Source organism: Sciurus vulgaris (genome assembly GCF_902686455.1).
Source record: "Sciurus vulgaris genome assembly, chromosome: 2".
In the NCBI taxonomy this organism is placed as follows: Eukaryota; Metazoa; Chordata; class Mammalia; order Rodentia; family Sciuridae; genus Sciurus; species Sciurus vulgaris.
The window spans coordinates 87,821,248-87,945,961 of NC_136462.1; the positions used below are offsets into that span (position 1 = coordinate 87,821,248).

Sequence of the window (124,714 nt, forward strand, 5' to 3'; positions counted from 1 at the left end):
AGAGAGAATTCTAAACTCACAGACTATGGTTTAAGATGTGAGAGGCTGATATCCAATCTGAAACCTCAAATTTCTAGAGTGATTCACACAGACTTCTCAGAAGCTGTCGTTAATTCCATTTCCCCAATCTGAAAAAGCCTAGAAGGGCATAGCCTGGTAATTTCCTATCACAGGTCAGTCTTGAGGAAGCAACATCTGGGGATTTCCAGAGTTCTTTTATAGTTCATGGGTGTGGAGATCATGCTGGGATTTCCAGCAGCAACCTCCGTAGTAGAGTCTTGGGATCATATATGGTGTATGTAAAGGATCACTAATAAACCTTCCAAGTACAGTAAGCAATTTGCAAACAAGTCATATGACTGATTGCTGGTCTCTTCTAAATGCATGAATAAAATTTGAATGACAACTAATGCCAAAGTCATAGACTAAACACCACGCCTTACACTTCTCAGGCTTCCTATTGTGCCCAAGAGATAGGTTATAGACTCTAATCAGTTCCATCCTGATGCCTTTAAATGAACCCAGCTCACCTACGCAGATGCTGGTGGCGCAGGAAACCCCCGCAGGCCATGGGCACTCACCTTTGGAATTTGTCTAGACTATTTCCCTTGGAGAGATTAAGAAATTTGCCCAAGGTCACACAGCTAGTAACTGGCAAAACCGGGATTCAAATCTTAGTTTGCCTAACTGCACAGCCTATGAGAGGATGATGGAATTGTTAACTGGCTCCCAAGAGCTCCCCGTTCATGGGAAAATGATGCTGCCGATTTGGTCTGACGGGTGACCTTGTCCAGGCTAAGAGGCTAATTATAAAACATACAAAGAGTCTCAGGCCCAGGTGGCTCTCTAAAAAAGCTGACATATTATCTGCCAGAACACCTATCCTTTGTTCATATTCCAAATTATACAGGCCACCAGTCACTAAGTAGTATGAAGTCAGTTAACATGTATTTTGCATTTGCTATGTTCACTGTAGCTTAAAAAGTGCTGTACAGGGATTAAAAGAGTAATAGACACATTTTTCCTGTCCTCCAGTCTCTTAAGTCTAAGGGGCTGAAGTTGGGAGCACAGATCACAGAGTGAAGGAAAAGCATAAATGTCTGTTATTCTGCCCAGGGTATAATGAAGACCAGAAGAGAACCAGTCCTGTGAAAAAAGAGGTCCTACCCAGATGATTTATCCTAGGTAGCTAAAGTTCTTTGTCATCGAGTTAGCCCTAAATTCACCTAATAATGACTTATGGATCAATTACTTTACCTAAGTAAAAACTGCCTGGAAAAGGATTTGGCTTGCTATTTCCCAAAGCCCCTCTTTCCTTCTGTTTTTATAACAAAAAAGCAAAATTCTCAGAGATTTTTTTTAATTCCTTTGAGCATTCTTAGCATGTTAAGACTTAGTTCAGATCTTTTTGAGAACAGCATAATTGGTAGGAATGTGATCAAGGGCCCTATTCACTAGGAATGTACACACAATTTACATGGCCAAGTTATATTGGCTTCAGTAGTGTATTCCCAAGTCATGTAGAAGCAGCTTGAAGATTAATGCACACACACACAAAAATCATTCTTCTTTTTCTCCAGATTGTTACAGCAATATAGTGAGACTATTCTCTCTGCTGAGCTTGTGTCAGCACTTCCAAACTAACCCTGTTTTGTCAAGTTTTCAGATCTAGCTGTGAAACTCCCCTGTGGGTCTGAAATTCAGAAGACAGTACTACAAGACCATTTCGATTAGATTTTTTCGCAAGTTTCCCTGTCTGAGAGCTGTCTGCTCATTACAAGATACCTAAGGAAGGCTGCACAATTCTTAAGTTGTTGTGTTTCTGAAATAAAATGGAATTATCTACCTCTTAACCAGATCAGGGCTTAGTATTACTGTTTAGGGATACAGTGTGGGTTGTTTTGATCTTTTGTGGTTATATCAAAAACATCTTTGAGTTGCATTTTAAAAATAGAAGATATGAGACATCAATCTTCATTTTCATGAAATGTGAAGGTGTTACATCTTTCATCTGATCATCTCTTTCATGTGATCCAGTGTCAAGATACCTCTCAAACCTGGTTAAAGAAAATTCTGCACACACATATTCTCACCTTCAAGTGATATGCTTCATTCTAATACTTTATTATATTCAGAGGCAACAGGTACCACGACTTTAAGACGATTACTCTAAGATTGGTTCCAATGTAAAGTACAGAGACAGCATTCCCATTTTTCTTAGTAGTTTCAAGATTGAGTGTGATTTTAAGAGACCGGCAATAAGAGAAACACACAGATGAGAGCATTGCCTTTGATTTCTGCAAACGGCAGAGGAGGGCAGATGGGTGTAGTGGGAAGTGCCCGGTCTCTGAGTCAACAGACCTAGGGTTGAATATCAGTTTTGCCAGTGGTGACCAAGCACGTTGTATTAACCTTGATTTCCTCACCCCCTAACCAGTGAAAATAACCCTCATTTATAAGGGGTTCGAACGGTTAAGATTCATTCATTTATTTACTCAATAAATACTTGAGAGATATTTACTATGTGCCAAGCACGTAGGCATTGGAGCCACAGAGACAGCCCCTGCTGTGTTATAACTCAGTCAGGGAGACAAACTTGAACCACATAGTGACTGAAACAAAAGTAAAAAGGTAGAATTGCAAAATGGTAATGGCTACAAAAGAAAGTGCATGATTTTTTTTTTAATTTTGTCAAGATGTTTTATTTGGTAAATATTAAGTCTGCGTGATTCATCTTTACTTCTTCTAAATATGCCTTTTGCATGGCCTTGTCATTTACAGGAACATTACTGGTAGTCCATACAGAGGACTAACTGTTGACCTAAAGCTTTGTGAGACATCTCTTAATTACTACTGATTTAATGCTTTGCCTAATATTAACAAAACTGATAGCTGTATAATATTTAAAGCTTAAATATAATATACTGCAAATAGAAATCTTTGTTAAACCCATCTTTGTGTCCCTATAGGTTGTTAACATTTTGCATTTTAAATAAAACTTTACTTCCTAACCAGCAAATGATTAATTATAACTTGCTCAAGCTAACTTGTGCATGATATTTTGAGAGCATTATCAACCTCACCCAGGAAACCAAGGGGACTTCCTTAAGTGAGGGATGTTTGAGTTAAATCTAAAAGATGAGAGCTGGGCATGGTAGTGCATGCCTGTAATCCCAGTGATTCAGAAGTCTGAGGCAGGAGGATTTAAATTCGAGGCCAGTCTTCATAACTTAGTGAGACCCTGCATCAAAATAAAAAGTAAAAAGGGCTGGGGATGTAGCTCAGTGGTAAATGTCCCGGGTTCAGTCCCCAAAACCAGAAGAGAAAAAAAAAAAAAAAAAAAAAAAAAAAAAAAGATAAGTACGTGTTAACAAGGCAGAGATGAGGGTGTTTTGCTGGAGCAAGGAGAGTTCTCCAGGCAGAGATCAGCACGTGAGAAGGCCTACAGCAGGAAGAAGTACAGTACCCAAGCAAAGGAGTGGAGAGAAACATGGATCTAAAGGAGGTGAGGGCGAACCAGAACCAGCAGAATCCTATAGATACAGGGATCCATAAGAGCATTCCCATTAACTCTCAAATGTCCTCACCTAGATAATCATATGATCATGTTACTTCTAGGCCATGTTAACCATTTTGACCCTCTCTTGAAAACAATGAAGAATTTTAATCATGGCAACAACATGAGATTATGACTTTAGAAAACCAAGGTATAGAGATAAATCACTATACCTGAGGTCTTCCCCATAACTGCATATTTCATATCAGCCTCCCCAGGAACCATGGCCTGAAAAGAGCAGCATATAATACTTATCTTCCGCAAATAGGCTTCTACTTAAATTTTAAAACACAACTTTATTAGAGTTCTTCAGAGAAACAGAACCAATGTTACATATGTATATAGAGCCAGGATCGGGAGGGAAAGATTGATTTTAAGAAATTGGCTCACATGATTGTGGAGTTGAAGAGGCTGACAAATCCAAAACCTTCAGCCTGCCTGGGGAAATGTTGCTGATCAGCCTGATGGCAGTCTGTGGACAGAATTTCCTCTTCTTTGGAGAAGGTAGGGCTTTTTTTCTATTAAGGTCTTCAACTGATTAGATGAGGGACACCCACATTGTGGAAGGTAATCTGCTTTGGTCAGTGGCTACAGCCTTTAATATTAATCTCATCTAAAAAGAATATCTTCACAGAAATATCGGAGTAACATTCGACCATTGTGCTGGATATCATGGTCCAGCCAAGTTGACCTTACGGTTAGCCATCACCATGGTCTGTTGGTACAGGGGAAGGAGTTATGTTTTTACCCTCCCAAAAGCACACTTCTTAATCCCAAGAACGGAGTATCTGCCCCCATAGATTCTCACAACACCTCTGTTTAGTGACATCAGCTGAGTTGAGATGGTTTCTGAACAGACAAAGCACAGTTTTAGAAGAGGCAAAATTGTCATAATCCCCATCTGCCGTACATTCCAGAGCAGAACAGTGAGCCATTCTGGGGGAAAAAAAAATATGCCTGCATTCAATATTTCCTACCTTGAAAGAATAAAGTGAGAACTGCTTGTATGTCAAGGAAGTTCCCTGAGGGAAACATCAACTTTGGAACTTCAGTTTCAACAAGGAAGGACTAAAACCAAAAAATAAGAGCTGAAACTCCCTGGGGACAGAGGCCCACACCTGTAATCCCAGTTATTGAAGCAGGAGACTCAAAAGTTCCAGGCCAGCTTGGCAATTTAGCAAGATCCTCAGCAACTCAATGAAACCCTGTCTACAGATTAAAAAATTAAAAGGGCTGGGGGTGTGACTCAGTGGTGAGCACCCCTGGGTTCAATTCATAGTGTTTCAGAAAAAAGACAAAGAGCTAAAACTCTTCTTTTTACATTCATTTGAAAAGAGAGGGAAAAAAAGACTTCTTCCACAGGTCACTTCCCTGTGTCCTGTACCTCTGTGAGGAGACAGGAATCTGTCTTAGAGTTTAATTGTGAGAAGGCAGGCTGCAGGGTAGGGTGGCCTTCCCAGAAGCCCACTACATTTGTAATGCCAAGTCTTAATTTCCCCCTGGCATGAACACTTAAGTTTTTGATTCACAAAACTTTCCCTTCTGATCATGAATAAAAAAATAACAACATTAGGGTTGTATGTGCATGTATCCCTTATTCAAGATGAGCATGAGGTGTGGTGGCACACGCCTGTAATCCCAGAAGCTCTGGAGGCTGAAACAGGAGGATTGCGAGTTCAAAGCCAGCCTCAGTAAAAGTCAGGTGCTAAGCAACTCAATGAGACCTTGTCTCTAAATAAAATACAAAAATACAACTGGGAATGTGGCTTAGTGTTCAAGTGCCCCTGAATTCAATCCCTGGTAGCACCCACCAAAAAAAAAAAAAAAAAAAGATGAACATGAGGTAAAAATTAGAAGATCCAGAGGCTGTAAGAAGCTTTCTGAAGACATTCAATCTAATGCCACACCCATTTTATTGTTTTCTTTTTTTCTTTTGTCTTTTTATAACTCAAGGAGGGACAATGCTATCTAGTAAAAGGAAGAGAAAGTTTTCAAGGACAAGAATCATTAGGTGGTTTAGCTGATTTTGAACTTTCCTGTAGCAGAACAAGAGACGATAGGCTGAGATTGAGCAAGAGTAATTTGAGTGGGTTATAGAGAACTACCAGATATTGACAGAACTACAGACCAGAAGGTTGTCCTAGACTGAGGACTCTGCTTTCTGTAAAGGTCGGAGTAATAACAGACTAGAATATGGAGCACCGGTAGCACCAAGACACATGGTGAAATGCTAAACTTCTTCTCAGTGTGGCTCAGAAAGGATTTCTGCCTCCCACACCCCAGGAATTCTTTCTTTCTCTCTATTACTCTTTCCGTTCAAAACACACTTAGGACTTTAGGAAAATACAAGTTGTTTGAATTACCTGCTTGTAAGGGTGTCTCCACCCCACAAGCCAGCACCACTGTGTATTAGTTTTCTATAGTTTATACTGTCACAAAACACAAAGACACACACTCCATAACTACACACACACACACACACACACACACACACACACACACACATGTAGCTTTAAACAACATTCTCTAACTTTTTTTTCTAGGTCTAAAATCATGTAGATATTCTTTTTCCAAACAGATTGATAAATTTTGATAAATTGCTCTTCTGGAGAGCTCTGATACTTCTACCAGGTTAGCCAGATAATTAGAAGTTGAGATACATGAAGTCTGAAGATTCTTCATTATCAAGTGCCAACTTGACTTCAGGAACTAGCTAACTTCAGCATAACCCATTGTGGATAATAAATCTAACTTTTCTAGTGGCAAAAGTGAGCAGAAATAGACTGACTGGATTTAAGTGCATGGAAAGCAGTGGAGGTGTTTTAATTAAAAAATCAACTTTTTAATCACTGTGACCAAAAAGACCTGACAAGAATGATGTAGAGGAGGAAAAGTTTATTTCGGCTCACAGTTTCAGAGGTCTCAGTCCATAGACAGCTGACTCCATACCTCTGGGCCCAAGGTGAGGCAGGACACCATGCTAGAAGGACATAGTGGAGGAAAGCAGCTCAAGACATTGCAACAGCGTGACCTGGTAGCATGGCAGAGAGAATGCTGAGCTCACTGGGAACACAATATAAACCCAAAGGCATGCCCCCAGTGACCCCCCTCCTCCAGCCATTCCCCACCTGCCTACAGTTACCACCCAGTTAATCCACTAATGGATTGGTTCATTGATTAGGTCACTACTCTCACAATCCAACCATTCCACCTCTGAACACTTCTTGCATTGTCTCACATGTGAGCTTTTGGAGGATACCTCACACATAAACCATAATAGGAGTTAACCAAAGGAAAGTAAACTGCTTACAAAATCAGGTTTTTCATCCTACGATTTATCACAGAAAATATGTTTGTTAAAGGACAAAACATTTCATCCATCTCAATCTCCCCACTATCACAGTATTCCTTTCTTTCCTTCTCTTAATTAAGTACCACTAATCACTTTTTATCCCTAATTGGCAGTTCTCCTCTCCATACTCTTCCCATACTGTAGAAGTATCCTGGCTTCTTCAGAAATTTAGATGTTCAACATAATATATTGAATATATCTCACATCTCACTCGAATGATGTGATGTTGTTCTGCCTGAAGTTAGGATAAGATGCTTTCTATATAAATATTCTACGAAAGTCCCCCAATGTGCATAACTTAAACTGAATTTAAGTAATATCTTCAACTCCTGGTACTTTTTTTAATTTTTAAATTAATTTCTGAGCACTTAAGGAGATTTATGACCTTATAGGTAGGAGAAAGAGGAAATGCGTTTCCTAACTTGGAGGATCTGATTTTTATTTTTTACCATGAAGGATCAGGAATCAATGTTAAGTTCAGGGTCCAAAGAAAAGAGATTGTGGTAAACTGAACTGTGCTCCTACAATATTCATATACTGAAGCTCTAATCCCCAGTGTGACAAATTTAGAGACAAGGCCTATCAGAGGTAAGGTCAAGTGAGGTCACAAGAATAGAGCCCTAATGAAATAGAACTGGTGTCCTTATAAGAAGAGAAAAAGGTACCACAAAGATCTCTATCCTTGTGTGCACAAACTAGAGATCATTTGTGCACACAAGACTGGCAGTGGCTACCTACAAGTCAAGAGAAGAGACATCAGATTGAAACTTACTTTAGAAGTACTTTGATTTTGGACTTTGAGCCTCCAGACTAACTAAAGTCTATTGTCTAAGACCACCCAGTGGTGTATTGTTATGGTAATGCTAACAATTTAAGATAAAGACCAGACTCCAGATGGGAAGGAGCAGAAAATGGGCCAGGAAAAGCAGCCCAGTAAGCTTGTATAGCTAAAATTTGAATAGTTGAGATGCCCTGTAGTTTAGAAAACACAAGAGAAGCACCAATGTATATGGAAACATGTCCAGCCATGGTAGTGAGCTCTGAGATCTAAGCCACAGGATCAGCTAGTACATAGTTTAGTGGTGTAGAGCAGAACAGGACTTTACATGCCTCTTTTTCCCAACTTTGTGAACTTCAGTAACTTTTTGTGAGCTTCAGTTATCTTATTTGCAAAATATGGACAGAGGCAATATCTATTTATTGTGAAGAGCTCAACACAATATCTGACTCATACAAAGTACTTACTTAAATGACCCAAAGGAAGAAAAGGTTGGAGCAGATAGGCCAAGATTGCTACTTACAGCCAACATGGTCAGAGGACAGAGACAGAACACAGCAGAAAGCAATGCAGGCTTGGGTGCAAGTGCATGACAGGAGCCAAAGGTAAAACAGCTACCAAAACCCACAACATTATAAAGCAAAACTTTAGGATCCAGTTCAGGAGCTGGCTGTTTGTTCTGTTCTAAGAAGTCTTGTTGAAATGGATAGATGAACAAGCTATCATTCTAGCAGAAAACAGATGCAAAAGAGTAATAATGGGTAAGGGAAGCCAAAGAAGCATGCTAACATTCCTGGGCTAGAAAGAAAAGGAAGCCACCATAAATCCTAAACCCTAAGGACAAAGGAAGGGAGGGATTGTGGACTGCACAGTAGGAAAGAGCCCCAAGATGCAGCAGTGGCCTTTTCTAGAGGAACATGGTCATTAATAACCTGAGGCCTAGCAGGAAGGATAGTGGGGAATAAGTTGATCCACCTCCCTTTCCTACTTCCCTCTGACTTCTTGCCAGTCCTTCCCATTAGTCAAGTCCTTCCCACTAGCAGAAACCAGAGGCTAGTTGATTTGGCTCATAGTTGTCAACCTCATAAGGCCTAGAATGGAGAAAGGTGGGGTATAAATCTACAGGTACATACAGAATATACAGAGCATCTTGCGAAGGATCAGATGAGTATTCTATGTCCCAGAAAAGCTGGGGGTGAGGAGAGGCTGGTTTTGGAATGGAGCCTAGGCCTTCTTCTGGGGCCATCTCCAGTCTAAATGTAGACTGACTCAGCAAGGCAGAAACAAGCTAAGGATCCCTTCATCTCCTCCAGGGCATGAAGGTCTCCCCCCGCCCACCTCCTTTATCCGTATAATCTCCTCTTCTAATTATATTCCCGTGTGTGCATTTCAGAATCTTTAGCACCTGGTTCCTGCCTTTTGGCTGCTCTTTTTCCTGTCAGCTTTCTGGAAGTTTAAATCACTTTCTAGAAATTCTATTCCCATGTGAGCCCCAATGATACTATTCTACTATACCTAGGGATGAGTTTGGCAGTATTTGAGGTTCTGGTGCATATACAAACATAATTCAGAAAAAAATATTAAAATCGTCTGTTTCATTTTTAACCTGCATTCTGAATGCTCTACTTTGTTTTCTGTTAGTCACTGAAGAGTAATGGGACTTTGATCATTTTCATCTTGGAATGTATCGAGAAGATGTTGATTTTGGGATCTAGTCCCCTTGCCTCCACCGACCGGATATGCACTCATAAGTCTTGTTGACATTAATGAATAGTTTTGTGTGCACAGCACAAGGGTAGGAAAGACAACTGAGAAGCCAAGTGGCAATGTCTTTGCTAGAAGCAAGAGCAATAAACTTTGTCCAACAAAGGAACCTGTGAGGAGCAACGCAGGCTGCATTTTTTTCTTATTCTATAGGGAGACTTTACAAGTTCTCTAAATTAATAGAATCTTTCATGCATCACATTGAGAAGAGCCTTTCCCTTTCAAGAAGGAATCTAACAGCACAGCAAACATATGCTTTTTTGGCTGCATTTCAAGCCATATTTATTAACTAAGTGCTAGGGTGGAGCAGGGTTTTCTTGCCAACAGGATTCATAGGACATAGCACTTGAAAGCGCATCAAGGAATGAACCATTTCTATGACAAGCACAATCACTGTTTGTAACTCCAACTTAGCTCGTGCTGTCAGCGCTGACCACATAAACCACAGACTAACTGAAGAACTTCAGGCACCTCAGATGAAACACAGTCTCCCAGTATTATGAGGTGCTGGGGCCAATCCCGAGAGCCACTTGAGTTGAGAGAAAATAGCAGCTGGTCAGATGGAGACCATTTCCGACTTCTCCCCACCATTTTGGGCACAGAGACCTTCCTGGAGCTGAACTCTCTCATATCCTGTTGTTGGAAAAGGAGTATCCTATTCACCAGTGGGCCGACTTCACTCCACACGCCCTTTGCAAAACAACATTTCTGGAAGAAATCCAATGACCTATGAAACCAGCCCAGGGAAAATGCCAGGTAATTGAGACACAGGCAGGTTTTCTTTAGTACTTCTCTGCTCCCTGCCCACATTCCCTCCCAACTCTCCCTATTTCCAAAGTCAGAAACCCTCCTTGTGGAGGCAGCAGCCCCCTCCCCGCCACTCCTGGGTAGTCTGTGAAGATGAAACTGGAATAAAAGGTAGTTAATGGAGTTCATGTAAGGTGACAAAGCTGGCACTTGCTAAACACTTAGCATTACACAGCCACCCCTTAAGAGTGCTCCAAATCCATCAGTCATCATGGAAAAATTAGAAGCTTTACTGGATTCCTGCCTCTCCAAACAGATCTTCTGAACTCCTTAATGGACTCTCTAATTCAGCATTCGAGAACAGAGCCTCAGACCAACAGACTGTCTCTACAACACACTTTCAGGCAACTTGGAACAGGCAGAGAGGAACAAGTCAAAACAATCAGCAATTTCATTAAGGGGATAAGATTAATCTTGAATGATGCCCAAGTCTGACTCACATTGTCAATTATTATATATGATCTCTATGAGCAGGCCGTTTTTCCAACTCACTGAAACATCCACACATTTCAATGGGCTAGGCTTTACCCTGTCCACTGCCCTCTAGCTGTTTTTGTTGTGGATTATGTAATTTAGTGAGTGATGCAATAAGAATGCTTTCTACCTGTGCTTTGTACGTGATGTTGTCCAATGATTAGTGTGAAAAGGCTGAGTGGCTCAGAATCTTGGATTTCAACACCCTCATTTGCTATGACCTTGGGCCTATTACTTCCCTTCCTCTGGCATTCACTATAAAAATGGGGAGGAGCAAATATTCTTGCTTCTTTCATCAGTGGATCTGAAAACCCATTGTAAGTGCTGTGAAAATAGGCACTGGTCCTTGAGACCAATGCCCAGCAAATTCAGCTAAGATTCCTGGAAAGTGGACAGTAGGCATTATTTAAAACACACACACACACACACACACACACACACACACACACACGTACCTTTTTTTAACTTACTTTTGCAATTAGCTATCTGGGAAGCTGTATTTAAAGAAGAACTTAGATTTTTGTCCAGTGATGTGAAGAATGGAAAAAAGAGTCAGAGAGGTCTAGGAGGCTAAAAGTTTACTTTGTTAGATGCAAATAAGCTCACACTCTATCCTAAAATATATTTAGCTATGATCATTTTTTTTAAAACGATGCCATAAACACAGTGAAGGAAATGGATTAATATTTTTATAATCTCGGAGCCTTTCTAAGGGTGTCATAAAATCCAAATGCCACAGAGGAAAATCTAATGAATTTGCCACATTAAAAAAAATAGATACATATAAAGCCAGTTTATCAAAAAAGAACTGGAAGCAACGCTTGCATGTCACATATCAGAAAAAGGCAAATGTCCCTAACATATGATATGCTTTTTAAAATTCAATATAAAAATCATGAATACAAAACAAGCAAAGGATATGAATAGGTAATTTAGAAAAATGATGTAAAAGGCCAACAAACATATGGAAAGACATTCAACCATGTTCATAACTAAATACAAATCAAAATGATGTAGATAAACTGATATTTTTTACCAATTGGCTTGATAAACATTTAAATAATCCTTAATGGAGTAGGGGTGGAGAAATGGGCATTCCATATCCTAACAGAGTGCATGCTGATAAAAAGTTGGCAAACTGGCAAGATATATTAAAATTTACTTATGAGTGGAAGTGATTTTCTTTCCAGGAATTTATTCTGCAGATATGCTCCCCAAAGTGTACAAAGACACAATCCAATGAGTAAAAAAATCAATATATGTACATTATTTTAATTTGCAGTCAGTTACAAATATGGTTGAATGTCTTTCCATATGTTAGTTGGTTTTTTAAATCATTTTTTTCTTTAACATTGTTTGTACATTTTTTGTTGTTTATGTATTTTTCACTTCTGCACTGTTCACAATAACAGAAATCTGGAAACAGTCAAAATGGGCCATACTACCAGCCGTTGAAGAGTTATATTGAACCCACACAACCACATGCAGGATGGCTGAGCATGTCCTTAAGTGAAGAAAAGGAGTTCCAAGGATACTTCTATATAGAAGTGTAGGATACTTCCAAGTGAGAGTAAGGAAAGGATCTATAATAATTAGACAGGAGAGAGAGAGAGAGTTGCTTAAATGGACTCTTCTTTGTCTCACAATCTTACATGGACTTTTTCCATTGTCTCACAATCTGGGCTGTTTTAACACCGACAACAGTAAACAACGTGATTCCCCATGTTCTAAACTGAAGTGTCTTATTATCCAATTCAGAACTTGTGAAAAGGTGAACAAAGTCCTATGAATGACCCTTAGCTCATCCCCTGCCTTCAGACTTGAAGAGGATACTAGATGTTGGTGAGAGTGAAGAAGAAAGAGGAAAGCTGTGGTGCACACCTGCAATCCCAGCTGCTCAGAAGGCTGAGGCAGATGGATTGCAAGTTTGAGACCAGTGTGGGCAACTTAGAAAGAGCCTGTCTTAAAATGAAATTTAAAAAGAAACGTTGGTGATGTGGTAGAGTGGTAGAGGTCTCAGGATTCAATCCCCGCCTTGATCCCACCACCCCACAACAAAAAAGAACAAAAGAAGAGCTTGGGTAAGTGTTGTGGCCTCCTAGCATTAGACCCCCTTGGGCTTACCTCTCCCTGTGAGAGAGTTGAACGGGAAGCCAAGAGAGAAGAAAAGAAAGAGAAAACCTCGGAGAGAAGGAGTGGCTCCTTAGGAAGAAAAAGCATCTCACTCCTAGCCCAAATCCTGGGGTCTGCAAATACTCAAGAGTTTGCTCCACACTGCTCCTGCTATAGCATGGTGAGACATGAGGATGACCTGTGTTCCCTGGAACTCTGTGTACAGAATGAGGTGCAGGCCTCTTACCCAAAAGCCTAAAGGCCAATGGGTGTCTACAATGACCTGTTATGATGAAGCAAAGAGAGAAGGCTGTGTTGGGAACAAGCTGTCTTCAACGGTTCTGTGGGACAAAGATGCTGAACTCTTCCATGGGCCAAGCCATCACCATCCATAAGGCAGCCCTGCTCATGCCATCTGGAAAAACCTCACCCCAGAGTGCTCTCTGCTGGGGCAGGACAATCCCAGCAGGCACTTTCATAGAGTTGGGGAATCACAAAAATATACTCAAGGGAGAGTCATTAAGAGGCTCAGCTGAGAAATCTCCCACAACAGACACTTCAGGAAAAATAGAGCACAGGTCCCTTATTGAGCAGAGGGAATCTCTAAAAAGTCCACAAAACCATCCCATGTAGCATTAGGGATCCACTATCCAGAGGGCATAGATATCATGTTACGTGGTACTCACTGAGCAAGGCCTTGTCCCTTTACTTCTTCTCTTGCCCCTTCACCCAGTCCTGGAAGGACTGGAATTCAGTGGAGAAAAACCAAATACCATGCTCCTCTTTCTTTCTGCAGGTGTCTGAACTAGAGCCAGGTCTAAGCTTGGGAATGGGAAGAAAGTGTACATAAGATGTGAGGAAGAACTTTTGATCTTGACAAACTGACCTTTTAAATACTCGTAAAGAGGTTGTCTTCTTTCTTTCTTTCTTTCTTTCTTTCTTTCTTTCTTTCTTTCTTTCTTTCTTTCTTTCTTTTTCTTTCTTTCTTCTTTTTACATCTAAACTGGTTAGGAAAAGCTTAAGAATCTACACAAGATGCTGTCCAAAGGCTGTGCCAGAAGAACTACAGAGTGCGTTTAAAAAGATTGAATTAGAGAAGGAATAAAGCTACATTTCTGATTTCACTCTCATTTAGTCTAGCCCACTCAATATACCAGTTACATGTGCATTAAACACTCTTAAAAGGATAAGCAAGAAGCTGTTAGATGTGCTCTCTCAAAGCGTGGGGCTAGGCCGTCACACCAGTGGGGGACTTTGCTATATTCACCTGTACTGGCATTTTCTTTTACTATAAACATAAGTTACTAAAAATTTAAGATGTTTTAAATATGGAACTTAAATACAACTTGTAACCAGGTAAATTTATGAAAACTCTTCCCGAAGTATTTATAGTATCTTTTCCAGAATCCTCTCCTTCACCTTTCACACAGTTAACTACCACCTACTTGGCCTAAACACCTAGTATTGAGTGGAGTTCTCTGTCTAGTTGGCCCTACAGGGCACTAGAATCTTCTGGCATCTATCCATGTAAGTGTGCTAAAGAACAAACAGCCCAGAGAGGGAAGATCCATGAGTCAGGGCTGTGACCAGTCATTCCTACCTAACCAGGGGCATCCCCAGTGCCTTGAAAGTTGCTATCAGGATTCCTGATGTATCAGGAAAAGGTTTCCATGTGAACAAGGTCAGGTCTAGAGTGTTTGATATCTGTCACTGGGATGCTCATCCATCCATCCATTGTTGTCCATCAACACATACTAGTACCTGGTATTGGGACTGACTACTACTTACTACATCATGTGGTAGAAAACAACTAACAATGCTAAGGAAAAAAAAGAGAGAAATTGCCTTCAATGGTTATTTTTCTTAAGAATTATTTGTTTGGAGTCAGAAGGGCAGTCATTAAGAATACTAACAATAATAAATGGAGAGGATGTAGCAAAAAAGGAACACTTTTACACTATTGTTGGGATTGTAAATTAATACAACCACTATGGAAATCAGTATGGAGGTTCATCAAAAGACTAGGAATGGAGCCACCATATGACTCATATACCACTCCTCAATATTTATCCTAAAGAATTAAAGTCATCATACTACAGTGATATATGCATACACATGTTTATAGCAGTACAATTCACAATAGCCAAATTATGTAACCAGACTAGGTGTCCAAATCATGGGTGAATGGATAAAAAAATGTGATATAGTTATACAATGGAGTTTTATTCAGCCAAAATAAAAATGAAATTATGTCATGTGCAGGAAAATGGGGGGAACGTGAATACATTGTTACGTGAAATAAGCCAACATCAGAAGGTCAAGGGACATATGCTTTCTCTCAGAGAGGAGAAAGGAAAAGAAAGTTTGGGGGGCATCTCTTGAAAATCAAAGAGAAATCAGAAGAATAGAGGAAAAGGACCAGGGAGAAGAAGAGGGAAGGTAAAGAGGAAATACTGGGGAATGATATACCCCAATTATATTGTTACATTGTTTGTGCATATACTAATATATAGCAACAAATTCCACCATTATGTATAACTATAAAGCACCAATAAAAAATTGGGAAAAAAGAATTATTTGCTTGATTTTTTGTGTGTCAAGACAACAATGTAGATGGTCTCTGTCCTCATGAATACTCACAAGTGCGAAAAGGTAGCTTTTTGTCTTCAGAATAAATGGTCTAGAGCAGGCTGTTCACCTAATGGCACTATCAAAGACATAAAAGAAATTTAGCAAAGGCCATACTCTAAGGCCCTGGCTGGAGGGCCTCATGCCTTTGTGTGATAATAACCAAAAAATATATCCCAAGTCAGTTTGTAAAACTTTGTCTTCCCTTTCCATGGAGGGAATATTTACATACATCATTACATTAGTGTCCCTGGCTCTTTGCAGTTCCAAAATCCATGGATATTTGTCACCGCTTGCAGCAACAACTTGCACGGGTCTTATGGGTGGTGGAGTGGAAACTGAGGCACTTCTATCTTTCTCTTTGGTGCACTGCTTTCTTGCTTGTTTATAGAGGATAGAGGAAATGAGGTTTACTTGCTTTGAGAGGAGAGAGAGAGAGCCCGCTTATCAGAGAGAAAGAGACTTTGCTTAAGAGAGAAACTTTGAGAGAAAGACAAGCTTTGCTTAGAGCTTAGAGGAAGAGACTTGCTACACCTTAAAGTCCTGCATCCTGTGAACTAAGGGTACGTCCACCCAAGGTGCCCTAGTGATGCATCTCAGTTCTCCGTTCCGCTCTGCTTTCCGCCGCTGCCCCTACTCGCTGCTGCCCCGTGTGTCTTCTTCTGCTGTTTTCCTGCTAATGGCTGCTGTGTCTCTGTCTCGCTCCACCTACGCTTATATCACCTCCAGGAGGCGGAGAGCAGGGCCACGCCTCTTACGCAAAGATTAGGCGAGACGCTCCGAGCAGGCAATTAGTGCTCAAGAACACAAGCACATACATTGTATGCATGGACGAGAAAATCACCTGAGTGTGCTTATGTCAATTAACCTCCTCGCTGACCATGTGATCAGGCGCCATCCCGGCGCCACCAACATAACACAGCCCCCAACACATTAGCTTCTTCAAAAGTTATGTAGAGAGCTTCATGCTCCAGGCTCAGGAAATAAACAACCAAGGAACCCTGTCCATGTGCTCCAAGGAACACTGAGGAGACCAGGAGGACAGGAGATACTGTGTGGTTCCCTTGCTCACCCCCTCAGCTGTGAGATGCCCTTTGGGGCCTTCACCTCAGAGGTTACCCAGGCCTTTCTCCATATGAACACTACACTGAGATATCTGCTGGATTGGCATCCAGTCCTATGGGTTCCAGAGCAACAATCTCAAAAATCCAAGATATGAGAACCAGTGATCAGAAGGGTCAGACATGTGCTGCCTGCAAGTGAGCAGTGTAGGGACAGAAAGGCAAAAATTAGGCATCATGTATGGCAGTAGCCCAAATGCAGACCCATGGTCTGGATGACTCAGGTCCCTGAGATCAGTGCAAGGCAGCAGAAGGAAAAAAAGTTGTAAGGGAAGGTGGAGAAAGGAGGAGGTCAAGAACTAGACTGCTAAAAAGCAGAGGCAAAAAGGAAAGAAAGAAAGAAAGAGAGAGAGAGAAAGAGAGAGAGAAAGAAAGAAAGAAAGAGAGAAAGAATGAAAGAAAGAGAGAGAGAGAGAGAGAGAAAGAGAGAGAGAGAAAGAAAGAAAGAAAGAAAGAAAGAAAGAAAGAAAGAAAGAAAGAAAGAAAGAAAGAAAGAAAGAAAGAAAGAAAGAAAGAAAGAAAGAAACTTCAAAAGGCAACTTCTACGTTGGCCAGGAAGTTGGCCTCTTTTTCCCATAAGGTCTCATAGTACCTGAGGCACATGACCTCCTGGATCATGCCTTTGAACCCCCATAGGTAGAGAAATGACTAAGATGATAATTGACGTGAATTTTTGGAATGCACATATAAAGACAACTGACAACGTAGATCCTAATGGTAGCTCTCTCTGGCTAGTAAAATATCACCACAAGACTGCCAGGAAAGGAAGTTGCACAAGACTGAAATGTAACAATTAATTAACAATGCAAAAGAACATACTCTGAAAGGTAAGGACAGGAAGCGCTCCATAATCCTATAAATTATTCCTGCTTATTGAGTGCTAAAAGCACAAGTTCCAGACATATATAAATAATATATTCGTATAAATAATTGAAAACACAAGGAAAATTACATAAGCAGGAACCAACTCTAAATTTAGCAAGGCCCCTGGTTTTTAGAACCCCTACACATTATGCTTCTCACTAAGCTCCAGCACAGGAGAAAATCAAGGTGAGAAATATCTGTATCATATAGAACTGACCATAGCATTACCATATCCTTTCTCTGGTTTTCATTTTCCACACCAATAAGTAAATGTGAACAAATGAATTCTAAAATTTCTTCCAGCTCTAACATATTATCTCCTTAAAACTTACTAGAATATTCAGGCTTGATTTTGTGTTTTATTTTGTTTTGTTTTGTTTGAAAGAGAGAGAGATCCCCCATGTAAATGTATCCCAAGCACCTCTGAATCTCAGGTTTGTGACATATGGCTTGACCTATCCCTAAGCAGCACTTCCTCTAGTGACATTGGCAATCGTGATTTGGTGCTTTTTAAACTAAGGAATGACTATCTTCAGCCAAGAGTGTACTATAACTACAACCTTACTTCAAAAATTGGCTATTTGTTTCTCCCTCCTTGGGAAATTAGCTTGTTGTCTGTTTCCTTCAGAGGAAGATTTTACATGGTGCCAAGAGCTCTGGTGTAAATGGGCTTCATTTTCTAAGTTGTGTGAAATGCAGAAGGTCTTCTTTCCCCCAGCAAGGAAATAAACTATCCAGTAGCCACCAGTAGCCCTGGTTAATAAGAAAAGGAAAAGATAGGTGCAGTTGGAGTTTGGAAATAGCTTTCTTCCTCTATGCTTCTGTATAGACTCAGAGATAACAGTTAAATCACCTGCTATTGTTTATCGAATGTGGACCATGTGACAGGCACATATATTATCTCTGGTTTTGTGGCCATTGGGCAAAGTAGATATCATCAGGAAACTGAATCTCAAAGGCTAAGTAAATTTCCTGTGACCACATAAGAGACAGAAATAAGATTTAACCAGGGTCTCATCTGAATCCAAACTCAACAATCGTCTTTGGTGTTCTTACATTGATTCTAAGCTCCTTCTCAAGCAACACACTACAGTGCTTAAGCCTGTGGGTCCCAGAGACAGTATACCAGGATTTTATTCCTTGATCTAAAATTTACTAGCTCTGAAGTCTTGCACAAGTTTTTTAGCTTCCTTGAGCCTTTGTTCCCTCATTTGTTGGTAGTATCAATACTGCATAGGGTGAAATGATGCTATGTTTTAATAATATAATATAATAAAGCAAGTACACACATTTGGTTTATTCCTTGCCAAAAATAAGCACTCAGCACATGGTAGTTACTATTGTCTGACTGACTCCCTGTCTTCCTTTTTCCCTCTCTTCCATTTCTCTTTCTCTGTCTCTCTTTTCTTTCTCTTTTATGGGGCCCTCACACATGCTAGGCAAATACTCTACCTCTGAGTTACACTGCCAGCCCTTGTTTTTATATTGTGATCCTAGAATCAGAATTACTTCAAATTCTGCATTGGAACAAGAATCTTTGTGGGTGGTATCCATCAATAGTAGGTGCCTAATACATGCTTGTTAGTCATCTCTATCATTTGTCTAAGAATGTATTCCTTGTCTGGGCAAAGGTACGTGTGCTTTGTATTTGGGGACCATGTGTACAATAGACCCTTTTGCCCCTTTGCCCTTTTGTGTGTAAATTAGTGTACATGTGTACATTCCAATATATTTGTATATATAGCCATAGTTTATTATTATTCATTCATATCAATGCTCCAGAAATGTTTTATTCCAAAGTTTCTCATGTGATACAAAATAGCATTTCTAACTTCAAAATTGCTTATTATTTAATCCCTAGCACCACAAAAATAAAACAAAAAAATTTTTTGCAATTTCATTTGAACACTTGGTATGAGCACAATACATGTAGTTTGAAAGTCATTAGCATCTGATCTTGGAGAAAAATGTCATACGGAGAAAACAGGTGTGTACATGCATATTTGTGTATGTGTGTGTCTATTTTAGTCAGCTTTGTGTCACTGTTACCCAAAGACCTAACAAGAACAACTTAGAGAAGAAAAAGTTTATATTGTGATTACAACCTTACTTCACAAATTGGCTATTTGTTTCTCCCTCCTTGGGAAATTAGCTTGTTGTCTGTTTCCTTCAGAGGAAGATTTTACATGGTGCCACGAGCTCTGGTATAAATGAGCTTAATTTTCTAAGTTGTGTGAAATGCAGAAGGAGGTTCAGTCCATGGTTGGTCAACACTGACTCTATTGTTCTGGGTTGAGTTGAGGCAGAACATCATGGCAAAAGGTGGGGCAGAGGAAAGCAGCTTAGGACTGGGCACCAGGAAGCAGAGAGTGAGTTCCACTCACCAGGGACAAAATATAAACCCCAGAGGCATACTCCTAGTGACTTACTTCCTCCAGCCACACCCTACCTGCCTCCAGTTACCACCCACTTAATTCATATCAGTGTATTAATCCACTGATAAATAGTGATATATATACACAATGTGATATATATACACAATGGAGTTTTGCTGAACCATGAAGAAGAATAAAATTATGTCATTTTCAGGAAAATGGATGGAATTTGAGAGTATTATGTTAAGCAAAATAAGCCAGACTCAAAAAAAGCAAGGATCATATCTGTCTCTCATATTTGGAAGCTAGAGAGAATAAAGGAAAAAAAGTGGGGAGAATCTTAGGAAAATAGAGGGGAGATCAATAGAGTAGAGGGAGAGGACCAGGAAACTATAGGGATAGGAGAGAAAGAGGAGGTACTAGGGAATGAAATTAGCAAATTATGTCATATGCATGTAGACACCTAACAATGAATTCCATTACTGTGTATTATTATGATGGAACAATAAAAATTTTTTAAAAATCAAATGACTTCAAAAAGTGAATCTAATTGAAGTGAAAGTAGGTGCTTATGCCCTAAACTTACCAAATATAGATCTAAAATCACAGGAAATATTGAATGTTTGTTATAATATGCGGAGTTCATCCTTAATATGGAATGACTTTAAGTGTTGAACTGAGTCCTTAATATAAGGACAAAAATTTGCCTAAAGTTCATGCAAAAGTAATAGGATTTAATATGTTTTTGTTGTTATATTAAGAAAAAAAAATTCTTTGGGAAGAAAACCTCCACTCATATCAAACTATCCAACCCCAATTGGCTACCGTCACTGTGATTTCCTGATCTATGACCTCTTTGTCTCCAACTCCATGCTCTGATTGCAACTGTCACTGAGTCACACAGCCTGCTCTAGGCATGGAGCCAATTTGATTACAACAACTGCTTGTATGACAGAGAAAGGTAGTTTTTCAGGGCCCTAGCAAATGGCTCACCCAAGCTCCTGACTCTGGGGCATAAATTTTGACTGTCATTCATAAGATGGAAAATAAATATCCACCTAACCTAATAAACCAACAACCTAGAATACATATGAACACAGAGTTCTATAACCAGGATACAGGAGTGACCAGACTGCTCACACCCTAGATTTCTAATAAGCAGTCCTAAGCACAACCACTTTCCTCAAAAGCACAATTTCCACGTACTCAACACATTCACGGTCTTATTTTTATTTTCCAGGGTTACAATATAACTTGCCATTTTTGAATCCAAGATGTCCAGTATATTGTATAGGCATAAATAATATTTGACTGAAATGGAATAAAAATAATTAAGACACCAACCAAGAGGTAGCAAGTCACCAACTACAAAGACTTAGTCACTCCAAAAGCTGCTAATTTGGTGGGGAGTGGAAGGAGTGGGAAATCTAAATACTCTTTCAGTCTTTAAAATTGAACCAAATTGTTCAGTTTTCAACTAATTATTTTAGTTTCATGGAAACTAAACCCGTTATTTTTAAAAAAATCAAATAATATGGTATTCTACTACTGTAGTTAAGACAATCAAAAATGATATATGCAAATAAAATATCATAACCATTATAACAATCATATAGTATACCACTCTATTTCTTTCCTTTTTGGGGTGGGGAGGGTACTGGGGATTGAACCCAGGGGGACTTAACCACTGAGTCACATCCCCAGACCTTTTTATTTTTTATTTTGAGACAGTGTCTCACTAAGTTGCTCAGTGCCTTGCTAAGTTACTAAGGTTGGCCTTGAACTTGGCAATTTTCCTGCCTCAGTCTCCCAAATTGCTGGGATTATAGGCATGCACCATCAGGCCCAGCATATTTATTTTCAAGTTTCTGTGTTGCCCTTCTTGGTTTAGATCTAAAGTATAACTTAGACCATTAAAATTATTCAACCCCCTGAAAAGCAGAAAACCTTTTACTTTATCTTTTTTTCTTAACGGTTTCACTCACATAGATTGCCCAATAAATCCTTATTAACTGAGAAAATAAGCACTTGCATGAGAGTAAACACTAGACAAATAATAACAGTAGTTGTAATATAATGAATACTTCTCAGTCTCCACTTCTCTGCTAGTGTTTTATATGCATTATTTAATTACCACAACAAACCAATAAGTTGTTATTATTCTTACTCCCTCTGAATAGATGAAGAAAGTCAGAGAGGTTAAGTAATTTGTTCAAGGTTACCTATCTAGGTAGTAGAGCAGAAGTTCAGCCTAGGGCTCCTTGGCCCACAGGCCCAGTTCTTTTCTGTCACACACAAGACAGAACCAAAGGAGTCTTAAGAGGAGCTTTCTTATTCTAACCAGTAATTTGGTTGGTCAGTGAGACTCTTAGACCTTAAACAACTTGCATGGCTCTCAGGAAGTATAAAAGAAGTGTAAGATGGCCCAGGTAAAACCACTCCCTGATAAATAAATCAATTGCAACGTAAGAAAAGTAGGTCTCTGCAAAGCCCTGCAAACATATCCCAGACCTGAAAGCGTGTACTTTTTAGTCATCACCACAGTCCTCCCTCTGGAATATTCCTCTCCCAGCCCAGACAGCTTTTTCAAGTTTTTGTTTTGCAGCTGGGGTGTCCCCCAGGGCATTCTGCTTTCCATAGATTTCTTGGCCTCTGTAGAAACTTACTCTTCTTCCCTCTTAGTTAGCTGAGTCAAAGCTGGAATTTTTCAAAAAGCATTCTAAGAAATGGAGGGAGAAAATGAACCAGGAGGAGGAGGAGGAAAAAGATAGGAAGAAAGGAGAACATAAAAAGTTTATAGTGCAGTTAAGAAAGAACTTTTGAAATTATGGAAATTGTTTATGAATGTTACTTTTTTTTCTGTAGGTGTTTGTCCTTTAAAAAATCCATTTGTTTCTACTTAATTTTGTAAATTCAAAGATGTCAAGTTTCTTGGCCTTTGCCCCCACCTTCAACCCACCTGCTAGGGATTGAACTGAGGGTCTACTTGTTCAACTGCTGCATCACTGAGCTACACCCTCAGCCGTCCTGCTTTGCCTTTGATTGGGGTGGGGGTAGATGACAGCTAAGGTTTCTCTATGCCTGTGATGCATATATTATTTAGTTATGATAACAGTGAAAGTAGATTATCATCAGCTTTTTATGGAATAGAAAAATGAGGTTCAGAAAAATGAAATGCCTTTTCTAAGAGCCCTTAGCTAGTCAGAGATGAGCAGAATCTCTCACCAGGCTCTCTTTCTCACAGTTGCACATTGCAACCTTTAGAACTCTCCCTTTTCTTATCCTAAGGCATCTCTTTCTACCACTCAATCCTTTGCATTCTTTCATGCGTCCATAATTTCTCTAATGGCTGAAGCAAAAGCCGCAGCCCTAGGGTAGTATACTTAAGATTGAAGTATCTAAGGAGATCCTTAGAGATTGTATACTTTTAACAGTATGGCCTTGGGCAAGTCCCTTAACCTTTCTGGGATAAGGTTTCCTCATCTGTAGAAGAGGGATGAGTAAAAATATCACCATCTTGTAGAGTGAGAACTAAATACATAAACATGAACTAAAGTTTTTAAAGTTATACCTCGAACACATAAACATTAAATATACACATGCCTTTTATTAGAGAAGTTATGTGGGAAGGAATAAGAAATTAGGACTTCAACCCTCTTTCTAAAACATATCAGTAATTACCGAGTCAATCTTCTACCAATGGATCCATGGTTTGGTATAGGGCAAGGAGTCACCAGAGAAAAAAAGGATATCTTGGAATTTCCAATGTCAATGCACACTGTCTTGTTTGCTTTTTTGAAGTAATATATCATTTGGAAGAAAATAAATGCTTTGCTGGCCACTTTCTGAGTGTGTATATTGCACTGAGCAAAACAAGAACTACAGATAAACAACTATTTATTTGGGGACTGGGACAACCTCCAGAGATGGAAGTTAAATGCTTTCACAATACTCAGCCACAGTTTTCTCACTACTTTCAATCCAATACAGATGTTAAGAACATGCTCCCAGAGAAGGCAGATTGAAAGATAGCTCCAATATGAAGTATTACTCCAAATGGACTCTTTCTTTTGGAAAATGTTCTTTTTTTAGAGAGGTAATCATAAGGAGATGATAGATGATAGAAGTAGATGGATCTATCTATGTACGAGACAGAAAGAGGATGACATTATTTAGAGGGTGGAGGAGACATTTTATAATGATATCACTTTTAAGAAAAAAGCTCATTGAAGGAAATAGAGATATACTCAAGCCTATTTGCAATGACCTGAAAGATTTAAATGGGTCCTTTTGAAATAGGACTAATTGTTTGGGAGATATGAGCTGGTTAATAAAATTCAGCAAGTCTTTGACTTAAATAATCACACTTAAAAGCAAATCTCTGCTTAAAGAAAGTTCTAATCTGTAGAACGTTCCAATTATTCTTGAAATACTTTAGATGGGCCTGGGAAATTTCACTTTTAATAAGTTCCTCAGGCAATTCTGATGTGCACTACAATGTGAAAACCACGGCATACCTTTTGGTGGCCACCTGTAAGTATATTATATAGACAGACTTGTTAATATATTATGTAGACATGATAAAATATATTTAATCTATCTCCTTTTCTTAAACATGTAGGTTTAATCTAAGTTTGTACCATTATAAATTATGATATTATATACATCTTTAAAATAACAGTTAACAGGGGCTGGGATGTGGCTCAGTGGCAGAGTGCCTGTCTGGCATGCACAAGGAACTGGTTGGATTCCTAGCACTGTAAGAAAAAAAAAAAAAAAAAAGATAACAACTAACATTTATTCTATGTGCTGGTCACTATGCTAGATATTATTTCCTTAGGATGAATTTTTAAGGAATAGAATGACTGAGAGAAATTTTGTGGTTTTTTGAGGGTTTTGATGCCCATTGCCAACTTGCCATTCCAGAAGGTTTTCTCTGTGACCATATTTTAGGTTAGTTAACTCCCCATTTATGCAATGGGAAAACACTGATGGAGACCAGTATTCAGCTATCCACTCAGTAAAGCACTCTCCAACAGTGCCTTTTCCAAAAGACGTAGAAAAGATACAGCACAGTGTCCTGGCTCGTGTATCAGATCTTAACCGCTATTGTTGCTAAAAGCAGCACTCCTGAGTGGTTGTTTCCAGGAATGTCTATCCAGAATCTACCCACAGAGACTGTATGCTGTTTCTGGGAACTGGCACATTTCACATGCTGTCTCTTCTAGGGACCATCAAGGCATAGCTGTCTCTGGTAGTCAAGGGAACACAGGACAGTGTGGAAATGCTGGGTTCAAGATCATTTTTTAAAATAGAATCCAATAAAAAATGTTCAGATATTAGACAAAGATATGTATAATATATATAATATATATATATGTATATGCACTGAACTATGTATCGAGGTAATAAAAAAAGTAAAGCACACTGGAGTTATTCAGTGAGCAATAAGATATCTTTTCTTCTCATCCCTCTTTTCTTAGATTTTTCACAGAGTGAAATGTGTGGGAAACTCTGAACAATATGCATTACATGTTCAGAACATATGTTAGCCTTCTAATATGAGAAGGGACAGAAGAAATCATTTGGAGGGGTGGCATTTTCTCATGGAAGGCCAGTGTGAGATTTTTTTTAGCTACCTAAATAGATTTAAAAAAAAAAAAAAAATGACAGTAGGGCTAGGGATATAGCTCAGTTGGTTGAGTATGTGCCTCACATGCACAAGGCCCTGGGTTCAATCTCCAGCACCACACACACACACACACACACAAATAATAATAATAAATGACAGTAGCAGCCCATTACCATGCTAGTATTCAGACAAGGTCACCTTGTTTTCAAGGAATCTGGCTGATCTAGTGAACTTCACTAGATCATGTAGGATCTGTGTATAAATAGTAAAGTGCAGGCCACTTACCTATGAATGAAGCACAGTGAAACCATTTGCTATTATGAAACTGTAGACTTTTGAAACTGGGATGAATTTTATATTTAATTGGCTTCTCAAATCTTTTTAAGAACATAGTAACAGTATGGAGTATAAATAATTTCAATAAAGATTGTCTAGTCTCCACTCGTTTTACAAATTACAAAGCTTAAGTGAACTTCTAGACCTCGCTTAGGTAGAAAATAGAAAGTGGGATGTCTGACTATAAATCAAAACTCAACTTTATTTCCTTCTTGGTTTTCCTAAACAACTCCCCAAGAATTTGCAGTCTTTAAGTATAAATGTTCTTCCTTGAGGCAAAGTAGTTAATATGATATCATAACTACTAAATAAAGGTGTTTATTTTTACCTCTCCACTTACAATTTGCCTCCTGTATGGTGAAAATATCCATATCCCTTCAAAATCCTTGTACATGTTAACTGAGTGTCTAGCACAGCAATTCTTCTTCATGCAGATTTTAGGAAAACTCATGTCAGACTCAATTAGCATGTGGAAATGCAATGAAGAGGCAGAGGGAATGAGATATTTTCTTGAAATTTGAAATCAGGAAAATTGGGAGCAATGATTATTTAAAAAAAAAAAAAGAAGAAGAAGAAGAAGAAGAAGCTGTTTAGAACAGGGTATACAGTTAGTTGGTAGGACAATTGCCTAACATGCATAAGGCCCTGGATTTGATCCCCAGCGCACACACACACACACACACACACACACACACACGCTTTTCAGGAGACCATCTGTTTGATCTAAAAAGCAGTTTAGTAAGGATTAAAACTTGCTGCTGAGGATTACTGCAGCAGACAAACTGCAGTAAACCTTTTGGGTGTGGCACTTAGTGAATGTGCAGTCAATGTGTTTTGAATTAAAGCACAAGAGTTGAGCTCTCGGGATACCTGGACTCCAGCTCTGGCTTTCTCACTCATTTTGGTCAATCCACCTTTCTGAGCCTCAGCAGCAGCACTGACTACATGAAGGCCTTGAACTATATCTTTGGTAGATACAGATACTTTTTTCTGCAGTTTTGGATTATCAGTGGACCTGCCCCCCCTCCAGTCAATCATCTATGTCATTACCATGGGACAACACCACTAACTACCACCTTGGTCACATCCTAAGCCAGGCCAATGGGAGTCTTTTCCAGGGATTTCAGAACTGGAATTAAAAAAGGTAGTGTCCATCTCTTTCTGGTGACTGAAACTGAAGCTATACAGACCTGCAACTGATTGATGGCCATCTTCTCCAATTTGATTTGCGTAATATGCATTTCAATATGAGACAGAAGAAAGTCATCGCAGAGGAGCAGAAAGAATAACTTTTAGTTCTGCACCTGGTTAAATCTGAGGCCCAGTATATCCCTGTTCTTCATGTAATGAGACACTGCAGAATTCTCATATTAAATCCCCCATTTAAAAAATTAGGTTAGCCATTTAGTCAATAAACTATCTATTAATTGAGATGAAAATAGTTATGTCTAATATATCATAATATATCTTTCATTTCTAAGGATGAAGATTTAAAGAACTATGAAGGCTGAAGAGATGGTCAGATAGGAACATTTCTCCTTGACAGGAAATCATTTAACTGGAGTAGACTCGAAAACAGAAGATGTTCTGCTGAAAGGAAATTTCCTAGAGTAGAAATCAAAGACATTTTTATTTAATTGTCTAAATAAACAGTTAAACGAAGTATCGTCTTATCTAAATACGAAAGTAAATTATGAAGAAACCAGACAGAATGGATAGTACTTTCACAATCCCAAGAAAACTAAGAGATAGGCAGGCTCCTTTGTTATTATTTGAAATCTTGATATTTTGTTCATCATAGATTTTTTTGCATTAATTTTATTTAAAGAAAGATCATTGCATTAAAATAATATATATATTAATTACTGAAATATTTGTCCACCCCACACCACCTTACACTGATTGTGAGGCAAGTTCTCCACTCACCAAATCTTTGCTCCAGGCCAGAGACAATGGATTCCATCTACAGAAAGAGTCAGAGCAAAAATGTTGGTAAGTAAAATGGGAAAAAATAATGCAAGCTTTAGAAGCATACTGAGCCAAATTAATCAAATAGCTAAGTTGTGTGTTTATAATTTGGTTCCTGTGTGTAATTCATGCCCCCAGGATGCCTTCCTTCTTCAGTTTTTCAGTTTCAGTGGGTGACTCCAGTACATATTTTACTGAATAATTGCTATGGAAAAAGCACTGGGGAGGGATTAAAAACATTTCCTTGGGACTCTGAGATAAACTCATTTGTAATAAAATGCTAGGTATCCTTCAATTTTGTGGTGTATGTCCACCTTTTCACACTGTATTTTTATTCTGGTGGATGATGAAAGGGCAGAAGCCCCTCCCTCTGCCACTGCACTATTCTGATGGATGAGAATCATATTCTCCAATCGTTGTTGTGTCATTGGTTTTAAGTTAGTCCGAACGAGATTGTCATCTAATACTGATCCGATATGAAGCTACTAATAAGGGAGTCTCTGAAGACGCACAGCCAGGTCTCTGAGTTTGACACATACAGCAAAAAATACTATTATTGCAGTGATCTTGGAAGTAGGTGGAAGAATCCCAGGAGGCATACGGAATGATGATCTATCGAGATATAGAAAGAAATACCAGAAATTCAATTTTCACTTGCTCTTTATTACATTTCAGTTTTAAAATTTTATTTTGGAGTATTTCATAATGAACATAATGTATTCCCTATAGTAATACATTTATCATATTTGTACTTTGATTTCACTTAAAAGCACATATTTAAATTACCAAAAGAGTTTTATTCTATGCTTTGCATGATCTGGTGAGTAAGGATAATGAGATAGGCAGTATCAGATTGTATACATAATGCTATATTTTTGGTCAGGGTCAGAGGACATAAATTCAAATGCTAGTGTGCTTTAGCTCATATAAGCTGGGGGAAATAACCTCACCTTTCTGGATCTTTGGTTTCCACATTTACAACATGGTTATATGAGGGCTGGGGATGTAGCTCAATGGTAGAGTACTCCTATGTGCACCCTGGGTTTGAGCCCAAGCACTGAACAAATAAAATAAACAGGTACATGGGATTTGATGAAATAATGCACAGAAGACTGAGCAGAGTATGTGGTATTTTAAATAGTACATAAATTTCAGTTATTACTATCAAACACTTTGATTTTCTTAGAATACATAAAAATACCATGTTATCAATTAACATATAAAAGATACAACAAGTATGTTAAGTAATTTTTCTTAAGATAAGGAAAATTCTAGTCTAATTTGGGGGTAATAATTATTCCTGAGGCAGTTACAGTTGAATAAAAGTTTTCCTTTCTTCTATTATTATCCCAACAACATCTGCTCAGTTTCATTTTAATCCAGGCCTTTATAAAAACATCCAAATAATATCATTCACAAAACCCTCCTGTAAAATATTCCCTGACTAGAGAGAAAAAACTGGCAAGAAATTGCACCCAAATATATTGGCTGGACTTTTATACTAGTTCTGTTTTGCAGGATTCCTCCCTCCCTCCCTCCCTCCCTCCCTCCCTCCCTCCCTCCCTCCCTCCCTCCCTCCCTCCCTCCCTCCCTCCTTTCTTTCTTTCTTTCTTTCTTTCTTTCTTTCTTTCTTTCTTTCTTTCTTTCTTTCTTTCTTTCTTTCTTTCTTTCTTTCTTTCTTTCCTATACCCTGGCTTTAGGCCAGACAGGAAGGAGATGGAAAGAAGAAAAAAGTAGAATTTAGATAGAAAGAAAACTTCTGCTTGTGGATATTTGTTAGGGGACAAATCCCCATTTCATTAGAGAAGACCTTCAACTTGAGCCTGGGTACCACTGCCTAATGAAACAGGGTTCTCTACCTTAGCACTACTGGTATCTTCAGATAATTCGTTGTCACAAGGGGCTGTTCTTAGTAGTATCCCTGGCCTCTATCCATTGGATGCCAGTGACATCCCCTCCAAGCAGCACCCCAAGCTATGACAGCTAAAAATGTTTCCAGACATCACTGAATGTCCTCTGGCACAGTGGGGGATGAACTTGACCCAGTTGAGAACCATTTTCATGAAATGATTGCCCATTATGTTTTCTATACTGCTTAAGATGAAGTGAGTCTAATGAATTAGGAGGAACCTAAAACCCAAATCCAAATTTACACTATGTGTCTTCTAGAATTTTTTTAAGGGGCACACATTGGAAATATCTGGCAACTTGTTTATATTATACATAAAAGCACAAATCTGACAATGATTTTAGAATGGACCCCATCTCTTTTTTTAGAGCTCATATCCTTTACAGTTTTTGTGAATCATGGAAGTGCAGTGCAGGGAGATGCCGAGATGATGTCATCAAGTTGGAAGAAGTATGTCTGTATGAGGGTGTGAAGGGGCAGCTAAGCCAAGGGCTAGGAAGGATGAGGAATACCAAATCCAAAATCCAGTACATTGTATTGGTGCTGATATGAGCAAATTGTTTAATTGGCCATTGGCTTGATGACATGAGAAGGGTGAGAGGGTAATTATTTTCACCATTTCTTTTCTTTATTTGTCCCCCCTTGTGGTACTGGAGATTGAACCTAGGGTTGCTTTACCACTGAACTACATCCCTAGTCCTTTTTATTTTGAGACAGGGCCTCACTGAATTGATGAGGCTCACTTCAAACTTGGGATCCTCCTGCCTCAGCTTCCCTACTTGCTGTGATTACAGGTGTGCACCATGGCATCCAGTCAATCATTTTCCCCTTTCTCCTCCCTTTTCTTCTTATTCACCTTCATTTTCCTTCTTTTCCCTCATGTTCTTTTCTCTCTTTGGCCATACCCTTCTCATGGTCCCTTTCCCTTTTGTTACTATTTTAGTCAAGCCCTGGTCAGGAAAGCTTATCATTGAGGTTTGAGTGGGGCTCTGCAGCTCCATGGCCTGACTGTGAATCAGAGCTCTGCAACTTTCTTGCTGTGAAACCTATTTAAGCCTGTCACTAAACCTCCATGTGCTTTCATTTCCTTACCACTAAGATGGAGATGATACTTAAAAGCACCTATCTGTGGTGAGATTACAATTAACATATGTAAAGCAGGTGGGACAGAGCCTGAGGCCTGTGGTGAACATACAATAAAGATGAGTTATTGTGATTATCATCATGTTTTCTGCCAAGGAAGAACATGTACCAACACTTTTATATAAAAGAGTCCAGCAACATTTTCCCATTTGTATTTATCAAGGGAGTTATTCTATATTACTGATTTGGGAAAAGAGAAAATTAGGTATCTGTTTCATGACACTTTAAGGATTAATGCTGGTTTAATACCTTTGTGTTGGGGAAACATTATAGACAAATGTACATTTTATACATAGTTTCATTGAATTTTTCCCTGAAGTATGGGCATTATTATTGCTAGGGAATAAAATTCATACAATATTCCTGTGTGACTGGAGAAAAGACAAATTTTAAAACTGCATACATAAAAATAGAACATCAAATACAGGAAAGAAAATTTTGAAAATTCTTTCTAAACCACATTTTACCTATTATTTTTCTTAGTGACCTAATAATAATAATAATGATTAATACATTAGTATTTTCTTAGAGGCTTGGGGTGTAGCTCAAGTAGAGTGATTGCCTCATATGCACAAGGCCTGAGGTTACATCCTCAGTGTCACAAAATAAATAACTAAATAAAATAAAAAAGAATAAATGAATATTTTGTGCAATTATTTCACAATAATAGAGAAGGGTACAGCTAAGGAAACTGAGGCAAAGAGAAATTAATGCAAAACAGGTAAATTAGGGAATTCACTGGTATGAATGAAATTAAAGCCAGTTTGATTAGGGATGCAAAAACAGTAAAAGATACTATTTTGGCAGGATATCACATGAGTAAAAATTAAGAATTATAATCCTTCTTAGGAGAGGATATAGAGAAACAGGTATTCTCATATGCTACTAGTGAGAAAAAAAATTGGGTTAAAAAAAGAATAATGCTTTTGGAGGACCATTTGGCATTATCTTTCAGTATTTAAAATATTCATTTTCTTTGACCTAGTAATATTACTTATGAAAACTTTGAGAGTAATTTTTGCCTTTAAGTCCAAAGAAAAGTATATATGAATATTCACTGAAGCATTATTTCTAATACAAAAAACAAAACTTAGAAACGATCAAAATGTCCATTTATTGATAAAAACATAAATAGAAGCAGATATCTTAAAGACCAACCATATTACAAAATACCTTATAACCATGTAAAAGAATGAACACTAGTATAAAAAAATGTATATAGCACCTGGCACCGTAGCACACACCTGTAGTCCCAGCAGCTAGGGATCGTGAGTTCAAAGCCAGCCTCAGCAACTTTGTCAGACCCTAAGCATCTCAGTGTGACTCTGTCTCTAAATAAAATATAAAAGTGGGCTGGGGATGTGGCTCAGTGATTAAGCGCCCTGGGTTCAATCCCTAGTATCCCACTCCAAATGTACGTGGCACATTAAAAAGTAGCAGAATAATATGCAAAACTTGTGTTTATTATGATGTATATGTGGTCACCTTTGAGATAAGTTGGATTAGAGTCTTTCCAGTGACTCTGAACTGCTTTCTAAATAGAGTTCCAAGCTCTTACTTACAAGGAGTATTTGGTTTAATTTAAAATGGACAAAAAGGAAAGTTTATATTTTATTTTTTTAACACTTTGGGATTACTGGGGTGTTACATGTAAAGTCCATGTGAAATTGCAACTCCTGTACATCTGATTTGAGGTAACAAATTAAGTTTTGAGATTTCTCCATCTCGATATTATTTTGTGATTCTTAGAATTATTGTTTTGAATTAAACATGATGGCACAAATTTGCCTGAGTTTTCTTCAGATTTCTGAGAGGCAAAAGATATTATGAGGTCAAAAGGAGCAAACATTTGGGAAGCATTTCTATCCATTAACATTATTGAAGATTCAATACTAGGTATTTGGGGAAGATAAAAGAAAGTAAGTCTCCTGATTTCTTGGCCTGATATACAGAACATAACTAGGAATCTAAGAACATTTTTTGGAATAAAATAATATACACAAAAAGATATGTCTCATGTAGAATTTTTATAAGCATTCAGAAGAGAAAAGAGAAACATAAGGCCCAGAGAAAACTACATTGAGATGGATAAGATGAGAGGCAAGACAAGTGGCCTTGGGCATTTAGAATTAATATAAAAGGCAACTACTGTCGGTTCTTGAGCTGGGAATCAAAACAAAGTGTATTATATAAAAGGTTATTTTCTCAGAATATGTAGGTTCTAAATTAGGGGATTGCTGAGCTAAGCCAAAGAGGACCCATATAATACCTAACTGCCAGAAAATACAATTGAAAACAAACAAGCCAGCTCTCTCAAAATCCACTGAGTTGTATCAAACACATATTCTCCCACACCTATCTTCATTTCACGGAGAAGACAGTCTGAAGGTTGGGAGAGGATTATCCTTAAAAAATCCTCATTGGCCTTGTTGTATAAAAGCATACAAGAAAAGAGAACCACACATTTGTCTGATCTCTCTTAGCTCCAATTGGCGCTTGCAAAGTTGAAATTATACAAATTAATCGTCATTAGCATTTTTTTCTATTCACAGTCTCCTTGAACACATGGGGGATGTCAACTTCAAGTATGATTTTTCATTTTGTTGTTTTTGTTGTTTCACAATAATGCTTTACGGTAACTCATCTACCATTAATTCTCTGTTTTATGTGAAGCAAAATCAGTTGTTCACATAGGGCTTTACTCAAAACCCTTATAGTACTGATCGCAGTAACATCAACTTATCAATTTATGCCTTCACTAGACCATAAGCTTCTGGAAGTCAAGGACTGCTTTCATTTCATCTCTGGTACTAAGCCTGGCATATAAAATAAATATTTCAATGAATCAATTCTCTTGATACAGATCACTTTTGTGAATTTAACAAAGATGGTCCTTTCAGACTTGAACCAAAATACTACTCTCTAATGAAGTCTAGATGGCTCTGATAGCCTTCAGAAGGTTCTCTCTATCCTTTATTGAGTACATTTGGTTTTATAAAATAGGATAAACATTGGAAGTGAAAGTGACGAAAAAGAATCAAAAAGCTAAACCAAGAAATGGTCATTGTTAGAATTAAATGAGTTAATTAAATTAAATTATATCACATTTCAAGTGATTTTCAAGGAAACTTAATATTTTAGATGTCTGAAAAATAAAAAGATACTGGGATATAACGTAGCAATTATTGAAATTAGAATATAGAATTATGAAATTAGATGACAGCATGTCAAAATTTCTAATGTCCTTATTGCATTTGAATAAATAGGAGCTCCAGAGATAAATTAAAAATATAAACTAAAAGCTGTCCTACTGAAATAACAAATTACAATTATTTTCATAAAATAACATTTGGTAAGGAACTATCAGACATCTCACTTTACAAGTTATTATAAAAATAATATGATACATATGAATATCAAAATTTTATAAAAACTTGGAAAGGATGGATAACTAAGTATAGACATTAAACAAATATTGTTAAGAATAGTACAATGGAACATATCAAGAATAGCTACATTTCTAAGATGCAGACTGGACCAAATAATGTAGGATTTTAGAAAGCAACATTATTTTTCCAAATCAATTCTAAAAGCTTTATGGAAAACTTCAAGAGATAGACTTAAAATAGGCAAGGACAATAAGAGGTAAAAAAGGACTGTTGAAAGTACATGGCACGCTTGGCAAAGTACCCAGAAGGAAGTCTGGGACACCCAACAAAGGAAGGAAACTTGAAATAAACAAAGATTGGCTAAAACCCAGGAGGCAATAAGGGTGTGAAGTGTTTTAAGGCTTTTAGATAAAGAGTTTTAGGACTGAAGGTGGTGTTCTCCAGTGAGAAGGAAAGCCAGCATCTTCTCAGGATTTTAAATCTTATGGAGAATAAAGACATCTCTTTTTGGCCAGATGTCACTAGAACTGAAGTTTAAAAATCTAGTAATTATTAAATATGGAAGCTTTCATTTTGGTGTGTAGTTTTTGCTTTATTACACAACACTATAATACCACAGAATTCCAAAATGGACACATTTAGAGATGGTAATAATATTCGTGTCATTAGAAGAAAACAATAAGTTAATTTTATTACTTGCTAAGGCATTTAGTCAAACTGCATCTTGTTTATCTACATGTTTCTCTTTGGTTTCCATGTCTTCCAAACTAGACTGCAAATTCCCAGAACAGTAGGCTTCAACCTTGAACCGAAAGTGATTCTGTGAATTCTTCCACTGAGATGTATTTCTAACCATTCTCTTTGTTCTAGCCCCATGAGTAGTGCCTTTTTTTCCTCTTGTATAGACTCTCACAACAGCCTTTTTACTGATCTCCAAAATCTTATTATACAGCTATGAAGATATGGAAAAATAAATTAAAACATTTAGATTATATAAGATGCTATAGAAACAGAAAATGGAAGTACTTGTTATTTTTTTCCCAAAATACTGATACTTCCTTGATAGCTTTCCTCTAGCCTCTACCACCTAAACTTACATATTCTGACTTTGAATTATAACTATTAAACTATACACAGTTACACACACATTTGGGGGGGTTGTTACATATAACCATGTCATATGTAAATGTAGGTTCTTAGGTTTTGTTTTGCTTTTTAAAAGTGTAGTAGATCACATGGAAAGTACAACAAAATTCAAAGTTTTAAGAACATCTGAACAGGTTGTGTAGAAGTACTAGGCTTCACACACACCTAATGAAATATAATAAAGTCCAACTCAAATGTGATGTTTGCAAAGTGGGAAGAGAAAGGAACCTTCAGATAAGCCCGAAACAATTTGAAAAGATAAGTTTTTGGGTTTTGTTTGTTTGTTTGTTTTTGCTTTGTTTTGTTCTGTTTTAAAGTAGGGAGATTTGAGAGACAAGAAGGAAAGGGGGAGCAGTCCTTTAGTGCACAGTCCCCTGACAGATAGTCCAGGACCAGAGAAAACTAAGAGGAAGTAGCAGGCTTAATCCTGAGCTGAGCTCAGTGGTCTAAATCACAGGCCAGGAAAAAGAGGTTAAAAGGAAAGAAGAACAAAAGTCTGTTTGAGGGGACAAGAGAAAAGACTGGAAATGGTGATAGGCAATAGTATACTTTTATATGGAGACTGGACAAGCCCTGGGAACATTATACTCAGGCAAGGTGAGGAAGGGACACTCTTATAAAGAGATTATTTAAAGCACAGCTTCTTTTCAAAAAAATTTTAAAATTTGTTCCAGATATACAAGACAGTAGGATGCATTTTGACACATCATACATAGATGGAATATAACTTCTTATTCTTCAGGTTGTACATGATATAGAATTATATCTGTCATGTAATGATACATGCCCATAGGGTAATAATGTCTGATTCGTTCTACTATTCTTCCTACACCCATAAAAGCACAGCTTCTTAAACTTTTAACGTGCACATGGACACATGGATCATGTAGCAACCTTATTATTTTTTTTTTTTTTTGGTGGTGCTGGGGATCAAACCCAGGGCCTTGTACATGCAAGGCGAGCACTCTACCAACTGAGCTATATCCCCAGTCCCAAAAGTTACCCCCCCCCCCCGCCCCCACTGCAGTGCTGGGGATTGAACCCAGGGACTTGTGCTTGTGAGGCAAGTACTCTACCAATTCCCCAGCCCTGTAGTGAGGCTGTTAAAATGCATATTCTGAATCAGTAAGGCTGGGCTGGAGACCAAGAATCCACATTTCTAACAAGTGACCAGGTGAAGTTTGCAGCTTTGGGTAGCAGATTTACAGTATTAAATAAGAATACCTGAAGTATCCTTATAAAATAATCAGTGAATTTGTTTCTTCCAAGATAGATATCTTGCTGGGTGCAGTGGTGCACACCTATAATCCCAGTGACTAGGAGGCTGAGGCGAGAGGATCGTGAGTTCAAAATCAGCCTCAGCAACTTAGCCAGCCCCTATGCAACTCAGTGAGACCATATCTCTAAATAAAATACAAAAAAGGGCTGGGATTGTGGCTCAATCCCAGCCAGTGCTTAAGTGCCCCTGAGTTAATCTCAGAAAAAAAAAAAAAAAAAAAAAAAAAGATACCTTCTGGGGGTTTATCAAAGACTCTAATTAGAAATTATGATCCTCTCTTTTACCTTTAGTGGATGGATGACAACACAGATAATCTGAGATCAAAAGAGAAAATTCAGTATGCTAATTCAAGCCAATAATATTTGAAAGCATAATTGTTACCTGTTTGCATCAGTAACAAGATAACTACCTGTATTGCTTGCAACATATCTGGACATTAAGTGTTCATTAGAACAAAGACTGTCCAAAGTGGTAACCACTAGCCACTTGTGACTATTGAGGACTTAAAATATGAACAGTATACCTAAGCAATAATAGCCACACATGGCTAGGGAACTACTGGGATCATCAATGGCTGCTAGCATCAACTGGAGGCAACCAGATGTTATTTGCCTTCTGATTAAAGTAGTCTTGCTATCAAGGCTCTAGATTTGGCTACTAATTTACAAGGAGATCCCAGAGGTCTTCAGATCCTACTCTGAGAACTGAAGGTATAAGGGAACAGATATACTGAAACCCACAGAAGGCAGTTGATAACAGTCAAGGAATTTAATTCTCTTTTTAAAATAAACTAAAGTTGGATTTTCCTGCCAAATTATCCAAAGTAATAATGACTTGAAATAGAAAGCAATATCCCACCTAGGATTCCTTGTGTGAAATATTATATAAAATACTGAAAAAAAGAAAAATCCAACACAGACACATAGATATGCAGTCACACACACTTCTGGGCTCTTGAAGATGATTTGGATTGCAGCTCCACCCATACCTTTACTTCTGTGTAAACTCTGGAACACCAACTGACCTCTCTAATCATCAGTTCCCAAGTCTCTCTATAATAGGAGTTGATAGTAAGACCTACCGGACAAGGGTGTTAGGAAGGTAAGCTCCTAAAGGACATTGTAAATCCTAGTTAATTATTAGTCACAAAAAGGGAAATCAATGCCATAAAGCAAAATCCAAGAACTGCCTAGAATTTTTGTTGTCCAAGAATTTTTGTTGTCTTAAATTTGTGTTGTGGGTATATGGCCTTAGAAATCTTTTGTGATGGATATTTCAGTCCTTCCTATTTGTTGTAATGGAACATAGTTTTTGAAGAATGAGCATGCCAAAGCCATTTGGGAGAATGATGGTAAGGGAGGAGTGCTTTATTTAGTAGCAGAGGGTCTGGTAAGCATCCTCCCTGCTAAGATTATACCGAGCATAAAGGAAGTCACAGACTGCTCATTTCCCTTGTACTCCTCGTAATCTTGTGGAAACTTCCTGTAAAAGGCAGTTATAGCATTAAAAGTAAACTGATTTCACACTCACCGGATACTAGCAGACCAACAATTGCAGTCCTTAGGGAGAAAAAGAAAATAGCATACTTATCCTTTATACTTTGTATTAGTTTGGAGAACATGGAAAGGCTAGTGATGGAGAAACAGACTCATGCCAGAGGCAAGGAAACTATTTAGAAACATGGTTACCATTTAGTAATTCCACTGAGAGGCAGAGCTCATTAGCCATGAGACTGGTTACACTTAAAAAAAAAAAAAAAGAAAGAAAAGAAAAAAATTCATTAAACATAGAGTAACATGGAAATACAGTCCTTGAAAAATAATTTTAAAATACAAAACTTTAATAACATCTGCTAAGAAATAATGCGAAGGGGAATGTTAGAAACAGAAATGTTCACTTGTATTTTATATAAGAACTTCAAGTGTTGGTATGGCAGTCTCTTCTTTAGCTTCCCAAGTGTACAAACATCTGCAGACAGCTAATAGTACAAGGCGCAGTGTGTGCAAAATGCTGAACTATAGAAGCATTCTAGTTGCAAGAGGAAGCCAGAGGGAACTCCTGGATCTACCAGTGTCAGGCAATACAGCTTTAATGGTAGACAAAGATTTTGTTTTGCGTAATATTGTACCTGAAAAGTTCTATTTTTTAAAACCACTGCTGAAATGCAGCCTCTGCCTTCAAGTTAAAATTTAACTGGGGAAACAAACATAAACTGATAGAATATTAATTAGCAATATGGGTGTGTGTGCTGTTAATTAGCAGTGTATGTGTGTGTGCGTATGTTTGTGTATAATTGTAAGTGTATACAACGAAGATAAGAAAACTTGAGGTTTTCTTTCTTTTTATTTTCCTTTTCTTTTTTTTTTTTTTTTTTTTTTTTGAGATAGGGTCTTAGAGGTCTTACTATGTTGAGATCAGGCTGGTTCAAACTCTTTGATTCAAGGCCTCCCAAGTGCTGGGACCATAGGCACAAATTACTATGCATAATCCCGAATGACAAAGTCTGAGTTCAAAAGAAAGATGGTAGTGAGCAGCCCGGGAAGAGAAATTCTTGCATTGTAGAGCCACATGCCATCTACCAGTACCTCAGTAAGGACAGTGAGGACAGTCTACTTTTTGCTATCCTTGTGAACCCTTGGACTGATACCTACCTGGAACTTAAGATTCCATGTATGCCTTCTTAACTTTGTTGATATCCTGTCCTGGCAATTACTTGACAATCGAGTTGTCCTTCTTTCTCTTTGATCCATGGGTTGTTACTGATAATTCAGCACCTCTAACAAGGGCTATGGCTAATTTTTACATCTGACTACAATACTACAGAGAGCCACTATGAGAACCAGCTTCTGTGACCAGGCTTCTCCTGTGGGCCCACCTGAGAAATTACAATCAAGCAAATATAAGTGTCCCCTTCCTTGCTGAGCCCTGATATGGCATAGGACCCCTCTTGACAGGTACCAGCTGAATGGAGTTGGAACTTAAGGTGAAATTATGTTCCATATTTAGCTTCTCACAAAACTATTCAAGTCTGGCTGGACCCACCTTTCTTAGAACTATCCCTCTTGCCTTGAATAGTGTCTAGATAAGCCTGTGATATACCTTGGACTACCCCTTTTTGGAGGTTTTCATTAGGGATGTGCTGGGAGACAGGGTGATAAAAATAGTTGCAAGGAAAAGGGGAAACACTGTGAAGGACTTAAAAAAGGTCAAGTACCTGGCATATTTCTGAAAAAGCAGATTCGTTGATCCCAATATAGACCTGCAGGTTTCAATCTGTGAGCTGGAGCCTAGGAAATCTGCATTTTAAAGAAATGCTCACAGTATTTTAGAAAAAAAAGATCATCATGAGAAAATTTCAAATATATAAAATAATAAAGAGAATATGCTCATTAATCTCCAGTTAAACTTGTTTCTTTACATTCCTACCCACTTCTCCCCCCTCTTCACTACACTGAATGATTCTGAAGCAAATCTCAGAATCAATTTTATTTGTGAAAATTTCAATATGTATCTTTGAAAGATAAAGACTTAAAAACATAATCATAAAGCAAAGCTTTAAAATTTTTATCTTATCATATCTCCAGTTAATGTTCAAAGTTCCCCTGTTGTATCACATTTTAAAATATTTTTTCAAATCAGAATCTAAATAATTAGATTATTATTATATATTATCAGTTGGTAAGATTGTCAACAATTGGGTAGGAGGACAGAATGACAAATGTGCTGTTAAGAAGGGCATGAAAGAATGGCATGGGGACCACCAAAGCAGTGAATGGTTTGGTGATTGTATCTTGGCTATGGGGATTCAGAACAATCTAAAAAGTATCAATTTGGGCTGTCAATCACATCATGCCTCTTTAGGTAAGTCATGTATTCAAAAGTGGCCTGTACTGCCTGGCACATGATAACAAAGATGGTTTTCATATCATCTCCTAAAACTGATACGGATGATTTCCCTGATATGCCAGAACTTCAACAGATGTACATCTTTGAAAGTGAAAGATGCTTTTGCAAATGACCAACTTGCTTTACACTTAATCATTACTGTGATAGTTATTTTATTGATATCTTACTAAAGACCAGGTCATGTGTCTAGCAAGGTACACAGAAGATGAATGATGAATTATTTGTTGAATGAATGAACACCAATACAGAGTCCTTTAACTTTCAGAGTAACTGCCATCAATTTGCCATGGAGTTTATTATCTGTTTTACAAAATAATCGTAATAGCTAGAACTTCCTAGGTTCTTACTATGAACTCTTAATCTTTTCAAAGTGCTTTATGTATTTTTACTATCTTATTATAAATCAGTACAACAGCTCTATGAGTTAGGTACTACAATCCCCATTATACACAGACAAAGAGTTTAAGCAACTTGCCTAAGAACAGTGATTATAAGTGTTGGGACTTGATTCAAACCTGAGTGCCCAAAGTTTTTAACGGATATTGGAAGAAGAGGTCTGTATCAACACTCTGGGTTATAGGTTCTTCAAAAGGATAAGTTTAAAAAACAGGTCTTCCCAACATCTTTCCCCATCACCAACAATGCCCTTCCTTGATCTGAGTATGGATAAGCCTTCTGACGAGTCAGGAAATCAGTTAAGTAAAAAACCCTTAGAAACCAACAGGATGATTTTTGGGCATACTGACTGCTTTAGCTCTTTCATTCATTGTTCAAACGTTTATTAAGCGCAACCATGTTAAAAATATTGTTAATAGGTTAGTGTGCGTGCTCATCCAGAGAACAATCCTGAAGCTTCCTGAAACAGATGGCAAATAAGAAGTGTTGATTTGTTTGGGAGGTTCTCTCAACTTTCTTCTTCCTCAGGAATTATTCTACTCCTCAAACTGGCTGGAGCAGCAAGCCTCATTCTCAGATCACACAAACCTGAGAATGAAGTGAAAAGCATTGCGCACAGAGCTAGGCTGATGTGTCAGGAACTTGGGATCATTTTGGATTAGGTCCTCCAGCCTGGATGATGTATAGACTGGCTTTCTAGATAGAGAAAACAATTTGCAAAACCAGGTCCTTTGTAGGACAGACCCTACGCTCCAGCTCACAACCCCAGTAGGTTTCTTCGTAAAAACCTTTCGAAATAAAAGCATACATTGTCCTGTGACAATGCAAACCTCACAGCTGCCTATCCAGTAAGCGTTCCACCTCCTTTCGGAGCAGTTGGTGCTACAGAGGCATCTCCTGCGCTACAGTTATGCAACCTCACTCGCAGCGGGAGTTATTTCCTGTGCTTCTGGATGCGCCAGATTCATGTAACACGCCTACCCTGGGTTTCAATGGAAGTCGTTCTCCATTAACAACCACTCCAGCTTTCGGAGATGAATGCCCTGCATAGCATATCTCTTGCGCAGTAAGAATCGGGCAGCGAGATATTAAAACACCGCCCCCCCACCCCCCGCCTTGTGCACGAAGCTAGGGGACTGCAGCAATGCAACCATAGGGACAGCAGGAGGAGCTCTTTTTGCAGTCCTTACCCGTAACCCCCACTAACTAAAGATGAACTCAAGCCAGTTCCATTCTTCGTTCTGCAAGGAACACCCACCCCTCGCCACACACAAACATACACAGAGCAGAACAGAGCAGCATCCAGATTTGCTCCTTGAGCATACTGTCTTTGTAGTCTGTTCGTTCAAGCAATCCAGATATTAAAAGCAGAGTAATAAGGGGTAACGCACCCCAACAATGCAACCTCCCAAGCAGCTCCTCTTGCAGCTCACACCCCCGCCCCCTTTCGCAGCGTGCCAAGAGTTTGGAGCGCGCGCACGCACACTGAGCGCGGTGCAGTGACATATCCCTCCGCCTCCCTCCCCCTTTCCCCGCTCAAGTGGCTCGACCACGATTTGGGAAATGAAGGGAGGAGGGAACTACTTTCCTGAAACTTGCTATGCTGCACACGACTTCGAGTTGCAGTGATTCGTCCGGGGGCCGCAGTTTTCAGTTCTCCCACCTACGGCCCCTCACAGCCCGGGCACCCCCGCTCGGCAGCCCCACCCCGCGTCCGCTTTGGCCCTTGCGGGAAGCAGGAGGCCGGGAAAAGTCGCGAGGGACTACTTCTCCTCCTTCTCCCGCGGGCGCCCCCGGTTCGGGCAGCGGCGGCGGCGGAAGGAGCGGGCGGCGTGAGCGCTTCCGCGGCCCCCCTCGCAGCTCCCCTCTGGCGGGTGAGAGGAGCTGGCCCGCGGAGTCGCTGGTGGGCACCGGTTGGCGAGGGTCTTCTGGCCGCTATTCTCGGGACCCTGTGCCCCCGAGCTCGACCGTTGTTCTCCGGCCCGGGTGGGAGTAACCAGCTTGCCTGCCCCTCGTCTCTCACGCTCCCCGCCGCCCCTGCCTCCCCCTTCAGGAGGAGTCCCGGCTGGAGCGTGTCTGGAGGAATCTGCCGCCGCGGGGCCCCTTGCCCGGTTCCGCTCGTGCCTGAGGGCCGACCCAGGCGCCGCCGGGGGCTGAGCGGGTAGCCGGCGGCGGGGCGGGAGATGGTGGGGTGGGCTCCGGCAGGACCGCGCCGCCGCCTCCCGGAGCCTGGGCTCGGCACCCCCCCGCCGGCCCCCACCGAGCGGAGCTCTGCTTCCTCCTCGCCGCATCCCTGAGGGAAGCGCCGCCTCTGCTCCCGGCTTCTCCGCCCGCCCGCTCCTTCCTGGCCGGACCGACCCCGCGGCGCTCCACCCCAGTGGCTGGAGGAGCAGCTCTGCAGCCAGCCTTTGCAGCCCCCCTTCCATTTTCCCTTGCCACCGGCCTTTCCGGAACCCCTGGCTGGGCGCTGAGGCGGGGGAAGAGGCTGGGGTCGCCACGGCGGAGATTACTGCCGCCACCCCCCTGCGGGGGTGGCCGGGGTTCCCGGCTGGGGGGGCACCGTTCGGGGTGAGGCATCCACCATGGTGAGGCCCCTGAGCCGCTGCCCCCGCGCCCCCCCGGCCGCCACTGCCTGCTGCCCCTCGGTGCTGCTGCTGCTACCCCGCCTGCTGTTGCTCCTCCATCTCCGGATCGGATCACGGTGAGGGAAAGATGAGCGAGGAGACGGCGACTTCTGACAACGAGTAAGCACCTCATTGATCTTGATTGCTAACTCCCCTCCCCCAGTCCTCCCTTGGCACTTTCCCAGACTCGGTGGAGACTTGGGTGCCGGAAAACTGGCAGCTCTGGGGAGTTGGTGCATCTTGTGTTCGAGATAACCTATTTTTGGGGCCATTTTATTTAGTGGCAGCACCCCCCCCCCCCCATCCCTTATATTTAGTTGCCTTCTGCCGGGGAGGGGTATTAAGTATAGATTAGGATGGCAATTGTTGATGGAATACTGTGGATGGATAGAAGTGAAGTAGAAATTGCCCCTTGACCTCGAAGACCCCTGCCTTATCCTTCGCTCTGTCATGCCAACCAGCATACCTTGGATATCCATCCTTCTTCCTTTATAGATTTTTCACTTGGAAACTAATGTGTGGGAGCACCTCCTGCAGCAAACTGCTTTTGAATCTTAATTCGATGAGTCAGTGACTCTTAAATACCGATTAAGCCTTTGTCTTCCCCCTTCTTCCCCCCTTTTAAACTTATGACCTGCAAGATTCTTGTAAAAAATAGGGTTAGGGAAACATTTTTGAAATTTAATAGGATTAAGGACACCTGGAGTGTGGGAGGTGTTGACCTATTGTGTTTACTTTTGTAAATATTGGATGTGTCTTCAAAATTTTTAAGAATTTTTGAGTGCTAGTTTCAACCTTTCGGCTATATTAAAACGTTATCAGTTACGTTGATTTAACAGAATTTATAATGCTTGAACATGTTGGTGACTTCATCAACTTCTAGAGTATTCCAGTTTTAAGTTTTTGCTTATTTGGGCTACACTTATGTTTTCCAAACGAAGTAGTTTGCCTGTTAAATATTTTGCTTCATCGAGGCAGCTGCTTGGAATAATGCTGCGGTGGTAACAGTTTCCTGCGGAGAAGGGATTTAATTCTGTGCAGAATATTAGTATTCGTTTTCTTGTAGTTGAGTTTTTGTTTATCTTTGGAGGGTTAGAAAGAGTTAAGTGAGTTAGGACTAGTTCTTAGGATGCATTCCTTTAAATAAAGTGCATTCCTCAACTCAGATCTTTTGAGAAAACTTTAAAGCCCGATGACGAGACCAATTGGCCGTAAAATAACTAAAAAAATGACAAGCAGCATTTCCTCTCCTCAAAAAACACACCCTTCTGATGAGCGAGTGTAGAAGGAGGTAAATTGCTGCAGTGTCAGCGCAGTCTGGAAGCAGAAGTGGCCGCCATGTTCTCTCTTTTTGTGAATCGCCCTCATTTGCATAACACACTCTTCATTCATAAAAAAATAATTAAACATCCATCACCTTGGACACCTTGAAAGAATTTCCCAAGAAAAAATTGGAAGCTTGTTTGTCTTTATGTATATTTTTGAATTCAGGACGTAAGGAGAACTTGAAGTTTTAGATTAAATTTAGAAACACAACGCACACACAAACAACTACCCCAGTTCTCAGAATGTTGACACAGTTATGTGGGAAATATCAGTTCGGGGAGGTGCTGAGATCACGTGATTGCCTCCATTCATAAAATACCTGGCTGTCCATTCACAGTGCAGAACACTGTCTCACTGCCTTCCGCAGAGTAGACCTACTTTGAGGGAGATCAAAAACTCTCTTTTCTTAGTGCTTGGTTAGGAGAAAAACTGCTGAAAAGCTGAACGGAAAAACGGTAACTTTGGGTATTTTTCAAGCAAGTAGCTGGGAACAAAATGTTAAGTTTCTAAAATAAGAGACGGGAAAAGACTTCTTAACAGTTTTTGTCTTTAAGTACTGAATATTTCCTTGTGGCTGCAGTTCATAGAAAAACAAAGGATGCAATGTGAATTTGACACACGTGTAAAATAGATTGTTTCTAAATGGACCCTTAAAAAAAAAAAAAAAAAAAAACTTACCATTGATAGATAAACCGGGAGTACAAGTGTGTGTGTAAAACACTGGATGATACCCTGGTTACACTAAGATGAGAAAATATTTCAAGTGGTTTATACTTCTCAAGATGTTGATTTTTGGAAATCTGAAACTTCACTGGCAGGATTGCTTTTTTCTTTTTAATCTTAGATATACTAAGTATGGGACCTCTTGGAAATCACTTTACTCATCCAGACTTAAAATGCAGTTTTCACAAATGTATCCTGCTTCATTATAAATTATTAATTATAAACTTTGTAATACTGTTAAATTTGGTAGGGAAAGCATAATATTTATATAGCATTAATATTTTTGGTATGAGATGTTAACTCTTTATGGGGAAAAATCTTGGTTTTACTTTAAAAAACTGTTAGAAAGTGATGTGTTCATCTGGTAATTACTTATGCTGGAGCTGACATTGTTTGCTTGTGCATTAGCTAAACCATAAAGAGTGAACTTCTTTGGAATGTAGCTTTTAATCTGATAATTTACATCTCATCTTTATGGAGTAATGTTTTGATGGAAATTTATTATTTATAATCATATATTATGAAGACACAAAAGAGATATATCATGTCAGAAGCTCATAAGGTCTTAGCATAGTTTAAAACTGTACTGTAGTAAGGATTTTATTTGGGCTTTTTATATTCTTTTTCTCTTTTTTAAAGCCACAGTTCATAGGGATTTAATTACAACAGAGAATGTTCTTAACCCTAGTACTGTTTTTAAAACCTGATTTCAACCTTTAATAGACGTGAAGATCACCCATTTCTTGGGATATTAACTTTATTTAGGTAACTGTTGTGTTAAAATCCAGTAAGACCTTTAGAGGTCTTAGTATGAAGTCTATTATTTGACTTCAGAGTTCTCTGTAGAGAAAAAGATAACTCCTAGAATACTGTTGTACTTATGTGTTTAAGAATTAGCGAAGAATCTGTGTAAGACTTAAAGTAACAAACTAAATGAGGAGGAAAAGAATTTGAATAGCTTAAAACATTTTTATCTCAGACTTTCAAATTTGTTTTTAAAATTCTTAACTTTCGAAAGGCAGTAAATAAGTAGGGTAAAATGCTTTGCGTCATAAATGAGTGAAGGGGTTAGCTACACATAATTTTTGTATGTAACCTTTTATGTTACAGAAATTATTTAGTATTCCAAACATTCCCATAAAACCGTGTGTACTATTCATATTGAATAGAATTTAAACAGAACTTTAAATATTTGAAGGCACATTATGTGATACTTAAGGGTCTTTGTCCTTTGCTAGTAAGTGAATATAATACTATATAGTATAATACATCCTCTGCCAATTTGGCCAAAGCCTTGAAGAAATGAAATAGCTGAAATTTTAAACATTTTACATATTATGCTGTCATTAGCCAGACATATTTACCATGTCAGTACTAGGTTTTCTAATGGCAAATTGGGATTATATAAGATATTAGAACTAAGATAACCAGAATTAGATCATTTTGTGATAAACTTGGTGTAATCTGGATTAGAACCCTTTTATTTCCTAAAACACAGTTTTTTGTGATTATATTATTTAATGCCTTATTAAAAATATACCGTATGGTGGATTATTTTGAGGACGTGTTTGAAAATGTGTGTGTGTGTGTGTGTGTGTGTGTGTGTATACATACATATACATACGATGTGTTCACCTACATATATCTTTACGTGTACATATGCATGCATATATACATATGTAATTGGAAAGCTTTCTAAATATGAACAGAAACATGGAAAGCTGTGTAATATTGTTAAATAATGTATATAAATATAGATGTAGTATATACATAATATAAAATATTTGCCTAGACTATGGAGCTAAATTAGCTAAATGACTGCCCACTTGCTTCAGCGCTTTATTTCCCTCTTCTTTCTGACTTAAAACTTTATGACCTTGAATTTTTTTTTTAAAACCTGGCATGTCAGCACATCTAGAATAATCTCTCCCCTGAAGAAATCTCTTATAAATCATTATTTCCCTCCAAAAGATTTTCTCATTTATGCTTTACTGCTCCTCTAACATTCCCTCCTTATGTATTGTCTTATACCTAGTACATATTTATATTAGGGTTTTTACAGATCACATAATATGTAATCATTTGCTTATTTCTATGTCCCCTATTACATAACCCCTTCCTTTCATTTGTATGACTAGCACAATGCTTGGTGATAGATATTTAAAAAATAGGTTGTATTAATGGATTCATACCACCTTGTATTTGTTTCTTGTGAGTTTATGCATTTGAGAACATTAGCTGTGTTAGAAAAATAGGTTAAAAATTTTTGAGAAAAGTAAATCAATACACTGTCCTCGTTTTTTTTATTTTAAACCAAAATTGGTTTCATTTTTGCATGTTTTATTTCAGTAAATTTGAGAAATGACTTAGTTCAGACCTAAACCTATCCTAGGTGCTTTTGAAATATTTGAATGTGCTTGGCCTCTGAACTTTGTGGTATATCTGAAGAACCATGTCATCCAACAAGGAGAGGTAGATGTTTGTCTTTTTTAACATGGGAAACTCAAAATTTAGCACTTTATATCTCTGGCTTTGATCTCTTTAAGTTATTTAAATCTCCTCTTATACCCCTAGCTCCTCCAGGGTGCCAATTATGAGGAAGTGAATTGGAATTGGAAATTGATTTGGAAAGGGTAAAAGGTACAGGTTCCATAGTTTTATGCTACAACTCTTGGTTTTTACATAAAAATGAAGAACTTTGTACTGCTCATTAAAAAATGTATAACCTCCATCCATGGATGAGCTGAATAAGTGAGCAAAAGAATATTGAACTTCCAACTTGAGTTATTCTATAAGGAACCAGTCTTCATACTTTACTTAGTGACCACAAAGTACCAAAAATAATTCTTACTTGGTCATATTAATCAGATACTAAGGGATAATTGTATGTGTAATTAGTTTAAGAAGTTAACATAGATGATGAGTTTTATTATTATTTAATGTTTAGATTTAATTCTTCACTGTGACATGTGTGGTGTTAGGAGCTGCATCTAGTCCAAAAACAGTCATTACAAATCTGTGAGATTTCGTTTTTTAACATGGAATGGAAAACTGGATTTTTGTTGAAACGGTACATTAATAATAGATCTTAAGCCAAGGTGTTGAATGACTGTAGACAAAGATTCTTAAGATTTGGAGTGTTTTTGTACTTAAATGGGAAAAAGTGACATTTTAATACCAAAATTTGTTTATGTTCGTAAATGAAGAAAATGCCAACAAGCTGTAGTGTATATACTTGTGATAGCAAATGTATTAATTTCCAAGGGCTTCTGTAACAAAGCCCCACAAACTAGGTGTCTTACAACAAGAACTTTATTGTCTCACAATTCTTGAGGGTAAAAGTCCAAAATCAAGTGTTGACTGTACTATGTTCTCTCTGAAACATTGGGGGCTGGGGGGTGCAGGGTGTGGGGAAACACCACTCCTTCCTTGCCTCTTGCTAGTCTTTGGTTGCTGAGAATCCTTGGCATTCCTTGGCTTGCAGTCTCTGCCTGCATGATATGTCCTTTTTTCTGTGTCTCTATTTTCATTTGACCTTATAAGAAACACCAATCATTGGATTAGGAGCCAACCTTCAGAATGTAACAGCCCTGTTTCTCTGTTTCTAAGTAAGGTCACATTCTATGGTACTGGGAATCAGGGACTTCAAAAGTATATTTTTGAGGGACACAGTTCATCCCATAATACCCATAGAAATTATAGAATTTTTTCTTACAGCATAATTTCTGCTCAGTTGTTACAACTATCCTGATAAACTATTTGTAGTCATCACTACCTCGAAATTATTTATTAAACCCATTGCTATATCTTAAGTTAAATGTGTTAAGGAACCACATTTAATACTGTATCAAAATCCAAAATACTTAGATAACTACATCAATGTAATTGATTTCTGTGTAATCGTATTTATTTTCTTTTAGGCCTTTCATATTGATCTGAGAAGGGGGCCATAGGCTTCATTGTACTGCAGAAAAGTCCATTACACACAAGATTAAGATCTTGTCTTATAGACTATATGGAGACTCTGAAAGTTGAACTTAAAGATGGAGATATAAAATATGAAGATTGAGAAATATGGAGATGATGAGCAATCCAATACATAGCTAATTCCCTGAGAATAGAGATAACGGAGGAGAGGAAATATTTAGAGATTGGCTGTGAATTTTCAAAAAGTAAAAAAAAAATCAAACCCAATTCAGTGAACTAAATATAAAACAAAATCTCACAGAGCTTATTTTGAGAATGCTGAATCAACATGAGAAAATCAGTTTATCACATTTGAAGATTACAGAAGAGAAATAATAATATGATATTAATAGATGCCAGAAATTCAATATTATCTAATTTGTCCCCATAGGAAATGTTCATAAGTATAGCTATATTTTTCTCCCTAGAATTCTAGGTTTTTAATTTTTCTGATTTAATGTGAGTATTGGAATTGTTCAACTTTAGGGTTTCTTTCACTTCTAAATCCTAACTAATTTTCTTCATACTTCTGAAATTTATATTTACTAGATCGTATCAGTTACTCATAAATGTGGAATTGATTAGTGGAAACTGCCCTTCTCTGAAATTTTAAAATTATCTTGCAGAGTGTTTAGAGAACAAAGAATAAGCTTTAGTAAATTCAAGAGTAGTTGGAAATTTTAATCTATAAGTTAAGTAATTTTATATCCAAATATTACTTTAGTGTAGATAAATGCTATTATTACTTGGAATCTGGAATGTAATTGTTTTTCTGGTAGTATTAGTGATACTGTTGGATATGATTAGATATAACTTGTTTGGAGAGTACATGTGGTTAGAAATTAGTGTCTTCTACTATAATCATAGTAGCACTACCAAAAATTTAGATAAAATTTAATGAATTATGACTTTTCTGGCCATATTTTTTTCAGTTACCATAACTTTCACCACATCAGAGTGTTATATTAACTTAAGCACAAATTCACCAGACTTTTTTTTAAACTAGTTTATTGTGTTATTTTGAAACAGATTGAATTAGGAATCAATTCTGGGTTTTTCCCCTTGATATTGAACAACATTGTTATTTCAGAATTTTTAGTTGCTGGAATACAAACATACATGTATGTATGCATATTTCTTACACATTAAGGACAGATTTGAACAAGCACCACTGATGATTTTTTTTCTTCAAGGATTTAAGTTTAGTGACATTTGAGTACTTTTCCTAGGTGCTTGACTTTTTCAACTCTGGAGATAAAAAGATAAGTACACCTCTGTCTCTTTCACAGTTCTGCAAGGAAGATAGATTCTTCTGAAATGTGATGAGTGTGCTTATGAAGTTCTTCAAGATTAAGGGGAGGCAGTTCTATCTGGGGGTAGATAGTAGCCTTGAAGGTAATGTGTGAAGGAAGGCTTCAGGATAGAGGTAGCATTTAGGAGTCAGCAGTGAGTAAGAGCATGGAAAGCAGGAAGGGCATTCCAACCAAGAAGTAGTGAGGGGCTAGCATAGAATGAGAAAAGGAAAAACAGGGAAAGCACTTGTTTTTTGGACACTTTTGTTTAGAGGATTGGTGAGGGAGTAAGTGTTGGGAGACCAGATTGTTAGTAGTCTAGATTTTGCTTAACTGTGTAGCAGCAGTCTTGGGGCAAAGAGAGGTAACTGAGCCTGGAACATAGAACCATAAGATGAACACAGTAGAAGCCCTTAGATATCAGTTTTTCTTGAACAGTTGAGAAAAACTTACTTAAATGGTCTGTAATGACATGAATTTTGAACAGTTTTCATTAGTTTTTCAGATGAAGTACTGAAGAGTTAAAAGAAAATTTTCTCTTTGAAATCCTCTCCCTATACCACAACCCTCTTTAGTCAGTAATGACACTTAATGAAAGTACCAGAGATCTTATTCATGTAGGCAGTGATGGGGAGTCACTATTTTAAGTGAGGGTAGTGATAGCAAATTACTGTGGAAAGCTGACAAAACAAATAGATAAACTCACCAAGGCCTGAAGTAGTAGAGCATTTGGAACTATTTGAGATGAATTTGAGGGGCAATTCAGATGTTTAATTCATAAGATTACTTGACTGGATGTAAAGAATGGAATAGGAAAAATGTGGAATCATTTTAAATAAAGTGAAAACATTGGCAAAATAGATTTTTAATGGAAAAAAGCCCAATTTTGATCTTTTAAAGTCTTGAGTGTTCACTAGGTATCAAAGTAAAGAATATCCCATAATGTGTTTTAAATATAGGTTTAGTTTCCAAAGAGAAGATTAAGAGAGCAGAGTTAGAGGTGATATCCTAGTCTGATTTATAATAGTTGAATCCAATGCAAAATTGTCCATGGAATATTAAGTATGGAAAAATGAGTGAGAAGCATCATTTTTAAGGGAAAGCAGAAGAAAGAAGAGGTACCAAAAGACAGAAGTCTTGAGAGGTAGGAGCATTCAGAGGGGAAAGTGTTTTAGAAGCCAATGGAAAAAGGAATATGAAGAAGGCCATCAGTGTTAGGATATTGCAGAAAGATTGATTGGTGATACCTAAAAAAAGGGTTTAATGTTAGGATGTCACTGACCTACTACTTTGTCAGAATAGCAGTGGAGGCAAAAATCTGTTATTGCTGTATATTGAAGAGAAAATGAGACTTGATCAAGTGGAGAAGGCAAAGAATAGTTAGTACCCATTTAGGGGAAGTTAGGAGTAGAGATTATTTGTTGGCCGAGGTGATGTCAACAGTGGAGAGGAAGAGGGAAAAAAATTAAGGAAAGATGAGTAATTAATAGACAAGGCCTAGGAAAGAGGAGTCTCCAACTGTTTTACTTGTTGGACAGTGCTTGATTTGTAAGAACTTTGTGAATTAAGTATTACCCATAGTTAATAGATTATTAGATAATTTAAACTCAAGAGAGATTTAGTATCTTTCCTATAGCCATACAAAGGAGTGAATTGTAGAATTGATACTGGAATTACATAGTATTAGCAGGGCAATATGGCACATACCTCTAATCCCAGTAACTGGGGAGACTAAAGCAGGAGGATTGCAAATTTGAGACTAACCTTAGCAATTTAGTGAGACCCTGTCTCAAAATAAAAAGAAATAAAGCCTGGAGATATAGCTTGGTGGTAGAGTGGCCCTGGATTCAGTACCATGCAAAATAAAAAAATAAAATAAAATAAATAAATAAATAAATACATAAATAAATAAAAATTTAAAAAAGAATGAATGAATGAATTATATTGTATTTGTATCATATTGTACCTTATACATGCACATAAGCTAAATTTTTGAAACATATGCTTGAAGTAATAAGTAGACATAGAGAATTGATGGCTATATTGAGGGTTTGGTAAAATTACAAACCATGTAGGGTGTAAGTGGGAGAAATTGGAAAAAGAAATTTTTGATCAGAGAATAAGTTCTCTAGAATGACATGAGGGAAGATTAAAAAGTAGAAACAGAGGTGAAGGTTGTTGAAGTAAAGAAGCCAGGATTTGCTAGAATGTTTTAAAAAAAAATCAATAATACAAATTTTTAAGTTGTTAGAGTGGCATCAGAGTTGAGATGGAGCGGTATCTTGAGCCAGTGGCAGCATGTTGATATGAATGTAGGATGAGTGACTTAGAGTAAAAATATAAATGTTGCCATCTGCCTCTTTGAAGAGGCAGGATTAAGGATTTTGAAATTGGAAATTGAAGAGAAGGGTTGTTGGTCGTGGTGAGAGAAGTGTTAAGAGTAGTAGTTTTTGTGAACATCATTCTTAATGGGGTTAGAGCAGCCCTTTCAAAAGAAAATTTACTAATTTAATTTCTGCAGTTAGCCTGGTGTTCACAATTAACATGATCCTGGAGTTAACTGCTGATGTTAGCATTAAAACTTCGGCAAATTTGCATAACCTGTCCTTGTGTTTGATTCTCCAACTGTAAAACCAGGATAATGTGTGCCTACTTCAGAGGGATGTTGAGATAAATGTAAACTCCCTCTCCCCAATAATACTTTTTTATTGGAGATAAGAGAATATTAAAAAGAACTTTTAGTTCTTCAGAAGAGTAGTACTATGTTCATGAAATAATCAGTGCTTATTTCATTAGCCTGAAGGTGCGGTTATTATTTTTTTAATAACCTGTTTGAAAAATTGTATGTCTGTTTAAATGTTAGAAAGCAGCTCTTCAGAAAAACTTAAAATCTAAAAGTTCCAATAAACAGAAAAGTAGCTACCTATGTGTACAGTGAACATTTTCTTCCATGTTCTAGTCAGACTGAAAAAGTAGGTAAATAGAACTAGTGTTGTTAGGCAGGACAATGAGGCAAAGACCTCATTCTGTATGTCTCGTTTTTTTTTTTTGTTTGTTTGTTTGTTTTTTTTGTCTTATTTGTCTTTAATTCACTTGAAGTTTGTATAGCTGGGTAGATTTTATTTCTTCACTCATCTTAAGGATTAAAGACTTAGTTAACAACTGTTAACAATTTAGGGAAAAGGACCAAAAGAATATTACAGAAAGTATTTCTGTAACTGCTAATTCATATTTTATGTCTTATAAATACAATTTTATTTATATGTATGTGCATAATACTTTTATTTGATGTGTGGGATTTTGATCTTTTTTAAAAATTAGTTCCTTCACTAACATGCATTTTGAAATGAATAATTTGTAATTCTCTGATAATTAGCCCAGTTGGGTTAGGATTTAATGTAAAAGCTTGAGATATGTTATTCTAAGTCATATAAATGGTCCATACAACCTAGATTTCTGATTGAAAAATGACAGGGTGTTTTAGGTGAAGAACATAGTTGTGGTTCCAGACTCCTCAAATAACTTGTGAACCTACTGAACTGTGTTTCTCTCTCCCTTTCCATTCAGTTAATTATACTAAAAACTGAAGATTGTATGGGTGAGAGGCCAAGGTGGAAGTAGTGAAGAGATTATGTAAACAATGCCTGGCCTGTCACTGCCTGTCTAGCCAATTTTGGTAATCTTGAGAATTTTTCGCTATTATGTACTAGAGTTATCAAAGATGAGTGACAGTTAAAGGTGAAGTAATTATAAACTAGACCTCCTCATATTGCTGAGTTTCTTCAGAAAATTCTTATGCATAGAATCTACTTTAAGTTCCACAGTGAATACAAAGAATGTACAGTGTGTACAAAGAATACACATATGCTGTTCAGGCAGTGTCCCAAAATGTTAACATCTTACATCACGTCAGAAAATTAACATCTAAACAATATTATTATATACTGATCATTTAGTATCTACTGATTTCATTCACATTTTACTAGTTGTTCCAGTTCATGATACAATCCATGATCACATATTGCATTAAGTTGTCATGTCACCTTAGTTTTATTTAATCTGAAACAGCTCTTCAGACTTTCTTTTATAATCTTGACACTTTTGAAGAGTACTAAATAGATATTTGTAGAAAGTTCCAAGTTCAAGTTATTTTTGTCAACCGTTTTGTAGTATGGTGATGGTCTTCTGGTGCCTCAAATCAGGAGATTAATGTTGATTGTACTATAACTGGTGATGTTAACTTTGACCATTTGGTTAAGATGATATTTGCAGGTTTCTCAAATGTTAAGTTTCTTTGTAATAACATCTTCTGGGAAATACTTTTGAGACCACTTACATATCCTATTATACATTTGTTTACTATTTTTGGCCTTGTTGATGATTCTTCCCTGCAGTAATTATTGTGATGTTTGCCAATGGTGATTTTTTTTTTTCTTCATAGGCCCACCATTTCTTCTATTTTATTAATTGAAATTCTATAAAAAGCTTTCTTTTCACATTTATGTATTTCTATTAGTATTAATTACAGTCCATTGTTGTCATTATTTTTAAACTCTATAGTCCCAGATTTGACCAGTGGGATGCCCCATCAAGTTGGCTCCTGTTCTTTTGACATATCCCCACATTTGAGCACTTTCTGGTATCACAAGGTGTTCCAGGTTCACTTCATGCTTTCTTTTCTTTTTGGAATCATGCCATTTCTCCAAGAAGCTCTGGTTCCTGTTATTGGACAATGTATTGAGAAATTGGGTGCAAGGTATGCTAATTGACTTTGGGGTGAGGTTTTATATATGGAGAAAACCAAGCTAAAGTTGTCTTATTTATAACACCCAGAATAAGTCATAAGAGTTAGGATGTAAGGTTGGGCCTTCTTCATCCAAAGATGGTATTTCTACTTGCCTGTTATTCCTCCCTTATGTTTGCTTTTGTCTTATTTTTGCTATTTCTCTTTCCTGGGAAGGAAGAGGGAACAACCTAATTAAAATATATTTAAGAAAATTATTTGTTAATTAATAGGTACAGCTATTTCAAAACAAAATAGTTACTGTAGTTCTAAAAATATTTACTATATGCTTGTTAGGAATAAGGCATTATATTAGACATTGATAATATTTAAGTGTGTGTATATTGTGCTGAGTGTGTTTGTTTACTGGAACTTTTTTCCCTAGATATATATTTAAGAAGTGATGAATGGTATGGTGATTGTAAATTATTTCAGTATCCATGAATTCATATGGCTTAGGATTTGTGTAAAATGTATAAATATATAATACACAAATATAATACTAGATTTAGTTATTTTCATGTGTGCCTTTTATTGTACTGCCATTCATAATTGTAGTAATTTGACACACTCTAAATTACATCTAATTGCTAAACATTTATAGGAACCTTGTTTACTATATTTAATTCTCAGAACATCTTCATGAGTTGGAATTACTTTTACCATATTCCAACTGAATGAACAGACTATGTGGAGTGATATTTCTGTTCTTTTATATATTTTGTTCAGGCTTTCACACTGTCCTTTAGTTTCAAGATTGAGGATCTGGTGAGTAAGTCTATTCTGTTTAAAAAGTTTTTTGGCTTGCACATTTTGATCCTGTCCATTCTCAGCTTATACCTGGTTCATAAAACAGTGTAGTTTATCCTTAATAATTTTATCTTAGAGTCATTTTATTAGTTTTTATGGGATATTCTTATGGTATATTAAATTTTGTTGGACTAGAGACCAACATGTGTAAGTACAAAGAGGGAAGCATGTATGTGTTAGTTCCAAATACTAGGCTAATGCTTGTTTGGTGAACATTTCTTTCCCAGTGTTCTCTGATAGGTTGTAATTCATCTTTGTCAAAAAGAATAATATTCGTGAAGCTTACCTTTGTGCTTCTGCATTAAAGGAAAAATGTATTTAAAATATCTGACCAGGCATGTGGCACAAGCCTGTAATCCCAGCAACTTGGGAGTCTGAGGAAGGAGAGTTGCAGGTTCAAGGCCAGGCTGGGCAATTTAGGATGACCCTGTTGCAAAATAAAAAATAAAAAGGGCTGCAGAAATTGTTCTGGTAAAGCACCCCTGGGTTCAACCCCCATACCAAATAATAATGATGATGATGATGATGATGATGATGATAATTATTATTTTTCTGGCGTTAAGGAAATATCAATGGCAAGTAATATGGGATTATGTTTTAGCTGTTTCAGAGTAGGTTGAAAGATGAAAACCTGTATGAAGTAGTATATGGTACAACTGTGTATGTGTTTTTCACTAGTAGGAATGAAAATAGATCTCAAAACAAAAATTCATCTTTTTTTAGGAACTCAGAAATTTTATTAGCATGTATGTGTACTCAATATATTTGTTTTTCATTATCTTACTATAGTTCTTTGAGAGTTGGTGAGTGAACAACAATTCTACCACTTTTTAAAAATTGTATTTTAAATAAGGGTTGATTTCTCTGTGTAAAATGATTTCCCAGTGTAAGACTAAGGCTATGGTTTATGTAGGCTGTGGTTTTGCAGTTCAGGTTAAGTTTAGTAAGATTTAGTTTTAAAACTAGATGCAGAATATTGTTTCTTGTTTTCTTAATGTTATCTTATCGAGTTGTAAGTTGGCCTCTTGACCAAAAGAGGATGTGTGTGGTTTTGTGCTCCACAGTGCTATCTTATTTTAATCACAGCCTTTGAAGTACACTTCTACAGGAAATTTGAGTTCCTTTCTAATGACCAGGTTCAGGGCTCCACTATGCCATTTACCAGTTATGTGGTCTTGGATTTCCATAATCCTTAGTTTTTTCCTCTGTAAAATGAGGATAATAATCATACCTGTTTGGAAGGTGATTATAAGAATTAAATATAAAGCACTGAACTGTTTTTGTACATAGCAAGTACTAAAGTATTAGCTATCTATTGATATAGTGAAAGTAGTAGAAGCAGTAATTCATTGCAAAGAAATGTTGAAAGTGTCTTCTGTTGAATAAGTGTTTAATAATGTATGCCAGACATTTATGGGAACTATCTAGCATAATTTTTACAAGTCTTGAGTGTTTCATAGAATCAAAGAAATTTGGAATTAGAAAGGATTTTGATTAAATAAGCTCTTCCGTATTTCTATACATGAGACCTGGAATTATGAAATAACTTGCCCAAAATATAACAGTTGCATTGTGTCAGTTTAATGGAAAGTTTATCTTAAATATCTGTTCAGTTTTTTTGTTTTTTTTTTTAAACTGAAAAATGTCACCTAATCAGAATCCTTTCATTAATCCCTGGCTCAGGGCAAGGAAAAAAAACCTTTTCTAAAAGGACTGTTCAGATTCTTATAGCAACCAACTGGGTCTTGTCAAGAAATAAGTTCGATTTTTAGCTTATGAGTGAGCTGCTTTTTAATATTTTATTTTAAATATTTTTTAGTTGTTGATGGACCTTTATTTTATTTGTTTATTTACATGTTTTGCTGAAAATTGAACCCAGTACCTCACACATGCTAGGCAAATGCTCAACCTGTTTTTTTTTTTTTTTTTTAAGAAATTTAAAAAATCAAGAAGGTCCAAAGAAAATAACTCATCTATATCCTTGTTATGCACAATTAACCACTCTTATTTTTGTTCTACATTTTTAAAAAATTCTTTTATTGTTTTTGTGGGGGTAATTACAATTGAATTAGGCTATCAATTTAGTCTTGCTTAAAAATATATGTGGTGAGAAATGTGATTTTCAGCTTGGGACATCTTAGAATGTTTCAGTAATATACTCATGAAGTTAATGCGTCTGTATGTGAACATGCAAACTACATTTTTTTTTTTTTTTGATGATCTGAAACAGTTCTTTGAAAAACCAAGTGATTTAGAGTGAATCAGTACTAATTTATTATCTCTTACAAGTAAAAGAACTACTTAGGTTGTGAACATATGACCCAGTGCAATAGGTTTGACTCTTGGTGACTACAAAACCTATAACCTCAACTGAAAAATACAAGAGTGAAGGTTTATTATTATTACTTGCAGCAAGTAAGAAGAGCACTGGGGGTCATTTCCAAAGCAGTATCTCCTGAACAAGGGAAGGGGCTTTTATTGGAGAAATGCATACATTTTCACGCAGGAGCAGGATAGACTTAGCATCATGTATAGAGGCATGTGATTGAGGACTACCTCTGGGTAGAGAATTTAGTATTATAATGAGTATAAAAGTTCACTTCTAGGTCCCCAAAAAGGTGGGCAGGATGACTCCCAAAGTAGCTTTAGCTAAGGTAGTGTTCACTTCCAGGTCACATTTTAAGTTTTTCTGGCCAATCTTGTCTAAAAGAAAAAGCAGTTTTAAAAGGCAGACTAAGGAGCTAGGGTTGTGGCTCAGTGGTAGAGTGCTTGCCTAGCACATGTGAGGCACTGGGTTTGATCCTCAGCACCACATAATAAATAAATAAAATAAAGGTAGTATGTCCATCTACAACTTTAACAAAAAAAAAAAAAAAAAAAAAAAAAAACAAAAAAGAAAGACTAAACAGGAATTAAAGGGACCAGAGCTTTTCCTCTACAGGCTTAGGTGATTGTCTCTAACAGTACCAGCCTAGTGACTCTCAAGATCTATTCACCTTCATTCAAGAATATTATAGTCATAGAATAGATGATGCTCTGAAGAATACAGTGAGTAACTTTTTTAGTGAGTACACTTAGCCTATCACCTAACATCTGTATCTAAAAGGTTATTGTGTTTTCCAATACACACATAACTGTTGTGATAAGTCCATGTATTCACCAATGTGGTGAGATATTTAGAAATGAATTTAAATTAGGACAAATTGTAGGAACTGGTCAGGTGGAACTTTTTGAGAAGAGTTGATGAATGAAAAATATTTCTATCTCCAGATAACTGAAAATCTGTTTTTTTTTTTGTACAGTGTGAATAAACTTAGAGTAAAACTAGAATTAGTGGATGGAAATTAAAGAAGTGGAGAGCAGATTTTTGTTCTATGCAAAAGAGGACTTGCTAATGATTTGATTTGTCTGATAGTGGAATGGATTGTCTTGGAAAGTTGGGAACTTCGTTTCAAGTTAGAGAAGATTGATCATCTATATGGATCTTTACAAAAGGAGTGCTGTGTTGTGTATCATGTTAGTCCAGATCTTTAGGGCTCCTTATGACTACTTAAGTTCCATACTTTTACTTTTTTTAAGTTCTTTTTTAAATATTTTTTTTTAGTTGTCAATGGAATTTTTTATTTCATTTATTTATATGTGGTGCTGAGTATCGAACCTAGGGCCTCACACATGCCAGGCAAGCACTCTACCACTGAACCACAACTCCAGCCCCTCCATGCTTTTAATTTTTATACATGCTATTTTTTAAGTTTTCACCCTCTGAAAATTCATTTTTATATAAAAATAAAACAAAATGCTTAGCTTTAAAGAAGTGCTCTATAGTTTGAAATTTAAGGGTGAAGAACAGATTGTCAAACTCCATTAATCTTTTGTTATAAAGAAAAGCACAAAGTTTATGTTAACTTATAGAAATTTCTGAAAATTCTAATTATAAAGTTGGTTATTAGATTGGTTTTACACAACCAATTCAGTGTGAGCTCTTATGGAGAAAAACTGATTTTATTACTAAAGAAAGTATCAGATGGGAGTATAACTCAGTGGGGAGAACCTGGGAATTGTGATAGTCTGTAGGACACCAGCATTACTGAGTTCATACATAGTGCATAATTTTCTTACATATCTTTTTGGGACATATTCCTTATTTTGATGTAGAATCTGTGAGTAATATGTTTGATTCACTCCAGCTTTGTTTGATTGGAAAAAAAAAGCTATGAATTGATAGATGTATTAGTCAGGGTTCTCAAATGGAATAGAACCAACAAGAGGTATGACTATAAAAAGGGGATTTATTAGATTGGTTTACACAACTAGAAGCTGGATAGTCTACAATGGCTGTCTGCAGGCTGGAGAGTTGGAGGAACCAGTAACTGCGCAGTCCAAGATGCTGAAGCCTCAGAACAAGAAGGATCAATGATGCTACCCTAGTCTGAGACTGATGGCTTCTGGAAAGTCTCTGGAGAATCACTTGGTAGAGTCCACTTTGGAAGAGTAAAGGAGCAAGAGTCTGATGTACTCAGATGATAGTAGCAATCAGAACCTGTTCAGAACCTGCATCTGCTGGTGCTTCCTTGTTTTTCCAAAGTTTATTCTACACAGGTCTCCAATCTATTGGATAATGCTACCCACGCTTAGGGAGAGTCTCTATTTCAGTTCACTATCCCACAGGTCATTCATTTCTAGACATACCCTCATTGACATGCCCAGAAGCCTCTTAATCTTCTGCATCTCTTAATCCATTCAAATTCACAATTCAGCTTACCCGTTGCTGGATGCCATCCATGACCAGCAATAAAACCAGGCTTGGTTGATCTATTAGACATGGAAATCTGACTTTCAGAACTGGCAATTACGAGAAATTGTTCTAGATTGCCTGTAGTATGTGGTTTCCATACAGTGACTCACTGCAGAAATTGCATGCCCTAGATGCGCCAGTGACCAACTAAGCAAAATGGTTTGCCTAATTCCACCCCATCCTGTTTCTCATGGAAGAAGCTCCTATAGGTCCACCCTTTGATCTGTACCACTATAAATAAAATGTGGGCTCCTCTGTTTTGTTAGAGCCAGACCCTTATGAATGGCTCAACTCTTCATGCCCCCTTTCTAAAGATAATTGTCTCTTCTTTTTCTTGATAATTAAATTTCTTAGTGATTAGTTCACAGCCAGCCCATCCCTTGAGAGTAACCCTTTCCCTTGCTCATATGTGTGGCGATAATCCATTATGATGGATAAGTGATATTAGAGTGGGATCTTGCAAATACTTGAAATTTCTTACCTATGCCTGTTTCCCAGTATCAGTAAAAATATATTCCGCATGTCTTTATTGTAATCTTTTGTTCATTATAACTTTAGAAACTAAAGTTTATAACTTTTTTCCAATAACGGTTATTTTTATTTTGTCATTTTTTTTTTCTTCCAAGTAAGAACCATGTTTTTTTTGATTTGTAAGTGCCTCACATTTCTCTTGTTATTTTGAATGGTGATTTGAATTCAGTATGGCTTATAGTTAAAAAGCTTCTTATAAAACATGACTGTAGCCTAGCTACTTGGGATGCTGAGGCAGGAGGATCATGAATCCAAGCTCAACCTGGACAATTTGCAAGACCATGACTCAAAAAAGAAAAAAAAAAAAAGTTGTATTTTCTAGTATGTTTCCACGAGGTTCTGGGTTGCTGAACATTTTAGGGAAGAAGAGTGTAGGGCAAATATGAGAGAATTTGTAGATAAGGTAGGCAGATCTGTGAAATAGGATTATAGATTTTGAAACTTGTTTCTTTGTGGCAGTAGGACAGGAACATGATTGTGGAATCCTGTTTTTTGTTTTTCCTGGTAGATGCTGTGATCTCACATTTAGACTTTTCATCTAGACATTTGACCCAGAATATATTAGGTTGGGTGAATGTTTGCAATTAGGTGTTCACTATTAAATATTAAAGCATAGATGACTGTTTCATTTTTGGTAGTTTTACTGTTTTATGTGACCATAAAAGAGAAAATTAAGATAATCTGTACTTCTAAGAGATAACCATGATGATGTTATACTGTTTTTTTCCAAAATAGTTTTTTAAAACAAATTATGTACTTTTAAATTATTTCTCCAAAACTGAGATCACACTGTTTTATACTGCTTTGAAGTCTTTTTACTGTCAGCCTGTACAAAATACACATCCTAATACCTAATGACTGAATATTTACTTTTAATATCTTATTAGTCCTTAGCCAGTTTTTTAGGTTTTATTCCCTACTGTGATAAACGATGTTGTGATATAGTGTTATGCATACACTCCTGAGTGCACTTTTCTGTTTCTTTAGGATAAATTTCTAGATATAAAATTTCTGAGTCTAAAGGTATATGTATTGTATATTACAAGAATATTTCTAAATACAGTTTTAATTGTAGTCTAGAGATTCAAGTTCTAATTTGTTTTCAGAAGGCTTGCCTTTTACTCTGACATTATAATTTGAATTATCTTTTTCTTCATGGATTTGATATATTATTGTTATCACATATTAAATGTTTTTATGTGTTTGAGTATTTTCTGGACTCCATTCCTGTGGCATTCAAACATATTCTACATAAATATCACCTCATCTGGGCTGTTTTTTTTTTTTTTTTTTGTAAATCATCTTCATGGGCTTTGCCTTTAGAGATCTTGATTCAGAACTTCAGGATTTAGGGAATAAGTTTTGTACTAAATATAGATTATTGTGATGCATGGGTTTTATGAACCATACACTGAGAAACCTTGCTCCATTTCATCCATACCACACTATTTTAAATACTTTTAATCATTTTTTGTTCTCCACTACCCCTGCTGCCTGGTTGAAAGGACCTCCTGCCCACTCGTTCTTTAGAATACTATTTATTTACCATGTATTGTGATAAGTACTATGAAAAAGCTCCTCTCTGTAATTGAAATGTTTGTTTATTCAGTGGATATTTTATTCAGTGCTTACTCAGTGCCAGGTCCTCTTCTAGATTAAGGATGTATTTAGAGAACTAAACAAAGATCTTTGAGCTTTACAGTAAGCAGGGGTCAGTGTGGGAGGTATCACAGAAAATAACAGTGAAATATAGCAAATAAGCTATAGTGTTGTGGTAGCATAGGTTATTTGGGATGACAGAGTAATGGTGATTATCTTATTAATTCTTTGTTTAAAATATGTAAAAAGACCCTTATTTCAGACAATGGAAACAATTGAAAAGGCACAGAAATACAACAGAGAGATCAGAATTTTGTGCATACAATTTTACCTCCAAAGTATATCTTTAGTACGTTAAATTTTCTGGTCTGTTTTTCCAATTATCTCATCTGAACCTTTCTTTCTCAACTGGATTACTAAACTACTATTTGTATCCCACTGTTGACTCTCTCTTCTTTTATCATCTTTCCCTTCAATTTATAAGGCAGTGTAATTTTCATTTTTAAGTGTAGATACTCTATATTCTGTTATTTCCCTGTTCAAAATGTTTTTTTTTTTTTTTTTTAACATTAAAAGTGGAATCCTTAGTATGACTTTATGTGAACTGGTCTATTTATCCTATTACTCTTCCCTTTCTCTTCTATGTAAAAAAAAAAATCTGTCTGAATCTTTAGTTTTCATTTTCTCTAATGCTCTTTCTTGCTTGTAGCCTTTAACAAAATAAAAATGGATAAAAATGATATATATTTCTCTTTGATTAAAATCATTATTTAAGACAGAAGATGAAAATTTCTTATATGAGCCAACATATAAGAAATTGTGAGGTTTCAGTAGGCATAATTTCCATCATCTTTAAAAGATCAAACATTCTCATGATAATGAACTTGCATTCCTATAAGGCAAACTGCTAGAGTGTAGTTTGAAGTATCCTAGATAGCTGTAGCCTCCACCACTACAAGCATTATAAAGACTCAAAGCCACTTACTTTGCTCATTTATGTCTGCTTTAAGACCTATGATACTATTACAAGTATCAAGATAGGTCAGTCTGAATCTAATTGTGAAATAAGAAGAGATAAAAAATTCAAATATTTATTTGTAACTGCTGACCTCCTTTCTAAAAGACAGATTGTCTTAAAATGATTTGGCTTAACTAAAGATGTCTGAATCTGAATTCATGATTTTATTAATTATCCTTATTAGTGGAGGAATCAGTGTTCTACATTGATTGTACCACTTTTAATACATTTGCATTTTAAGGCAAGAACTCTTGACATTCATCACACTTTACTTTGCAAGTTTTCCACCTGTCTTAAGTATTCCAACCCCTATCACTGATGCCTCTCTTCCTTAAAAGGAGTATTCTACTTTTCTTTCACATAGGCTTTTGATTAACTTTCAGAGCTTCTGTTACCAGAATAAATCACTTGTTCCTCTGAACTTCAGATAATGTCTAAAAATTATTGCCCTTATTATATTATTGACGTTAGTTGTGTTGTAAATACTTTGAGTAAGGGACCTTATCTATTCATCTTTGGTTACGTTCTGCTTAATATATTGTTTGGCTTATAAAAGATCCAGTAAATTTATTCATTGCTTTAGAGTTTATGTCACCATGACCAAAGTGTCTCACAACAACTTAGAGGAGGAAAAGTTTATTTGGGCTCATGGTTTCAGGAGGTTCAGTCCATAGTTGGATAGCTCCATTGCTCTGGGCTTGAGTTAAAACAAACCATCATGGTGGGAGGGCAGGGTGGAAGAAAGCTGCTCAGATTATCATGACCAGGAAGCAGAGAGAGAGAGGAGAGAGAGAGAAGAAAAAAGGAGGAGGAGGAGGAGGAAGAGGAGGAGGAGGAGTCATCGTCAGGGGGACAAAATATAATCCCCAAGGACCCACCTCCTCTGGACATGCCTTACCTGCCTACAATTACCACCTAGTTAGGTCCATTCAAGTTATTAATCCATCAAATGAACTGATTAGGTACAGCTCTTGTAATTTAATCATTTCATCTCTGAACATTCCTTCGTTAACATAGAAGTTTTGGGGAGATACTTCATACCCAAACCATAGCTTGCATCTGTATGACTAATTTTTAAATCAATATCTGTATGTGCTGGGTAACTGGTACTTAAGCTTTCCATGTCTTTTTAGTTACTTCTTTGAATCTTTTTACTGTATGTGTTGGCTTTCCATTGCTGTGACAAAATACCTGAAATTATGTATATGGAAGAAAGATTTATTTCAACTCACAGATTTAGAAGTTTTAGTTAGTGGTTGCTTGGCCATGTTGCTTGGGCCTGTGGTGAGGAAGAACATCGTGGCAGGGAGTGCATATTGAAGCAAAGTTTCTTACCTCCTGGTGACTTGGAAGCAGAGAGGGAAGAAGGGGTTAGGTCCTAATAACTCCTTCAAGGGCATGCCTCCTGATGACCTAACTTCCTCTCACTAGTCCCTACCACCTGGAGGTTTCACAGTCTCCCAGTAATATCACAAGCTGGCCACCAAGACTTTTAGCACATGGCTTCTAGGGAACGTTTAAGATCCAAACTTTAATTCCATATTTAACAACTCTTTTTTAAAAAAAAATACTTTTTTAGGTGTTGATAGGCCTTTATTTTATTCATTTATTTATATGCAGTGCTGAGAAGCGAACCCAGTGCCTCACATGCTAGGCATGAACTCTACCACTGAACCACAATCCCAGCCCCTAACAACCGAACTCTTGTTCTGAGTTTTTTTTTTCCTCTTCCCCAAAAGAATAGGTCTGTTATTCTACATTCTACCTGTGTCTGCAGAGACACTGCATACCTTGGCTTTTTGTCTTTTAAGATCTCTCTACTTTCCTTGGGGAACTCATTTCTTCTTCACTTTCAGGCCTTTTCACTGAGTGGGTTAACCTAGGTGTGCGATGGTTCAGAGATTAGCAGATAACCTAATGCAGACACATCAGACGGTGAGATGCAATTCTAGAAATTTTGAACTCTGAAAACAGTCACTCTGTTGGGACTGTAAGGATTTCATGAATCTAAAGCTAATAAAGAAAGATAAGTGAGGAATCCTTAACAGTTAAGTTTAAAAAATGAATTTTATTTTAAAAACAAAACTTGCCAGATGTGGTGGCACACACCTGTAATCCCAGCAACTTGGGAGGCTGAGACAGGAATATCACAAGTTCAAAGCTAGCCTGAACAACTTAAGGAGTTCCTGTCTCGAAATAAAGATGACTAGGGGTGTAGCTCAGTGGTAGTGAGCCCCTGGTTTTAATCCCTAGTAAGGAATAAATGAAGAATAAGAGCATTTTAAGATCTCTTTCTATGTAGTGTCTACTTTATAATGTTCTCATAAGCTGTTCAGTATTATAATTGTTAGTTTACATATAACTGTTGAGGACTAGGCAGAATTGATGTATACTACATGCATAAAAAGCACATCAAATTTTGAAGATTTAAAAGTGAAAATCTTTTTTATTTTTTTAATTATTATTTTGGATTTATAAATGAAAACAATTAACATTTTACCTGTATTAAACATTGAGTGAAATCACATAACATGAATTTAACCATTTTCAGGTATAAAATTTAGTGTAGTCACAATGTTGTGCAACATTACCCCTGGTCTAGTTTGAAAGCATTTCATCACCCTTAAAGAAAAATATGTACACATTCCATTGCCCCCTTCCCCATCCCTTGACAGCCACCAAATGGTTTTTGCCTTTGGATTTACCTATCAAAATAATTTAATATGTGACCTTTTATGTATGGGTTCTTTAATTTGTGACCCTTGTCACAAATCAGTAGACTGAATGCTCATTCTTATATATGTCTATTTTTATGCCAGTACCACAGTGTTTTGATTATTGTAACTTCGTAGTAAGTTTCATAATTGAGAAGTGTGAGTCTCTGTTTACCATGTGGTCATATTATGATTTGACAGACATTTCCTTGAATACCAGAAGTTTAAGAAAGAAAGAAAAACCCATCTTTGAAGAGTATTGCTGTATGGCAGCACTACCTCAGAATTTAGCCAGGCCATCTACAGTTCTTATACCTTTTACGTTCTGCTTATGCTGAGCCTAGAGATCAGCTAGAGGTGAAAACATTCTCATGTCTTTTCTGAATGTGCATATCCTATCCACGCATGTGACTTTCTAAATCCTCCAGTATGTGAGGTCAGTTTTGATTATCCTAACCCCCGAAGGACTTTCCCCAACTTTTGCTCACAGTGTTTTTGTAATTATATTGTTGGTACCAACTGTAATATTTTGACCTTTACCCTTGTCTGGATTCAACTGTTGAAGTGTTTATTGAATGCTTACTTTGTGGAGGTACTTTTAGGACTTCTAATTGTTAGTCATATCCAGAGAATCGGATGGTGGAGGTTTTTAAATCATGTTTTGTAGCAATACTTCCATTTTTAACCAAATGCTATGGTGCATGCTTGTAATTCCAGCATCTCCGGAGGCTGAGTAAGTAAGATCTCAAGTTTGAGGCCAACCTTGGCAGTTTAGCAAGACTCTGACTCAAAAACTAAAATGGACTGTAGATATAGCTCAGTGGTAGAGAGCCATTGAGTTTGATCCCCAGTATCAGGCCAAACCAAATAAAAAACTTTTCTTTAGGAGATTATTCTATTGATTAATCTGGGTCTCTGCTGCTGTCTCCATATTATTTTTTTTAATCCCCAGTTTGGTGGCTAATCCTTGTTATTCCTTACTTCTTTGCCATTAAATGCCAAAATTATATGTGCATTTTTATACTACTGGTGTGATGGCACCATGTACAGCCTGAGGAATGAGAAGTTATGCTCTGTGAACAGTGTGTCAAAATGCACTCTACTCTCATGTATAAAGAATGAATTAAAAAATAGGAAATAAAAGATTTTATATGCATTCTTAACATGGGTAAAGCCACAACTCTAAATACCTGCCTCTAGGTATATTTGGAAAAACAGTGCTTTTTACCACTCCTAAATGAAGTTACACGTACAGAACCTTCAAAAAGGAGTTGGCAATGTATCCAAAAGTTTTGGATATTCACTCTAAGGAATTCTAAGGCTTCCTTAGTAAAACCAACCTATCTTCTGATGTAGACAATTAAGAAATTACCTTTACAGGAAGATCACCTGAATTTCCCTGTATGGAGAGAAAAAGATCTCTAACTGAATGCTCTTGCCACTCTCCTGAGTGGTCAGGAGAATAATACTTTATCCCTAGCATAAGCCCACAATTGTCATTATAATTTCTGGTAGCACAGATAAGACTAACAATATAATTTTACTAAAGACATTGAGAAAGAAGAATAATAAACTCTTATGCCTTCTTTCTAGCTAGTAAAAAGTTATTTTTAAGGGGATATCAGTTTTCTTCTATGTTATGTTTGTGGTAGAATAATGTGCCCTCTATCTCTCCCCTCCCCAAAGATGTCCTTGCCCTAATCCCCAGAACTAGTAAATATGCTAGGACTTTGTAGGTATGGTTGCAGTTATGAGCTTTGATATGGGGAGATTATCCTGGATTATCTACATGGCAACAGTCTACTCACAAATTTTAAAAAATAGAGAACCTTTCCTGATTGTGGAACTGTGATCAGAAAGAGAAATGACTACAGAAGGCTCATAGAAAACCCATGTTCCTGGCTTGGGTGGAAGCCAAGTGCCTAGGCACATAGGAGGGATTTTTCTTCTAGAACCTCTTGAAAGAGGTGCAGTGCTACCAATACCTTGATTTTATCCCAGTAAAACTGTCTGGACTTCCAACTCACAGAGTTATATAAATTTGTGGTGTTTTAAGGTACTAACTTAATGGCAGGTTGTTATAGTGGCAATAGAAAACTAATATATGTACTGTATGTTTGTTTTTTCTCAATTTGCTTTTTTAAAAATAATTTATGGTGTCTGCTATGTAGATATGAGTTTAATATGATTGAGTTTATATTTTAATGCATTCTGAAACTATATTTGTCTATTTTGTATTTATGTTGGTTTTCTTTCTGTAAGATTATTTTTACATTTTCTGTATTTTATTTACTTTATTCTAATGGTTTTATGCTCTTCTCTTCTCTCTTCTGATTTCTTGTTGACAATGAATACTATTAATCTTCTGACCCAGACCTGGAGAACTTCAATATGAAATCACAGTATCATTGCTGATAACCAAGGAAAAGTAGTGGTGCTAGAAGACAGGGAATTTACAAAGTCATTAGAGTGCTGAACCACTTTTTAATTTGTTGATAATACTATCAATCAATACCTAGAATGGTTGATTCTAAAGGGATAGTTTGTGAATATTTTTTTGATCAACATTCATGTTTTAAGTTTTGTTCCCCCTTCCCCCCTTCTGGAAGATTTCCCAGATGTAAGTTCTTCCATCCTTTAAGGAGTTTTGAAAGACTTAGAAAATGGATTATTTGATTCTTAACTGTGGTTAATGATTCTTCCTTAAACTAAAAAGTTCTGAGGAGAGGACTGTCTTCTGGATTTATTATGGGCAACCGTATAAAATGACACAAATTTATACAGTGTCAGAATACAAATACTGTAATAACATAAAGTTGGCCTAATAAATTAAGTCATTGGAACATTATTGGGCATCTTTGAGCCAGGCATAATGCTAAGCACTTTACATGTATATCCTCATTAACTTCTTATAACACTGTAATAGCTTATTATTTTATAGAACTGGAAATGGAGATACACAGCTTAAGTGATCCAAATGTGCTACTTTGGGTTGATGGTTACAACACATGAAATATTTGCTCCAGTTTTTAAAGTTACTAATGCTAAAGGCATAATTTAGACTCTTTTCTTTCTAACTCATTCAGGCCTTAATTTCCTTATCTGTAAGGTGGGAAAATACCTTTCTCATTAGTGTTCAGCAAAGTTCTCTTGGTTGTTCCATGAGAGATCTTTCAAAACACAAATCAGAATATTGTACCCCTGTGTTTATATCTATTCCATGTTTTCTTTATTGCAGTAAAATAGATGACTAACCTTGAGCGGAATATGCAAGGCCCAATTCAGCAAACTAACTGCTGTCTCACTTTGCCTTCCCTGCTTCTGTTCATGATTACCTTTTTTTTTTTTCCGGTGCTGGGGTCATGATTACCTTTTAAACTTAGTTTTGGTCCTTAGCATAACATATTTCTGTCACACTCCATGAGTGTCCTATCTAATATACTGATAGTCAAAATAAACACAAATCAAATGTGAATACTTCTATAATCTCATTATATTTTTGCCCATGAGATGATAAACCTCTATAGGAAGGGGATCGTGACTTCCATTTTCTTTATGTTTGTAGCATAAAAATAGGCCATTTACTTAGTTAACCAGCAAGCACTTATTTATATGCTACATACATAAATAAAATGGAAAATATAGGAGTATTCACATTTGTTTGTATTTTATTTTGATTATCAGTATATTAGATAGGCCCCTTTATGGAATGTGACACAAGTGTGTCATACTAAGGACCAAAACTAAATGACATAATTATCTTCTGAATATCTGCATTCTACATAGCTTACAAAGCAAGTATTTATACTGTGAAGTGTTAAATCATCTTAAACTACTTCTATTAAATACTTTTCTCCTAAACTCAATCTCCATAATAATGTTTACTATATGGATGGTGTTTGCTTAAAATGTACCATAGACAGCAAAGTGTATTTTGATCTTATATGGAAAAAATACCATAAATTTTTGTACTGAACAGGAGTTAGAGAATCTTCTCAATTGTGATATGTGTGTGTGTGGGGGGGGTGTTTTAGTACTGTTGTAGTTAGAAATTGAAAATAGTTATGTTTATCTCCTTTCATAGATTGCTTTCATATCCTCAAGGTTTTCCCCCATATTTTATATTAGTTTTCTGTTGCTGCTGAAACAAATTACAACAAACTTCAGGGGCTTGACAAAATAGAAATTGATCATATTGTAGTTTGGAGGCCAGAATCCAAATGGGTCTCATTGGTCTAAAATTAAGATGTTAATTAGGTATATTGTAGAGAAGAGAGAAAAAACTGGGGAAATAACTTGTTTTAGAAATGTTAAGCTTAAGAAAAGTCAGCCATAATATTATAAACTGTTAACAGGCAACTAAAATGTATCCAAACTTAGGAAACAATTATCTGAGCAAGAATCAGAGCAGTATAAAGTCATTGTTTGTTTTCTGTAGCAGTGGTTCTTAAAATTGGACTAGGGCAATCATTGATGCTATTGAAACTGTGATGGAAACTATGTACTGTCTTCACTAAGGAAAATACATATATGTCTAGGAACTCACAATTTAATACAATTTTGGGGATTCACAGCCCCTTCCAAGAGGTGAACAAATGTGAGATTAAGACTTGAGTCGTAAAAAGTAATATTGCTTTACAGTGGGCTTTTTAGGTTCTTTGATTTATGTCTTTATCAAGATAACATTTCCTTGAAAGTTAGTTAAACTCTTGAGTGTGAGTTAAGTGGAGTTGCAGCACTCTCTCAAGTCATAAAATTATACACTTTGCAACAAAAATACATTAAATAGTTCAAAAATGAAAAGAAACCAATATAAGATCAATTACGCTTCTGTACAAGTCAATATTGTAACATGGTAGTTGACAGCTTCCTTTTCTGGTTACTTAGTTGAATGGAATGATAGGTGTTAGAGTATTAATTTATAAACATCATGGGCAATTTTTTTTTTACCTCACAGTAACAAAATTGAACCTATGGTTAATTATTATAAGCGTATAAAAGTATCCAATGCATTATACTGCCACATATACAGAAGTCTACAGTATGTAGTAGCTATGTTATCTGACTTTGAGTATATTCTGGTTTCTCTGTAGTAGACAAGTGGGAGAAAATGGAAAGGTGGGAACTTTTGGTAGTGATCAGAAAATGAGAAGAGTAAGAATCAGTAATAAAACTCTTCAAGTATTCTGTGTACCAAAAAATGACCCAATATTTGATTATAGTCTATATTTTCTGAGGAATTTTAAGTATTCAACATTTTGTTTTAAACTTGGGCTTTCCAAACATTTAGTACATTATTCATACTGTTTCTTCTTTTTATATTCTACATTTCCAGCAGTTGGGGGGTCATAGAATAGGCTTGGTAATCACAAAGCAAGAAGGGTTTGCAAGGGAGAAAAGAAAGTGAAAAAGAAGGCCACTTTGGACCAAATATAAAGTATTTTAGCCAGTTAAAACATTTAGAGCTTGTCACATTGTCTGTAACTGTAAGCTTCATTTAGTAGTTAAGAAATACTTTGACAGTAAAATGGGGCTATAATAGGTACTTATCTGCAGAATGCTTTAAATTATAATTTAATAGTTATGTTAGCTTGTATATAATATAGTAATGCTATTTTGAAGAAAAACCTACATAGATCAATACAACTTAGGCAAAATTTATCTTTGTACTTGTTCGTATTCTTTTGCCTATATTGAAATACCAGTTGAAAATTGTAGAAAATAAAGCTCACAGTTACAATTAAGAATTTTAGAAAATTTAGAACACTTGTATAGTCTTATCAGCAAGTCTTTGCAGCCCTGCATCCAAGATATACCTTTATCAGTTCATTCTTCTCCATGTCCATTATCACCCTAGTCCAATCCAATATTATCTCTTACCTGGATTTCTACATCAGTAGTTGCAATGGTTTTGATATTTTTGTCCCTTCAAATTAATGTTGAAAACTTAATCCCCAATGCAGTGCGTAGGGATGTTTGTCCTTTTGGCAGGCATTTAGGGCATGAGAATGGAGTCCTCATGAATCAGTACCTCTATAAAAGGGTTTGACAGAGGGAGTTCTTCACTTTTTGCCCTTCTGCCTTCTGCAGTGGGAAGACCCAACATTCCTATCTTCCAGAGGATGCACCATCTTGGAAGCAGACCTTTAACCATTGAACCAGCTTGTGCTTTGATCCCTCCAGAACTGGGGAAATACATTTTGTTCTTTGTAAATTAACCCAGTCTGGTGTTTTATTATATAGATTAAAACAGTAGTTTGATTCCTCTACTACATGTGAAAGGATATATTCAAAATAATTGTTTAAATAAAATCAGATTAGAAATTTTAGGTACAATTTAGATTTTAAATGATAGGAAGGAGAGTGGGGAGGAAACTAAGTATCTTTTAAGAGTCTCTTCATTTGCCTTAGAATTAAAGCTAGCCTCCTCAAAAGTGATTTTTTTTTAATGTAATAATGCTTCTACAGCCTCAAGATGCATACCATGTTTATTTGTAGTAGAAATACTTGCTCCATCCTACCCTAGAAGGAAGTGTGTAGTTTGATATCTATACTATCTTAACCATTGTGCATCCACATATCTTCTCACCAGTTTTCCGTGTTGAAGAATTTCAGGAATTGGGCCCAAAATAAGAATTTGATGAAAGCAATGGAGAATTATGGTTTTCCATGTAAATTTTATTAATTCCTAGTTCTTGCCTGGCTTTGAGTTACCACATGGCAACTTCTTCAATTTTAAGTGTTTCATTGATATAATAATAAGGATAATAATAATTAATCTTATATAGTGTTTATTATGTGTCAGGCACTGATTACCTTTAGAAAAGGTGGATGCTGTTATTTACAGATCAGGCTAAGGTACAGAAATTGATTAACTTTCTCCAGATCACACAGCTAGTAAGCTGTGAGCCAAGATCCAACTTAGGGAAGCTTGACTCTGGAATCCTCACTCTTAACCCAACACAGTGCAGTCAGTTTTCTCTGGCAAAAGACTTGTGTCCAGAATATATAATGAATTTCTAAAAATCAGTAATAGGACAGCATAATAAAAAAGCCCATAGCTTTAAGAAGAAACTAAGCAAATGACCAAAAAAATACATGAAAACATGCTCAACATTATGAATTATTAGGGAAATGAAAAATTTAAACTACAGTGGGATACTAGAATATACACATCACAATGAGTAAAATTTAAAAAACTGAAAACACCAAATATTGTCAAGGACAGAGAACACATATGTTATTAATGGAATATATAAGAGTACAACCACATTGAAAAACTTGTAGTTTTCTATATAAACTTGTACCTATCTTAAGATCCATTAATTCAATTTCTTGGCAATTACCTAAGGAAAATTAAAACATCTCCACAAAAAGGCTTGTACAAAAACTTTATTCGTAGTAGCCAGCAACTAGGAAAAGTTCAAAAGCCCATCTATTTAAGAAAGAATAAAGAAAAAAATTGTATTTATGCAACTAGAGAATGACTTGGTGAAAAGAAAAATGAACTTCCGATACACAAAACAACATGAGAAAAAGATGTCATATAAAAAGGGGTGTGTTAGTCAGGGTTTTGTTGCTGTGACCAAAAGACTTGACAAGAACGGTTTGCAAGGAAAAGTTTATTTTGGGTTCAGGGTTTCAGAGATTCAGTTCATGGCCAGACAACTCCATTGCTCTGGCAGAACTTCATGGCAGAAGGGCCTATGGAGGAAAGCTGCTCAGTTCAGGGCAGCCAGGAAGCAGAGAGGAGAACTCAAGGAGCCAGGGAAAAGAACATAATCCCAAGGGCACACCCCCAATAACCTACTTCCTCCGGTGCACCTCACCTTCTTGTAGTTATCACCCAGTAATCTATTCTGATGTTTAAATCCATTGAATGGTTTAATCCACAGCACTCACATTTTACCCCTCCATTGTCTAATGTTGTGTTTTTTTGGGTGAAGACCTCGCGTGTAAACCATAATTGGGTACAGAAATGATAATTGTGTCTGATTCCACTTAACAATAGCTTAGAATAGGCAGAACTAATTTGTGTACTAGAAGTCAAAACAATGGTTACTTGGCAGATAGGAGACATAAGGGAATTTTTTAAAGTAATAAAAATGTCTTATATCTTGATTATTATGTTGGTTGTACATGTTTGGGCTTCTCTGTAACTCGGTAGCTTATACACAACAGAAATTTCTTGGTTCTAGAGGGTAGGAAGTTCAAGATGGAGGTGTCAGCGAATTTGGTTCTAGTGAGGACCCACTTTGGGTTCTTGAATCAAACTTTGTTACCATATGGTGGAAAGAAAGCGTAACTTTCTGGGTGTCTCTTATAATGGCTATAACCTAATGATGAGAGCATTACCTTTGTGATCAAATCAAACCTGCTAAAACTTGATACCCTTATTTTAAGGGTTAGGGATTTCAGCATACAAATTTCCGGACACAAACACTTAGACTATTGCAACAGATAGATATATATCAATGCACACGCACATTTATACATATGAACACATATGTTTGGTAGAATTCAACAACTCTGAAGTCAATATTTAAAATTGTATTTGAAATTGATGCATATTATTGTATGTAAAGTGTACCTCAAGAAAATAAATATATAAAGAACTTTTTTTCTTAAGCAAAGGGGAGCTTTCAGACAAACACGATGGCAACAGACAACTTAGTGCAGAGACACACTAAGAAGCACAGAATTGTTACATAGGCCCTCAATTGGTATTTCAAATAACAAAGACATGTTTAAGTTACATTCAGTATAATTTTTTCAGAAGTCAGCAAGGCGTACTGCTCTTAGGATTCTATTACTACTTTTATTAAAAGTTTCAGAACTAAAAGGCTTAGATGTCAATTTTATGTTAAACACATTTTGTAGATTTTATGTAAAGATCGTTGTTAATGAAATGATTCTGGGATGGAACTAGAATGTAGTCTTAAGAATAGAGTCTGCCAGAAAGAAGTCATAAATACTTTCTACACACCAATTTGCTTAATAACTGTATTAAACAGAACATTTTTCTGCATATGATTTGTGTAAATTATTTAGATTCCCATTTGGTAGGAGAAATAAAAAATGTGGCATGTAAGCCTAAGCATGTTTGTTTCAACACTTCATTTATAACTCCATTTATAACTTAGAGATGCCATAATTAAATGTGCTGAAATACTGCAATAGTTTGTCCTGGCTATAATGCTGAAGCAAATGGACATATATAGAGAGAAGTTTGATGGTAGTCTGTGTAATTTGACAGTATTTGTGGGGGATCTTCACAACCCGCTCTGTGCTCGTGCTCTGTCCCATGCGCTTGGCCTACTGAAATGATAAATCAAAATACGAGTTTTGTAGTCTTTTATTACAGGGCTAGTCTTCAAAATAAAGGATAACCTTTAAGTTTAGTTATCTTGTGATTCTTTTTTTTTTTTTAACTTTTTTCAAGTATGCTTTTTTCTGTGGACTGTCATAGAAGTATGAAACCATTTGGTCAGCATATGTTAACTGTTACAATCTTTGGATTCTCAAGACTGACAGTTCAGCCCAGTTTTGCTTATGGAAAAGCTAATTCCTGATCTCTGCATCTGTTTTAGTAATAGTTATGCACGAGTGCGAGCTGTGGTGATGACCCGAGATGACTCAAGTGGTGGATGGTTACCCCTTGGAGGGAGTGGACTAAGCAGCGTCACTGTCTTCAAAGTCCCTCATCAGGAAGAGAATGGCTGTGCTGACTTTTTTATTCGTGGAGAGCGACTCAGGGACAAAATGGTAATGAATAATGTATCTACTGCTATAATTTTAGGATATGTTCTACAAAATGAATTATCTGTTTAAAGTTGATTAGTATGTTACTTACGAGAATTATTTTTGCTTGTGACTCAGTGATTATGTTCCTAGAGCTAATTTCTGTTAAAGACAGTTAAATATGACAGTTTTCAGAACTGGATCTGACATACACATTGGGCGTGTGCTCTGCTTTTCTGTTTGGGATAAATGCAAGAACACTGATGAATAGTCCTCCACCCCCAGTTATTAAAGCATTTACACTGTGCTTTCTTTCTCCCTGAATTCCCTATACCAGACTTTAACAAATGGTAGTCCAAGCCTACCACATTTTTTTAATAGGAACTATAAACTAACAGTGGTTTTAAATGATTCTTAAAACTCAAAGAAGGCTTATGATTTTGTGACACATAAAAATTATATGAAATTCAGATTTCATTGTCCATAAATGGAAGTTTTTGAATATGATTGAGTTGTTCATTTATGTTCATCCGTGTCTTCTTTTACTCTATGAAGTCGGAGTTGAGTAATTGAAACAGAGATCATAAATATCTGCCTCCCTTGCAGGACAATTTTGCTGATTTCCTGCCTTATGCTCCTGTGTTCTAAGGTTCTCTCTTTCTTCATTCCCCATATTAATCTACTTATTCTAGCTCGTAAGATTACCTGGTAGTCAGACTAATTTTTAACACTATAATCTTCTCAGATGAATGTTTTCTTATATTTGTTTTTAAATTTCAGTCTAGCCTTTGATAGTTATTTGCTCTTTTAATTTGTGTGAAAAGCTTTTTCTTAATTTTATTTAAGAACCAAAAACAATTATATATAAAAAACTGAGTGATGTAGTGAATTTATGCATCAAGGAAGAGGAGAGCATATAACAACCAAAATGAAAAGTGCCCCTAATTTTTAAGATCCTTTTAAGTAACTAGAATTCCCTTTTAATATACATTTGTGAACCAGTTTATGAGGCCCTTTAACTTCTGTGTTGTTTCTGTTGGAAATGTGTTTTAAGATCCAAGTCGTTCTTTCATATATGAATATTTTGGATACAATCTTCTTTAGTTTTGGGTTTGGGTTTCTTGAGTTTTTTAACTTATCAGTGCCCCAGTTTCTTACTTAATTAAAGGGAGAGAGATCCTAAATAATTTTTGGAAGCATTTTAATGCCAGTGTTTTATAAATTTATAATTTACTTCTGTTTTATGCACAGTATCTCAGTTAATAAGAATGTGCAGTGCTATGGAAAACCCAGTTGAAGTCAGGAATGAATATAATAAATTTAACATGTCATCTTTTAAAAAGTTTAAATATTTAAAGTTGCTTTTAGCCTTAGATAAAAATGATGCCTGGCATATGTTAATACTTGAAGACACCTATGAAAAAGCTTATAGTGACCTGTCTAGAGTATAATGCTTCTGGTATAAGCAAAGATAACTGGAAATGTCATTGGAAAAAAAGTTATAGATTTTAGAAATTGAACAAAATAGGATCTAAGATTTTTTGTTGAAACTTAAAATAATAGAAATGAAAAGGAAGAAGTTAAATACAGAGTAAGAGTTTGGGGAAAAACTTGCTAGGAAAATCATAAGAGCTAGGAAAATCATAAGAACTAGGAAAAGATGACTTAGATGTAAAATAGAAAATAAATGAGTGAAACTGATATCTCTGTGTATTAACAGAGGATGCAGTTTATTTTAGAATAATTAAAAGGACCAAATCTGTATTAACTTGGGGAGTGAGGCTGGTCAAAGATAACTCAGATTGATGGATTCAGTGATGGTTCTGAATGTGACTTTAACAGAAAGCTAGGAAAATAAACGTGGGATTCAGAAAGAACACAACCTATTCCCTGTGACAGGGCTTAAGGAGGAGGGAGAAACACATAATCTACTCCTAGGGTGTGGAATCATGATATGTTAGTAAGAAAATAGGTTCTGCTAAAAGTACTGATCAGGAATTAGAACACCTGTTATTTCACCTAATCATTTCTCCTTGAGGAAACCTGTTATTTGTGAAACAGAGATAATCAACATCCCAGAGTAGACAGACAGGAAAAATGGAAGGTTGCCATATTTTGTAGAGGGATTAGCTATAGTCAAGCATTCTAGGTTGTGGGGACTTACATGATCAAAGGCAGAGGCAATAACTCATGACTATCAATTGTAAATAGCAGCGTTGCGGAGTCTCAAGGGAAATGAGATGGTGGCATTGAAATAAGCAGATAATGGCCCCCTCTGCTGGGTGATACACTTCTAATACTATTTCTGAAGAATCCAGTGATGGATTTGAAAGTATACATACATTCATGCTTTCCAGGATCATTAATATTCTTTTCCATAGAAGTCTTCCCAAATTTTAATGCTAGCTTTCTTTTAAAAGCTTTCTCAGTAAGTAAACAGTTCATTTTCATAGTTTTTTTTCATATGTAATAGTTCATTATGTAAAAGCTGATAAAAATGATTCTATACCCATCTGCCTGTTGGTTACATAAGTACATGTGAAATTATTGCCCCTAATGCTTCATGAATAAATTTGTGACCTTTAAGAAATAATAGATAAACAGTAAAGTGCACATGGTCATTTGTTGGCTAAAAAAAGACATACTTGATAGTATTTTAAAGGATGTTTATAAATACTGGTAACCATAGTGAAGAGGAAAGAACTTTTCTTAATGATGAGAGAAACGGTGCTGTTGCAGAAGACTTTTCCAACATTTGTTTTACAATTACATGTACTAAAAATAATTCTTACTGTATTTCCTAAAGGGTTATTATACAATTGGTCCTCTGTATTGCAGGTTCTACATTTGCAGATTCAACCGAGGAATAAAATATTTTTTTAAAAAATTCTGAACATGTCACTTTTTTTCCTTGCCATTATTCCCTATACAACAGAGCATAAAGCTACTTTCATAGTGTTTGCATTGTATTAGGTTATCATAAGTAACCTAGAGATAATCTAAATTGTGTAGGTTGTGGGCAAATACTACATCTTTTTATGTAAGGGACTTGGGCATCCTCACATTTTGGTATCTACTGGGGCCAGGGTTGAGGTGGTTGGGTCCTGGAACTAATCCCCTTAAATACTGAGGGACAAATGTACTCAACTTTTTTTTTTTTTTTAAATAACAGAGGGGGTCACAAATAAAGAACAGGCTGCCCTGGACTTTTTTCTAAGAAGGCATCATTCTGGGTTGACTCAGCATTCATTCATTCATTCATTCGTTCATTTTCTTACTGGAATTGATCAGAAATTAATTTCCTATGATATTTACCTATAACTTACTCTCTCTTATTATGCCTGTAGAGGGAGAGGTTATTTCCAAGGTTGTCCTTTTCTTAAAAAAAAAAAAAAAAAATCTTTTTAGTTGTCAGTGAACTTTATTTTATTTATTTATATGCAGTGCTGAGAATTGAACCCAGTGCCTTAAACATACTAGGCAAACTCTCTACCACTGAACCCTGACCCCAACCTGAGGTTGTCCTTTTGATCCTTCTCTAAATTAGTGTCCCAACTTGTTTCACCTTTAATGGATTAAAGTATCTACAGTCTCCATACTATTGCCTTACACAATTTTTTTCAGTGTGTATCTGAGGAGAAAAGAATTAGAAAGCACTGTTTGTCTTTCGTGCTTTATTGACAATTGAGAAAGAATTTGAAAGAACAACCACCAGAGTTGGTTGTTACAGCCTAAGAAAGTAAAAGTACTAAAAAAAAAAAAAGAAAGAAAGAAAAGTAAAAGTACTATCTTTCTTGCAGATACTCAAGGATAGAACAGAATGGTCCTTATCACGGAAAGATTCTCAGAACCTCTTTCTTGTATATGAGTATAAACTGTACTCTCCATTTCCTTCTAAATCTGCACAACCTTGATTTCTCTATTTAATTAATAAAAAATATTGTTATTCTGGACAATATTTTGTGAGATACTAACTAAACCTTGACTTGACTTACGTAACTTTTACAAAGCTCTACATTCCTCATGATAGAAATAGATACAGCTTGTTCTTCTGTAAGTACAACACTTTTTGTCTTATAGACATTTTGTTAAAACAATTACCATATGTACAGGTTGTCATTTGACCATTTTTAGCCAATTGTATCTAGTATGGAGATTAAAAACACTGAATTATAATGTACCTTTAGATTCTTTATAGCTACCTATAAAGGTAGCTTATTAAATGGTAGCCTATTAAATTTGCTAAAATATGTATTTACTGCCCAACAGTATTTCTTTATCATAGGGATCTAAATAGCTATTCTTAAGTTTACATATTAGACAAATACTTTAAATTTTGCTCACGTAATTAAAGTAATGCTTTTAAAAGCATATCTGCTAAGAGATGTCAGAAAGTGGGGGAAGGTAAATAAGTCAGTAGGAGTGTCTTAAAACAGCTGAATTACTTAAGATGCTCTGTGAAAGCAAGAATAAACGAGGTTATAAACCTCTTGTGACAAAGCTGATTTTGAAATGGAAAAAGGGAAAACAAGAAGCATTTCCAGTTTAGGAAGTTGCCACAGGGAGTGAGGAATTATTTTTAGGATTAGTAAATTATTAGGTTGTGGTTAAAAAAGTTGTTCATAAAACTCAAAGTTCTCTTGTTTAAAAAGAACACATTTTCTACTGGGGTGCACACCTGAAATTCCAGTGTCTCATGAAACTGAAGCAGGAGGGTCCTAAGTTTGAGGCTAGCCTTAGCAATTTAGCAAAGTCCTAAGAAACTTAGTGAGACCTTGTCTCAAAAAAAAAGAAAGAAAGAGAAAAAAAAGGAATGGGGATGTAGCTCAGTGTTGAAGTGCTCCTGAATTCAATCTTGAGTACCTAAATAAATAAGTAAAAAGAATATATTTTTTTTTTTCAAAATGGAGTTTCTTGCCAGTTACTGGAGACTAAAATAAAATTAGAATAATTTGTTTTTAAGTATTTATAATATAGCAGTAGCTCTATTAAAAATGAAACTCATCTCCTGTTCTTTCGTAAGTAAGTCTTAAAAGACCAGGGAAACATCTTTGTGCCTTGGGTTGAACTTATACAAGTATAAAACAGGAATTTCCTGCTAAGCTTTCCACTATGCAAGTGTGAATTATTCTATTGTGAAACCTCAATCCTGCAGAATTGTTCCTCACTAAAAACTAATTACCTAACTAGCATTTCCTTAGGCTTCAGCCTTCCTAGCAGTTTTTGTCTCCTGAAAAATATGTTCTGTTCTCTGGAATACCACAGTTAGGTAAAGGGTGGGGTAGAGGTGGTACATGAATTGTTATTGTTCCTCATCCCTCTTTCAGGCTATTATTCTGTCACCCACATACATAAAATCTCTTTATTGATAACGCATTACCATTCCAATTACCATCCTCTAGCTTTCATTTTCATCCACTACTTTAGTAATTGATTCTCATAGGTAACTTTTCTACATTTGCATCTCATCATCCATCCGTCTTTGCTACTCTTCTTTGCAGTCTTGACCTTTGGGTCTTCATTTCAAGAGGCTACTTTCCTGGATCTGGTAGTTACTAAGAACTGTTTCATTTAAGGAATTTTGTAATTTCCTCTCATTTCTTTTTTATTCTTCTCCTCTTTAATTTCATGCTTTTTTCTATTTGTTGCCAGTTTTCTTATTTCACTAGATTCCTTTTGGCTTCAGTATCTTATTATTCTTATGGTTGTTATTTATCTTCATTACAATTTTTCTTTTAATTTCTTCCTGCAGTCTCTTAAACTAGTCTTATTCATAATCTAGTAGACAATTTGTTGCTGAGTTTTTACTTTATGTCAAAGAAATTTCATATTCCCTTTTACTTACTCCCTTTTAAAGGTGAGTCATTCAATCATGTAACAAATGTTAAACAGCTACTGTGTGCCAGATACTGTTGTAGGCATTGGGAATATGTAAATGAACATAGGCAGAAGTCTCTATTCTTAACTGGAAATATGCACTCTAATGAGAGAGGGTTAAATAAATTAGTAAAATAAATAATATGCTAGTAGTGCTGGAGGAAAGGAGTATAGGGAGTTTTTTGAGGGAGGGGGATTGGTTAATATTAAGTAAGAGTATCCAAAGAGGGCCTCCCTGATAAAGTGGGTAACATTTGTTTGAAGATGATTTATATTATGAATAACATCTTCTGTTTGTAATCCAGATTCCAAATGTTGAGTATTATATTTTTTTTCTTTGTGGTACTAAGGATTGAACCCAGGGCCTTGTGCATGTGAGGCAAACACCCTACCAACTGAGTTATATCCCCAACCCAAATGTTGAGTATTCTTAAAAGTAAAACATAAAAGCTTTTATGCCACACTGTATAAAATCTTAGCCTTTTTTTTCCTCATTGGGTTATTTGCTTTTTCACTGTTGAGTTTTTGAGAGTTCCTTATATATTCTAGATACTAGTCCTTTGTGGGAATATGTGGCTTACGAAAGGTTTTTTTCCCAGCAGGTAGCTTGCCTCTTCATTCTTTTAACATATGATATAAAAATGTGCAACAGCAGTAGTCATAAACCTAGAGATTACTCCATTTGTTCAAGCAGGTCTTTATTCTTGGTTTTATTTCATCCTTTTCATCTCTCCCTCTCTCAGCTTGCTTTTGCTACTGCAATTAAGCTCCCAGTTTGTTTGTTTGTTTGTTTGTTTGTTTTGTTTTTATTGCTCCTTCTAGCCTCTCTGTTGTTTGCCATAATGAACTTTTTAAAGCTTGGGTCTAATATTTCTTTGGTATTTTCTAATAATTTCCTAGAGACAGTCTCATCTTATCTCAACACAGAAAGCAGGTTTATGAGGCTTGCCCTTATATCATTTGTCTTCAGTTGCCTTTTTTTCAAGGAAAGGCGATTATTTTTGGTATGGCCCTTACTGATTTATTCTTGGGTCATCAAAAGTACTGTGCATTAAACTTAAGAAAATGACCTTCCTTCTTTTCCATTAGTAAATATGAAGAATGTAAAGATAGTATATTATGAAGAATTTATGTGGATTAGAGAATATTCCTAGATAGTTCACTAGTTCTCAGGAAACAACAGTGGGCAGTAAATAGTTTTCCTTTTATTGACACAGGTGGAAAAATAGGAAAATTGGTAAGAGAAAGTACCTGGGCAAACCAGTTTTGCTGTGAATAATTCGAGCTGGAAGAATTGTTAATAGTAATGTTTTACCAATTCAAAATTTACCGGGTTTTATTTCAATCCATTGAAAATATAATAAATTGTGCTATTAATACCTTTTTGTACAATTGTAAAATTGTTAAACTTTTTCCCAGAAGTTGTAGTACAACAATTTATTCTTTAACCTTACCTGTATTTCTTGAAGAAACATCTATTTCCTTTTTTCTTTTGGAGATTTATGATAGCTAGTTGTTTGAAAATAAAGATTTAGAATATAGGCCAGCTTATCTTCCTTGTTGCTTTTATTTCCTCTTCTGAAGACAACCTCAGCTTAATCCTTTCACTTTACTTCAAACCATTATTTACTGTTTTTTACATTTCCTCTTTACTGTTCAATTGTTTGTTTTTAATTAACATCATTCCATTCTTTAGTTATTGACATTGGTTTGTATTGAAGTTTACTGATTAATTTATCAAGTTTGTCAGTATTATCTTGGCTTCATCTTTCTCTTTCATACCTGTTTGTGATATAATATATTTTTTAATACACATTTGTTATATTCTAATTAAACTGTTATAATCTCTTTAATAGTTAAGTTAAATTCCAGACTCTTTGACCTCAAATTATTGCTTTACATATTAGTTCTCTCCCCGTCACTCCTTTTGTTTTATTAGAATCTAAATTACAATTTGAATGTGCCAGGCATTTTGTTGATTGATATTATTCCTTATTTAAAAAACCATCTGCTTGTTGGGGAAACTTCTATGTGCTGTACTTCCTGTATTAGTCTGTCCAGGCTGCCATACAAAACATAGATTGGATAGCTTAAACAAAAACTGAATCTTACAGATCTGTAGGCTGAGTCGTCAAAGATAAAGTTATTGACCAATTCCATTTCTGGTGAGAGCTCTGCCTAGATTGCAGACTGTCTACTCACTGTGTCCTCAGATGCCTAAAAGAGCTCTGTAATTTCTTTCTTTTATTACAAGGGCACAACCCTGTCCCAATTATGCACCCACCTTTCTTGATCTGATATATACACCTTTTCACAAATCTTAACTACCAAATAAAGCCACTTGTGGGGTGGGATGTGTCGGTGTGGGAGTGGATGTCCAGTTTCACATATTCACTTCCTGTTTTATTCTTTTGGTTTGTCTCTTGATTCTTGGTGAATATTATACTTTAAAATTATTTTTAACTTTTGTATAGAGTTTAGTATATGTTAATACGAGTTGCTCTTTCATTAATTGTCTTTAACTTTTTATGAGGCACTGTATTTGTTTGTTATTTCTTTCAGAATTCTATAAACAGGCTTTTTTTTTTTTTTGGGTCCTCCATGGGTACATTCATTTAAGCCTTTTCATAGCTACATAAGAAATTGGGGACCATCCATGCCCACCTTCAGACATCGGGATTCCTGTCCTCGATGGCCCTACCCAGGCGGCTGCCAGGATCTGCCTGGGTGTGCAGGGGAACTGAAAGCCTGGGAAAGCTTTCAGTTTTTGGAAGATCCCAGAAAATCCAGGCTACCATGAGGGAACTGTTCAAAGAGAGGAGGTAGGCTGGGATCATAGAAGAGATGTTCGAGGACACTTTTGAAAGCATGGACAACCAAGAAGAAATGGAAGAAAAAAGCAGAAATGAAAAGTTGACAGAGTTCTGTTTGAAATCACAGCAGGGGCCTTGGGCAAAGCACCTAGTAAAGTGACCATGCCCTTTATTGAGCCTGAACCTCAGGAGCCATGGCTGCCTCTGAGGACCATGCCATCCCTGCTGGCCACCCTCCACAATTTAGGGCTCCAGGCTGGGCTCTCAGTCTCTCCTGTCTGCGGACCTCGAAAGAACCACCATTCATGCATCTCTTGCACTACACCTGTTGTGAGCATTGCGTTTCAGAGAAGGTTCTATGCCTGCATCTCTTCACTCTGCCAGAGGCTTTGGGGATCTCAAGGGTTGTTGCAGTGAAGGTGGTTGGTGCAGTTAAACACACAATCTTCATGAAATAAACAGCAGACATGTTTTCTTGGGGGGAGGGCAGAGATCAACTTCCTCATGATTCAGTTCTGAGAATGGAGTTGGTTGCCCAAATGTTGAGGACTGTATACATATTGTGTGTGTGTGTGTGGTGTGTGTGTGTGTAAAACACATGTAAATGGATTTTAAAAAATTTCTGCTTTTAACAAAAAGAAATTGGGAAGCTGTTGTAATGATATCTCTGTCATCATTTCTGGTATCTTTAAAAGTTCTTCCTGCATCTTTTATTTGTGATACTCACTAGAACTTTTAGGATAGTGTGAGATAATGTTGATTGAGGATCTCTATCTTTGTGAATTTAAAGGAATTTCTAGTATTAAGTGGAAAAGTCTGATGTTGTTATTTTGAGATATCCTTCATCATGAATGGAAGTGTCCTTATATTCCCCATCAGAATTTTATACATATTTCTATGAAATCTGACTTTATAATGGACTTGTAAAAGAAGACTATAAAGCGATCCTGTGTACCCTCTAACCAGTTTTCCCAATGGTAACATTTTTTATAACTATTATAATATTTGCAACCAGGATATAGATGTTGATACCATCTACCATATTTAGATTTTTTATTTCAGTCATTTTTTTAGTGTATTTGGGACTATACAGTTTTATCACATGTCAGCTCTCAGAGACAAGATAAAAACCCCTCCTTTGTTGCTGTTCTATAACCATGTCCACTTCCCCCTTAGCCTGGCAACCACTAATCGGTTTTTGATTATTTCTGTAATTTGTTATTTCATAGATATTATAAAAGTAGAATCATAAGTATGCAACTTTTCAGGATTGACATATTTCTTTCGGCATAATTCACTGAGGTTTCATCTAGGTTGAGTGTCTCAAGAGTTTGTCCTTATTTTGTTGAGTAGTATTCTGTCATATGTATGTACTACAGTTTGTTTAACCATTGAAAGACATCTAGGCTGTTTCCATTTGGGGACTTTTGTACAGATAAGACTACTATGGGCTAAGTAACCAAGAGTGCAGTTGCTAGGCTATGTGGGTAGTTACATTTTTAGTTTTTTAAGAAAATGCCAGAATTCTGTTTAGAGTGGCTTGCTATGTTACAATTGCCACCAACAGTGTATGAGCAAGCAGCTGTCCTAATATTCTTCCAGCAGTTTTGTTTCTTTAATACAAGATCTTATAGCATCAACTGAATAATTTTTCAGTCTTTCATGTTGTGTAAAATACACATGTAAAAATACACAACAATCATTTTGAAAAAAGTTTGGACGTGCCTAATATTTCCCCACATTTAGCTTCCTTGCCTAGACTGTCCTCTAATATCTTGTGCCACTAAGTAAAGGAGCAAACAAAAGAATCATTTGAAAAGACAAAAGAATCAGTGTGAAAAAGTTCTTCTTTGTAAATTATTGTAATTGACTAAAATAGGAATCCATATAATCTGTATCCGTAGCTAAGCAGGCAAACAAATGGGGTAGAAGGAGTTCTTCCTTTTTGTATAATGGGGTTTTTTTTGTTGTTGGTGGTGGCAGTGGTGTTGGTTGTTTTTGTAATTTATACTTCTTACCTTTATTTCTTAATACACTCTTTGGATTTATTCTAATTTTTAACATTGACATTGAATTCATTTGTTTTCAGATTTCCTTTTTTTCTGTTCTAAGATTTTTATATTTCAAACTTTTATATTTGTGGTTCTGGGAATAAAACTTACGGCCTCACACATACTAAGTAAGTACATACTCTCACTGAGCTACAACCCCAGCTCCCCATGTGTTTATATGTGGTTACTGCATTATCTTTTGATTCTATGGGTTTTCTAATTCTCGTGCTGATTTCCTTGTTTGTTTTGTTTTTTTTTTAGAAATTGGTATAAATGTTTTTGAAAGAATAGGTTATTTTAAACTTTTTCATCTGTGAGCTATGTTTAGAGAATATAGCCTATGTGATAACAATTATAATTATTTTTTCAAGACATATGTTGTGAGGAAATGACTCATTTATTTAAATATTCCATGTATTTTGTTTGTTTGTTTTTGTTTTTTTTGTTTTGTTTTTTTTGTTGCTTTGTTTTTTGGCAGTACTGGGGATCGAACTCAGGGCCTTGTGCTTGCAAGGCAAGCACTCTGCCAGCTGAGCTATCTCCCCAGCCCTGTTGCATGTATTTTTAATGAATATATTTTTTAGGCATTCATTTCATGCAGGTTTCTATGTGTGTCCCTAGGTCAAAATTTTTAATGCTGATATTCAAATATTCTTTATCTTTCCTAATTTTGTGTCTATTTCATCTACCAGTTGAGACATATTTAAATATCTTACAGTGATAGTATATTTGTCAATTTATTATGAATCTCATGGGAAATCTGAGGAGGCATTATCTACTAAGTAAACTCAACTTTCATTTCATTATGCTTTTTTATGTAAAAGTCTTCTTTTGTTTGGTTATCATTCAACATTTCCTACTTTTTACTTGATATTAGTGATATCAAATTAATTTCCACGTTACAGTTTTTCAGTTCCCTGTAGTCATTGGTCTGTACATCCAGTTCAGTTTTATTCTTCAATCTGCAGTGTATTCTAATTTTTACTGTTTGAATATTTTGTGTGCACTCTTGCCTCTTATATATTTACTTGTTTAATTTAGTGAGAACTAGGTACAAGTGAGTGCTTACTGTAGTTTGGAAACTAAATACTAGTAGTATTTCATTTACTGTCTTTTTTTTGAATGGAAATAAAATTGCGTGAGTGTGTATGGGTTTGACGGACTGTCAAGTATTTCATCTTTTGTGTAGTTTAGTCCCACAAAAATAATGTGTATTAAAATATGTGCTGTAATTATAAAAAGGTGATATAATTTTTCTTCCTCCTTTGTGTTAGCTGAACTATTATTATCTGAGAATCACTGTCATTGTAGCTTGTTATTTTTTTTTTATTTCTAAAATCCTAGCTCAGAACACAGTATTAAACACAAATTTTTACTAAACTCATTTAAAAAAAAGTACTTTTAACAATATAATTTCATATTTCATAGAAATCACAGTATCTTTCATAAAAGGAATTAGGCTTTGAATCATCCAGAAAACTAAAGTTCATAACATGAGGCAAATCTGAGAAACTATCAGTTTTGGTTATTGGGTAAATTTAATTTGATTTGGAATTTTTATTTCAAAAAAACAAAATGATTTTTTTCATTTGATTTAAAGATACTTCAGAAAGTTACTAGTAAAATTATTTTGTTACCAACTGTACTGCTTTTTAGACAATATTATTTGCAAACATAATTAATTGTAAGGTAGTAACTAATAAAGTACATATTACTTTAAAAATATATATTTAATTTTACTTTCCATTCCCAAATTATAAGTTGTTGTTAGTGAAACAAAAATGCACTTATATCCATTTTTGACTTGGTCTATTTTGAAAACTTCTGGCAAACAGTACAGTAATTTTATGATGGGAGTTTTACTCTATATCCCTAAAATAGAACACGTCTTTAGAAGTTTTAGTTATTTAATGACCACATTCCCCCCCCCCCCCACCCCCCGCTTTTCCTTTCATAAATTCTTACCCTGGAACTTCTTTCAAATGAAGGACAAACTTGGAGGTTAAAATATTTTTATTGCTTTTAGAATTGATTAACTTAAGCAATTCCAAATCTATTCATATAAGCTCTTTTAAGTCCAGATTATCTGTGCTTATCATTCAAAAACCTCCCTCTACTGTACACAAAAAAATTTCCCCTTAAAAATCACAACTCCCAGCCTCTCATATCTACTAACTTATCATGGACCAGTGGCTTTACCTAGTGACTACCATCACCATCACTGCTAGTATTTATTGGTGATTGACTATGTCAGGCATTGTTTGAGTACTTCATGTATTTTATCATTTAATTCTCAGAAGTGAGTTGGAGAGTAATTGGTAGAGACTGGCTTGTACCCAGCTGGTCTTGGCTGTTGAGCCCACAAGCTTAACTAACAACTACACAAAATTCCTCTCAGCTATACCAAATTCTCCATCCTTGGAATCCTGTTTCTTCTACTTTTCATAGCTGATTGATTTTATTTTGGACCCTTTTTACTCATAAATCTGTTCTCATTAATCACCTTCTTCTTCCCTCTCTCTTAGCCTGGTAGTAAGTATACAGGGACATCTTTTTTCTTTCCCTTCAACTATTTTAGATTTTAGTACATTTTTGCTGAGTAGTTTTCATTTGTCTTGAATTCTAGAATTCACCTATTTATCTGTATTTTTCATAGTTAGCATATAGTTAACCTTTAGCTAGGATTACACCACACACCACAGTTTCCATTTAATGTAATTTTTGAAAATACTACTTTTCCTACTATTTGTGAATGAATATAGTAAAAACATTGCAGCAATTCCTAATGTAATAGTGGATTTCTTAAGTTCCAGAACTTAATTTAATTATCAATTTTATCATTACTATTGCTTCAAAATGTTTATTTGTTTTGGTACTAGAGATTTAACCCAAGGATGCTTTACCGCTGAACCATATACCTAGCCTTTTATTTGAGATAGGGTATTGCGAAGTTGCTGAGACTGGCTTTGAACTCATGATCCTCCTGCCTCAACCTCCCAAGTCACTGGGATTATGGGCATATGCCACCTTGCCCAACAAAATGTTTATACAATAAATCTGTGTAAAATGCCTTAACAAAGAACTAATTCGTAAAAGTCATGGATATATGTCTATTCTTTTCTAATACATGTAGAGTCATCAAAATGTGGGTAGTAGAACTGTTGAGGCAGTTTCATTCCATTGCTTATAAACACTTTCTTGATTATTTATTCCGGAATTAATAAAACTTACTATTAAGAATCATTGATAGTTAGTGATATGCTGATAAAGATTTAACAGTTAGCTTTGAAGATGGAACAAAGGCAATGATTTATAGCATTTGCATATTTGCACCTTGTTTGATTTCCATCAGTATAACATCACTGAATGCAGAATTGGACAGAAATAAGCAATAGTACAGCGTATGTAGTATTTTCACCATATAGATGGAGAGATATAAACTACTGTTTCAAGAATATATGTAATTGTAAGATGTAATTAGGAAACCATGAGTTTTAACTATTACTTTGGTTTTGGAGTAACTTAATTGTAAAGATATATAATTTAGCTTTATATAATGACCAGCAAAATTCCTTAAAAAATTAACAATTGACTCTCAGGAGCAAGTACAAGTAGGCTCTACTGCATCAGTGGTTGCCTGGAACCTAAATCATTCCTAAAGTATCAGAGGTTCTTAATTAATGATCCATAGGGGAGTACATAAAACCTGAAAATTTCTGGGAAAAGAATGTACATTTTTCTGAGGAGGAATATTTGTTGAATACTTAATATAAAGTTGCTACTGTATGATGAAGACTGGGAATATAGTGATGATCAAATGTGGCAGTCTCTGCCCTTATCCAGCTTTTAGACTAATGATCTGTCATTCCAATTTAAAAATTATAAATGCATACAGTAAAGTACATCGGGGACCTTATCAGACTATATCCAATCTAGGGATCAAAAAAGGCTTTACTTGGGAAGTTATATGTGAGTTGAGTTTATTTTAGTTTTAATTTTGATTTTTGGTATTGGAGATTGAGCCCAGGGGCACTCTACCACTGAGCCCCAGCCCATTTTATTTTGCCATACATAGGGTCTCTAAGTTGCCAAGGCTGGCCCTTGACTTGAGGTCTTCCTCTTGAGTCCCTGGGGATACAGATGTGCACCACTGCACTCAAACTCCAAGTTGAAATCTTAAGTAGAATGTATCTATAAGGTTAAGAAGAAGAAAGAGTTCCAGAGAGAGGAACTAGTACTGAGTGGGCACCAAAGGGTATGAATGGTGGATGTAATGTGAACATACATTTAGGAAGAGTGTAGAGAGTGAGAATGGAGCTTAAATAGACCAAGACCAACTCATGCAGACCCTAGCAGTTTATGAAAAGAATTTTGGCCTCAGTCTTGAAAGCATTGAAAAGACTGAAGACATTGAAGCAAGGGAGTTGTCTGATAAGGTTTATACTTGTTATAAAAGTACTCTGCCTGCACGTTAGTATGAGTACTGTTAAAAAAAAATAGGATATGGGATCTGGAATTTATTTGGATGGTTTTAAATTCTTCCTGCCTTTTTCTAGAGTATTCCCTAATATTAAGGTGTGTAGTCTTAATTTCTAATTAGGTTAATTGCAAGGATTAGTGTAGATTTACTTTTGTATGATAATTATGATAACTAATGTTTATTAAAAGTGTACTATGAATGGCATGGATATAAAAGGCTAAGAAAACTGTTCTAGGCTGAGAAAAGACTGAAGACACATTATAAGTAAATGTAATCTGTAATCCTACAATGGATCCTGCACTAGAAGTTTTTTAAAATGCTATAAAAGTCATTATTGACACACCGGACAGGATTAGAATATACACTATAAATTAAAGTGTCTCAATTTTAAATTATCTGAATTTGATCAGTGTACAATAATTACATAAGAGAACAGCATTCCTTTAATACTCAAGTATTAAAGAGCAGTGGGATATTATATATGTAAGCTCCTTAAAATAGTTCAGGAGAAAATGTCTGTTTATATATGGACATATTCAGAGGGAAAGAAAGAAAGAATGCTAAAAATAAGTGTGATAAAATTGGGTAAAGGACAGACAGGAATTTCTGTTATTCTTGTTACTTTTCTATAAATTTCATATAATTTCAAAATAAAAATAGGAGGAAATCAAACAAAGGCATATTGTTTTACACATTTCCTGGAGCTTTTTACATGAATGCTCATTCAGTAATTCCATAATATGAGGTATTTAATATTGCAGTTGATATTTCAAGATGAGGGAGTTATGGCTTTAAAAGTTTCAGTAACCTACTTAATATATATTCTGAGAAAGGGGCAAAGCAGGAATTTGATCTGCTGCTGTGACCATTAAATCCTCAAAATATTAACATCTTTTAAGAAATTTAGGGAGGTGGTTTTAAAAAGTTTTTATTACCACCGCCGCCACCATCTGCTTCTTTCCCCAAAATAATTCCTGTTTTTTGTTTTGTTTTTTAATCTTGTGTGCAGTGGGAATATGTGTATTTTTTAAAAAATGAAAGTATGATAAACATACTGTTTACAAATTGCCTGGTCTTAATGATTCCCATCTTAAGCTTTTTAGTGAGTGATTTTGTGATGTAAATTGAGATCAAGAGCTTATTGTATTAGAATATTTATTATCTTTTATTTATTAAAACATTGTAACTATTTTCTCACTTTATTTTGTAACTAAGCTCTGCCTTAGATTCGTTTGATATACATATGTTAATGTTAGTATCTGACTTTTTGCAGGTGGTTTTGGAATGTATGCTTAAAAAAGACCTCATTTACAATAAGGTCACTCCAACATTTCACCACTGGAAGATTGATGATAAGAAGTTTGGGCCTTACCTTTCAAAGTCCTGCTGATGCTAGGGCTTTTGATAGAGGCATTCGAAGAGCCATCGAGGATATTTCTCAAGGTAGGTTTCCTTGATTATTTATCAGTTTATCTGTTACATATACAGAGTAGAGGTCATCTTTCTTAAAAGTTGACCCACAGTAAGTAGTTCTTCTTGCCAGTTTTTGCATTATGTGACCAGGCTTGGAAACCTCACAATAGGTAGAGATGAAATAATGGACTCCTTAACCAATTTTATATTTGTCAAATCACAGCCTATACCAATTGCCTGTGTTATTTGGCCATATCAGTAGCCTTCAGATAAGACAAATGTTTTAAAGTAAGAGTTTGAAGAAGAGGAAACCAGTAAGAGCTATTAAAATCCCAGTGAGATATTCCCCTGTACATGTGGTCTGTCAAGGTGATTAATTCTAAAGCTTGTGAATTTTTGAGGAAGTATTTATTTTCATGTAAAACTGGCTTAATATCTACTTTAAAAAAATCACATTAAAACTCAGTTTCTTTTCTCAAAGGAAGAAATAATTGAGATTTACATTTTTTCTAATTAAGGAGGAAAATATCTTTATTAATGGAGATAACTTTCTATATAAATTAATCAAAATATGTAAGAGGGGATTTTATAAGGAAATTTGAAGGAATTAACTAGTTTGAGAAAACCTCAGACAAGAACATGAAAATGCTTAGTATAGATATTGTTTTCATAATGCATGAAACTGGTTAAATAACTTATCTACTTTAAAAAGATTAGTACCCCTGAGTTCAATCTCCAGTACCAAAAAAAAAAAAAAGAATTTGAAAAACAGTCTAATTTCTAATTCAGAAAAATTACCATGAAATATTAGTCATTTATCTTTATTACAAGACATAAATTCTAAAGAGAGAAACATCTCTTTAGTATCTGGAATTTTACCAGTAGAAGAGGGAACACTTTCTAATAACGGGGTAAGAACAAGTGACCGATATCTAACTGGGTTGCCAGGTAGCCCAGAACAATTTCTGATCAGTCTTCTGAAGGGATTTAATGACATCAGTTAGTGAATAATAAACTCTTAAGATAGAAATTCTATGTTTAATTAACTTTTACCTGTGTTTTTAGGATGTCCAGCATCTAAAAATGAAGCTGAAGGAGCAGATGACTTACAAGTAAGTAGTTTGGCTTGAAAAGAATCTTTAAACATTAAAGATATAGAGGAAATTACTAGACTTAGTAAATAGCCAATCTGTAAATTATTTAAAAATATTCAAAGACACTGTATTTGTCTGGGTTTTTTCAGAGAAATAGAATAAGTATGTATAGAGGGAGAGTTTTTATTTTTTTTATTTTTTTTAAGGAATTGGTACACTAAATTGTGGTGGTTCACAATTTGAAATCCACAGGGCAGGCAGGCGAGCACACATGCTGGAAATTGGCATTCCAGGCAGATCTCAGTCTTTTTCAGCTGCTTGAATAAGGCTACCAGCATGGAGGGGAATCTCTTTGACTTCATGTTTACTGATTTAAATGTTAGTCATGTCTAAAATGTTACCTTCACAGCAACATCTAGACTAAAATATAGGCACTGAGCATAGCCTAGGCAAATTGACACAACATCATAGACCCCCATCCCCAGAAAAAAAAAAAAAATAGGGAAGGTTCTTCCATACAAAAATACATAGAAAAGAAATTGCAGATTGCTGTTGAGCATATGGATACTATTGCATTTTAGCTAACTTGTAATTAAAAGGTAATATAAATTTAAGCAAATTAACTGTTTTAGTTGCCAAATGACTGAAGTTTTTAAAAAAATGATACCACCCCATGCTCTGAGATTGGTTGATGCCCCACTACAGAGAATACAGATTGTAAATTTTTTTTCTAGAAAGCAGTGTGTCAGTATACTTTAAAACTTCCAGTTCACATGTTGACATTTCTAATTTTTGAAACCTGCAGAATCTATTCTTTTGAAATCTCATGTTACTAATGTCAGAGTCACTTTAATTAAAAAAAATAAAACCTTAAAAATATAAACAGTTTTGATCTAGTGAATCAATTTGTAAATTTGTAGCAATGTATATAAAGAGAACATACACAAAAGTTTTTATACATGGATTTAATGTGTATATATACTTAAATATTTGATAATAAAAATAAGGCATTATCTAAATAATAGAATGGTGGGATTGGTTGAATAAGGTATATCTGTCATGTACCTATTAAAATTTTATCAGCTTTCCTCATTACTTAGCCAAAATGTTGAGTATTTTTGTCGTTTACCTTTGAACTAAAATTTTAAGCAGTATGGCTTTCTTTTTAATGTTTTTCTGTTTTTCATATTTGCTGCAAAAAGTATTAATATTTTTCTAAGTTAAAATACCCAAATTCATATATGTCATATTAATGTATTACTACTCATTATTTTTAAAATAGTTTTGACCTAAAGACATGGCAAAATGTTTTATGTACACAATTGCTCATTTTAATACTTTTAAAATCTGAAATATGTTTGTTTTAGAAGATTTGAGACCTACAGCAACACTTAAAGAGGAAAAAAAAAAAAAAAAAAAGAAGAAGCCGGACATGGTGGTATGTGTGTTCCAGTTGCTTGTGAGGCTGAAATAGGATAATCATGAATTTGAGGCCAACCTGAGCAACATAGCAATAACTTGTCAAGAAAAAAAGAAAGAAAAATATTAATGTGCTACCATCCTTGATAACTTCTTCACAGAGGATCATATTAAGTTGCCCTGGTTGGCCTTGAGCATGTGATCTTCCTACCTCAGTCTCCTGAGTCACTGGGATTACAAGGTGTGCTATTGCACCTGTCTGGTTATTCATTTTAATATGCTTCTGATTTGGTCTCACATAATTTCTGTATTTAACATTGTGTGGGAAAATAAATACTGGAAGACAGTTTGCAAGACCTTATGTGTGTAGCAATTAATTTTGTAAAAATTATTTTCAAAATCATGTTCCTTGATAATACCATATGTGTGAAGGTTTTGTCATAGAGTAAGAAAAGCAAGATATGAGCCCGGAATAATATGTTTATTGTAGACCCATGCAAAGTAATAAAAAGTTAGAGTCAGGAAAGAGAAGGCTAATAAAGAGGATTATGGCATAGCAAAAGCAGTAAGAATAATCATCTATTGTTAGTTCCTTAGGATTCCTGCTTCATAGTAAAGGTGATATCTAGTACCCTCAGTCCAAAAATTTACTCATAGACCACTAAAAGAGTCTGTATTTAGACACTAAAGTACTTGCTTAATTTTCTTTTTCATAATATAAGATAGGCAATAATCCTAGAGATGCTAGCCTTTCATTTAAATGTCACTTCAGTAAGAACAATTTTGTATCTAGTTTAATTCTTTTTTAAAAATACTGTGGTGTTTTCAAAGTAGAATCACAATTTTTTAATATTCTTCTTTCTAGTGGAATATAATCCACCCCTTGAATGTGTACTATTCTTAGTGAGTTGTTATGTTAGCAAAGAGAGTGTTATAGGAATGACAGTTTGTGATTCCAGGGGTGGGTTATTGCAGCTTCTGTCTGGCTCTCTCTCATAGACCACTATTTCTGGGGAATGCCCACTTTCTGTGTTATGGGACATTCAGGCCACTCTATATAGATGTCCATGTGGTGAGGAACTGAAGCCTTGGGACAGTGGCAACATTTGTTAGCCATCTTGGGAGCAGGTTGTTCATCACCAGTCAAGACCCTCCAATAACAATGACTTACCTGGTGTTGTGATTGCAACCTGGTGAGGAATCCTGAGCCAGAACCATCTAGTTAAGATATATCTTGAATACCAAAAAGTATCCAAAGTTCCTTTGTTAAGACTGTAGAAAATTCTAAGGTACTACCTCAGAAAACCTTTAAGTCAGAATAATAGTACTTAGAAGAAGCATAAGAATATGTCACTTAGCAAAAGGTTAAGATAGAGAGGTTTCAGAATGATTTTATCTTTTTTTTTTTTTTTTTTTAAGTACTGTACCACTGAGTTATATCCTCAGCCTTTTTATTTTTTTATTTGAGACAGGGTCTCTCCAAGTTGCTTAGAACCTAGCTAAATTGCTGAGGCTGGCCTTGAACTTCAGATCCTCCTGCCTCAGCCTCCCGAGTAGCTGGAATTATAGACATCTGCCACCACACCTGGCTCAGAATAATGGCTCATGAGCATGCTTTTTATCTAATGAAGTGAGTTAAAATAAGATTTACAAGACCCACTGAGTTTTCTTTTGGAATTCAAGGAATCCTGAGCTAGATCACCTGTTAAGATATATCTTTTTTAAAAATATATATATATTTTTAGTTGTAGATGGACACATTACCTTTATTTTATTTATTTTTATGTGGTGCTGAGGATCAAACCAGTGCCTCATGCATGCTAGGCAAGTGCTCTGTCCATGAGCTACAACCCCAGCCCTAGTTAAGATATTTTGACTGTGCCAGAACCACCTAGTTATGTTGCTCCAAAATTTCTGACTTATGGAATGTTGTTTGGAACTGCTAAATTTTTTGCTGATTTTTTTTAATACAGCAATAAAAAACTAATGCATGAACAGAAAGGAAGTTTAACTTCTCCTGAAGATGATTAGAACCACAGGAAATGTTTTAAGTCAATACCCAGAATTAAAACTGCAAAAGAAAACTCATAAATTGACCTTTGTGCTATACTGTTTATATCATGATGTGCCAAAGAATTAAGAAAATAATTCTTTTGAAATACATTGGAGAATACAGTGTATTCTAGTTTATTTAACCACTTTACTAGAAATAGAATATATCATCTTAAGTTTCATAATTCATCTTAAATAAGTAACAGAATTATTCTGAATATGAGCTGATTTAAAGTAGTGTTTATATCAGATTGATGTGTAAAGACAGCTATAATGGTTTTAAAGAATAACCCATTTGAATTTTTTTAATCCAGAGCAATAATTGTGTTATATTTAGATCACAAACATGAAGGCATTAAATCTTCATTTTGAATATTCATTAATTTATTCAAAAAATATTTACCTATTCTTTGCCAACAACTGTGCTAGACATTTTGTGTGTGTGTGCCGGGCAGTTTATTATTTACTGATAAACAGCTTTCTGCTTTAAACAATTTAATGTCCTCATCAGTTTTCAGAAGTAGAAGCTTACCTTTCCATTTCATGGTTTTCTATGAAGGATTTCATAACAAGTTAACATTGGATTTGGGGGGCAGGGGGAGATACTGAATTGAATCCAGGCGTGCTCTCCCACTGAGCTACATCCCTAGCCACTTTTATTTTTAGACAGGGTCTCACTAAGTTGCTGAGGGCCTCATTAAATTGCTGAGGCTGATCTCGAAGTGTGGTGATCATCCTGCCTCAGCTTCCTGAGTTGCTTGGATTACAGGTGCGCTCATCTTTTATCCCTGGTGTCTAGTATAGGACTGATCTAGTACATAATTGGTACTCCAGAAAGGCTTTTTGAAGAAAGTCTTAAAAATTAGGGTTGTTTTTCTGGGCATGGTAGTGCATGCCTATAATTCCAGTGACTCTGGAGACCAAGACAGTAGGATCACAAGTTCAAAGACATACTTAGCAACTTAGTGAGACCCTGTCTCAGAATACAAAATTAAAAGGTGGGTTTGGGTGCCTGGGGATGTGACTCAATGGTTAAGTATCCCTGGTTCAATCCCTGGCACCAAAAAAAAAAAAAGAGGATTGTTTTTTAAACCTATCTAGTCTAATATATAACTGTTCTTTTCATTTGGTTTCTTTTGACTGTACTGATGAAGCAATTAAAGGTTTTGTGTGGGGGGGTGTTTTAAATGCTAGCTTATGCTCATTTTAAGACTGCTTTAATATTTTCCAAATAGAGCAGTCAACATTTGTAGCATTTATTTTTAAGATATACTGAATTGATAGCAAAACCACAAAACTCACCTCGCAACAGGCTTAGTGTTAGAAGGAAAGTATCTTAGATGTTATGCTTTGGGGTAGAAGAAAGAAGACTTGATTGATCTGAAGTGAAAAGTTGTATTTGTTATCTCTTTTACCATTGAGAAATACTTGATTAACTTAATCTGTTTTTTTTTTTTTTTTTTTTTTTGAGAATCCTATAATGTGACTTATGAGCCAAAATATTCAAAAGGCTATGATTTATATTTATTGTCTGAAGTAATTTTGCATTAGGCAGGAGGATATAAATTGTTCATGAACTCATTTTATAAGTTGGCAATATTTTAATAAGGTTTTATGAGAATTCAGTTAATGAATGGACTTTATTTAGCTAGTGAAAAATATTTTATGATACTGTAGTCAACCTATCACCATTCTTTTAAACTTATTGTCATAAAATTAATTTCTAAAAGCCCTGATATTTTTAGACTAAGTTTTATTTATTATCCAAATTTACATAAATTTTTGTTTACATTTTACATTTTCAAGTGTGACCTTGGAGTAGAATCCTAGAAATAGATTTACCAGTTAAAGAAAGGGTAGTTTAAAGATTTATATGGTTGGCAAGAACTGAGTAGCTATTGGTTATTATTCAAAAAAATAGATACATATGGTAAACAAATTCTACAAACTTATTATCAACATTTAAACTAAGCTAACATTTCATTTGAAAGATAGGTTTAGTTCTTATGTAAGCCAGGACAGATAACTTGTTTTCCTTCACTGTTACTGCCAGACATTGTATCTTAACACATTTTTCATATTCTTTCCATATTGTTTCATCACAGATAACTGTTGTATTCAGGGTGTTTAAAGAAAATACTATATACTATTAATGTTTCTAGACAAAGCTCGTAGACAAATAAAAATTAAAAACTAAGTGATTTGTTTATTATCCTTAAAAGTTACTAAAGAAATCTAGTGAATGCAATAGGTGTTGGTTGTGGCCAAATCTAAAATGAATTGATACTGGAGATACTACACCAAAATGTTAATAATGATTTAGTTGGGTTTGTGGAATTATGGGGAGTTTCTTCTGCTCTGTGCTTTTAAAGCACAGACATATAATTGGTTTAATTTCAGCATATAATTTTTAATACCAATAGTATAATTATTAAAATACCAGTAGCATAATTATTGAAAACTTTTTGTTGACTATGACCTAATCAACATATGTTTTAAAAATCCTGTGATTAGTGATATAAAACTGTAACAACTATAAGAATGAATTTCTTAAGCAAATGTAGACTATAATATTACTCTTTCATCATTCATTTATTGAGACTCGTATATTTTCTGTTCTCAGAGTTAACACTGGAAAAAGGGACAAAAAGAGGAGAGAAGCAGGGTCTTTTTATTTTCTCTACAGTTCTTTTATTCTGATCAAGAGCTAGATATGGCATTATTTTATTGCTGTACCCTGTTTTTTTTTTTTTTTTTTTTTACACGCAAAATTACTATAGTAGTGTTGGGAAAAGAAAAAATGTAACAGCCTCTTAGCTAGCGTAGGAGACTATTATACCAGCAGCTAAGAGCAAAACAGATTTCCATTGTGCATTAAACGTTGGCCTGGGTTACTTTATGTATGATACAGATGAGTTTATGCCAACACACAATATTAAAGGCATTGGATTTGGGGGTATGTGACTGCCATACATGTTTTTTTAAAAAACTGGAGACCGCATGAGTGAATCTAGTTTTTGTGTGTATCATATACTAAACATTTTGCTCTTGTGGAAGAATTTTGGCATTTCTCACCTAATTTGTGTTTATTTTTTACAGCACTGGTTATTAAACCCAGGGTCTTGTGCATGCTAGGCTACTGAGCTACATCCTAGTCATTTGTTACATCCAGGTTTCCATTGTAGCTGTTACTTTCAGGGATTACAATCAAGCAAAAACCAAAAATTTCTTAAAGCCCAAAGACTGTTTTACTCAGTTGTATCTAAATTAAGAAAGGTGTTTGGTTGTTATTCATTTTAATTATGGAAATGATACAGATAATCTTTTTGGAAAATAATGAGGTATTTTCCTTGGTAGATGGACAAACATTGGTAAAGTGATAAGACCCAGTGCAAGCAAAGATGTAAGGAAATGGTCCCTCATCATAAATTATTGAGGGGTTTTTAATATGCTTGCTGAAAGTAGCTTGGTAATATAATTGAATGTATGCACATGCTTTGCCCAAATTCCATTTGTGGGAATTAATCACAAGGAAATATTATCACAGATGTGCTAAGATTTATCTATAAGGAGTTTCATGGGAGTGTACATATCAAAAATTTGAAACAATCTACACGCCCATAATTATAGTATAGCACTATAGATTGTCTATAATGTAAGTAGAATCAAAGTAGACAGAATCAAATGTGCATACATTAGGATATCTAGAAGGATGTATGTCAAATAGAAACAGACTATCCCCTGGGAATGGGATTTTGGGAAGAATTTTTATTTTCTTATCATTTGGATTTGTAGCAGTTACTGAGAGATGTTTTGTGTAAAAATTTAAGGAATTTTCTTTCTACATTTTTTAAAATTGCACAACATTTACTCCTGAGGTCTGTAATATAACGTGATCTGATGTGTAGATATTTGCATGGCACATACTATTTATAGTGTTCTTACTGTGTGCTAAGCATAGTTATTTCTAATCTAAAGGGATAAAATATGGTCAGAATTTCTCCTTGTTTAGGCTATCCTTGGTTTTTTTCTAGCTGTTTTAACATAATACCATAAACTGATAGCTTATGAAATTTATTTCTCACAATTTTTGTAGCTGGGAAAATCTAGGCACAGGCAGATTAAAAGTTGCCTAGGGATCACTTGCCAGGTTCTAAGTAGCACCTTCTGCTGTGTCTTTACATGGTGTAAGATACTAGACAGATTTCTGGGGCCTATTTTATAAGGGTGCTAATCACATCTAATCACCTTTGAATGGCCCTACATTCAAATACGATTGTGTATTGGTAACTAAGTTTCACATGTGGATTTTTCAGGGGGAAGGTCATGCAGACCACATAGCACTGGATCATAAGAAAAAATATAAATACAAGAATATTTAAGTTGTAGATATATGTATATTTATGGAATTCAAAGAAGGCATGATCAACTGGAGAATGGTTCTTCTCTGAAGAGTCTATGGTTAAGGTTAAGTATAAAGAGGGTTTTCTAATGAAAATTTGAAGGTAGCTATTGTGGACAAAAAAAGAGATATACAAAAAATCAAAAATATGAAATGTCAGGTGGTAATTGAGTGAAGAAAGTATGTGTTTTAAACAGAAAAAGATTAGAGTAAAAACAGAATGAGCCCTGTAAGGAAGTATCTTGACTTTTTCTTTTTTAAAGTAAGAAACCTGTGCATTCATTTGTTCTTTTGTTCATTTTCTAAGTTACTTCCTAAGGGAAGATGTAATTTTGTATAAGACTGATCCATTGTAGAAATTAAATAGCATATTACATTATATGAGCGAACATTGTGATAATGCCTAGTCTTGATAAAGATAGGGATTGCTGCTTTTGGGTATGTAAATTATTAAAACCATCTTAGAAAGTAATTTTTATCATGAAACCTGGAACACGTGTATATCCTGCAACTCAGCATTTCTAACCCCTAGATATGTACCAGAGAAACTGTTGAGCATGTGTACTGTGAGGCCTATACAAGATTATTTATAGCAACATTTTTGAAATAGCAAAAAATTAAAACAACTCAAACATCCAGAGACAGAGATTGGGTAGGTGAATTATAGAGTTCTTATTGAGACTCTGCTACATATAAACTGTATAATTTTAGGCAAATTACTTAATTACTTTGAATTTTAGTTTCTTTTTATGAAGTAGAAAGGATGTCTATTATTGTGGGGATTAAGTCAGTTAATATAAGGTGCTTGGGATGATGTTTGATACATAGAAAATACTCAGTTTGTGTTATGTCATTGCTGCACAGTTGGTATGCATCAATATAAATTTCACCCAAAAACAATTGAGCGAAAAGTTGAGTCTCAAAAGGTCCCATGGTGGTATATTAGTCAAATAAAACTCAAAAGCATCTGTAGCAATCTGTTTACAGATAAATACTTACGTAGTAAAACTGTAAAGAAAATGAAAATAATGACTTCAAGGTAGTTTTAACTACTGAGGATCTAAAGGGTAGAGGGGAAGGTTTACATGGAGAAACCCAGAAGAGTTATTTAGTTGTATTGATTATATTTACTTTTTAAAGTTGAGTCATAAATATACACAATTCATTTCATTATATCATTGTAGTGGGTATACCATAATTTACTTAACCATTGCCCAATTGTGGCGTAAGCAGATTGATTGTTTTAGTATTAAAATAATCCTTAGAGAAGTGCTTTGTGCCTAAACCTTTTTATTTGTAATACTTAATATTTTTCTTTGTTCAATATAAAAAGTAGTAAGTGTATGTGATTTTTCTTGTTGTTTGCAACTCTGTTCATACATATTTTGTTCTGAAGGCAAAGTTCAATATTTGGGCCAGAAGAATTTTGTTTTGGAGCATATTTGGAGTATATTGAGAAATTTCAAATAAAAACACCTTAAGTAGGAACTCTTAAGTACTATAAAATTCATAAAAATCAGTTCTGAAATATCTATTTTTAATTTTTTAAATGGCTAAAATGATATGTTTTAAAAGTTGATACATTTACTAAAATTGCTTTTTAGAAATAATTACAGATTTGACTTCTGTGTGTGTAGAATTAACAGTTCTCATGCCCATTTTCCTTATCACTATTTATTTTTAGCATTGCCAATTTAATCTAAATTTTTAGTTTGCTGGAAAAAAATATTATTAATAAGAAATCCATTTTGCCAATTTAGAATGCTAATTCAGTTCTCTTAATTAAATGAAAACTTTGAGTAGTTCCCTTTTAAAATAAATAAATATATTGAATCAAGTAAAATCTGTTATTTTTATAGAATACAATTAGAGTAGCCTGAGTTATTATAGTAAAATTAGGATGGTTATATAACCTTTTTTGTTTGTTCAGTATATTTTTTTGAAAGTACAGTATATTTTTATTTACAATTCTTAAATGACTTTTTTAGACTATAATTCAATAAAAGACACCCTAATAAAAACTATCACCCTTTTAGGCATAGTTACTTCATAATTATCATTGATGCTACTATTACAATTCATGTTTGTTTATAGTTCCTAATCACAAGTGTCTCTGTTAACCCTGATACAGATACTAAACTTATAATGGAAAGAAATTGTGATTCAGAGAAGTTAACTGTTTTAAGTTCTATGTCTTAATTGAATGAGACAGAATTCTGAGACCCTTTCTCTTAGGCTTTGTGTTTTTTTAGTGTTTCCTTCTATTCATTTTGTTTATGATTTCTGATAATTAACTCAGTGTTTTCAGAAATCTCTGGAACAGATAAATACATTTCTTGAATTATTTTACTCTTCCCAAATTTGATTATACATTTTGAAAGAGTGGATACCAGTGTATAGGCAATTCCTTTTCAATAATTTAGCTTTAACTGTTACAACATATTGGGACAATTGTTACGAAAATTAGGCAAAATTAGTGATTACTGGTTTTAACATATTTAGTTTTAAGTGAGAGTAAATTCTCTAATATATTGTTTGAAGTTTATTTCCTGGTACAATAACAACTTTTCAGATTATTTTTACTTTTATCATCTCACTAGATCTTACAACACTACAGTGCCATGAAGTAGTGTAGAAATTATAAATATTTTGTAATGGAGCAAATGATGTGCCAAAGAAATTAAATGGCACAAGGCTATTTGTTCCAGAGCAAGAGCTTGTATTTATAAAATTAAAATCTCTTTGGGTCTTGAAGCATAGCTCAATGGTAGAGCACTTGCCTAGCATGTTTGAGACTCTGAATTTGAACCTCACACCGCAAAAGGTAATTAAATAAAAAGTAAACTAAAATATTCCAGTCATTTTATGAATTTTATTGATTACTTTTAGAAGTAACACCAAAAAAAATTTTAAACCTTTTCTTAATTATAAAAAGAAAAGTTTATAAAGGTATGAACCTTTAAAATTATTAGCCTGTATTCTGAATTATTTTAGAATGAGTCTGTAAATGTATTTCAGCCTTTTTTACTGTCTATCACTGTTTTCCTCTCAAATAAGTATACAGCAGTGGAGAAAATTATAGCAGTTATCCCATTTCTTTAAAAAAACTAAAAGAAATAAAACTACTTCTAGCACTTTTCTGGTTTGTAGTATATTAAATTTTACTTATTTAACATATGTCTCATAGACATTATTGTTCATGACATTTGAAAGCATGTTTTTAGTGACTGTCATTATCTAACCATATCCCTCTACCTAAGTCTCTTGTGCTGAATTCAGTCCTTCTAAGTAAGCATCAGATCAGACCAATTTATTTATTCAAAAAGATTATTGACTGTTACTGTCTTCCTTCTTTTTCTCCATGGTATCACTGGCCCAGTACTTGCTACATAACTACATACTTTTTTTTCAACTTGCAAAATAAGACTGTCATTGAATAGTATTTTCTAATAATTTCTTCAGTTTTCTAGATTCAGATCATTTTTACTATAATTAAAGGCTTTCTTCTAATTAGATGGCTCTTCTACATGGTTACCTTCAATTCTTCCTAAGTTGTTTTCAATAAGAAAGTTATTTTGCTCATAAGGTCGATTTATAATTTTTTTCTAAATCTCTTATTAATTTTAACATGGTTCCCTAATCATGTGCTTTGGAACTTTTGGAATTGCCTTGCATAGCAATGGGAGTGGCATATACTTAATATTTGCTAAATACTTTATAATTAAAGTATCTGTTCAAGTATCTTATTTGTTGTATCTTTTTTTCCTCTGACAACTAATGAATTGAGGGTTGTTCCCATTAGGCAACAGAAGAGGATACTTCCAGTTCTTTAGTGAAAGATCACCTTTTCCAGCAAGAGACAGTTGTTACCAGTGACCCTTACAGGGGCTCAAGTATAAGACCATCCCCTTTTGAAGATCTGAATGCCAGAAGAGTCTACTTGCAAAGCCAAGCCAATCAGGTGAGAAAATAAATATTTTTTAGCATGTATAACATATGTATAGAAAAGGTGTGTTTTAAAGAAGGACCTTAAGACCATTCACCTTTTACTAGTTAAAATAAACAGCAACAACAAAAAGGGAGGAAAACCAGGAATATGATTTAGAGTGAATCAAATCCAGAGTGTGACAGGAAATGTAGACCATATAATCCTATGCAGGTATGTACTAAACTAAGCCATAAGTTTTAAATTTTTTGGTGGCAAAGGTAAAAATGGAAAATGTGTCAGAGAAATTTTCATTAACCAAAAGGAAAAAGTATTCTAATGTTTTGGGAAGCAAGTTTCTCTAGCCTTACTCTTAAGAAACTTATAAAAGATACTGTTTGGAAAAAAATGTCCTCAGTAAATTTGTTAGTACACTTCCATAAGGTTGCTTCTTATAATGTTCCTTACCAAGTCATACCTGTTATCTATGTACAAAAATCAAAGGTCAAATGTACTTTTTAAAATGTTTCAAAATATCTGTTCTTCTTGATAGATGATATTGAAAAGATGTACAGTTGACCATTGAATAACACAGGTTGGGGCAGTGACCAACACATGGTCAAAACTCCATATTTAGCCCGGCGCAGTGTCACATGCTTATAATCCCAACAGTTTAGGAACCCAAGGCAGGAGGAATGTGAATTTAAAACCACCCTCAGCAATTTAGGGAAACCCTTTCTCAAAATAAAATATAAAAAGGGCTGGGGATTTTGGCTCAGTGTTCAGGTGCCCATGGTTCATTCCCTGATACCAAAAAACAAAAACAAATTTAAAAAACTCCATGTATACCTTGCTTTTTTTGTTTGTTTATTTTGAGACAAGTTCTTGTCATATTGCCTAGGCCAGTCTTGAACTTCTGGGCTCTGGCGATCTTTCTGTCTCAGCTCAATACACCTTTCTGGGCTTTTTGAAAAATGTTTGTCATTACCAAAAAGAGAGATCTTCAGGTAAACATTGTAAAGTGCCTGTGTATGTTGAATAAATATTGCATGTAGTTCTAGTTATATGGGCAGTTGGCAAAAATGAAGTGCTCCAGGATTTTTGCCCTTTGTGTTTCTGGAATTTCATCTTCATTTCTTCTTGTTGGATTACCAGCTGATGGTAGAGATGGTAAATTGCTGTTTACTCTGTCCTGCCCTACTCAGTCTCGGGAATAGATGAATTCTGTAATCCCAAGGCTGGGATCAGTTGCTCTTGTTTCTTCCATCTTGTGGTTTAAGGTTTTGTAGGTGTTTGCATTGATGATTGAAGTTGCAGTGATACCATTATTGAGGTGGCTGCTGACTGGGGTCTCACCTTGATTTTCCTTACCCTCTTCATTGTCATCCTTTTCACTGGTGCAGAAGGCACTGTGGAATCATGGTTTATAACCTTGATACATATTCTGTCTCACTGGTCTACCTTGTACCCTGATTGTTATCATCATCCTTTACCTCTCCCTGCACAAGGAGACTTGGAATATGGTGGTTAAGACCTGTAGGATCTCTGTGTGTGTAGTAAGGTGGAAACCTCTGTTTGGTATGGCTGATATTTTCCAATCCCTCCTATTGCCCACTCTTACCCTTCTGGTAATTCAGCTGGTAACTGTATGGAAGACTCCAACTACATGGATGGTGACTACAATGATTATAGTCTGCTGCATATTTACTGCCTTGAACTGGAACTCCACCAGGTCCTGTAACTTTTGCTGCCTCTGCTCCCCTTTCTTCTACAACATCATCAGACTCTACAGACTCAATGTCTCCTTCACTATGAAGAAAGTACCCGTGGTGGTTATTCATGTCAGACTAACTGTACAACTATATCATACTTAGTGTCATTCCTGTTAATGAAACCATATCCGTTTCTTACATTAAACTATTTTATTGTTCCCCAAAACTTTCTTATGACTTTCTTGCACTGGGAGCAAGCCAGCTGGGCCATCACTGTCTGTGGTGATGGACTTGGACTTGTTGTCAGCAGCACTGAGGGTGGTGTCTGCTAGCTACTGGATCTTGGCTCCTAGGGTATGATGTATCTAGGCCAGTGCCAGCAGTGGCAGACTACTCCACTTTGTCTGGACTCTTCACTTCTGCAGCTGGTAGAACTTTGTGTATCACTTTTGATTTCCCCCAAATTTAGCTACTAGTAGCATGGTCTTGACTGGAAGCCTTACCCATAACATAGTCATTTACACATTTTATTTGTTACATGTGTTATATATGGTGGAAAAACAAGTAAGAATCACAACGAGTTCACTTTTTACTAAAATACAGAATTTACTGGAGAGAGGAGCTGCTTAACTTTTTGATATTTCTAATGCTATGCAGCTCATCTGTAAGTTCTTTCAAACTGTCACATATCTCAAAAATTAAGAAAAAAAATCTACATAAAAGTGGACCCATATAGTTCAAACCCATATTGTTCAAAGGTCAACTGTTTTAGTTTTCAGTGACATAGCTACTCTGCTGAAAGCCTACCTGATTCTCTTTTAATGATTTTCATTTTTACCTGAGGAATTCAGACAGTTTACAGTTCGTTAGGAAAAAAAATTTGCATCCACCTTTATAGTGAGACAGATCAAATGAACAACATGATAAAGCATTCAGTTCAACAAATTATTGCCATTAAATATGTTATACAGTATGTGTACAGCATCTGTCAGACCCTGAGCTTAGAGTTGAGGGATACAAAGGAAGATAAGCCATAATTTCTCTTCTAAAGGAGATTCTGATGATAATAATAGGTGCAATCTCATAATACTATGAAAGTACATTAAACTCATGCTGGAAGATGACCTTTCTAGATGCAGTTATACTTTTTAAGGATAAGACATATCGTTAGCCAATTGAAGGGTCAGGCTGGCAATGAAAATTGTGGGAAAGGACACAAGAAGAGTGAAAGATGAGTGTTTTAATTGGGGTGTTTTAGCTTGGACTGCAGATATAACTGGGTGGCTCAAACAACAGAAATTTTTTTCAGTTTGGGCAGCTAGAAGACTAAAGTCAGAGTTTCTTGCATGGCTCTGATCTGGTGAGGCCTTCTTGCCACGCCCTCAATTTGGCAGGCTAAGAGAACCCAAGCTTGCTGGTGGCTCTCCTTACAAGGACACACTGATCCCATCAGACCAGGGCCCTGCCTTAATTTTCTGTCTCTCGGAGTTCTTTGGGGGTTAGAATTTCAACATTTGAATGTCGGGGAGACACTTTCAGTCTGTAACAGGGAGCAGTATGAGCAAAAGGTGTGCATGATCTGGAACATTAAAAAAAAAAAAAAAATCACAAGGACCAAATAATTGGATGTTTCTGTTGTGCAAAACACCTTAGGCTTTGTTTAGTTTGTTGTTTCACAAACCTGGTACACAGTCATGTGCAAGAAGATACAGGAAACCACAGGCTAAACAAGTACATTTTTATGGATCATTGGTTTTACTCAGAAACAAAAAGTTCAAAGTAGTCTTCCACTTTACATTCCTACAAGTGGTAGAGGTTTTCCAGAACATGGTGTGGCACCCCCTACCTTCTTTTCCCTGGTTTAATCTTCTTTACTGCTTTAGGTAGAAGTAAAGTTATATTTTATTGTGATTTTATTTATATTTTCATAATTATTAATTAGCTAATATACTTATTGACCATTTAGAAACTTTCTCATAAAGTACCTTTTTGGGTCTATAAGCACATCTTAAATTGAATTTTTGATTGTTTATTACTGATTTATAGGCATTTTATGATTTTATTGGAACTAAGTTCTTTGTTGGACATATGTATTACAATCCCTTTGTACCTAAGTATCTTCACCTGTACATTGGGATAATATCAGTATCTATCTCCTAAAGTTATTATGAAAGTAAAATGATTAAATGTGTTTATTAAGAACTTAGCAAAAAGTGTTTCATTAAATAAAACAGTGCTATTCCCAGTTCCTTATAATTGATATTTATCTTCCAGATTAATGTGACATAGAGAAACAAGAGTTTTTGTTTTAGTCCCTTTGATGTTGCTGTAACAGAATACCACCAACTTGGTAGTTTATAAAGAAAGGAAATTTATTTCTAGTAGTTCCAAAGAATTTCAAATATCAAGGTGCCAGTGTCATGAGAAAGCCTTCTTGCTATGTCATCCCATGGCAGAAGGAAGGAATTTGAGATGGTAAGAGAGAAGAAGGGAAAAGAAACCAAATTTCATCTTTTAATCAGGAACCTACTCCTGTAATTAAGGCATTCATCCACTCCTAAAGGTAGAGCCCTTGTGACCTATTCATATCTTAAAGGTACCACCTTTCAGTCCTTATTTTGGGGATTAATTTCTAACACATGAACTTCATAGTATTGAAACCCCATAGCAGTTAAATTATATAAATGTGTATAACTAGGTGTTCACACATTTACTGGTGTTAAAATATGTAAATATCTCAGCTTAACAGAAATTAGAATGGAATGGCTTTTCTATTTTAAAGGTCCAGATTTAGTAAATAAATAGTGTAGAAATTTCTTAATAGGAATAAAGCACACTTAGGTTTAGCAAATACTGTTGGGATTGTATACCAGTCCTCCATTTGGATGTAACCCAAAAGGCCTGACAAATGAATTTCCCATTGTATAGACTCTGGCCCTCAATTTGCAGGTCAGAAGCTTCATTTTTTTCAAGACTAAAGTCATCTTTCAAAGATTTAAATAATTGAGTTTAAGAAAATGATATGCAAAACTCAGAATGTAAAATTTAAACTGTCATGAGGACTGTAGTACTAGTGAATACAAGTTTATACATTCTGTACATAAAATAGATTTCCATACCATCTGACATACCAGATCATTACTAAAAGCTAATTTGGTGGGTGTAAGTGCTGAACAGAGTAATTAATATGCTTTGAGTATTTAGTTGGGGATAGATAGCTTGATGAATCCTTTTCTAAAACACAGGAACAGCCTTACCAGAAGAACTAGACTGTGGCTTTGCTGAACTATAGTCTTAACATTTTACCTTGTGTAATCCTGCCAGTTGACCTACCAGGTTTATGGATTCTTCCAAAAGGTATGATACTGCTGGGTCAGAGACAAAGGACTTTATTACTTATGGCACAATATATGGCATAGGTTTCATGTTTGTGTTGAACATGCATATGCATATCCTTGGAAAGATAATCTGAAACAAAGGTAGGCAGTGCCTGTGTGCATTAGATTTGCATAAATGAAACCTGTGAAGTATTGTTACCTAATGCTAGCTTAGGTTTTACCTTTGAGTAATGTCATTAAAAAAGTAACATTGTCAATTTTTTGTGTTCAACTGTTTTGTATACTTTTGTGGACTGTTTAAATCCTTCAGGTAAATAAATTGATTCAAAATGCTAACACAGGCAGGTTTTAGTTGCATCTTATAGGCCTGGAAGCCTTTTTCTTACTTTCTTTTTCTTACTTTCAAGTTCTCGAGGATCATTTCACTGTAGACAAATAGGAATGTGTATGAATGAACTTATCAAACATTTATGACATATTTAATACCTAAGAAACCATCAAACAACTTGTAAAGGAAGATCTCCAATTTATCCCCTTTTCTTCATTTTGGAGGTAACCATTCCCTTGAATTTTATTTGCTTAGTTTTCTCATGATTTCCACCACTTTCATAGTTTTCTTCTGCCAGAGAATATTCCATGTTTTTCCAGGTTTTTGTTCTTATTAGGCATAGTACAGGTACAAACTTCTTATCTCTGTGCTTGAAATTTCTTCAGGGTATATAGGAGTGGACTTTTGATGCTGTGTTACAAAAAGACCCTGAAACAAATTAGACTATTCAGTAGATTTGTACCATATATACAGGGGATAGTGTGCCCACTGTAATATAACCTTATTACCGACTAATAAAATTTTCATTATCAACTTCTTTGTGTATTCTGAGTACAAATCCTTCTTAAGTTTTATTTGTGACTAGCATCTCCTAGTTTGTGATTATTAATTTTACTCTATGTATGGTATTTTAGTGAGCAGACATTCTAGGTTTATTGCAATCAAATTTATCTTTTGTTTCCTTGGTGTTATTTTACAAATTTCTCCCTATTCTTAGCTCAAGAATGTCTCCCTATTCTAGAAGTTCTGAAGTTTCTGTCTTTTGATCTACTTTAAACTGTTTTTTTCTTTTCATAACAGGGATTCAGTCCCCCCCATAACTAATCCTTCCAGCACCTTTTATTAGAATCTTCTCCTTGATGATGAACAGTGCCATATTTGTCATGTATCAAGTCCCCATATGTTTGAATCTGTTTCTGGTCTTTCTAAGCTGATCTGTTGGTCTGCTGTCACTGCATTAGTCTTTACTATGTAATTGCTGTAGTTGTCTAATAAGTCTCAATATATATGTACAGCAAAGTACAGCAAATGCCCTTACTTTTTTTTTTTTTTTCCTGTGGAGTCTTTGACTGCTTGACCTTTCATAAAATTTAGAATCGGTTTGTTAGGTTTGATGAAAAATACTTTTGTGTTTTATATTCAAATTATACTGAATTTGTGTATTAGCTTAAAGGGAAACTTCAGTTTTATCCATGAGTAGGATATATTCCTCTTTTTAGTTCTCTCTTAATAAAACTTTGCATTTTATGAAGATTTTACTGTTCTTTTATTATATTTTATAATCTTTTATTCTTTTGTTTCATTTTGTTGTCATTCTAAATGGAATCCTTTTAAAATTTTGTGACCAACTTTGAAAAAGCACCTCCTGTGCGTTTTTCAGCTGATAAATTCTGAAGCCTATAAATATAGTTTTGGTTCTCAGTGTTTTAAAAAGCAGTAGTTGGTTGGGTGTATTTTACAATATCTGTGTTTAAGTTTAATAACAACATTATCCGTTTGTCTTTTCACTTAAGGGTATGTGAGAGGACTAAAAATTTATAAACTGTTGACTCAGGTAAATTTTAGTTACATCTGTGTAAGTAGTACATGTGACTTTTTTCTGAGACAATGAAATTTGGGTGATAAGTGAAAAAAGTAAACATCTTTGCTTCTTAAAGTATAGTTCAGGCATGTGTATTTAATGTATAAGTTAAGGTCATTAACTTTTATCAGGAAAATAATGCCTTCTCTACTTCCTTTTCTATGTTGACCTTTTGTTTCTTTTTGGTGGTGGTGGTGGTGGTTGTACTTGAACAAATACTTAACTCACTCTGTGTTTACTTCAAACCCAGTCTCCTTCATGAAGCCTTTCCACACCATTTAATCCATAATGAATTTTTCCCCTGTTAATTTCTGAATTCTTACAGGTCTACCTATAAATATTCAAAAGTATCTGTAACATATCACTAAGTGTGAAAAGAAGTTCCCATTTTATTAAAACTTTTAAAGATGTACATATATGTTTGTGTGTGTGTAAATTTTTGAAAGAATTCACCAAAAAAATTTTGTGTCAGTTAACCTCTAGGATGTGGACTGAACATCTAAGATGATAGATTTTTATTATATGTACTTCACTATTGTTTGAAAATTTTGCCATGTACATGTATTACTTTTTATTTTCAAGGTTCTAGTCTTATTAACAATAGGATTTGGATCAAAATATTCCAGGAAAATAACCAAGAATAACACAAGATTACTGCAATATTGATAATTATTGGAGCTAGATGGTAGATGAGGAAATTCATTATATTATTATTCTTGCATATATTTGAATTTTTTCACTATAAAATTCTAAAAATTAAGCTTTAGTAAATTTTAACTATAAAATCTGACTCCAAAATAGGCTTTGCAATTCAAACAACTAAGAAATATATTAGGATATTAAATGTCTCTATCACTTTTATATATATGATTTATATATCATTTAAGTCATCTTTTTAAAGTATACAACTTGTTGGTTTTTAGTAAATTAACAAGATTGTGCCACCATCACCACTGTTGAATTCCAGACCATTTTCATCACCCTCCAAAATTTCATACCAATTAGTGGTGATTGCGACTACACCTTTTTCCTTCGGCCCTATCAATCACTATTATGACATAACAGCAATATTTTTTTCCCTTTGTAGCTGAGGAATATTCCACTATATGGATCTGCCACATTTTGTTTATACATTCATCAGTTGATAGATATTTGGGTGATTTCTACTTTTTTGACTACTTGTTACTTGGTGAATGTAATGCATACATTTTTAAATGTATAAGAACATACCTTTTTAAAAAAAATAGAATGAGGTGAATGACAATGCCTTTTCTAAAACCATTTTGAAAGTATGCACTGTGTATGGTTTCGTTAAGAGTAAAAAATTCATTCTGTTGTCACTTACATAGACAATGTTTGTATTTTAGATAACATTTGGACAGCCAAGCCTAGACATTCAGAGCAGAAATGTGGAATATGTACAGCGGCAAATATCCAAGGAATGTGGAAGCCTAAAGTCCCAAAACAGGGTAAGTAATATCTTCTGTTATAAAATATAGGCAATTAGCATATAAGTGAAAGTTTCTAGTCCTTCTAATTATTTTTATAGTTGAAATATAGTTGAAAAAATTTCAGTGTATAAAGTTGCTTCCCATTTACTTACAAACCCTGTTAAACTCCATCCGAAACTTTTCTTTTGAATCTGTATGTATATCAGGTAGGACCAATAAGAATTATACACTGTTGATTTAATAGACTTCACCCATCAGTCCACCCTTAGCCCAGATTTGGAATTTAATCCCAGTTTCAAATATCTGTGAACTGAAAGATTGCCCCAAACTGGATTACAGGCTTATTTGTAGACTAGTCCCTATGTCCTGGAACTAGAATTATGTAATACAGATTAGACTACTAGAAAACTGCCTCCTTTGTGGGCTGATGGGAAGGGTCAAAAGACAATTTTGTCCTCCAACCTTAAAAAGTCATCTGCCCACAAGGGAAAAAGAGAAATGGGGTTGGTGTGTAAGTCATTTTTCAGGGATTTTTCTGTATAGCCATGCTCTAAACATGTGTATTCATATATTAGTTTGATGAGGCTACCAGAGTGAAATACCACAGACAAAGTGGCTAAAACAACAGTTTTATTTTCTCAGTTTTTGAGGCTGAATTTCAAGATCAAGATCAAGGGGTTGGTATGTTTAGTTTCTTCTAAGTCCTTTCTCTTTGGCTTATTGATGGCTACCATATCACTGTGTCTTCAGGTGGTTTTTCTATACATGCTTCCCTAGTAAATCTCTCTGTGTTCATATTTCCTCTTAGAAGGCCACCAATAAGATTGGTTAAGGTCTACCGTGATTCCTCATTTTAAGAAATCTCTCTCTCTTTTTTAAGTCACCTCTTTTAATCTCCCTATCTCCAAATATCATCATATTCTGATGTTAAGGCCTCAATATTATGAATCTGGGAAGGACAAGATTCAGCCCATAACATTCTACCCGTTGGCCCCCAAATTCATGCCTTCTCACATACAAAATACACATACCTTCATTTCAGTGGCCCCACGGTCCTAACCGATTCTACTATCTACTCTAAATCCCAGATTTCTTCTAAATAGCATCTCCACCAGTTGTGGGTGTGTTGTGGTATGATTCATCTTAAGACAGATTTCCTCGCCAGCTGTCAGTCTGTGAAACCAGACAAGTTATTGCTTTTAAAGTAGTGGTAGGAAAGGCATAGGGTAGACATTTCCGTTCTAAAAGAAACTGAAACGAAGAAAATTGTCATGAGTCCTAAGCAAGTTCAAACCTAATGGGAAATTTCATCAGGTTTGAGACTTGAGATTAATTCTCCTTCACTTTATGCTCTGTCCTCCAGGCCCACTGGGATGGTGGTCCTACCTCTGAAGCCCTGGGTATAAACTTCACCTCCAAGGCTCTGGACTGTTACTACATGGCCCACTGAAACTAAGAAGTTAGCCCTGCCCTCTGGAACTCAGGAGGAGACAGTCCTGCTTCAGGGTCCTTCTTCCCCTTTCTTGAAGAATGACACCTGTTCACAGCCACATAACTTGGCACATTCTGTAGAATCCCAAAAGTGCTACAGCCTTTCTTCATTTCATCCTGCCTCTGTCCCTTTACATCCAAATTGGCAGCATCTTACTTTATTGTATAATCATTCAGCCACACCCTTAGTATTCTCTTCAGAACACACTTTGCTTAGAAAGTTCCTCTGCTGAATATCCATGTTTATCACTCACAAGTCCTACCTTCCAAAAAATTCTGAAACACAATTCATCCAAGTTTTGTTATTTTATACCAAGGATTGCCTTTCTTCCAGTGTCCAGTAACATGTTCATTGCCATCTTAGGCCCTACCAGATAGACCTTCAAATTCATGTTTCTAAAAGTTGTCTCTTCAAGGCTCTTTCTAACATGCATCTTAAAATTCTGTCAGGTTCTACCCATTACTCAGTTCCAAAATCACTTCCATATCTTCAAGATACTTATTATAGTGGCATATCACTTCCTGGCATCAAAATCTGTATTAAGGTTCTACAGAGAAACAGATTGAGTAGGATGTGGATATAGGGTTCAATTTAAGAAATTGGCTCATATCATCATGGAGGTACAAATCTATAAAGTTTACAAATCTAAAGTAAACCATCAGGTTGGAGACCCAAAGAAGAGTTGCAGTTTCAGTCCTAAGGTAGCCTGTTGGCAGAGTTCATCTTTGGGAAAAGCAGTGTTTGTTCTATTAAGGCCTTCAACTGATTAGATGGGGTCCACTCATATCTTGGAAGGTACTGTGCTCCTCACAGTCCATCAGTTGAAATATTGTTCTCACCCCTACCAAATCATAGAAACATCTAGAAAAATCTTTGAACAAATATCTGAGCAGTGTCACTGTACCAAATTGACATATAAAATTAACTGCTGTAGTCCTTACTGCATTTTTCATCTCTTTCATTGTTTAGGTCCCTTTGAAATCAATCAGACATGTCAGCTTTCAAGATGAGGATGAGATTGTCAGAATTAACCCTCGAGATATCTTAATACGTCGGTATGCAGACTACAGGCATCCTGACATGTGGAAAAATGACTTGGAGAGAGATGATACTGACTCCAGTATTCACTTTCCTAAACCAGACAGTAAAAAATCAGACTATCTCTACTCTTGTGGGGATGAAACTAAGTTAAGTTCACTCAAAGACTCTGTGGTATTTAAGACACAGCCTTCTTCCTCATTAAAAATTAAGAAGTCAAAACGAAGAAAAGAGGATGGTGAACGTTCTCGCTGCGTATACTGCCAGGAAAGGTTTAACCATGAAGAAAATGGCAGGGGAAAATGTCAGGATGCTCCAGATCCTATTAAAAGATGCATATATCAAGTTAGTTGCATGCTCTGTGCAGAGAGCATGTTGTATCATTGTATGTCAGACTCAGAGGGAGATTTTTCTGATCCCTGTTCATGTGACACTAGTGATGACAAGTTCTGCTTACGATGGTTAGCCCTGGTAGCTTTGTCTTTCATTGTACCATGTATGTGCTGCTACGTCCCTTTAAGAATGTGCCATCGCTGTGGTGAGGAGTGTGGGTGCTGTGGTGGGAAACATAAAGCTGCTGGATGAAATGATCCAGTGCCAAAATGAGCTTAAAATCTTTGTTTCCAGGAATTAGCTAACTTGGTTTTGTGGAAGCTTTTGGCAAGCAATATGGAATCTTGCCTGGTATCACTGGGGCCACACATGGAAGAAGCAGAACTCGCCAGTTCTTGGCATTTCACAAATGCTAGCCATGCATTTTTTTCCTTGAGTGCATGGCATGTTTCGTTACAGGTTGTAGAGTATTTGCAGAAGGAAATCATTTTTGGCTGTTGACTATAAAAAGTCAGCATAAATATGATCCAACAAAAAGGGATTAATTTTTGGCATTTTTGTATATTTATGCATTAGGTGATGGGACTTTAAAGGTTTGAATTCATGAACTAAAAATAAATGCACTAGGGGACAGTTGATTTCAATCTAAGAAAAGTTAACACTTGGTAATTATAAGAAGTAAAACAAGTACAACTAAATCATTTGTTGTTTTTTGGAAAGCAGTTTTATGTATAAATAACAAAATGTTTATATTTAACTAAATGTAAGGTACGAATTATTACATATTAAACTTTTCTTGCCCTTCCTAATTCTGAGGTAGATACACATTTATCTACTGTCACATTCCATATATTTTGAATATTTAACTCATCTAGTTAATAACATTTTTATTCCATGTGAATGATTTGATATTTTTATCCTTGTTTCTCTGACTACAATTTATATTGAGTTATATCTGTACATTCTGGTAATCTAAAATCCTTTAAAATATTCTAATAGCCTTGAGTGACCAACTTTTTTTTAAAGCACAGATGTAATTGTCTAATGTTCTGATGGAAACGTAACCCTTATTTTTATATAAAAGAGACTGAGTAAACAGAAAATTCAAGGGTTTTGGTTGTTCTGGTTTTTGTGGTATTCAACCAGCAAGTTGTTTTCTTTCAGAGTTTCCTCCTTCAGAAAATGATATTGCATTTACAAATGTTTTACAAGGCAAAAAGTGTAACTGCATAGTTAGTATAAAACAGTTTCCTCTTGAAATCTCCATTTATTGTTCTGCTACACTGAAATATGTTCAGCTGCATTACTAATGTTTTAGCTTAATCCTCAGTGCTTACTATTCATAGAATACTGATAACTTTCTCAGCTGTATTTTTTAATTTAAACTGCCAAAACCAAAATTATTTTGTTAAGTATGCTAAACTATCCCAGGAAAGTATTTAATCCAACATCATTGTGAATGAAATATCTTGTAGATATGAACTTATTTTTTTTTGCAGAGCATTGTATTACTGATGTTTAATTTACAAAGTAGTAGGATATGTGTTCCAACTTAAAGTATCATGGAGTCAATTTTTTTTTTTTTAACATCAAAACTAACCAAATAAGGGATTCTTTAAGAACACTCCCTTAGAAAAAGAAAGTTAAGAAGTGTGCCTTTTTCTTTTTTTTTTTTTTAATTAATGGCTTGAAGTACCAGAGGTGATAGAAATTAAAATCACACTACCATTTGAAGTTTATTTTCTATGCAGGGTTTTAAGTGTCATTTATGTTTCATTTGTTCTGCATATCAAACTGAAGCTTGTATTAGCTTTCTTCTTTTGCCCCAGATCAAACTGAACAATGTATATAACACTATCTGTCTGTAAAATACTTTTTTTTAAAGAAAGCATTTATATTTATATGACAGCTTGAACTGACAACATTGTGTACATAGATCATCTTGAAGTATTATTTCACATTGAAAAGAAGAAAATATATTGATAACTATAGATGTTATGAAGAAGAGGTTATTTCTAGTTTTGTACTAAAACAATTGGATGAACTAAATCCAAAACATGACATTGTAGCAGCAATTTTAAGTCTTATTTTTACTGTTTATATATTTGAAAGCTGCTACACCTGATGATCTTCATCCCTCAAGTTTTCTGCTAAACTTGGTTTCCTAGAATAGACTGTTAACTTTCAAAATTCCTTTTTATTGATGAAATGGAAATACTGGTTCTCCTTTTGAATGAATTTTCATATTTGTAAGTGCTGAGTTTTTAATTCAGGTTTGAGCAAGGTGTGAATAACTGAAGAAAATAACTTGCTGGCTATATAGGAAAATGCTGTGGAAATGAACTGTGTATATACTTCTGGGAAGAACAAATTTAATCATTTCTTCTGTTAAGCACTAATCAGTATAGTGCAACTCCTGGTTCTGTACTGTATTTTATATGCAACATATATGCTTTAATATTTTAATGTTTGTGCATTAATATTTTCAATTTGTTTAACCACTTTGCTGCTAAGATTTTGCCATCCCGTCCCCATTTTTTCCTTTACAATTTTAAACAAGTTTCTTCATTAAAAACTATGGTGATGAAATTGGGTCTTATTTCACCTTGGATCTTTATAACTAACATACCCAGTTTCCAAATCAATCTAGGAAACAAAAACTGATAATGTAGTGTTATTGAATCCCTATGTGGAAATTTTCTCTTTGGAGTAAATGAGAATTCCTATGTGCAAACAATCTCTGATTCTCAAATGTGTATAGGTACATTCAGAAACTCTTTCTTATTCTCTATACAGATTTGGCGCTGCCATTTGGCATTTCTTCTAAAAATTTTTTAAATTATTGTATAAGCAAATGGCTCAACAAAACTGTTAAAGTAAACATTAAAAATGAGATCATCTAAGTGGCACAACAAGAAAGAATTTGGCCTAATGAGTTTGTTTTGTTCAGAACTGATAGTTTTCAAATGATAATTCTGAATCATTTGGTTTCTGAAGAAATCCACGTGTGGAACTTCAGCACACCTATGGATAATATCAGACCAGAGGCAAGAGGGCAGTAGGCATCCAGCAGGGTTCATTCACTACCACCAGTAAAGGGCTAGTCAAGTGGTGGCCACTTCCTACAGGGAAACCAGGAGTAAGAAATATCCTCAAAAGAACTGTAAAATGATTTTTTCTCTAATGCATTTTGTTGGTCGCTGAAAAGTTTAAGCACTTTTTCTTACATATCCTGTTTTAAAATATTTATTGATATTTGGACGCTGGCAATCACACTTAATGAATACTGCTGAGGCATTTATAGAACCAGTTCCTTTAACTGGAAGCCATTACCAAAATGGTGTTTTCCCTCCCATTGTCTGTCAGGGAGAATTTTTTAAAATAAATAAATAGATAAACATAACCCACCTATATTTTATCATGACATCTTTAAAGAGAGTATGTGTAGTTTCTGAGACAAAGATGGGCAGGATTAAAATTTAAAGGGGGAAACCTTGAAACTACCTATTTTCATTGGTTATTCACTAGTGCCTAAAATGAGCTTTTTGAAGTTTAAACAAATGCACTTTCAATTCACGTGTATAGTGCCCATCTAATGTCCTTGGTAAGTCATGCTTTTTACTTTTTTCCTCTCTCCTTCCCCCTTAAATTAAATGGCTCAAAGATATTCCTACTATCCATGTAAGTATCAGAGTACAGGCAATGTACTACTTCAGACATGCAGTATAAAAATTCTAAGATCTTCTGTTATTGTTACTGAAATTGTCTCTAGATTTTGTGATTACACTTGGAATATGTATTTGGGATTACGATTGTTTTTAAAAATTGTAGCCCAAAGGTGCATTAAGCAAATATACATTTTTCTTCATAAAAGTTAGAGAACTTTAGTGTTACCTGAAAAACAGATTCCTCACTGTTATGATTCTCATTCTTCATTTGACCTCCATGATCACGTTTCTAAGGGAAAGTGCTAGAAACTTGCATTATTGTTGCACTTAAAAATATCTATAAATCATAATAGCACCATAAGGTGTTTTGCAGTAAGTCAAACATAGAAAAATATTTTTTTAAAAAAAGAAAAACAACCAGAGGTGATTTATATTACACACAGAGAGTGAGAGAGAGAAGAGAAAAAGGGCTTTAAGGTACTATTTGCCTAGCAGCCAGGTGGTTATAAAACTTTCATATGCTTTGGTACACTAATAAATGATAGCCATTGTTACTGAAAGCTTAAATTGCATAATTGTTAGTTTTGAAAATTTTCAAGAATAATCTAGTTGAAAAGCCTTTGTATTAAAGATACACATAGATTTTTGTGAACATTTCCAGTGTGTAGTATCATTTGCTTTCTATTCTCTTGACTTCAGGAAGTGCCTCCAACTTGTACAATTATTTCCATTAAAAGCTTGACTGCATTTTTTTCTAAATAAGCAATGAAAAATTGTTTAACTCATGTAATAATGTTATCTCCTCAGATATAGTTGATAGCTGGTAGTTTTGAGTATATAATGTAAATATGCATATATACGTTTGTAACTTTTTGTTACGATTCTCATGTAATTGGACATACAGAGATATCATAGAATTGTTTTAATGGTTTCCCTCCCCCTTGGAATACCTAATTAAATCTATCATGAAATATTAAAGGACTTTTCTTACTCTTTAGAGCTAATCAAATTATCACATAAGAGATAACAATTACTGGAAGACAATGTAAATAGAAACTCCCATCAGAATTTTATGTGTTCATTCTTATAAGCTACATTTTTTAACTGAAAGTTCAATATAGTTTATCACCTATTTATTGCATTTCAGATTTTTTTTTTAGGTCTGTTACTTAGTACATTATATTTATTGGTTTTGGAAATATGTTGCAGTGCTGGGTATGGTGGCACCACACAGTAATCTCAGCTTCTCAGGAGGCTGTGGCAGGAAATACACAAATTCAAGACCGGCTGATCAAATTTTGGCAAGATCCTGTCTCAGAATTTAGGAACTGGGGATGTAGCTCAGTAATAGAGTGCTTGCCTAGAATGTGCAAGGCCCTGAGTTAAATATATCTCCACATTGCAAGGGGGAAGAAGTTCTGTCTTATCTGGAAACATGATGTAGTTAAGTTGGATTAACAACTTTAAAAACCTTAAATGATTATTGGCAGCTATTTGACCTAAGGCTGCCACTGTGTGTGTGTGCATGGCGTGCATGCACGCTTGTACACACCAGTCAGTTGCATTTGTAAACAAAACTAGTCAAAATGTCTCAACAGCAGAATAACTTGGTTTTACTAAGTTACACTTGTAGTCCCTGAAAAAGTCAAGAATTAATTGTGCCCTTCTATGAATTATGAAATGTAGTCTCATGTGCTTATATACAGGTTTTTAGAACTTTTTTATATTCTTCACATCAAGGTATTATGCACAAGTAAGTTGAATAGTTTTTACATCAAAGAAATTGAAACTAGGGTTCCTGCTTGGCCATCAGTACAGTGTCATGCATAGGGTTCTTTAAAGGGGAAAAAAATCAGTATTAATAGAAATGAAAGTTGGAGTGGATTGTTTTTAAAATTAACTGCTCTAAGATTGGCAGTTTTAGACAACCTTGAAGTGATGACTGCAAAAGTACTTTTTGTAACAAAAGCCTAACAAAATTATAATTGAAAAGTGTTATTTTTGTTATGTAATGTCTTTTATATTTAAATCACTTCTAATCCTTAGATAACCCCATAATATAATATTTTCTTCCTCATTTGGAGAGAGTACCAGGGATTGAGGGGGCCACTCAACCACTGAGCCAGTTTCCCATCCCCCGCCCCCTCCTTTTTGGATTTTTATTTAGAGGCAGGGTCTCACTTAGTTTCTTGGTGCCTTGCTGTTGCTGAGGCTGGCTTTGAACTATCAATCCTACTGCCTCAGCCCCCTGATCTTCTGGGATTCCAGGCATGCTCCACCCTTAAAAGCCCATGCTTTTAATTCCCAGTGCAGTTTTTGCCTTTATGTATGGGGGTGCAGATACATTTTTTAGAACAATCATTGCTCAGGTGAAATTCTGTCTAAGCTATTCACATGTCAGTTGTTTCATAGAAAAAATCCTGTCCTTGGAATAAGGGTTATGTTTATTATCAGGTCTACTTAAGTGTGTCAAGTAAGACATTCCTCTTCCCTTGAACTTAAATTATTAGTTCTTCTAATGTGGAAATGATTTATAGAAATGAGGGCTATATTTAATTAGGAAGGAAGACAGGAGAATCCAGACTGTCCAGTGTTGAAATGAGATTAATTTCTCTGGACAATAAAACAGATGGTTTTTCCATCACTCCCTAAGTTTGTATTGCCAGATTACAAGATGCCAATTTTAAATGTTTATTTTCTTTATATATATGAGATCTTATGGATTTTTGCTTATCAGCCCCTTTTTTCATGCCCTCCAATTTTCTGCTCCTTCTTTTGCCCTGTTATAGAAATTCTGTCTTTTTAATATATCAAGTCTATGAGGGCAAGAATTCATGAGAAAAGGAATTTGTGTATATACAGGGATCGATATATTTATGTGTATAGTTATTGATTCAATCCTGTTTTTCCTCCCAAGAAACGGCCAGGAGGCTTAATTTGTGTCTTTATAATCAGTAGGGGAACCCAGTCTTGACTTTCAGTCTAAGCATTTAAAACAAAGACATATGACTACTTGAGCTCCCAACTAGTAATAGTTTTGTTCAAGTACCAAAGTAAAATGCACGGGTATGATACTCCAGAGTTTTAAGAAAAGGAAATCCAAACCAATTCAAATTACTTAATCGATGACTAAAGTTGTCAGATCTCTGAAGTTTTAGGCTGGGAAGTACCAAAGAGATTATCTAGAATAGCACCCTCCTTATAAATGTAGTAACTGAAATTCAAAAGGTTTAAATGGTAGTGCAAGGTCTTTTGCTCATACAAGAACAACCCGCACGAAACCTGTATACCCAGCTGAGTACATTCTGTTGCAAGCACTTAACATTTAGTGTGCCCCAACTGACTTCATCATGATTTCCCCCATTCCTTCCTTTTTCTCCTCTGCCCAT

At 35.6% G+C, this 124,714-nt stretch overlaps 1 protein-coding gene across 1 annotated transcript; it reads left to right on the forward strand.

Annotated features, from left to right (window-relative positions):
- The first annotated feature begins 43,544 nt into the window (after positions 1-43,544).
- On the forward strand, positions 43,545-121,320 carry SPRED1 (sprouty related EVH1 domain containing 1). The gene is given in 8 exon segments (XM_079125966.1): positions 43,545-43,679; positions 76,707-76,881; positions 93,352-93,441; positions 93,443-93,521; positions 94,557-94,603; positions 106,261-106,419; positions 114,711-114,812; positions 117,256-121,320. Coding segments are annotated over 8 exon segments (1,338 nt in total). The 5' UTR covers positions 43,545-43,647; the 3' UTR covers positions 117,910-121,320.
- Positions 121,321-124,714: the final 3,394 nt, after the last annotated feature.